Source organism: Necator americanus, chromosome I, assembly GCF_031761385.1.
Source record: "Necator americanus strain Aroian chromosome I, whole genome shotgun sequence".
In the NCBI taxonomy this organism is placed as follows: Eukaryota; Metazoa; Nematoda; class Chromadorea; order Rhabditida; family Ancylostomatidae; genus Necator; species Necator americanus.
The window spans coordinates 3,944,662-4,067,063 of record NC_087371.1 but is presented as its reverse complement, the minus strand read 5'-3'; the positions used below and the strand labels follow the sequence as shown (position 1 = coordinate 4,067,063).

The window sequence follows — 122,402 nt, the reverse complement described above, 5'->3', positions numbered from 1 at the left end:
AAAACGAATATAATTAAAAATATGACTAGTTGTAGGTAAGTGTTCTAATTTTGAAAAATTCACATTTTAAATAAGTCCATCCTGTCTGAAAATGGGCCCGGACAAATGCAGAGCGACCAGAGCTCGAAATTGCCTGAGACCAACCAACCCGTTCATGGATCAGAGACTACAAATTGGCGCCAGACTTGTTTGAAAAAGTAGAAACATCGAAATGACGTGTTGTTTGGGTTTCCTCTCGTCACTTTTAATTTCAAATAAGCGTCTATAAACCTCAAATGAGTTTCTATTAAAGTCGAACGAGTTAGCGGATCCCTGAAGGCTTAATTAACGCCAGACACCTCATAATTCACTTTAAGAACAGACATATGTTCGTTCATTGAGTGAATTTTCTGTCAGTTTTGCCATTTGAAAACGGTATTTTAATTTGAGGACCAAACTATTAGAATTCCCTCGCTTCGTTTTACACTTAGATGAATTTCTGTGTGTACTGCACCTCAATATCAAGAAAAAAGTCGGAAAAGAGACACGAAGCAGCTCTGCGTGATCTCGTCTTCCCAACGATGCAACTCATTACGCCATATCTGCCGGGAACTCTGTCGTCGTTGAACGTCCGCAATCCAGCCAATACAATTCAAAAAGCAGCAGAAGCTGCTTACTCAGTACAATCGTGGGCACTTTTCGGATTACCATTGTTCAACTATCCGTAATAAGTTGGATCGTTGGAAAGATAGGATCACACGTGGCTTTTCACACGCCTTTTTTTCTGGGTTGGTGGGAGGGGATTCACTGTGTTCACCCTCATACTCGTGAACTACAACCCCTATTTCTGTCTGTTCGGGGAGAGATCCGAAAACTGTCAATTTCGTGATACGTTGCCTCTAACTGATTCCAGATAACCTCTTCGGAACACAGTTCAAGGATTCCTTAGGCCACGCCCACTGGGTGGTCATAATATGATGCGTATAAACAGAGGCGAACGGAAATAAACTATAGCACAGCTCAACCTCATTTCCTCCCGTCTAAACGAGGGAATTTGGAGGACGAGTAAACTTGCTCGCACATTGATTGTCTCTCGGATTTGTGTGGTGTGGAGGTTGGTAGACCGAAGGCGAAAGGAGGAGGAGAGTAGGGGGAGGGAGTGAACGACGGAGGCGGTGGAAATAGCTGACGAGGCGGTGGTCGTTGTGGTGATGTGCCAAGGCCACGCCCCGGTGCGCAGTAGGTTACACGAGGCGTTGAGGATCACGCATCAGTGTCCGTCCGTCCATTTTGTACTTGGGTACATTTTCTAGTGTCTTTCGGTATTCGAACGACAAATTGCGTGGAATGTCCCAAAAATTGCGCATGGTCGATCCTCTCGCTGTCCTGGACTTTTTTCGCTCTCTAAAATCTTAAGCTTACTTTCCGAAAAAAAAACACACCTATCCAGCACAATAATCCATCAATTCCTCCCATTGCAGTTCTAGAAATGCCCATGTGTCCCATAAATCACGCATATTCGTGTCCAGATCTATCTGTATTCATCAATAACTAACTGTTCCCGTACTGACTCACTTTTCCCCGAACAATACAGCAGTTTCTGACTGATGTATGAAGGTAAAATGTTTTGCGATGAGTCAAGTGTTTACCGTAACCACCTGTGTTGTGTCATATGTGCCCTTAACTTAGAACTGAACCGCTCAATGGTCGTTCGGGGGGTTTCTTGTGATTCCCGTTGTTTGCAGTTGTCAGTTGTTGAAGTTGCGGGGAAAATTCCCGTAATGTTTCCCGTCAAATTTCTATTTACTCATCTCTGTTTATGCCGATGTTTACTAGCCGCCAATTGCAACGTATCACCTGTTGAATTACGTAGATGTTTGAGAAAATTTTCTCGAATTTTCATTTATTGATTCGATAACAAACTATTAGTCGGTATCTGAGTCATTCCTTTCAGAATTACTGGTTTCTGTAACTCTTCAACGGTCCAACCCCGAACCGAGTTTATTGCTCGGTTATGACTGAGACTTCAGTCGTATATTCCTGACCTTGGTACACTTTTTTTTAAACCATAGAAACGTTCAAATAAGAGTAATATTTTTACTTTTCTATTTGATTATTATTTATTTCTATTATTTGACTATTATTATTGTTATTGTTACTATTATTTTTTAAGAATTAATTTTTAATTTTATTATCATAGCATCAGAGATCTCGAACTACTTCAGGCTTTTGAAAAAAGATGAGGTTGTCGAAAAAAAATGTAAATTATTATTATTATTATTATTATTATTATTATCATTATTATTATTATTACTGCATCTGATAGATCACTATCATCACTATTTTTCTATTAAAGCCTCCATGTCCAGCAATGTTCAGCAAAGCAAACTAGAACCAAAATTCTGACCTATACTTACCGGCAGTGACCGTAATTGACCTATTTTTTACTTTATCCTGAATAAGGTTAATAAAGCTCTCTGGTTTCTGATCCACAAAACAGATGATCGTATCTTCTTTGGTCGTCACTAGAGCTGTAGAGAGTAAATTAAGTGATAAATAACTATGGTCGCAGGTAATCGCCAGTATTAATGCTGCGGTAAATCCACTAGCGTCATCTCGATTCATTGCTATTCATGAAAAGTTCTCTTTTTATGTTTTCAGAATTGATTCACGTCATCCTATTTTTTTTACCATGGATTTTTTTCTCAATATTGGTCTGTATTGTACAGTATGTGGGTGTAGCAGGAAGATAGCAGCAGCTCCCGAAATAGTCCTGCCGTCCCATCTCTCTTTCTCTTTCTCTCCTCCTATTCCGCCTAATTTCTATTAGATAATTGTCTATTTTGATTAATAATTTGTTTATGAAAAGTCTGGAAGCGTTTCCCATTATCCTAAAGGTTAGGAGAAAAGGTGAGAATGTAATTGCAAAGTCAATGAAAACAACGTCTCATCGAAGAGGAAAAACGGAGCGCGGAATGTTCGCGACGATTGGGTTTTAATCGAATTCTAGGTGTTGTGCGTCTGTTGTGCAAATGCAGATCGCAGATGTGAAAACATAAGTGACAAGGGTAACCAGTTCCAGTTCCAGTCCACAATATTTCTTTTGAGATAAGGAAAAATTCTGATGAATATTCAGAAGTTCTTGACAGATCATTACCTTTGTCGGAAAAAAAGAACGAAAACTGGTCCTTAGCACTAATTTCTATGAAATTTAAATCCATGATTAGCTCTTTTCTTCTCCCTGCAAAAGGTACATGTTAAAATACTCATGCACCTTTTATTATAAACAATTCATCGAAACGTATAAACAGAACGCAAAGAAAACAACAGGGAGGGGAAAACGAGGCCGAAGACCAGTTCTCGCATATGGTATTTTGGTGCGTAGTTGATGATCGAAAAACCCAAAACCCCCGGAAAAAAAGCGTCCATCAGGCCGAAATCCATTTACCCTTATTCTTTCGTCCTTCCCTGTGTCTCGTCTAAACTCTATTTCCGACCGCTAATCCCATATCCCCCTGAGGGTTTGCTGCGCATCGCGTTTCGATGAGGTTTTTGGATACTTTGCCTGCCATAGACGAACATATTTGATGGATCTAGTTGACGTGGACGGGGTTCTTTCTGGATATCGTCACGGCTTGATGCATGACTTTGTGCATTTTTTCGTCTGGTTAACTTCTCAAACGAAGATTTGACATAAGCACACAGCGTTTTTGCGGTTAAAAATGGCCAAATTTAATTAATTTAATTTTATCACTACTTTATCTATTTTTATTTTATCTACTTTTAATTATTTTTATTTTAATTATGTTATTATTACTGTTCTGTTTTTTTAGATTGTAATTTAGAATAGATATAGTTGAAAATTCAGTAAAATACCAATAAGTGGAGAATAAAGTGCAATTCCTCTCAGGATCTACTTACAGGAGCTCGCATATGTACCAGTTTCCTCTTCATATCGACTACATATTATTGATTTTTTAAACTGGAAAAATTCGTGGTTTTTGAATGACACGGTGATCAAAGTAGTTAGTTTCGGAGCGGAGTTGGTCATCTTTTTTAAATTCATTCTCTTTCCTATTAGTTTTTAAATAATTAATTTTCAAGTAATTTTTTGAGATCTCCTGTTACTGTTAATGGCGTGGTACTTGTTGAGTCTTCAACTCTTTGATACCGATCGATAAGGCTGATTTTGAAACTCGAATAGTCCCAGAAAGAATCCCGTTCTAGGTGTTTTCTCAAGAAATCTCCATGTCCTCTCTTTTTAAAACCTCACTCATGGGTGCTACATTTTTTTCCAGCATTTTGCTTGTTTCAGCAACATTTTCGGCCATGTTGGACGAGTTTCCCGCGATCTCGGAATGAACAACATAAAACTGATCATGTGGTAGCTTAAGTGGACTCTCAATAGTGTCAAGATTTGAGACGGTGGTAAAAGTTCTGGGAAGCCTGTCCGAATTCTTCTGGCGGGAGGCGGGAGAGTTAAAAAAAACCAGAACTAGATATCCGCAACGAAAGCGAGTGCTGGCTACTTTCGGATCAGTTTTTTCCCATCCAGGGAGACAATTATCCAGTTTATGGGTTTCCGAAGGCTTATTGGCGGCGCGTTCGTCACGTTTGCGTTTTTCGTTTTGTTTCGTCTGAGTTCGAGGAAAAAAATCCTGCATGTTTACGGCTCCAAGCACATTTCTACACCAGTTTTTAATTGAACTCTTAATGCTGGTGTTTAGCGATTTTCTATGATTTTTAGGAGAATTTTATTTGTTTCATCTTTTTTTTTTGGCTATTCCTAATTCATTTTTTGGAGTTCTATAGAATTTCGCAGTCAGTGGGTCCTATAAAATTGCAGGCATAAAGATGGTTCTACCAAAAACTTCAAATCCAGGAAAACATCTCTTTAAGTAGAAATGTGTGGAATTCTATAGACTAAATGGAAAAAATGGAAGTGTAAATAAAGGAGAAATAGGTGCAGTTTCTTTGATCTACGCGTTTCAGCGGTGGATCCTTGTAGAAATAATTTTTTTGTCCTTCTTAAATCCCCCTGAATTCCTGAACAAATAAACACGATGTGTAACGGATTCGAGTTCTCTTGGATTCGAAGTTTTCTTGTGAAGTGAGCTCTATTCTCGCTAATTTATCTATACTCAAAGATACTGTGATTCTTCGCAAATTTTCTAGAGCATGGGACCTATCGGTGACCTGACGGTGTTCAGAAGTTGTTCGTGCGCTTGTTCTGCCGCTTATCGGCTCGAATTATCTCCTCATAAGTGCTAGTGGGACAACTCGCTGATCTTATCTAAAAGGTCGTCCCTGACCTTTACAGAGTGTTCGCAGGAGCTCTGGAACTCCTTAGTTAACCAGAACAAAATCACTTTTATGGATTGGACGAGTTGTCTCGGCGTACATTTCCTCAGAGCACTGCAGTTCTCCGTTTTTCAACGGCAACAGTAGAAGTGAGCGCTGGAGTTTGAGTCATTTCATGTGTCGACGAAGGCGGTCTCGCCCTCATTTGTGCAAACTGGAACATTGAGGGAGGACAGGTCGCTCCGAGACGCCGGACAGCTCTCAATTTCTCTGCAAACGCCTCAATCAAGCCGGCAGTAAATCGCATTTTACTGCTGTTCTATGTCGTTACGTGATCGGGCCGGCCGGCTGCACTGCACGCAACATCGCGATTTGGTCGCCGCAGACCCGAAGCCACGAGGCACACGATTAGCCTTTCGTGTAGGAGGTCATTAGCGCCACCCAACGTTCTTCTCTTGTTAGGGATCCTGGGAAGGGTCGGCAATGTGCGAAAGTATCAACATCGACAGAATTACGGCTGCTGCTGCGCTTCAGAAGACCGATGTCCTGGAGGGCAGAACGTTAACAACGATTACTTTTACCTACGCAGCATGTTTTATGTTGGAGAGAAATAAAACGCACTGTAAAGATGACATTTCTTAGATCATAGGTAGTTGGCGGTCTGGCGCAGTTGGTAAGAGGTTCCGCTCTAGCTTCATGATCGATCAAAAGTTCACTTCCGCCCCAGCGCCAACCAAGGTTTTCATCCTTTCGCCTCTGATTAATTGGTACCAAACTTGTTGGAAAGGATAAAAAGTGGATAGTATCAACTCAGATTATCCCCCCATAGTTGTCAGTTAGTTACACGATTTGTTTTCGGGGTTCTGAGCGGGAACGCCGAAAAATTGTCCAATAACAAGCTTTCGAGCCCGCCCATTTCCACTCGGCCTCTACGTTTCGTTTCTGGTGAGATCCCAAAGACAGGAAATCTAGTAAATCTGGGATTTACTGACCTTCCTACTAATGATCACCAAGAAAATCAGTATTCGCACACACCGAAATAATAACGGGAAATAATTTTCGGACTGGGTTTAAAGATTGAGTTTTCTTACTAGTGGGTTGAATTTCGGGAGAAAACTCGTAAATTCCCACTTTGAGCAATGGTTCTTTTCAGCTAATTCTCTAAGGAAATGTTGTGGGGCAGAAAAAAAGAACAGAAACAAAAAAAGAGAGCAAGAAACACGGAAGAAACATCTTTTTACCATTATTATTCGCGACTTAAAAACGCGCGACTGCTTGAACTGAAATGACGCATTTGATTTTTTTTTCCGAATGTGAAATCCTTCAAAATGTAGTGGTGTTGTTCCTAACTCTGTGCTTTGAAGTACGCATATAGTACGTGAAACTCGTCCTCATATAATCTCTTTAACGTTCAGTCCAGCGATAAACTCGTCTGACCTCCATTTTTGGTTTTCTGCCCTATCATCACCGTGCTTTCCGTCGTCTTTTGACCGCCGCGCTCCGCATTTTTTTCACCGGAAGCGCAAGAAAGCACTATTGCGTGCGGATACGTGCAGATTACAGACGCCGGTTCCGAAAAAGAAGAACTCTTCCTCGTCGTCTTTTAATTGTAAAGCGTGGAATGTGGTAATTTCTCATTTTTACAAAAAGAGACAAGATCTATCGCATCAGCTGTGTGATTAGCGTGAAAATACGTCGCGAGAAAAAACTGTCGCATTTTTTTTTGTGGTTTTTGTCGACATGCCAAGAAAAATACGCTGCTGCTCTGGGGTTACATTCATTCCTGACATTTCCTTGATGTTGAAGAATGAATTCGGCCGCAAAACTCGTCCAAATTTGTATGCTGCCACACCTAACGAAATTCCGAAGTGTTTCATCCATACTAAGTGGGGCAGAATATTATGAACTCACCAAAAGTAGGATGTCGGAGAACTCGTCCATTCCCATAACGATGCTTTTTTCTTGGATTTGAGAACTTTTTTGCGTTTTTTTTCCCTGGTCATAATAAGTAATATAACTAGAAAAAGCACGTTCTGTTTCGTGCAATTTCGTGAAACTGTGTAAAATTGCTCAAGGGGAAGAAGAAACACATTTGTTCGTTGCTTATCTCCCTGTCGTCCCCGGTCACTTCAGGATTTTTGCGCATTTTTGCAAAATAAATGCAATATAATGCAATGTATGTTGATTCTAACTGTCGAATTGCCATAAAATGTGGCTGATCTGAAATAAAGTAAGACGGTTTCACGACCGAATCGTTGGTGAAAGAATTGGGCAGTTGATCAGTTGTTTTTGATCTACGGTGGGGATCCATATTGGGGACCAATCGATTTCCCACCGCATTCCATTGTCAGTAGAGGTATCACCCCGTTTTTTAAAGCACCTCCTAGAAAATTATGAGCTTCGGATTTCCTGATTATCACTAAAAGTGAGCGGGATTTTTTTTCCTTTTGGGGTATAAATATTAGCCAAAATATTAATTGCTAGGGCTATAGCCTATACTATGTCTATCTTTTATTTTTATTCATACTTTCTACCTTTTTTCTGCTCTTTTTAATTTTTGTCTTTTAAAATTTATTCAATTTTTATTTTTTATTTGTGTTTCAATGGCTGAATTTTTGGAATTTTGGAGTTGTCTCGTCCTTGAATTCTTTTTTTTTTTGGATTCTAGTGCATATAAAAACTAAGTATGCTTGGAAATCATCGTTCGGGAGAGATTTCGACCTTAGTGTGGAGAAGACAGTTCCCATCGTTTACTCCTGAGCTTCTTCATAATTCACTCAGCTCAAGGTCAACTCACTTAAAAGGATGCCGCATAGGTTGAGTGACAATAACTGGGTCCCTTGGAATATTTGTTGCTCTCACAGCTGTCAACATTGAACGACAACAACGGTGTGTCTTTCTAGGATCAGGACCGTAAATGCTCCAAGAAATCCTCCAATATGAAAGGATTATTAGGAGGATTCTTACTGTTTCCTCATTTCTTTTTTTTTTCTCTCTCTCTAAAACTTCTTCACAACAAGTAAAAACTCAGTTTCATCCAGAAAAAAGAACTCAGCGATAAAATGTACAGAAAAAGAAAATCCTCGACAAATTCCTCTCATGGATTTGGAACTGTTTGCCGCAACGTTTCATATGTGTCGCTTCCGCACTTTTCCGCATGCCTTTCGCATCGATGTGGCACGCTGCGAGCGCTGTGTAAAAATTCCACCGACACCAGCGGCGCGCGCTCACGTTTTCACCGCCATCCGTGCGTGCGCGCGTCCGTCCGTCCGCCCGTCCGCCGTCACCCCCAATTATGAGCCGGTGGTGTCGTTTTCGGTTGTTTGTTGTTGCCTAGTCCCCCTATGCCGGTACGAGTCCGACGATACTGTCATATCGTTCGTTTATTCGCATTTATTTTTATCTGTTTTTCATTATCGCCTACAGTAATCCGTGGAAAATTCCCACGTTTCACTTAGATTTTGGAAAAAAAAAACCTTTTTTTTCTGAACCACGATTTCTCCGGAAAGAGGAAAAATCCGTACAGAGGTTTTTGCATCGTAAATCATTGCAATTTATTAATTATAATTAAATTATTATACGTCATTGTGTAGGCCGACACGCGTTCCAAAACCTCATCGATTACGAATTCCAGTAAAACGCGTTGGCGCATCCCGAGTGGATTGATACGCCAGTGACTTTATCCTTTTTTTAACCTTTAATTAAGTTATTCTATAATTTTCTGCTAGAAGGCCATAGAAATCCTTTCGCACACTACTTCTATACATAGAATTACTAGATTTTTTCTAAATCACTTATCCACATAGGAACTTTTGAGAGGTTCTTTTGCATCTATACCTTATCCCTTCCTTCCTCTTCCCCTCTTCCTTCCCTCCTCCTAGAAATGAAAGTGTGTTCCATCAAACATCATTATCATCGCGTTTTTTTTAAATTGTTATCTCCTGTTCCGAATGATTCATTTGGATTGGAATGGATTTTCCCAGAGAAAAGTCCATTCCGTGATGAATTTTGGAACATTTTCAAAAAAAACCTAACAGGAACATGTAATGCTAATTTTTTTACGTTACAACTGTTACCATCAACTTCATGGAGGCTTTCATTTCGTCAAAAATAATAGAACGCACAAAATCAGCATGAAGTTTTCTCGAAAACTCCATTGAGATGGAGGGTTGATGAGTTCAGTTGCGGAATTTTTTTTTTGGGAGTTCAAAAATTTTTAATTTTTCTTCCGACTACTGGATGGTTGTTGAGAAACTCGTCTGACGAACATTAAAGCTGGATAGCCACAGAGGAAAATTTTATTCCAATTTATAAATTAAAAGAAGAAAAGGATGTTTCACCTAAATAAGCCTGGATTTTCCAGTTGGAGATTATAGGAAGACGATTAACTATGAAACTGTTATATGTATATTACTTTTTACTATTACTATGCTACAATTATATTACTATTATATATTACTATGACGTATATTACTAATATAAAACTACAAGTTGAAAATTCGCTTTTACAACGATTTTTCTGGTTTTTTTTTCTTATAAGATTTTGGAAAAGGAAAAGAAACGCAGCGGTTTCCCTTGCTCTAGAATTTCTCACGTTTTCTACGAAGCCACTCTCTCCAGAATCCATATTTGTCGTCAAATTACGATGCTATCATTCCGAATCACAATGTGGCTGACGAAAAGAACGTCGAACTGGTCCTCTGTTGGGCAACGCCCATACGAAATCGAAAACATCCATTATTTGTCGTCGTTATCAATCAGTATCTCTGCTTATTTCTGTACTCCTGCGGCGTTTTGACGACATTCCGAAAAAATTTTGATTCACGCCCTCCCACTAGCTTTATCAATAACGGATTGATCGACTAAGAACCCCGTGACCAGCAAAAATATTCTGCAATTGCGTACCTTTCGTTAAGGGGAAGACACGTCCTTCCATGAGAAGATTACATGGCTCAGGTCTGATTATTTCTACTACTATGGTCTTTTAACCCGTTACATGATATCTAGGACTTGGGGAATTCGCTTGAGTTTGTGTCCGGGAAAATTTGTCCACCTGGGATAAACGCATACGCGTGGACAAATCTGTCCATGCTGGATATATTGTCGCCAATAAAGATTTGTCAGCGGATAGATGCATAACGCAGCGGCAATACGTATCCGTTTGTTCAAGGCACTGGAAATATTTGTCCAGCGAGGCACATAGGTCCCACAACGAAATACCGTTGCACGGACTTTGCAGCAGTAAATACGCAAAGAAAAAATAGTAGTGGGAAAATAGTAATAAATCAATAAATAAAATAAACAATAATAAGTAGTACTGGATAGCATGACTGGAGAAAGAGGTGGGGGTGATTTGATTCTCCACGTAATTTTCCTTCGAAGGTCGAGTTTATCGGACAGTGGGTCTGAATTTTTTGATTTCCACCCGGCCGCAGACGCAGAGACGAGTTTTGGGATTTTGGTCACGGTCGGTGGGGGAAAAGAAAAACATTCTTTTTTTCTTCGCTTCACTTCGATCTTTTTCTGAACAGATGTCAGATTTCTTTTGAAATTTTGTTGTGATAGGCGGGCGTGGTATTCGGATGATGATTGAACGTCACATCACACATTACACCACCACCACTGTCTCGTCTCACCGGCGTCTCACCGAGTTGCAAACAGAAGGAATTTTAACATGGCGAGCCGGGTGATAGATGTGCGACCGCGAGCGATGTTCCACACAATCAGCGGCTAGCGATCTTCGCGGTAATCACAGCTGTTCCCAACAGTTTCAGTACGTCAGGCAAAGTGCCAACTTTTCCCTGGATTATTCCAAAAGGTTCTGATGACTTGATCTTTATGGCTTTGGAGACGGTGATGTCACTTACCATACCGACATTCATTATGAGAACACACGTAATATAAAAATAAAATAATTAAATAAATACAAATAATATAAATAATAAAATAATAAATAAAAATAATAATAAAATAATGAATAAAAATATAATAAAACGAGTTAATTGGTAAAAATTTAAGTATAAATAATTATTAAATATTTGAGTACTTTAAATATTTCTATATATTTGATGTAAATACGTATTAATTAATTAATGTATAGTTTTTCGTGCCGAAAACATACGTAGAGTATTCCAAGCGTACCCAAATTCCTTACAAATTTCAATTTCACTCACCAAGGGGAGTCAGTGAGACGATGGACGAGATGTCCGCTGTCAGAAAAGATTTTTTTTTCGCAACTATAAATGAATGGAGCTAAAAATGGTTGGTGCGATCATCAAATTCGAAAATTTTCAAAAAAAAAGAGGAAAAAATTGCTTGTTCGCTTGTCATGCTAATCAAAGTTATATCGTCCGAAGATGCGTATCTGGAGATAGTGGCACGTGCACTCACGAAAGTTCCGGACATTTTGTATCCTATCGACTCTCTTAATGATGTGATCAGCGTTCTTTGGACGAGTTCTCCATTATTCGTACTCCATTATTCAAATGTTTGAAAAAATGTAGTTCTAATTTTAATTGGAAATTAATAGAAAATTCTAAGAGATATTAATGGAAGTTTTGATAAAAGAACTAAGAGTAATAAACAAAAATAAATTGCTTCAGGGAGTTAAATATAATTCCGCCGACTTCATGGATCCGTGTATCCGTGTTTCATAGATTCCCAGCAATCCTGTACTGTACTCTCTGTTCACATCCACATATGCTGGACGAGTTGTCACCTAATCAGAGTGATATGACAGTCAAAAAATCACATTTGTCACAGTCTCAACCAAACTCCAAACTTGATCGTACAGTGAGTGACATGGATCCTGTTCTCACGTCGACGATACGTACATAACTGGAATGTTCACATGTGATGGACTCATTGAGGTTAGGCTGACTGGCCGGTTGGACCGATGAAATCCAGCCGAGTGAATCTCCTCCACCATGATCCTCTTGTTCCGCACACACACACACACCGCCGATCACGTAACGTGACGACGCGATTTTCGCGCTTGGCTGAGCGCCAAAAACTAGCCGACAGGAGCTTAATGGTTGGTTGAGTGAGTCTGTTGTGGACGACCAAAGACGAATCGACATTATCACTCTTCTGTAGTGTGTAGATCGATAGTCGATCAATAACTGTTCTTCACTACATTCATAATTTTGGATGTTAAAAGAAGGGTAGTTTGGCCGTCGGCCAACTGCTCCAATCCGATCATTGCTCTATGCTCTTCGTCAATTTGTTTACCCTTTGTGTAATATTATTTTATATCGATGTAGGGCCAAAGATAAGGTGATTGAAATATTTTCGATAAGGTTTCTTGCAACACACCACTAAGGCGAATTTTTCTCGGACATTAAAATTTAATCAATGAATCAAATTTTTTCAAAAAATTAATTATTCAAATTATTCACTAAATAAACCAGCAATAATAAAATAAAATAAAATAAATAATGGTAGAAAAATTAATTATTAGAATCTCAAATAATTTTTGAGTTTTTGAAGGAGTTTTCCTACGAATAAATTCTCGAACAGAAGTGAAATAACCGCAACGAACTGATCAAAAAAAATTTTCTAACTGAAAATATCTTTTAATTGCAGATTACAGAATAAAAGTGCTACTTTTCAATTTCATTCCACCTTAAATATCCTAATCCGATTTCTGGAGCAAAACTCCACAACATTTGTCCTCTCAACTTTACGCCCCGCCCTCGCCCTTCCGACTATACAAACAATTCGAAGCATGGAGTTCCTCAATTTTCTCTCGCATATTGTTTGCCTTATCAACTCTCATCTCAATTCTCGCTAATCCTTGATCCGCTTAACTCGTGACGTTGAAATTATTGTTTGAATTTCCCGCCGTTATCGTTATGGTGGTTTCAGCGAGATGCCTGGCACTCGACTGTTGAAACGTGATTGGGAGAAGGATCACGTCTATTTGGTGCAATTTCCACGGGCCGGATGCATTCCATCCCCGTCACCGTTTGCTTTGAAGGTAGAGACATGGTTGAGAATGGCTGATATACCTTATACGGTAAGTAAACCGTAGAAGTAAGTAGTTAGTGATCGCTGAGGTTCTGATCCTACGATTTTTTTTTCCAGAATATCAACAATGAGTTCACAAAGTTCTCCAACAAAGGTCAGATTCCGTTCGTCGAAGTGAACGGACGACAAGTTGCCGATAGTAATTTCATTATTGATCATCTGATTGAGGAATTCCATAAGGTACGTTGCGAGAAACTTCACACAAAACAAAGATCCATAAATTATCCATAAATACAAAAAAAACAGTTTTTGTAAAACTTTAAACTATACAAAAATTTCCTTTAAATCTCTCACCTCACATCCGGTTTTCAAAACCTCTTTTCTTTATATAGTCTAGAAAAGATTCAGACAGTCGAATTTTCCTCAGATTAATTCTAGAATTCTTATTTTTCTTCTCTGGGATTTAACTGGCCAAAAGAATTAGCTACAGAAATTGTCTTGTCTTCTGTAGCGCAAAGAAAATTTCGCTGATCTTCAGGTAATCCCTAAAATAGTGCAGAATCACAGAAAAAAGTTTTGAATCCATTTGAGACCTTAGAACTTGGGATTACTGTATTAGATTAGCTTGTACTTCGACATAACATTTGCTGCTCTTCAGGAATTCAGTATGATCCAACAAACGGGCGAGCAAAATTATTATTATTGTTATTGATTATTATTAAATTCTTACTACTTAATTGTGGTCCAAATTAATTATTAAATATTTATTTTGCGAAGCATGGGCTACATGTAAGAATTTTCTGGAAAACTTTGAGAAATGGGGCTCGGAACGTCCTGGAATTCTGCTTCAAAAGTTTTTTTCCTCGTCTCATCTGGTTTCCTACTAGGTTCCTGGAAAATCGGATCTGTTTGGGTATGGTTACTCGTGAAAACTCGTTAGGAAAATATATTTCCATAGTAATTATTGTTTAGAGAAGAAAAAAAACAAGTTTTTGTGAAATAAAAAAATTGCCAAAATTGTTTTACTTTTAATCATTGATTCATTCATAGAACGCACGTTACCTTTTTTGAAGATGGTTACTCGTGGTTGAAATTTTTTGAAGAGTACAATTTTTATTAATAATTTAAACTATCTTTTTTTAAATAAATAACTATAAATTACAAATCTTTAGTCTTTACGAATTATTTAAAGTTTATTTTAGGTCATTTTAAAGTTGTAACTGTGATGAATTTTTATTAGTTGATCAATTTTAATAATAGTGATTCAATAAGCATGTTTTAACGATTTCTTCAAGGATCTAAGGATCCGCGGTAATTCTTTTCGCTTAGAACTACACGAAAAAGTAGCATGCTTACGGTTGAAAGTCCTTTAAATTCGAATTTAATTCGCACATCAACAATGACTGCTTCTCATTCTACGTATCGGAATATAATACGTGTTTTTTTTTGTTACGTAATTGCTTCGCACTTTCTCCGTCTGACAATTTCTCGCCTTTCTACAAAACCGGTTCTCACCACGATTGCATCGATCGGAGCAATCGAAACTATTCGTACTCAGAAGATGATCATCATGATGATGATGATATCGTAATTTATTGCATATTTTGGAGTATATTGATTAACCAGAAAGAAAAGAATGAATTTACAATTGTAAAATGGAAAACATCCTCATTTATTCTCATTTCTCATTGATATCAAATAATTTAATAAACCTATTGCTGCAAAAATCACCTATGTTTCAAGCCAAAAAAAAAAATACAAAAATCTTACAGCTTACGTAAGAGGGTTTTTTTTTAACGATCAACTGCAGTGTTTTATTCGATTCAGAATCTGATGGTTGATAGGATAGTGGATAGATATCAAATGCTGAGATGAAAAAAAAACAAAATTTCCACATTTTCTATCGCTTTAAGATCGAAGAATGTGCGGTCGATAAAAATAAGTGAAAAATTTTAAAAAAAAGAAAAATGAAAAGTGAATCTTGGTACCTCTGTATAACTCTTTGTACATTCAAAACCTACCCATACGGGATAACCGACTTTTTTGGCCCTAGCATCCTGAGCTTTTCTCATCACTCCTACCGGAATGTTCAAATTACTATCCAGTTCTGTAATACAACTACATATATTTTGGTGTTCCGAAAATCATGATTATGAGGGGGGAGGGTCGTGAGAGAACTGAACTGTCAGCAGAATCTATCTATTGTACATACATAGAAAACTAGCGGTGCTAATAAGCCCAGGATATCTTCATGGATTTGTTATAAGGCTGCGAACAAAGCAGGAAGAACGACTTGGAGTTTATCACACGAGTAAAAGTGCTGGAAGACTTTCTTTCTTTTTTCTTTCAGATATAATTGTTGAGTGATGTGTTCTCACTCATTTAACCTCATATACCTGATTTCCCTGTCAATTCCTTGTCAATTTTTGACAATTTTTCTTTTCCGTTTGTTTTTAAGGTGTACAGTTATATTTTTGATCCATTTCTGTTTATTTTATTCAGGCCAAGCCTACCTTTTTTCTCTTTTTTTTTTACCTACACTCCTCACATTTTTGTTTAAAAAAAATCACAGATGTTACTTCACTCAACATTTAGGAAAACAACTACTACAAGCCTATATCGTTTTTATTTCTTTTTCTTCTCCATTTTTCCTCTCTAATTAACCTTTGACCTATCCATTTCTTTCTTTTTTAAAGAAAAGCATCGACGAACGCCTTTTACCAATCGAGAAGTCCTATGCACGTGCATTTCACGCACTAATTGAGGATAGTCTTCGATGGTAGGCAAGAGAGATCGTTCATCGATTGTTTGTATTCTTTTCCTTACCTTACCGACTGACTACGATTTTCTAGGGTATTGGTCTATCAACGGGGTCGTGACAACAAATGGTTTGCTTCCGAACAAGGTTTCCTGCCACTTCTCCACGGTGTCAAAAAATTTGCATTTAAAAATTTTTTCTGCGAAAGAATCCGGAAGAAAGTAAGTATAAACACAATAGTCTGCAAAATTTGATACCTTTTATATTATATACTATAACGAAAAATATGTGGCATCATATTACAAAATATTTTATTTTTAATATTTGATGTTACTTTTTGTATAATATTTCATTTATACTACATAGATACTCCGCACATAAATCAATATATTAATTTCTCAGATTCAAACCATGGTCCATGCCCAGGGAATGGGTCGAAATACACCAGAGGAGGTTTTAATACTAGCTAAAAAAGATCTTAACGCTATGAGCATGTTTCTCGGGAACAAGAGGTTCTTCTTCGGTGACAAACCCGTTACGGTAATCGATATGCATTACTTACACAGATCGTCGAGTGCATTGGTCAATAATACTTGACTGTTTTTAGCTCGATTGCGATATGTTTGCATTTTTGTCACAATTTCTTTACACGCCACTTGTTCAACCGGAAATAAAAACATATATGGAGGAACATTGTCAGAATTTGGTAGGTTTTAGGAAGGGAAACCCTATATAAAGTGAATAAAAAGACAAAAAAGAAAAGAAAAATATTCTAGGTCAAGTTTGTTGAGCGAATGAAGGAATCATATTGGCCAGATTGGGAGGAAGCGACAAAGAATCGCAGTATGGACAGTAAATGGAAGAAATAAACTTCTTCCACTATCATCAATAAGCTCCCCATCCTCTATTCATTCGCTTACCATTTGATCTACATCTACATCTGATTCCATGCATATACATCTTCTGTACGCCTGCTACTGCCAAACATATATTATTGAATGTTTTACTTCTTTTTTTGTGTACGAGTTTTAGGAAAATATGTAAATAAAGAGATTTCACAAAACGATATCATGAGATAACACCCATGTAATTTGCTATTAAGCTGCACACAACAACAACAACAATGAGAATCAACAATTTGCTCAATTTTACAGTAATAAATACGGTAGAGAACGAAAATTAAAGGACCATAAATTGCTCCAAAATGATATCACGTAACCTGAGGTATAGAGGACCAACACATCCTTCAATGTGAAATCTGCCAGCCTCGTTACGACGAATTGAGATCACACCTGAAATCATCATTTAATCCAATTAAAACCTCTTCGCATAGCTAAGAATGGTATAACGACACATTTGATAAAAGGAAAAGTGAATCCATACGCTACTAACCAAATAAGGGTAGAGAAAAGCTACGAAAGGTACGATAATTGTCGTCATTCTTCATGATCCGCAAAAAAAAAACGACGGTAAAACACAGAAAGTTGAGGAAAAAATGAACTCACCACCTATATACAATACACCGGATGAAAACTCGGCCGCAAAACCCATGTTTAGCAGCAACTGCTTCATTTCGGACAATTTTGGATCGTTCACATAAACCACCTGCAACATAGCACTAAAGCGTACGGAAGTAATAACTAGCCTACAAAACCTTGCCATCCACGTACATCTCGGAATGGCGCTTCACCACTGAGCGCACTCAACATGCATTTATCAACGTGTTGGTCGCCAAGATGCGCATCTGCTGCTTGCTCGTCTACCTGAAAATTGAGAAGTGAATTGAGCACCTAAATGAGACCATTTCATCACTTATGCAACAATTAGAGTCAACAATTTCGTATAAGAGCTCACCTCCATTCCATCTTCCCTCTCCACTCCCACCTCAGAGGGTCGGGCAGTAATTTGAGCATCAATCCATGCTAAATCGGCATCTTTCACCTGAATACGAGGGGATTTTGACCAAAACAGAAAGAGAGCAGCCAAAAAGAATCTTTTGACGCACCTTGATGAACTCTAAGCTCTCGAATAGCTCATCGTTCAAAAGTATACGGTAGATATGTGAAGCTACCGTGGCATCGACTACTTCACCGACAGAGGGTGTGAAAATATGACCCTAAGAAAGGAAGATCATTTAAATTGTGGAACACAACGGCAAACCATGAGTAATCACGGTTATGTATTGCATCTTCAGGTGGTGAGAAGAAAAAAAAAAGAAATCCCCCAATAGTGGTGCAAAAATTCGTTGCGATAAGAGTTAAAAAAAAGATTAAAAAAAAATGAAGGAAACATAAACGAACAAGGAGAAGATGATGGATCTACAATTTCACTACAGGATTGTGTTATTTTCAGCAGCACGTCCCCCTGATAAACTATTATTTCGCCATTCTCCATAACAATCACTAAAAAGGAACGACACGTTCAAATCTATAACAGTGGCAGCAATGTAAAGTTTGCACTCTTTACCATTTACACCCAGTGCAGGTCCAGTGCAAATGCAGGTCTCTAATCGAATATTTTCATAAGAAAGTTACATACAGTATAGCCACACAGTCACGGTTTCACTGTCTGCCAACTTTTTCCTCGATGGAACGGAAAACTTCAAATATAGAACATGTTATTCGTGATGGAGAAACACACGCACACTTGTGACTAACAACTGCGGGGAACAGCACGGAAATAGCAGAATCCCGTGATTTAACAAAGGCAGAAAAGTTAAGCACACAAGAAAAAACGTAACTAAAGCAAAATTCTTTTTTACGGGTAAAAAAAAACAGTTAATCATGGATACCTCAATCCTATACCTTTAATCTTGGTCTCCCATGCTACTCTTCAAGAACACATACCTTAGCAGTCGCGCAAAAGAAATCCAGGAAAATTGTAAAACGTCTTTTACCAGAAAAAAAAATGCCAACGAACCTGCGCAATGTTATTGTCATAACAGTGTTGAGCCAGATGTCGTGTAGATTGTCCTGATCCATGTACCAAAATCAATTGTTTCGGTTTCATTTGAGCAATTAACTTCTTCAGGGACTCCCCATCAGATCTACCCTCGAATTCAATGTACTCCACATTGCAGGACACCTGCAAACACCATCGTGCTCCTTCGTTACGTAACTACATACGAAAACTTCAAAAACACACAAACCTCAATCTTTTCAATCACAGTGATACATTTCGTTGGCGCATCATCTACTATAGGAACGGCCATGTTAGCTGTCGGATCATCTGCTTCTTTGATGATCTCTTGAGGAACTGGCAGATGAACCCTAAGCTTCGACACAGTGTAGTCCTCGGGTCGATACTTCTCACCGTAAACGTCCCACTGAAGGAAACCAAATAACGTGGGTTGGAAAAGAAACAAAAATCGATGCCACCTTGACTTTCTCCTCAAGAAGTGGGTACATTGGCAACATTATTGGCATGAATCGTTTGAAGAAAGGAACTCTAAAAAAAAGAGAAATAGAAAACTAGCTGAAAAAAACTAAGATCAACAGAATACATTCCATTATAGGAAGAGTAGTCATATTACTCGACCAATGTCAATAAATGATGAGCCTCAAGTCCTTAAAGGCATCACTCCACGAATCTGAGGTGGTACGGATTTCAGGTGGAGTATTCGTATACGGATCGTAGATTATGGAGAGAAGAGTGATTCCGTTCATTTCTCCTAATTGCCGTAAAAAATTAGCCAATTAGGAAGAAATGGACGGAATCACCCTTCTCTCCATAATCTACTATCCCGTATAAGAATACTCCACCTGAAATCCGTACCACCTCAGATTCGTGAGGTGATGCCTTTAAAAAATAACAAACAACTATTATTATGTGCTAATTAAACAATTAAGCAGATAACATAAACTGTTGCGGTCTCAATTTCTCAACTATTTTTCCCTGAAGCCTTTTGAGATCTTCGCGATTCATGCCCGCACAGTTCTTAGATTACCGCCACCCAGACATCTTAGCACGCAGCCAACAGCGCTATGCCCTGACGTTGAGTTTATACAAGAAAAGTGTTATTCCAAAGAACTACCTTTGTGTCACCACAGCTCAATTAAAAAAAAAACGTTACAGGCAGCTATCAGTTGGTGTCGCATATCTATTTAATGCTACGTCTCCAACATATTAAATGAGGTACCATGAACCTCTTTTTGAAAAGGCGGAGACTAATGATTTTCGAAAAAATACGAAAGCTTGGAAATAAATAATAAAGATGAAAAAGGAACATTAAAACATCATGCACTTCACGAACTATAGTCCGGTCAAAACGACATGAAGCACGGTGCATTTGCGTACGCGTTCGAAATGGCGCGGTGGAGGCAGCAGTTGGAACCGAGGTGGGGTCATCGCAAACTGCAGCGATGAATGGTGGCAGCGAGCGTTTCAGTACGCTCCTAACCGCTACGCTACACCGCACCGCCTCGACAGAAGCCGTGTACGCAATTGCACCGTGCTTCATTTCGTTTCGACTCTATATACCTGTAACGCATCATTGCTTGCATAGTAATGTTGTGCCTAACTGGTCGACGCTTTCTTGTTGGCAACTTTGGTCCAGTAGGCACAAACGCTGGTGCTTCGTTCAGCGCTTCTTCTCTGATCTTCAGTGTTGCCATCGTCAATCCAGGAATTGCTGGAAAGAAGATAAATAGCTATGGATTTTGATGGCAGGAAAAGATTCGTGGAGAAACTCTAACCGCAAGGTTCCGCTTCTGATTTCATTTCCCCTTCTTCGGTGATTTCTTCTTTTGGTTCCACGTCAATGATCATCGGAGTCGGGGTTTTCAGAACTTTGTCGCCGCCTCTACCAGCAGCAGCTGCTGCTTGTTCTTCTTCTCGCGTCTTTTTGGTACGAAGAGTTTCCACAGCGGCCAAGGCACTTGCTATCATCTCATCATCATCGTCAGAGTCATAACCTCGCAATTCAGCTTGGCGTCTCTCCTGTTCTTCCAGTCTGAGATTCAGGGAATTGAATACCAGCCAATGTTTGAGGTTAGAAAGCACCACAAAACTATCGAATTCGCTTACCTTCGCCTCGCTTCTTCCTTGTCTTTCTGTGCTTTCTTCTTTTTATACGCCTCAAGCTCCGCTCCTTCTAATCGAACTCTTTTTTTAACCTCCAGAGCAACAATTCTATTAGTACGTGAATTAGTAGCCAAACATTCAGCCATGTAGATCAGTTTCGAGCAAAGAGTTCGTTCACTTGATCTGCCTTCAAAGAAACATTGTAGAAGAAGGTACGGTAACTTTTATTCCTCACACTATCATAAAATAAAGCTAAAACGCAGTAAAAGAGAAATCACCTGTTATAATAAACGAATTTCTGCTATCACCACACCAATCTAGGAACAATTCACGGGAATATCCGCATTCCATGTCGATACCACTACATAAAACCACCTAAATTCTACAATATTTTGCAAATAACAAGGGTGAATTATATCTTCACCACTTCATATAAGAATTACGTCACAAATAACCGATTTTGATCCCAGTAAGATTCGTTTTAGATTTACAAACATAAAAAAGCAAAAAGGCCGAAGACTCACTTTCGGTGATCTAACTCTAGCCAAGTCGATCTGAGAATGACACAGTTTGACATTTTTCAGGAGAAATGGATTGGTATGGCCTGTTTCAAAGCTCCTAGAATGTATTTAACTGAAAATTTAGAAATACCAGAAGAGTTCAATAAGAACGCGTGAGTACCAAATCAAATAAATAAGCAATCAATATAGAGAAAATATAAATTCAGGAATTTGACTCGGAAAGAAATATGTACGAGTGTATTTGCACAAAGAATAACCTATAAAAACATGACAACATACTTTAGAACTTTATCTGACATCCACTCCACTTGGGACTTGGCAAATTCCACAACAGAAGCTGCGACATGACTCATCATAACCAAGTTATACTTCTGTAGGCCAGATTGAGTGCTAGAAACACAAATTTGCCAGGCAGCGTGGGTGTGAAACATGACTTTCACTAAAAACTTAAGGTTAAGACTCACTTCGCCCACAGCTGATCCAGAAGGTGGGCAATCTCCAAAACACGTCCTGCGGTGTCAATCACAATAACACAGTCACCATTTTGTCGAACGGTTCTACAAAATACGTTGGTTGAAATCTTTCAAAACAAAAGCAGAACATCAAAACCTCTCCTAAACGATGAAAAAAGCCGAGAAAAAAAGTAACTTTCACGAAAAACTCACTTAAGAATCGTCGTCACCAACTGCTCATCACGTTCCTTTCGCCTTGGCTGTGTATACATGGCATTTAATGAGTCAGTGATTAACAAATAAGGTCTTAAAATAGCTGAAAAGAAAAAAATAAAAGTGTGTAGTAATACAAAATTTCCAACACTCACTATCAAAAGAACACCCGTTTAAATGACGTTCTTTCTTGTGATTGTAGTCTACCGCATAGATGATGTCCTCTTCGTCATGTCGAGTTATCCTCCACATTGCACCTCCGATCATGTGGCCAGCTGGCATAGCAGTAATTTTGATCTGGCTATCACCCCTAAGGGGGACCTATAGTGAATGGATAGAAATACAGGGAGGAAATTGGCAAAAAGTAGATAAATTTAATTTGCAAGGACCAATTTCTCAACAAACAAGAAAATCACTTCATTTAATAAAAATATGGTTTCGCAAACACAAAATCAGAATCTCGTTGAAGGGATAAAAAAATAACGTCCTTATCCAAGTGAAACTAACCGTCTGATTAAACTTCAGCTTCTGTATCCTATCAAAAGCTACGTCGACATCATCCAGTGTGAATAGTTCAAAGTTCTCAACACTCATCAAGCTGTTTATCCAATCATACATGAACATCATACCCATTTTATATACGGGAACCTGAAAAAGATCATAATAGAAGGTTTTGCTTACATAAAATATGTTCAGGACGCAGAAGAGATTGTAGATTCATTGTTAAACTGCGTACAGGTTAAAAAATGAAGTAAGAACTTCATAGTCTTTTGCTCCCTTCACAATGACGTTCAAAAACAAATAGGTGGTTAGTAAAGAATTAAAACATTATGGCAAGTTTTAATCACAACGTAAAGATGGAGCCACAAAAAAGGTAATTTGGGGGTAATTCTTTCCATATTTGCTACGGAAACACTGAACGACGGTGAGGACAGGATTCCCGAACCTGTCTTTATCAGGATGCAGCAAAGTTATTAAGCAAAATGCACCTCTATCCAACTAAACGCTGTTATTCTAACCTTAGAGTTTCCGAGAGCAGATGTTAAACACGTAAACAAATAATAAAATACTGAAACATTTCAATCGTAAAGGACTGATTTTCAGAATAATACCAGGTTTTAAAAACTTTTCCCAGCAAAACAAGGTGCATAAGAAAGTAGAACATGGGAGAAGCTCAAAAGGAGGTGCCTCAAGGCTGTTCGAAAAAAATTGAAGCGACAAAAATGTTAAGAACATATTAAGGAAACGGTCATTCTGACATCCAAAACTGATTTGGGTATCTATCACTTTCTAATCGTCGCTCTGTTTCTTCTTAACTTCAAAACTGTTTAAACGAAATTCTCATATGTACATGAATCCATGAAAGATCAATACGATCAATAACGATCTTGGCTACAGCTCAAGGAAATCAATTAAAAACTACGTTTCAACAAGCCGAGATTCAAAGACAGTCTAACATGGGCAATACCATGAAAGATCACAGATTGAAAACTTGCGTACTCACCGTGCAATATATAGGTGCGGTAAGATCACAATATTTCACCAAATAAGCTAAAGCTCCCAGATGTGGTTGATCTGGATGCGTAATAAGAACTGCGCTTATCTGAAACAATCAAAGATCGCAAACGGAGAGAAGTACTGAATGCTTTTATTCACTTGTGGTATTCGAGACTTTATAGATTCAATGTAGCCCATTTCGAATTTTTCATCCCATCCACAGTCCAGCAACAGGAACGTTTCATCAATCTAAAAACAAGCCTGGATGAATCCTCCGTTCATGTTCCACGAAAAAAGTGAAAAAAAAACTGTAAATTGAAGCTGAGGCGGAAACGTTTTGATAGCTATCATGTTTACCTGTAATAAATAACAAAGAGGTCCCTCATCCTTTACTCCAGATAATGCCTCTAATTTAACTACCGAAGACATCTGAAAAAATCGATACAGATCGAAAAACTAGTGAAACCGGGACATTTCACACGATGCCGTTGATAATATAAAAAAGGACAGAAGAAAATCAACGAAGGAAGAAAAATAATTAAATAAAAAGGTAGTAAAAAGAAAGAAACAAACAAAGAAAGGAGATAATCATCAAAGTGTCTCGAAAATTTGCACAGAAAGCAAAGTTATTAAGTTCGGCTAGTATACTTCACGCTGCAAAAAGGTACTCAACATTGTTTTTCTGGAAAATTTCAACTTTTCATTGTATATATTTTGCTTAGAATTCCATTGCTTTGCTTTAATTTATACATATTCCTATTTTGATTGCATTTCTTCGGCGAAGAAACCACTCTGTTAATTTATTCTATTCTGTTCATATTTTACTTTAATTCTGCTGTTTCAACGAAACTCCATAAGACCTTGGATTGGTAAGTAACGCGTTCATGTGTGGGAGCAGATTAAAGGCATCACCTCGCGATTCTAGAGTGGTACGGATTTCCCGTGGAGTATTCGTATACGGGATCTTAGATTATGGAAAGGGGGGCGATTCCGACCATTTCTTCCTAATTACCGTAAAAAACTACCCGAAAGTTACGGCTTCGAGCGCTCCGGCGCACTATTTTCTACAAGAAGTACGATTGGAGCGCGCCAGCCGTGAGTGGCGCCGCATCTTCCGGACCGCTTTTTACGGCAATTAGGAAGAAATGGACGACATCACCTCCTCTCCTTAATCTACGATCCCGTATATGAATACTCCACCGGAAATCCGCACCACCTCAGATTCGTGGGATGCTGCCTTTAAGTTTTCGTCTCCCTTATTTCGACTTTCCCTCCGCTAAGTCTCCATTTCTTTCCTGTTTTTCTTCTTCCTTGGGTTTTGGTAGCAGAAAAAAAAGAGAAATAGGGACAAAAAAGGAGAATAAAGCAAAATTAAGGGAAATAGAAGGGATTCGAGTTAGGTTTCCATAGAAAAGAGCTATTCATAACGGTTTTCTGAATTTAGAATAGGCTTTCAAAAAGATAAAACACTTCCCCACTACGGAATTTCTCACTTTAACGTTGGTAATAACCTACTCTAACCAAAAATTGATGTCTTAGAAAAAATGGTAATGTGAAAAAAGAGCTCCAAAATGTATTAGCGATACTTATGTGAAAATAGAACTAAAAGAGATGAAAGAAGAGCTGCATAACAAATATGACATATTTTTATTCAATTTATTACTTAAACACTATATAGTTTCAATGCATGCATCTCAACATAATTGGAGACGTTTTACTACGAAAGTGAATCCAGACCATAAAACATTCCTGAAAAGTAGTAAAAGAAAACTGAATAAGAGACAAGAGATAAAACAAATGGAATACGGAAAAAAGTATAGGTTAATATAAGAAAGAGCTTGAGCTGATGAATGAATGAACAACGAATCCATTCAAAAAATTAGAAGTCGCAAACGAATAGCTTCGCAAGCATACGAAGCAGATATTTGAAACCAAAAGCCTTACAGGCACGAACAGTTCCCCAAAATTTGAATAAAACAAGAACTTTACAGAAGAAGAGATTTCTAAGTGCGAAAGAATGAAAAAGAATGAAGGAGGCGAAGATTGGTATATTCGCTGTAATCAAACAAAAGATTGAAGCCTTCGAATAGAACATTACGAGAAATCCAAATCACCGTATAGAGTGCGATGGATCACATTTCAAACATCAGGGATTAAATTAAACCCTCGTTAGCAAAGTAAAGCTAAAATTAGAAATAACGCTTTCCAAATCGGTGCGCCAATCCATTAATTCAGAGTTGTCGTTGCATGATATGTTTGGTGTAATTGCGTCCAGACGAATTGTGTTAAGTTTCAATTTCTTTTTTAAATCCGGATAGTTCGATGGTGGATGGTGTTACTTAGGGAATTTAGGTGTTGGCAAAAAGAAGATGTTTTTCAACCTTTTCCCTAACGGATTCTGTTCATTCCTTCTCCATTAAATTCCAAGTTAACGTATTATGACGGCACATTAGTCATTTATTTCATTTACTTCCTCGTAAGCTCCTCTTGCATCGGTTTATTGTCACGGTTTTATGGTTATCAGGATGACTGTCAATCAGATTTGCTTCTCGTTGTTCTAAGTTTCGTTTGAGATTGTACTAAGCTATCTGTTTGTTGAATCCTATGCTGTAGAGCGACGAGACGTTTAAAGGGCTGGGTCACGTCTCTATCTGAGCCTCCAGCTGCTGAAGGCGGCCATAACAGGGCGCTATTCGAGATAGAAATTAGTTTCAGTACTGGTCCTCTGCTAAAGAAAAAAAAAATACAAATCTGAGGATAAAGTGTATAGAATACAAAGTGCGTTGATCAATCCCTATCGGGATCCGCCTACGCGTTCGTCATCAATCCAGAATCCGTTCGAGGTTTATGAACGCCCGTGCAATCTTACAATGACTTCCGGGGGCCGACCGATGTATCAAGTAAGTGTTTATCATCCTCCCAAATAAGTTTGGTACCAATTTATCGACACCGGAGGTATGAAAGGCTTGGTTAGCTTTAGGGCAGTTTGGAACTATCGATTGTGCAATGACAGTCGAACCTCTTACCGGCTGCGCAGCACCTGAACTAACCCGACTGTTTTTTTTTGTTCTGATATTTTTAACTATTTCCTTTTTGTTTCTTCGTTATTTCACATTCTGCTATGTATCACCGTGTAGTCTGTTTTCTCACTTGGAAGGTTTTTTTTTTTCAATGGAGCTGTAGTGACAAAAATATTTCAGTTCGACTGCACACTTGATCTGGGCTGCTACAGTCGGGTGAACACAACATGGAGATCGGTGCAGTTGCATAAGCTGCTGCGCGGTGGAGAAAGCGGTTCGAAAGAGAGCGGGACCGGAATGATGTCAGCAAGGGTCCCGCAAGATTCTAACCGCTACGATCCATCGCACCGCTTCGAGCGCAGCCGCTTACGCGACTGTATCATGTCGTTTTGACTCCACCGTACTTCCAAGAAATCTCGAGAAACAGTTAATTCGAAATAGAATATACGATCGTTTTTGCCTAACTCCTGACTGTGTAATATTCCCATTCGGCGAGGCAGGCGACTTTATGATCTCTGGTGTAAGTTATAGTCGGGTCAATACGACATGAAGCACGGACATTTGCACAAGCGGCTGCGCTCGAAGCGGAGCGGTGTAGCGTAACGGTAGGGATCGCGTAAGGACCCTCACTGCCGCCACTCACCTCTACAGTTCGCCATGGTCCCAACTCGATTCCAACCGCTGTCTCGACCGCACCGCTTCCGAGCGCGGTCACTTACGTAACGGTCCGTGCTTCATGTCGTTTTGACTCAACTATATTTATTCTCGTCTATCTTTACATTTATTTTTATCTTCGAGCGCAGTCGCTTACGTGACTGTACCGTCCTTGATGTCGTTTTGAGCCTACTACGGCTAATAAGGACACTTACGGAAATGATTCACATGTTTAATTACCGTTAATTATTCCTGCTTTTGACTACTTGAACACTTTTCGAGAAGCTGACGCAAACACGCTCCTGAATCAGGGAAAATTAGTCAGTGTTTCCGAGTTTTTGGACATCTTGGACAATCTTCAAAAATCTGTTTCTTCCTTTTCCTCTGAGTTTTCTATATGTAATTGATTGTTTAGTTTGCTTTTTCATCTTTAACAAAAATAGTGACCCCACAAGAAAATGAGAGATAATCTTTCACCACTGGGTTGTGTAACTAGTGGATGGAACCGACCTAATTTTGTTTTGACGTATTGTTTATTTCTTTCGAATTGATCCAACAAGTATTGATTATATGAACACATATTGTACATAGTCTTTTCTTCGAAAATCATCTGCTGTTGTTGGCAATTTTTCTCGTTGTTCTGCCTCTGACTTTATTTGGGATGGTCTGGGGAATATCCGTGTGCTAGGCTCGTCAAACATCAATGGAGTTTCGACAACACCTATGCCTGAATTTCAGGATTAAAAAGGAGCTCAGTTGAACAGCGTATCAGTTACCTCTCGATCTCATCCGTGGTTGAAGCATTCGTTGAAGGATCACCGGCTGCGCTATTAATGGTGGAGGTATTGGCGGAGGCATTAACGGAGGTGGCGGCATGTCACGTAGTAGCAAAGCAGCTAAAATATGACTCCGTAGGAACTCCAGTGGAAAATAACTGGAAAGATCCGTATGACCTCCGGAAGAATGGCTACTTACGCGGAGGATCAGTGCCAAACAACAGTTGGCGATCAGCTATTAGATCAGAGTTGTCCAAAATACGTGATCTTGCTGTGTATTCTAAGATAGATAGATAGGTTTCTATAAAGGATTAGAATCTGAGGTGGGACGAGTCCAATAACACAGAGATGTCGTAAAAACGGCCCGGAAGATCCCGGGCCCTCTATTTTTAGAGTTCGATTGCGCCAGCCTGTCACAGCCGTTTTTTGGGCCCGGAAGATGAGACGAATCACCCCTCTTCATAATCTACTATCCCGTATACGATACTACGTCCCCTGTCCGTGGGTGATGCCCTTAAGAGGGAAAGTCCAATAACACAGAGATGTCCAATAACATTCTTTTTCTCTCGAATGAGATGACCATACATCGCTACGATGTCTTTGACCAAATACTCATACTAAACCACTACTAAAGACCTCCCCTCTCTATCTTCACCAGAAAGGTGAAAGTTTTCCTCCAAATGACTCACGAAAAGACTTCTTTCTTCTAAACAGTACCTCAATTTAATTTTTTTCCCAAAGTAGCTCAATTTAATTTTTTTCCCAAATGGTCCTTCGAAGTACTAAAAGGTTGGGATTACAGGCAGCATACTACGAAATTGACCATGTAGAGATCTCTCTAAGAAAAGATAGGATTAGGAGTGTAGATTACGAGTACGAGCGTGTTTACGTTCGTTCCTACATAACTGTCCTAAAAAAACGGCGTGAGAAACGACCTTGTTGTGCGAATTTCCCTACGAGACCCCCTACAACGCCACGTTTGTAAACGCCCCGGCTCCTTCAACAGCCTATTCATTGGTTTTACTTGAATAGGCCGCTGGAAAAGCCTCACTGATTACCGCTCACTCGCTCGCAGACGCGGCGCGTCATAAAGTGCCTCGTAAGGAAATTCGTACAGGAGGGCCGTCTTCCACGATATTTCTCAGCACGATTAGGAGGAAATGAGCGTGAACTCAATCGTACACGTGAATTACTCCCCCTCCTCTTATTATTTCCTGCAGAGACCCCAACATCATCATCTTCATAGTTTGCTCCGTTTAAGCACATTTAAAGCAGCCAAGCTAAAACCTCAACCAATTTTTAGACCTGTGACCTTTTCGGCGAGTGTTAGTCCATTTCTTGGATTGCCGTATAAAACGGCGGTAGGGTTATTCGTTTTCACAATTTTGCACAAGAGGTTGATTGGAGCGCGCCAGGTTTTGGGGGGATTTTTACGGCAATTAAGAATTGTTTTTTATGGTTTTGGTACGAATACTCCACTGAAATTGCACACCTGCAGATATCGTTTGATGCCTTGTAAACAAAGTTTATTACGGGGTAACGTTAAATTTTTTACCATTCTTGCTGTTGCCTTTTCGGAGATTTTCCATGGATTTATGAGCTCTTACTTACAATGTTTCCAGAATGACCCATGAATATAGATTTTTACTCCAAAGAATTGTTTTGTGTGGTTTTTTGGTACAAAACATACGAAATAATTCTTTGGAGTAAAAATCTTTGTCGTCCCCGCAAAACGCGTTGTTTCTCACCAATGCCACTTCTTAATATTTGACAACTTTTGTTTTGTTCTCTTTTTCAATCAACTTTTTGTGAACAATTCAACCAATTTTGATTCTGTACTCTTCGAAAAAAACAGCGAGTATTGTGATTTAAAGGACTCACTCTCAAATAAATCACGATTGTTGCCACCTCTCACCAGAGGTATAATATTTGGAGGAGAGAAACGATTGTTTGCCATTGCTAGCGCAGCCATTGGTGATAGCACTGAGGCCGACGAGGAGAGTAGTGCGTTTTGCTGGAATTACTGAGGTTATGGGCGAGTTCTCACGGTTTGCTATACTGCATGTTTGTGGTTTTGTCATATGTGACAGTTTAGTTTCGTTGACATTCCAAGAATGCTTGGTAGAGTAAAGTAAAAAGCATAAGGTGTCTGGCATTAATCGATCCGCTTGGGATGCGCTCCCACGTTCACTTCAATTCAGAATCGTTTGAGGTTTACGAACGTGTAACTGGCTTTGACAGTGACTTTGCAAGGGCTAACCAATGTGTCAAGTCAGTGTTTTTATCCTCCCAGACAACTCTGGTACCAGTTTATCGACCTCGATAGAATGAATGGCTTGGTTGGCTCTTGCGCGGAATCGAACTTCCGATCGATCGTACTGCATCCACAGCGGAATCTCTTACCGACTGCGCTACACCGACTCTTGGAAGAATCTTCCAAAAAAGAAAAAAAGAAACTGCTTTCGTAGCAAAGTGAAGATTTCTGAGGGTACAGTTCAGAGGAAAAAAAAACTCTAGAATGTCTCCAATTCCACAACCTTTTCAAATTCGCATAACTTCTAGAATTGATTACCCTAGAACACCTCTTCCCCAACAAGTACACTTTCTGTACTGACGTATGTACTGACGGATCCCGATGCGCAGTCATCTATGAACGGAACTTATATGGATAATCCGAAGTCCATCAAAAGAACAAGAATGTTCAGCGCAAATCGCCTGCATGAATAGGATTTATACAGTTCGAAAAGGTTCCGCAAGTGCAGCAGGCGGTCAGGCGTGCGATAGAACGCCACCAAAATCTGAAATCGACAACTTGCCTGATTTTGTCGGATTGCCGCATGTTTTGTGTAGTTCTCGATGTCCAGAGCTCTAGTGTTACCAGCTTCGATAATTCGATTCAACTGAAGCAATGCTGAAAACGAACACGATCAATATATAGTACAGAGAATACCGGAGAGTATAAACATGCTACAAAAACTGCTAATGACGACTTGTCCTTGGCAGATTAACTGTTTGCGCATGGTCAAAATCCTTTAATAGTGGATAAGAGGCTGTAGCAGGTCTGAGACGACGTTGCGTGCGTCATCAGGTAATTTGAAGGCGCTTCCGAAAAAAAAATGGAAAGCTATCAAGGTCATATGACTGGAATTGGGATACATTACCGATTTATTCGATTTGTGAAAGATTTTACAACGTGGTTGTTAATTTTTCAATCAATCAATTAATTTTGCAGTAGGTTAGCGACAACTGGAGTATGGACGAATTTTATGATGGATTTTAATTTTAATTTATTTGTTTTTATTTTTTTGCTGATTTTGAGTTATTTTATTTTATGTTCTGACATGTTGTTATGTCTATGTTGTTTTGAGTTAGTCATTTACTATTATTCTTATAGTTCTATTCCTAGATTATTTTACAATTCATTTTATTTTTTTTTCAGGAAGGAACACTTTATTTTTTGTTTAAAAAATAATGGAATATGGCACGACCCGGAATTTAGAAAGAAATCAAAGTGAGAACCATCGTTCTGTAAACGTAGAGTTTGTACATAGGAGTAGTTCACTTAAAACAAATTAGGCATATTTTTTTTTGAAAAAAAAATCAGAATTCGACTGTTAATTCTGTTCATCAACTTTGGGTGTACAATATCATCGAAGAAAAATGTCACATATTTCTTGGAATACTGTTGTCAGAAGGAAATAATACTCCGAATATCTGATTCTCCACCATGTTTTGGTTTTTATTTTCCAAATTCAGAAAATAGTGGAGATCCCACGTGTGCTACATTTACGAGTGCCACTTACTATGCCATGGTGCAGGTTCAGCCCTCTTGCTCCGTGATGACGACGTTAAATGAATGTGGCTGACGCAGATAAGTGTAAGAAGAATTGTGCTCATCCGTCGAAAAAGAGCAGATTTCTCTGAATTTTTTAAAATTTAAATTTACCCCGACATGCGTACTGCTCGATCACGACATGGTACAGGTAGACGTGTAGTAGCGGTCGAGAAATAAAGAGAGAGAGAGAGAGGGAGGAAGGGAGGAAGAAAGAGGAAGAGATGGAGGTTAGGACTTTAAGCGCTTGGAGTTGTGTCGGAAATAATGAGAATTAAACATAACCAAGGAATTTCCAAAATTTCCTAATTGATCCTCCGTTCCCCTTTCCTCCACCTTCAATCCTCTTATCTCAGAAAAAGGAAAATTTTACGCACAACAACTGTCTCGGATTATCAACTCTTCTGAGCATGAGAGAGTTTGAAATTCGTAAATTTAATTTCAAAAAATTTCTACAAAATAAAAGAGCTCTAGTTAGACAGTAAAAACATTTAGCCAGAAACTATCCGGAGAAGAGAGTCAGTGGCATTCGGTCCTTCGAGATATGAATTTTATGTATATGGCCGTCGAGACGACTACAGATATACTGAAGGTCTTGAGGCCAGGATATTATAACCTCTGGACACTATGAAACGGAAAGTCGCAGGAGGGGCGGGAAGAGGAAGCGATGCGTAACGACAGCTTTCGATGACACAACCGGCCGCCAGTCACTCACTCACTATTCCCCGCCCAGCTGTAATCCCAAGAATGGTTGTACAAGTGGTTGAAAGGAGGGATTGAGCTGAGCAGGTACAGACAACCGTACTGTTACTGATTTCGAAGTATTTGTCGCCTATGAGGATGCTATCGCTTTCTACGGAGTCCCTCCAGGACATAGTTACCTCGTTGCTTCTAGTTTTCCCTGATTTTTTTGTTCTTATCACTTTTTTTTTCTCCTTTCGACTATACACCTAATCTTCAACAGTGCTCACCATTATGTATAGCTTCCAGCTTCAACCATTTTTATTTGAGGTTCTGGAAAAGAAAGTTTTTTTTTCTTTCTTAGAAATACGAAGCACCAGAACGTCTTGGGTGCCACACATCTATCAAAGTTGGGCAATAGCGGCCAGTTGGCGACCACTAACCCACACAGTTTCTTCCAGCCTTTCTGCCTTCTTCCTGCCATTTACACATGGTAATTCTTCCCGTTGTTTTTCTAGTTGATCCCCAAAATCGTTTTCACATACGACAATATTGAAATGAATTCGTTAAAATAAATTAACCGTTTATTACTATCAATGAAACATACCCATAGCACTCAAAGTCCATGAAAGACTACCTAAACAAGCAAAAATGGGAGAACCGGAAGGAGAGCAGCGAAAGGACCGACAAATCATTATATGGGAATTTCAAACACTATAGAACAAGAACTATAGACACTCAGACATACATGCACAGTAAACATGAAATCTAGCGATACCACTAATCAATAAAGGTGCCAAAACAGTCAACACGCTACTTAAAACTCTACGGCAAGTACTTAGCTAAGAATTTAAAGCATAAAAATCGATACTGTGAACAAACTAAGGTACTAGCGTAAAGCAAATGCACTACCACTGGAATGAATACGCTAGCAAACGGAATTAAGGACGAACCTCAACACTAACATGATCAACGTTGGAGACAGTTACTTCACCTGCGGAATATCAAGTTCCATGAACCCAGACGAATTTTTACGCTAAACAAAGGCCGCTACTGACATTTGGGTCCTCATGGACATCGGAGTTTTGGAGATCTTCTCTAGTATCCTCTACTACATCACCTAAAAAAAAAGCATTCCTAGCAGCAGATAGGAGGAACACATTAAAGAGATGGAGACTCATACAACAGAAAAGCATCAACGATTTTTTTCAAAAGCTAAACCCGGAGTCTCGGATTAATCTGGTCGATAGATGTCTCAGAGTAGAAACTTATAAATAGACGAAAATTATCTCAAATATCGAGATTATACTGCTCTCTTATTTAAATACAGAGAAACTCACGGTGAACTTTAACGACGTGAGCACGAAGACTTTTTGCAACAGCGTAACGTTTTGGGCACAACGGGCATTCTAATTTATCTGAAAATAAGTAAAAATAAGAAAATCGAAGTAAAAAAAAAACACAAAAGGAAGAATTACGCCAGGCATTGGCATATGAGCTGGAAATCCGAATCAGCTACTATTCAGTAAAAGCCACCAAAAGCACCAAGTTGAACTACCCATAATCAGAAACACTCACCGAAGTTTTCTAAGTTGTTTCCATCATTTCGCTCAAGACTTAGACGCTTTGAACATCTTCTATTTTCGACAGGCCTGGAAATAGAAGGGAAATCTTTGGTCCTAGAAAAAGGAATATTAAGACTGGTCACGTTCAACGAATTATTCAAAGCCGCACTTTTTCAATAAAGGCATTCATGCGATAGTCGGAGCCGGTGTTCCGACCCCTTTTACTTTTGGACTGTTGGCGAAGGGATCCTCATCACTTGCGCTGCACCACATGAGTTAAACTTCTTTCACCTAGTGAGGGTCCAGGAGAAAAATGTAGTTGGGGGAGGGTGAAGGGAGAAAGGGAAGTGGGGCACTCAGTGACGCCCTTATTTCTCGACGTCCCTACTTTTCTCTCCTAGTAAATTTAGCGTACATATTATAGATCCTCTGAGACTAATGCTTAGGTCTTGAGGCCCCGATTGATTTGAGAAATAAGGGGGCTCCACTGAGTGCCCCCACATTTTACCCAGGTCCGGCTTCTCTCTATCGCACCTATGAATACACGATACTAACCTGACACATGTATCGCCTTCAGTTACCAGATCTCTGAGTACCTTCTGGTTCAGCATATTTCCATGTGATTCTACGTCATTGGAATCCGGGATGACCATTTTCCGCTTTCGTCGAGAAACACGAGTTTCAAGTGAATGCTGAATGATTGGCGATGCCGATTTCGCGCTTCTACTCCGCATATTTGAAGAGATTGTGGAGGCTTCCTAAATCACACCAGTTCTAAAAGGAAGTTAACATCTAGTTTAAAAACTTCAAGAGTTGCTGTGGAATGTAGGGGTCATGCACGACTTAGCGAAACAAGAATTACTAGACCACTAGAGTACTAGAAATAATTTTAAAAAAACGTTAAGGAAAGAATCCAACCTCAGAAATTTTCCCGAACGACCTCGGAATGTGGAGAAGAATCTAGTTTTGTATTTAATTACATATGACCCCCTGCTTACTCAAAGACACCTTGAAGCGTGGAGTATTCGTATACGGGATGGGAGACTACGGAGAGGGAGGTGATTCCGTTCATTTCTTGCTAATTGCCGTAAAAAACGGCCCGGAAGATGCGGCGCCGCACAAGACTGGCGCGCTCCAATCGAACCTCTTGTACAAAATGGTGCGCCAAAACGAATGAAGCCGTATCTTCCGGGCCGTTTTTTACGGCAATTAGGAAGAAATGGACGGAATCACCCTACTCCCCATAATATACAATCTCGTGTACGAATACTCCACCGGAAATCCGTACCACTCCAGATTCGTGGGGTGATACCTTTAAATATGAAAATTGTAGGAAAATACCTACAGGCTCCAAATTTGTGATATCGGAAACATCATGTTGTTTTACGTCTTCTTCAGAGGCACCTCGATCCAGGATATTGTGAGTGTTCAGAGCTGATTTGCTAGAGGCACAAATTCCTTCTCCATTAGAACGACCACCTGCTTCTGATTGTCTCCGTAAATCTTGTGGAGTTACAGCGTGTTCCACCGATGTGCTCGCAGAAATCTCACCATTTTGATACACACGGTCTTTCTCGGGAAAATTTTTCTTGAACCTTTCCTCTCTTTCATTTGAAGAATCCACTGATGAAGTGGCGTTCCTGAGCTGATCACTCCACTCTTCATTTGCTTTTGTTCGGCCTAATCGTTTTCTTTTTCCCTGCAGTAGCGTCTCCATGGATTCTTCATGAGTCCCGACAAGACTTCTTTTTCCAAAACTTTCTCGGATTTCTGAAGAATCTCTGGCAGCTTCGGAAATCGTCTCTTGTGTATCTGGGAGGACGTCCTCGTTGCTGATTACAGATATGACTTTGTCAGTAGTAGCCATCTTTTCTACAATACAACTTTATAAAACACGCGAAAGACTTAAATAAAATTTTATGAACTTAAAGAGACGCGTATTTCATTTCAGTTACAACGCACTGCAGCAAAATTGAAAAGTCAAGTTCTATGTTCAAGAGGGCGCACGAAGAGCATTATTAAATTACAAATTTGAAAACGATTTCTCCAAAACTCTTTACTTCGAAACTTTTTGGGAAAGGTAAAAAATTCCGTTCTGAATATTTCTGAACTTGATTAGCAGGACGCTACTTCCACAATTGTATTGAATATAAACACAATATTCGAAAAACAACGTATAGAAGCTCAAATTATTCTAAGTGAGAAGACGGAAAGAATACCTGTACTAGTGGTATTTCCAAGTGTGCCTTCTTTCAAGCTCTGACTTGCTTCCGACCGTTTTGTGACCTTAAAAATCAAACAAGAATGAGAGAAGCAGTGTGACTTTTGTGGTCGATTTGTCCTACACAGATTGTAGATTGCTTATCCTTCTGCAAGGACAATCAGATGAGCACAACTAGATGGCTTTGTGTTTGGGGTACCATCTGAAGAGATAGAACTCTTACGTCATAAAACAACAAATAAGTGGGCAAAGGATAAGGAAAACACAAATTTAACTAAAGGTCATGTTATCCAATGATTTTGATGAGAAAAATACCGTAGTTAGAGAGAAAAAGTGTTAAAACTGCTAGGAATAGTTGAAGTGAACTAGAGCCATTTGAACTAATCCTTTCAATTTCTTCTTTTCTCACCTTCTTCAACAAACTCTTGGTTGGTACTGCAGCGGGGTTCCATGAAGATCGCCTACGCTTGCATTCCACAGGAGAGAACCAAACTTTTCGTATCGACCTCTTCGGAGGCTCAGCCGATAGAAGATTTTCGATTTCGTCATCTATATTGGTCAAGACCTAAGAACTTGGAAGGATTTGCAACAATATTATCCGGAAGCGACATCCATCAACGAAACTCACAGTTTTTGTCGACAACTTTTGAGGAGATCGTGCTTCTAGCTTCGTCCTCTGAAAATGTTTTACTCCTTAGTTCCATACAGATCAAGGAAGGGATCACTTGAGCGTACCAGATTTGGCATGCGAAGCATATCCTCCAACGATCCCTTCTTCTGCGAAGTGAATAACCCCTTCGATAAGCGTTGTGAATTTTGAGACTATAACAAAAACGCGTACTATGGAAAAGAAGTGGTATACGTCATCCTTACATTTCTCAGATAATGGTTATCCTTCAGAACCATAGCTTTTGACGCGAACTCATACTCGTCCGGAATTATGGGATAAAAGGACGGTAAGAACTCTGAAAAATTATGGACTAACAGGACAGAAAAAAGTTCTTAGCAGAAAATGTCAGCACAAAAGGAATACACATTAGAAGCAGAACTAGTAAGCAGTTATTGATGGGTTTACTTACTCGGCGCAGTGCATACTACTATAGTGAAGTTAGAAAGAAATACATCTCGTAATGAGCGGGAAATAACAAGCAAATATAAACAGTATGCCACTGGGAGCTCTTTTATTCTACAGTTTTATACAGTGAATTCAAGGTAGGTAACGAGGGAAGACAAAAAGGATCTCGAAGAATGTGCAGCACACCAAGTTAAGGAATTAAAAAGAAGAACAATGGCAACTGCCACTCAGATTAGGATTTCGCCGGAGACAAAGGAAGAAGTTCATTTTAAGCCCAGTTAAGTCAGGAAACAACAAAGTAGCAAGGATGCAGTGGTGGATTAGTGGAGCAATCAAAAATGGTATAGTACAGTCAAAACGACTCAAGTCTCGGTGCATTAGCGTGAGCACCTGACGCTCGAAGCGGTGCGGTGGAACATAGCGGTTGGGATCGAGGGGACCTTTCTTAGCACCATTGATTGATGTAGTTCGCAATGGTCCCACCTCGATTCCAACCGCCACCTCCACCGCGCCGCTTCTAGAGTAGCCGCTTACGCAACTGCACCTTTCTTCGCGTCATTTTGACTCGACTATGCCCAATATAGGAAAGATTTGACTAAGCTCGATAAATGTAACCCTTGCGACCATTTTGATAATTTAATGGAATGGAAAATTTACTGTCAGTTACATGGCTTACGCTTACGGTTCGATTCCTGCAAATCCCTTCCGGAAGCTTTTCTTTTTCTAAAGGACTGCACGAGGTCCCGCAAAGAAGGTGCATCAATCCTTCGTTTCGCTATCTGAAACTGATCATTCACTACTCTTTATTAACGTTGAGAACGATTACTTACAAAAGCAAAAAAAAATAAAACAACTTACAAGTTCGTCCAATTTTTCAACGAATGCCTTCGGGTACAAGGTCGCCGCTTTTTCAGGATTGATTTGGTAGACGGTTTTGCATAGGACATATTCAGTGAGAATTTCGCCGTCTGGCCAGACTACAAGTACTACTCCATAATCATTCGAAAGCCTGTAGCCTCAGGATGAGCGGGAGAAACTCACAACTATCATCAACAGGACAGTTCATTTCGATCAACTATAGCGAGAAAGCCCATAATCTCAAGAACTCCAACCAACCCAACTCATTCCACAAGACTTATTTAGAAGGAGAACCTGGAAAAGATCCTGAAAAATCGCGAAATTACGTCTATTTTCTATGAAAATAACTCGAAATCAATAATGTTAACGAAGGAGATTTGGAGACCATGGACCATAAGACCATGAAAGATACAGTGAGAAAACCACATAAATAGTTAATCGATCATTGAAGCAATAATTCAGCGGGCTAAAGGCGACATGAGGGTAAACATAGTCTTTTTGCCATGGGCTGTAAACAAAAACATGAACGACTAGATGTGAATCTAGAGGGAACTTGTGTAGTTACGGCAAAATTTTTCTTCTGGAGCGAATTTCAAAAGTTTAAATTTCAGTGCGAGAATTCCAGGAGCTCCTATTGCATCATCTTTAAAATCTAACAAGTTGTTGCCTTCTTTGGGAGAATATCTAGCTAGTTCCATGATTCCTACGTGCTCAAATTTCGACTTCCTAGCGAGATTAGGTTTTTTTTCCTCTTGTGTGTTGGTTTGTCTTGATTTGCGTTTCGGGCAGGACAGGTCCGTTGTCGTTTATTGAAAATGCAAAGCTCATCGTCGTTGTGTAAGTCCCAAGTTCGACTTTCTTTGAATCTTGGCATTGTTAGTTGAATCATGTGCTATTTTTATTCAGCAGAACCAAAATTGTTATCCATCTTAATTCTGGCTAACGTTTCGACGTTGTCGCCTTCTTCAGAACTGAAAAGTCAAAGACACGAGTAATATATCCTCTTAGACACCTCGCCACCCCACAAAATATGACTTAGCAAACAGATTACTCAAAGACGAGAGAAGAAGACCAAAAGAGAACTCACCTTCATATAGTGGGTGACTAGAGACTTGGGGTTTTTAATACCCTAGTTGAACAGACCGAGACGGTGGTTCAGTGGAATACATTTGTTATATAAAGATAAACATAAGGGATAAAATGTCCGGCGTTCAATAGCGATCAATCCGCTTGGGATACGCCCCCACGTTCCCTTCAATTCAGAATCGCCTGAGGTTCACGAACGTGTAACCATAAATGCGATAGTCGGACCCGGTGCTCTGACCCCCCTTCACTTTTGGACGGTTGGGGAAGGGACCTATAATTGGGTCAAAACGACATGAAGCACGGACCGTTGCGTAAGCGGCTGCGCTCGGAAACGGTGCGGTGGAGACAGCGGTTGGAATCGAGGGGAGACTGTGGCGAACTGCAGAGGTGGTTGGCGGCAGCGAGGATCTCTACACGATCCCAACCGCTACGCTCCACCGCTCCGCTTCGAGCGCAGCCGCTTGCGCAAATGTCCGTGCTTCATGTCGTTTTGACCCGACTACAGTTCACTTTTAAACGGTTGGCGAAAGGGCTCCCTTCATTTGAGCTGCACCCCATGAGCTAAACTCCCTTCACCTGAGGAGGGTCCGGCTTCTCCCTATGCGTGTAACTGGCCTATACAATTAGCCGATGTGTTAATTCAGTGTTTTTATCCTCCCAGACAAGTCTGGTATCAATCTATCGACCCCGGAGGGATGAAAGGCTTGGTGAGCACTAGGGCGGATTCGAACCTCCGATCGATTGTGCAAGCAGCGGGACCTGTAACCGACCTAGATTTATTATATAAACGCAACTAAACAGAAGAGATGCAAGCAATGTGATTGACTGAATGAGTTGGAAGAGTATGCGTTGTCTGCCGCACTCTTGGACGGTGTAAGTGATTATATCCCGAAAACAACCATAACAGGGAACGGTACTTTATACCACGCCCCTCATCTATCATCGGGGTCGATGATAACCTTTATAGCCATAAAATAGTGAGGTTAGCGGACCACCGCTTGTTAGAGTTGCGCCGCTAATAGTAACTAATAACGTTGCCCCTTGCATTTGACCCTGGAGGTCAAATGCCCGCAAACGTTTTGATACGGCGCCATTTCGTTGGTCACAGCGCGATGCATTCTTCTTAACGATTCATGATAGAACATTTGACTGTTATATAAAACGATTCCAATGTTTTTCTCACCAGAGCGTCGGATTTGCGTGTCCAGATCGTGACTGCTGCGGTTGAAGTGGGTGTTGTCATAACGTTGTCGAAGCGTTAACTAGAACATAGTAAAAAAAGATATAAAATGAGGTAAATAAAACAGAAAATAGAGTGAAAATAAATGAAGATCTTGAGTTTGCTCAGAGGAAAAAATAGTACACAAAGCTTATCGATCATCAATGTGATGTAAGAGCCAGCAATGTTAGCACTCTTTATTACGGCCTACCTTTCGGCGTCCTTGCTTCTGTTGGAACCTGGGAAGTCAGAACATTTGTAACATATATTCCCAAATGCCTCGTCCACCACAACAAGTCATCGTTCCCTAAGATGCTACATCCAAGATCAAAACCAAATGAGCCGAAATCGTTGTACCTACCTCAATAGCCGTGTAGCCGTGATATTTGCGGACCTCCGCTTGGTGGAATCGCTCCATTAATACTAATTAGGATGCGACCCGCATATGACCCCGTAGATCAAAATCCGCAAAGGTCTTGATTCTCAGGCAGCTCGTTGGTCACGGCTATGCATTCTTCCTTTCTACTCATTTTTGGATTTTTAGCGTCTATCCAAAACATCTCCAAAGTTCTGTGAGCCACAATTTCGGGTTCATACGATAAGATTTTGGCAGCCATGCAAAAAGGAGCATTTTCATTGTATTTTCTACGATTAGCTCCAAGTCGCTTCGTCTAAGTGTTTCATCCTATTTAGATGTCCTTTAACGCCAACATAAGGAGATCGCCTGGTTTTGCTAATACATTCTTCACCACATGTTTTGCACGAAATTAAATATTTTACGCCAGAGATCATACGTCACCTGCCTTACCGAATGGAAATATTATACAGCTTGGAGTTGGGCGGAAACGATCAAAATAAGCTTTTTTGGTTTTCGGTTCCGGATGTAGTGTCTTTTAGGATGATAACTTGTTCTAGATGAGGAATTTGAGAGGATATGTTACAAATGTTCTGACTTTCTGGTCATCTGACGATGCCGACGACATCCGAAACTTTAATCGTAAGAAAAAGTGTTAACAACCTTAACTGTTGCTTTACATTGATAATCTGCATGTTGCAGTCATTTTATTAAGATTCAAGGAAGGGACTTTTTTAAGGTGCTTTTGCGCAACCCTTATCTTTCTCATTTGTCGTCTTAACGTCTCTCTTGGTCCTGTAAGGAATTTTCGCGAACTCTGTTGGTGCCTTGATGTAGTTAGAAGTAAGCTGCATTTGTCTTTCAAACAGTCTTTGTATTTTCAGACAATCTTTGTATTTTCTTCGCCAGCATTATGGGACGAACACCCAAGTCGAAGATTGCCTCATTATACCATTTTTGGAATGCACAACAGCAGGAACAGCAGCGGCAACAACCGCGTCAACAACAAATTTCTGGAAACAATCTCGGACTACAGCGTAAATCTCTAGAGTTAGATTTTCTTCTGATGTTGAATACATTGATTTTCCAGATGAGGTGATCACTTTGCATGATAGTCCTCTCGAACATCTCAATGCTGTCCCATTAAATGATTCAGGTGGGTTGGGAGTTGTAGTTGTCGGTATATTTTTCCAAGAGTGATCGTTGAGTGAATCTAAAGAGAAATGATGGAAGTGATCCTCATAGTTTTGTGCCGAAACACAGTGACGTCACTTTGTTCATAAATGCCCAATTTTTTCTGCATCTCATTGTGACTGGAAAAGATTTCTGTTTTGGTTATTGTGTCGGCTTTCCTGAGGACGAAAAATCCCGAGATTCACATGCTCTTTGGCTTTATTTCCTTTGAAATAAGATAGTGAGATCGATCACAAGCGAATTATGGTAACCACAAATCGTAGTTCAGGTGATTTTCACTTTCAGCTAGCCCTGATACTCCCCGCAGAAATGCTCCCTCTTGGGCCCCTCTTGCTCGTCATTCGACGACGTCTGACCCGTCTCCCTCATCGAAGTACCTCCCAGCAACATTGCGACACATTAGCCCAGCGAGGTGATTCCTTCGGATATTTGAGACAACCTCTATCCTTTCTACATTTGTAATTCAAGCGAAGCTGAACTGGAAAGGTCCGGATTTGACCCACTGGAAGGATCGTCCATACGATACCCGGCAAATGAGTACCTTCGCCAATATGAGGTGCGAAGTTTGTACTACCACTTGACATGATTATTTCGAAAAAAAACTACTTATTTGTTCAGGTAGACATTGTTAAATCATGTGTCGCAGTTAACTCTGTCATTTCTCTGCCGCTTGCCGTGTCAGCGGACCATATTTGCGCTGTCGTTATCGCAAATTTCCTTAGGTTTATATTTTCCCCAGGTTCTGTCTCTGAATTACGCTGAAGAATTGTGTGGGTTGTCGTAATATTCTAGGTGGTTTCCACGAAGTCGTGCCGTATTTTGTTGCAACTCATTGGATGCCGCACAGTTGTTCGAAGAACGTTTGTTGACTGTAGGCATTGTAGCCGAGGAGGTTTGTTGTGTTCTAGATAAGTTTTGTGGATTAAGAGCCTGTTTAGGCATGGTTTTTCATGATTGAACCTCTTTTTATTCAGATTTCTATTGTGGACACGTTTCAAACTTTCAAAAAAATACCCACACATAAAGTTGGACGTGTGATTGTCACGACACCTCAGGTTAGCTGTCAAAATTTGTTCACGTTTTCTAGTTTCTTTTACTTTTCTCAGTCAGTGAGCAACGCACACTGCTATACGCACATTGCTTTTTTTAGACTTTGGAGAAAATTGTTGAGTCCGATTCGACAGTTATCGAAGATATTCGGTGCTTGAGCTTCTGTTTGGAGAGCTCTGAAAATCTTCGAATAACCAAGTACAAAAGTGTTGTTGGGACGTTAACGGTTAAAGGGGTGAGTGACGTCATTAATTTTTTTTTAAATCGAAATCGTTAATGTATGCTGCTTAGATACTTTTCCGTGTAATAGTGGTGACTCCCTCTGTACCATCAACGACCAGAAAACTAGGTCCATTGAGAAAACGACAGCAACTGATCACATCACTTTTTATATCTCAATGGATCGAGCCCCCAGCATCGGATCTATCATTTAGGTGAGGTTGCTGTGAAATTTTTTTTCGCGCTTGTTTTTTTATGCGAAAAGGAAAAATCTTTGAGATAACCTTTAGAAATGGTTCTGTCCCATTAGGAATCTCAGTCGGATACTACAGAACTATAGAGATTCTGTCAGATACGCGATCTCTCATCGAGAAATGGCTGAAGGTTGGTTTTCGCAGCAAGCTCATCCACAATTATAATTGTTCCGCGCACACTCACTAGCCTGCCTACAGCTTTGGTGTATATTCTTCGCTTTTCCTGTTCTTTATCCTTTTTATTCTAGATTTTTGATATTTTATTCAAATTCTTCGCAATTCCTGCTTGCTACCAAATTTATTGATAGTTTTATAGAGGAGTATCTTCTACTTGGAAAAACTGCATGCCTTAATACCATTACCGTCTACACGGCCAGAACATCTGTTTTCACTTGAATGGGATCAGATAGCTACGGTAAGACGTAAGCCTGCGCTGTTGTATGCTCAGATCTAATAGATCCGCATTTTTTCAACCAAATCTAGAAGTGCCCTCAGAAATAGGATGAAATTTCTCAAAAATTAGGGCAAATTAAGTTGAAGCATCTGTTAACTCATCTTTAAATCTCGGTTTTTGTCATTTTATTTCTGAGGCATTTCTTTTCATTCTTTTCCTATTCTTTTTTCTTTTTATTTCTATTCTTTTTCATATTTTATTGCTATTCAAGTGTATTTTTCGTTTTTCTTATCAATTTTTAAAAGGCCTCTCGGATTAAATTCTACTGCTCGATTGATGATTATTTGTACACTCACAAGCATACAAAAAAAAAAGACAGAATGGACCAGGAAACTTATTTTAGTCAGTGATTGAGAGGAATTAATATTGTTCTTTTTTTCGTCCAGTTGGCAGGCTCTTCTACAAGTGAAACCGTCCAGTTGGTTGTAAATTGTATGTTCTTGGTAGAGGCTGCGAGGAATCTGATCGTTAATGGCCCACGTGTATTCTATTTGTATTGTGTTGGTGCGTTTAGCTCCATACTTTGTTTACAATTCAGCCTTTATTTTTTCGCTTTTTCGTATCTCTGCGTTTACTGAGCAGTCAGAAAACTGTAGAGACTGAAATACTCTAAAGACTACTGTCAGTTGTTCGCCGTATAAAATTAATGCAGGAAAAATGGCAGCTTTATTTACTCGCAGCGTCGTTTCTTTTCAGATTTATTTGGGAAAGCAGAGAAGGATTTACGTGCTAGTAACATTCAGCTAATGATACTTGGCGATGCAGTTTTGTCGAAAATCTACGAGAAAATACAAACAAAGTACAGCTATAACACAGGTAGAGCCTCACTCTTTTTTCAAGATTACTTCATCTTTCCTGAGTGCGAACACATACTTATGGAAGAATTTGTTAGTTTTGAGCAAATTGTTTAAAATGTGTCAAAAACTGCATTTTCTTTAACGTTTTCCTACAATAAATTAGCATTCAGTTTGTAATATCTGTAGTTACGATGGATATCCATACTGGTTGTTATTTTTCTAGTGCTCTAACATTGCTGCATCCTATCAGTGTGCTTTTGTAGCGAAATTCACCAGGTTCAGGTTCGATTTTCGATATTAGCTACAACAGCTTGTCTTTCACTTCTCATCCAAAGTTCTCAAGGATCAAAAAAGTTCTGGAGAAATTTCGTAAGTTTGGCTTTCTTCAGATGTAATTATTAGCGTTTAATAGTAATAATATAATTTTTATTTACAGCGAGCCCTTTAAGATGTCTTATTCTTTGCGAGAACGAGTTCGTATCGCGTGTAGCGTGCGAATCTCTGGGTGACATACCGAGAATTCGAAATGGAATCATTCGAGTTCTACAACATCCGGAACCACGTAAGTTACCGACAGCCACTAGTTAGTTGTCACCGTAGGCGACCTTCTACTTCTCGACTTCAGCGGCCGCTTTCCGGAAGTATCACCGTCTGCCAACGCAGTGCACTGGGTTATTCAGCCACGTTGTGAGTGCTTTGATTTCTCGGTCGCACATTAGGAATTTCCATGCTTGATTTTTTTAGAATAATGATGTCATTTTGGTGCTAGGAATGGATATTCCTGACGCTAAAAATGTAATCGACACTGCATGCTCCAATCAGCTTCACATTGTGGTGTCACTGGACAGGAGGTAAGCTTCTGATTGGTTAGAAGAAGTTCATAGTTACGAATTTCATTGTTTTCCTTCTCCAAAATGTTTTTTTTTCATGTCTGTATGTCTACTGGAGGGGCACAGCGGTGAACATGTCGCTATTTTATGTGAAGAGTACGAAAAACTGGTGAGCATCAGTGGCTATCAAACGTGTAGTCACGATTTTACCAGTACTCATGAACTGTGCAAGGTTCTATGTTCATTTTTGTGCAGCGTCCTACTGATGGGCGACTCATCAAGTCGACAGATGAATCTGCATGCCGGCGAAGTTCACTATTTCCTGGGACTGGAGCTATAGACAGGTGAGTCTTCATATTCCACTTAGGATCTACTAACTAATGATAACTAAGAGCTGGTGTTCAGCAAGAGGATTTTCGTGAAACTTGTGGATTACTTATCGGTGTTTAGTAAGTTGCGAAAGCGTTTGAAGAAATATCTTTGCAGGTACAACTTCAATTTCGAGCTTAGCCGTTTGCAGTTACCCAGCGGTAAGATGCAGCTCGTACAGTACCTACCACAAGTGTACAGTGCAACCAATGGGGTAGGAGAATGGTAAGTTCTAACTGTCTTCGCTATGATTTTAGTTTCACAATTGCTCGATCTACAGCTCACGTCGCCACGGATTCGAGTTGACATCGGCTGAGTTTAGCGAATTTTGTGATCGCCTGGCAGCATTACCGGTAATCGAACGAGGCACCTACAAGAGAAGTCGCGGTCTTGCCTTACTTGTGAGTAAGACCACCTTAATCAATCGTTTATCGTTGTTACTGAGTTATTTTTGATTTAAGTTTACTCCTTTTTTTGCAGGGACAGCCGTACGATCTCGTTAATGCGCTGCCCCAACCAGAGAACTTCGGAGACATTCCGGGTAGCACGTTAAGCAAGATGATTCAAGAATATAGTAGAGGCATGGATGTCATAAAGAAAAGGAGGAAAACGTTGTTTACTTATAGCGATGAACTTGTGGATAAGAAAAAGATTGAGTTCTACGAATCTATGATTGAGAAATTGGATAAATTGCTCAGTATTTAGTGTACTAGTCACTAGTTTTGTGCTTGTGCTAAGTTTTTAACTTGGGGTTTCCGTTGAATTTAATAAAACTTTTTTGTTTTCATTCTCATAGTTGAACAACTGTTTGAACTGTCATACAGTCTTTTTTATATATTCATACCAGTTCCTATCATGTTTTGTTATTATGCACTCAGCATCGGTTCGACACACAGTTCTGATTTTTCCGCGATGGATCTTTTTGAATTTTTTTTTCATGATGCGATGTAATACCTATCATTTGAAGAAATCATCGTAAGTACTTAGTACTCGTTTTCCAGATCCACATAGAAGTGTTTCCTTCTTTTCCAGATTGATGAATAGACAAGGCTATCGCTCATGGAAAGTCTGAAGGAAGCGGTAGAATTACAAGATCTGGGATCTGCCGACATGGATAGGTGTTGTTGTTGAATATAGAGCATCTTTTGAAGTGAAGCAACGGATAAAGGTGGGTGAAATCCCAAGGCAACCGGGATATATTTGTTCTCGGGCATCGTTTAACATGCATTTTGCTATTACATATTTGATGGCACAAAACCCTCGCAAAGTACTTTTTTTTCTCGAAAGTCCCCCGTCGAGTGGTCGAAGAAGCTTCATGCCATCAATGCCTAGTGGAGTGAAGCCGACCCAAAGTGCAAAAAAAAAGTGCTAAAGCACCACTGATCGTAGCCGGAAAGGGCGCAGAGTATTAGACGTGGCCATTGAGCAGTTAGAGCAGAATTTCGGCAATTTTTCTTGTTAATGACCGAAAGTGCGGTTGTCCTTGCTCTTATGACATCATTCCTGATGTGAAATATTTGTTTAGTGCTGATAAACTTCAACTTCCGTATATTTTCTTGAAGGAATTACTTTTGAAAGATTACATTAACGATTTCAAATGCGTTATCTAACGCGTTAATTGCAAGGGAACGGTGTGAACTCTTTAGAGGATGAGACTAAACTTTTGCAAGATTTCCGCTAGTTTTGGTCGAGCTTTTGAAAGAATACATTAACGATTTTATGCAGATGCTCCAGATCGTAGATAGTAGCATGGCAGAGACAAAATTTTGTGTGTTCACATACATGAACAGTCAAAATTAATAAATAATTGAGCATTATATTTTGAAGATATGATTGATACTAGAGATGGTTGCATCTTATCTGAAATGCTTCTTTGTTCAGGTTGCGTTTGACTCGTAATCCTAACGACCGTGCATGAGCTGTTCAATACTGTATACAATTTTTAATTGATCTTCTTGAGCTGTAGCCAAGATTGGTATTGATCTACTTTATTAAACAACAGCTAAAACTGCGTTTCAACACGCTAAGTTTCAAAGACAGTCGAACATGGGCAATACTTTATACAATGTTCTAGGATGGTTCCACTTTTCGTTAATGTAGCATTAGTAGAACTTCAGTTGCATTGATTCCTCACAGGTTTTGCATCGATTTTGTGATATAGAAGGACCGAGAACAGGTAAAACATCGCGCTGGAGACTTCATGAAATGCACATGTGAATAACCTTCAATTATTCGTTGCAATTCGTTGCAATGGACTCCATTAACGCTTCTGAATTTAACGTTATAGTAATCTAATTCACATAAAGAAAACCCCTATGTAAAAAGAGTTTACTGCGCTGTTCATTTGGAATTGTTGTTCAGTTGCTTCAAGAGATTTTTCTCCACGAAAAAGATGAAAAAAATGTGGTGACTCATCGTCGTGAAAGATGAGAAGATGTGCCTGGGAAAGTCAGTGCAGACGGCTGAAAGTCCTTTCTTTGGCGCAAACAGTGGGCCTGATCGATTTATTGATATTTTTTTTGGTCAGTTAGCAGAAGTCAAAAATGGACTTTTTAGGAAGAAAATTGGTCAATTCTTGTGTAGTTGTTGTTTAAGCTCAGTCAGTGCTTATGTACGGACAATAAGCGTAAAGACAGAGACGCTCAGAATTGTTTCAGATCAAACAACCAGAATACTTACACATAATATTAAGAATTCTTCCTACAGTAGTGCTTCTTTTTTGCTTTCGGCTCTTTAATATGACGATTTGACTGATGTGTAGTTTCCGCAATCACAGACAAACTAAACTAACCACTGTAATAGTAGGTAAATTCCCTGCTCAGAAGTAACTCATCACCAAATCGACGAAATTTTGGAATCTCTCCATGAATACATACTTGTAGGGTGGTAGTTCACGACTATGAGCGAGTGATCACACTCAATTCCTTTTGTATACTAGAATGGTGCACAACCATGTTTGATTCTATCACTCCAACGATGCAACTTATTACGGGTAGTAGAAGGATGGAAATAAGCGATCGTGCAGATGTGGCTGCTCATGTTGCTGATTAGAGTTATATTAGTTGGATCGTGGACGCTGGACGTCAACGGAATTGCGCGCGTTTTATCGCGTAGCAAGTTGCAAAGTAAGGAGCACGGGTGCAAATAAAAATAGGAATAGGGTAACTCAATGAACGGCAGCACTTTTATCGAACTTTCTACTCAGAATTTTCTATTGCGGTGGTTGTTAAGAAATTGCTTGCTAATTTGCTATAGTTTCCATTTGTATTCATTACTGGATTCATTTATTTCTTTCGGATTCGTGGAACGAACTTTTATTCTACAGTTAGCACAGCGACTTCATTAAACTTCAGTGTAGTGCAGAACGCTGAAGTCCTCATGTAGTCCTCTGATTCGCTTGGCTAACCGTATTATCTCTTTCTGTGGTCGCTTTTTCGTCTAAATCGCTTTCCGAAGAGCAATACGTTGTCCTCAAAGTGCACATCTTTAAGAGCTTGCCATCGCCACGTGGTTTACAACATACGTCATACGTTGTTCATATATCATTTTACACTTAATTGTATTATTTTCGGCTGCTGTCCGGCACTAAAAGTTTATCCAGCCCTTTCTCTCAATTTTGAATCAATCTTGTATTTGGGAAAGGCAGAAGAGAAGCGTTACCGATCCTGAAATTGATGTTGTCATCGAAATCACTGACTGAATACGCAGAAGTTAATTCAGTTAACGAGATCGAGGTCGTTGATTTTCAGTGCTCAGCTAGCAGTCAACCAACCGTTAAAAAAGAGGGTTGAAGGGTGCCACACATCTGGTACCCATCAAGCCCTTTTTTAACGCATCAGTGAGGTTTTTGCCGGGGAAACGATGAGCAAAAGGGCACATCTGACTTCTGCATGTCTAGTTCTAGAAGTCCATACGATTATGTCAATCAACTAAGTACAAACCTCGTTCATTCTACATTGTCCAATCGATATATCGATCATCTTCACAGATTTTTTGCGAGTCCCTCATTTATTTAGTAGGATAAGCACTATTGTTTTTCTAGGGTAGACGAAATTTTTTCCCGACGTCCCACTCCACAAACCGCTCCAAAGTCGGCTCGCCTAAAGTAAATATAGACGGTCGCGTTCGTCGTGTGGTTTTAAAGAGGAAAGTAAACCCAGATGATATGCAGCACAAACCATTGCGGTCCCAAACAGACATGTCTGCATCACTTTAACCATGTAAGGTTATCACTAAGGTATCGATTAGTGCGTGAGCTTCTGTACATAACTCTTCCAGGACTCACTAAATAAATTGTCATACTCGTCAACAAAAATAGTAAACTAACCAAGCCACAACAAAGCGAACTCCGAGATAAATTGCAGAATTTGACGCAGTCGTTTCCACTTGTATTTAAGGGAGCTGCTCTGAAACAGCCCATGCAATCCAGGAAAAATTGTGCAAGGGAATAAAGTGCACGGTAGTTTCTGGTGGAAATTAGGATCTGATAAAAGGGGAACCGGTGGTAAGAACCGCAACTTCGTGAATGTGATCGTGGAGAAGACTAGTGGAGGTTAGCACCGATGCTTCTACGCCAGGTTGTTGCTGATATTCACTTAGGTTACGATAATTTGTGTAAATACCTCTTTAATAACGATGGACGCATTCTCTGGTGAACAATTTAATTTATAAAATCTTGCGTTGTAAAGAATTACGGCGGTTTTACGGGTACTTACGAAAGCGAATTGTTTTCGGGAAAAAGTAAGCAACAAATGATGTCGAATAGGTCAAGCATTGTTTTTTTCCCAAAAATACGGTGATAGTTGAACATACAGTACGATACCAAAGTGATCTGATTGGTAATTTTGGCGTTCCACAGCTCTCATGAAAACCATTTGTGATCAATTAGTGAGTAGAATTTAGTTTTATGTTTTTCAACCAAAATATCCCACGTTAGGAAAAAGGCGAGGGTTTGGAAACATCGCATATCTATACGAAAACGGAACAAATAACGTTTTTCTGTTGGTCCGGGTGGAATTTTTAGTATATTCGTCAGTAAAATATTCATAATATTCTGGGTACGTTCACATTCCCTAGTTTCGTTTTTTTTTCATCTAATCGTAAGGCAGCAGGCGAGTTTTCATGCAACGTGATCTGTTTGTTTGACCTACGACGATGATGGGAAAGAAGCGGAAGCCATATAACGGTGCGCTAAACAAATAAACAATGTGAAGCTGGGTTCACATTTTGTGCCCTAAATCTGGTTTCACTAAGAAAAGAAACCGTTGAGTGGAAGAATTGGTCATTTGCCAAGTTTTCGACATACTCTTGAAAATTTGTTGAATAACACGAGAATAACACCTTGTGGAATTCTATTACTGGTTTTCTACAACCGCGGGTGCATAAAAATGTAGTTCTGTCAACATTCCTTGATTTTACTGCTTTTTTTCATTTAACAGATGTCGCTTGTACTGTCTCATAGGTTGTTTATGGAAAAATTTGGTCACTCCTTAGTATAAACGGGAAGTAGCAGCACGCCGTCGCTCATCCAGTCCAGAGATCAAAACTTACCCCAACTTCTGTACAGTTCCTCGCTCGTTGTCACTCTTTTGACCTGTTCTTACTTCATTTTTATGGAGAAAACAATTTCTGATACCAATGGTCGTAAGGTACGCCTTTGTTTTGTGAATTTAAGAGTCCTACTACTATCAGTACTGTTTTTTTTCTGGGATATATTTTATTGTTGTGGATTTAGTAAATTTATGCGTACTATAGTCCACATAATACAGTATCGTTTGGGAAATGCACGCATACTACATATCTGATTGTTTTTGCCGGATCTGACCGTAATTTTCTTTGAGGTGAAGTAGAATGAGTGGCATATTAATTTTTCGGTTACCCTTTGAACTTTTTGCGGCTCCGACAGCTCCAATAGCAGTTAATTATAATGATAGCAATCGATCCAGCTGTTTACTGCATCAGCTCCGCACTGTTGCGTATTTATAGCAGTTAATTAGTTTGTAGTTTCTAGTTGATTTACGTTAAAATCGCTCGCAAACGTCACTAAGTAGCTCTTTCCCTAAGTCCTCGGGCGATGCTTAGCTCTGCTTGTCGCTCGCCCAGACGATCCAGATCAGAAGGATTGTCGTAATTCCCACTTAAACGTCATTAATAGCCGAGTATTGAATTTAAGTCTAAACTCTCGGATATAGTTCGCTGTTGCTCGTGTGATGCGTATAAGCCTTTGATACTTTGGATTTCTCGAACCTCGATTTTTGATGCTATTTATAATTTTGAATGCAATACGAGCACTTTTTAAACGTTCAAACTTTTCCTCCGCAACCTCTCTGTTCGAATAAACGCGCTGCACTTTTTCGGGGGGAAAAACCAGTACAACCTTTCAGATTACGCACTTTGTGAGCTTCAAAATAGCAAAGTGTTTTGCATGCGGTTCGTTCTCACGTTTCAAATGCGAACGTATTCTAAACGAGCCATCAGGAAAACATCCTTCGAACAGCCGGCTGCTATTTACCATCGCGCCTAGCCACGCCCACTTTTTGATGCATGCGGAACTCAGAAAAAAGCATCTGTGAATGCCATTGATCATAGCCTACAAGGGTTTTGTTGAACCCCAAAGTTGGAGTTAGGGAGAGAGAGAGAGGAAAAAAGAAATAGAGGACGTCGAAGCAACATGTGCCAGTATTTTCCTGGAAACGATAATTACAGTTTTTCCACTGAAAATCTCAGGATATAGGGTGGTTTCTGCTTCTGGCCGAGATAGAGTGATTTTTTTTAAAAAAAAAAAGGTTTTCTTTGCACGGTAACCATCAAAATCTCTTTGGTGGCAAAGTGACATCGAACCATGGCGGGACTCGCATTTTTCCCAGGACACTGATGAACATATTTCGTCCTCTGGGGAATTTTACCGGTAAAACATATCCTGGAAATACGGACAAGTTTGTTCACAGTAAACCAAAAATCAATCGAATATTCCTCTTTATTTGTAGCGTCATCTTTCAATTAAACCCTTTGATGCACTTTTATCGAAGATATTTTCACAGAAGGCTCGCAATTGCAATTGTTGAATCGAAAATCAGAAAATACGAACATTTTCGATTACAGTAATCCAGCCGCACAACATATAGACACCTTATCGTGAAGTTGAACGCTTCATAATTCCTTTCGGATTTCGTGGCATTCATTAATCCGAGTAATAATTGCATTTAGAATCCCTAGTTGTGCGAATATCCGAGTGTTTAATTTTTCTGCACATACACACTTCCTTTAGGTCAATGCTATAGAAATAATATTTTAATATTAGGGAAAAAAAATTTTCTTTTTCATTTTGGAAGAGGCTGATTGGGTGGACATAGAAAATTTAACTTTATTTAAAAAAGGCGCCTTTGAAGGTGATGTTGTTGATTTTTTTAATTTTCAGTTTTCTTCTTTTTAAGATTTACTCTATTAAATCTGAACTGTATTTAAATTGAAAATAAAATTGAAAATATGAAAAATTATTTGAATCTAAACTGTATTTGCGTACTTCTGCAGCACAGTTACAAATTTTCTATTGATGAGACTACACATCCCAAAAATTCAACTTTTCTGTAAATTCGGACAATTCCTCTCACTTTCTGGAATCAATCAATAAAATTCGATCTATGATTTTATCCTGCAAAAATTGTAACGCTGTTCGTGTGGTGCTACTAATGTGGCGTTGAGCGCGTGATCGACGGCCTTTCTCGTTTGAGCGAGGAATTATTTCGAAGCTGAAAACAACATAGACTAGTGATAGTGAGGAGAGTACGAAGAAGCAGAGAAACAGAACAAAAGAAGTGATCAAGCTGTGAAGAGGCGCGCCGAGACGTAGACGAGCAGACATTGCCTCCGACTTACCGTAATCGTTGGGCCGGGCCACGTGCAAGTGATCGATGTCACAACGGAACAGCAACAGCAAAAATGTGTTCGTTACAAGTTGATTGTGAGAGTAATCCGATCTGTCAGTCCTTTAATAATCCTTATGGATTGCTAAAAATTGTGGCAGTACAAGTTATAGTCCTTTTATTAGACTGTTGCCTCAGGTGAAGTGAGGAGGGAGAGGTACTTTTGCAAAAAATATGTCCTTTAAAAAACATGTGGATTCTGTGCACGCGTTCCAGTTCTCCAGGAACAGCACTCACACTCTGTGTACCAGACAAGTGGTCTCACCTCTAGAGGTGCTCAACCGGTTAAAAGTTTGAGTAATCTGCAAAGAGTTTGCACTTCACGGTTGATTTTTGTCGCATTTTTTTGGGAAACACTGCGAAAATTTTGAAAATTTTTAGGAAAATACTCACTTAGGAGAAAATGCAATCCTACATGAATAGGAGGAATTAGTAGATATGCATTGTGACATTGCACTCGCACAGCTTCACCTCAAATCGTGAATGGAGAGCTCGAATTTTTCGAACATTCGTTCGAGTACGAACGAGTAAGTAGAAGCTCTACATAGACATACTTGAAAAAATTGGATTTTCACTCAGAAAAGTTTAAAATCTCAAGAAAGGTAGTAACTCAGTTCTAGCGTTTCCACATTTTTTTCGTTGATACTAGATTTTATCATAGAATTTCTGAGGAATTTTCGATGTTTGATGGTGAATTAATTACCGTAATTCTTGGAGCACATTTTCATTTCTTTTCTGGACTACTTCTTTTTCTTAATGATAGTATCCTGGGCTTTCAACAAAAGAGCACTGTACTTTTGAGTATGGTAACTGTGGAAGGGACGTGGGAGAGAAAAGTGCGACATAAGGCTGAAGTGCGGGATTTTTCGTTGCAATAGCGATGCGGAAATAACGACACTGTACTTGCAACGCAAATGAACATTGTTCTGTAATTCCAGAAAGTACAAGAGCGAAAGTTGTTCCGTTGACGTTCTCGAAATCCTACAATCGTCATCATCGAATCCACGTATTGATTTTTTTTTGCCCTTTGTCTTCATTTATTTTTTCCTTTTTTTTTTCGTCATTTTTATTGTATCATGAGTTGATATAATAGAGAAAGAAAAGGAGGACCCCTTTTCTTTTCTTTCTAGTACATTTCAAGATAAAACTGGTAGGAGATTAACAAAGCTCAGGGGGTTTCCCGATCTACGGATGTGCTTATCATTTCTAGGACGAGTTTCCTCGAAACATCATTACCGAAACGCTAAGTATATGCGAAGTCTACGTGAAGTCGCGAAAGCAAGTGAAGAGTTGAATTTCTGGGTTTTAGAAGTAAGCTTCTGGAATGAGATGGTAACCCCAAGAAATTTAAGTCCAGCTACTCCAGAAAGAGAAGAAAAAAGGGCAGAAGTCCAGCAAAAATTATCTGACGTACGTAAAATGTCCATTTTATGCCATGCGATTAGGAATTTTCATTAATTCGCCTGGAAAATATGCGAATTTTCACTTCCGGATCCCTGAATGTAAGGGTTCACGCTTTACATTTAAGGGATTTTTTTTTTCGTTTCTCCTGCAATTTCTCTTTTATTAACCTGAATTTCAGCCTAAACTCTCAGAATTTTTCGAAGAATACTCTACTTTTCCTAAGTTCCAATTAATAAATAAAGAGTTCCACTTGGGCTAAATATGCTTAGCGATATGACCCATCCCTAGTTTGTTACGGTAACTTCTTGAGTTCTCATTTAAACGTCGTAAGCTGTTATCGCTCGAAATACAAGGATCGGGCATCCATTTACTTTTTTTTCAGAGCTTTCTATGAATATTTCACGTTAGCGGCTAACTTCTGTGCAAGGAAATAGAACGTTTTGAGATTTCTTCTGGATAGTACATGAAAATCGCATTTACCAAGATTTTCTTGTTTTCATTATTTTCTAAGTTTTTTTTTCCCCAGAAGGTTCTTTATTTATTGAACTTTTGATTTAGAGGAAATGGTACGTAGTCCCAAATCAATGCGAACTTGTTGAGAATTGAGCGCAACCTAAAATGGAGAAGAAAATTTGTTAAAATGAACATTTCTTAGGAATTGATTGGAAAAAGACAGATGTATTCGAAAGACTTAAAAAGAAGTTCCTATTTGAAGGATGAAGATCCTTTTCTCTCCTCCGAAGACTCGAGATCCTCGATGTTTTCCTCTTTCAATCATTATTAAAATTCCTGGAACTCTGAAGAGTTTCGCTGCTAGATTCGTAGTTTACTGTAGTTCAAAAAAGTGGAAATTTTTCCTAGGGAATGCGGTAGAAACGGAACTCTTCTGATGTGAATCTGTGGAGGGCGGTAGAGTAGACGACGAACCGACGATGTAACCACAATCCTCCTCCACCATCACCACCACACACACACACACAACTTGTGAACTAAAAATAAAAACATCGTTGTTTGTGTGCGTGTGCGGCTCTTCTGCGCCGCGTGCACAATCTGTGCGAGTTTACGCATTTCTTTCCCCAACTCTGCACGTATTTCGTGAATCCGTAAGAATTTTCGTAGCGCGCTGTGCATCGTGAACGACGACGTATAGCTGCCGACCCCTCAAGTAGCTTTTGTCGTTCATGTGGTGTATGCTGTGTGCGTGTGCGTGTGTGTGTGTGGCGGGTTGGCGAGAATAGTATAGCGGGACGTCATATGTGGACTCTGAACGCAGTTACGTCGACGATAACGCACGACGACGAGTGTTTGCAAGGATTCAGGAGCGTGGCACGACAACGTTGTACAGGGACGCAGTGTTGTTTTTCAGCACTGACAGCTCTGACATTGGCGCCCCGAGGGTGGCGAACGGCAAAAACAACCTCTCTTCTCTTCCACTACTACTCGACTGTCACGCCCATTTTTTGCAGTATCACATTCTTCTCACTCACACACACACACACGCGCGCACATGTATACACGCAAACATAGTTGCAATAAACTGGCAGCGTAGGAAGTGATTGTTGCTGGAGGATCGGACGAGTTTTCCGGATTTCGGTGAACGATTCGATTTGTTTCGTCACGTTAGTCAGTCGCTTCAGTCCAAGTAGAAGGTGGATGTTTTGCGTTGGAGGAAAATATTCCTGCCTTACAGGTTGCCACAGAAAACTCAACCAGTAGTCCACGGAATACATTGCTTTTCATCCGTGGATTACATGGATGGGATCTATGTTGCAAGTTTATTTCACGGGAAAACATACTATGAAAGGAAATTATATTACATAATTTCTTTTGTATTATTTTTCGCTCGTCTAAGTAACCGATCCAGACCAGAAAATTTTCATCTTATATTCATCTCGTGGAGAATACTACATATCTCCCACAAATTATGGAAATACATCACATAATTATGGAAGTTTCCGTAAACACAGTATAATTTGCAATTGTTTTGTTGACGCGCAATGACGCAGACAATAAAAGAAATTCCATTAAGTTTGTTTTTTTTCAGTAGAATGGTGGAACAACGTCATTAGACCTGGTGATCATCTATCACGAAACCACGTTACTTTTCTCTATTAACAAAAAATTTTCCATTCGTTTGCAAGCACATTAAATAATTCCGGTGATTTCGACTTCATAAGTTGGTGCTCTATAAATATGGTGCATTTGCGGACTTTTTGCGCTAGATACTGGGAGTAAATTCGTTTTCATTTTGTCCTGAATTAAACTACTCCATAAAGCGGTACAATATAGCGACTCCACTGAAATAGACAGCAGGAAACTAAATGTTATTTAATCTTTATTTGACCACTTCAGATTACGGTAGTCAGTGAAAAATTGTGCAAATAAAGACTTTCTCAAGAAGGAAGAAGATAAAGAAAATTTTTTCGTAGGTAAAACTGTTCGATTCTCCCAGGTATTGGCAAATATATGATGATCTCGGTGGTAATAGCAGTGGGTAACATACCCCTGGAGAGTTCTAGTGCAGTCGGTAAGACTACGGATGGCTGTGGCTACAATCGATCGGAGGTTCGAATCCCCCCTAGTGCAAACTAAGCCCTTCATCCCCCCGAGATATGGTTTGATGGTTTGATCAGCGCCATGCACTTTATTTTTGTCCTAACATAGGCACTGTTAACAAATAATGGTGTCAGATCGATCGATACTAGTCGATAGTTTGTGAAAAAGTCTAGAAAGGAATAGAATGGATATTTTAGTACTATGGCCCCTACTGATATAGTTGTACGGGTTGTGTGAACTTTTCTCTGGTTCTCTGATTCCTCTCTGGTTTGGACTCAGCACAGAGTCCCTGCAAGTTTTTTTTTGTTGCTCTTCCTCTATTTCTGATTTAATATCTAATTTTTGATTTTTTTTCCAAAATTCAATGTACGCGATTTCACTGACGTGGGGGAAGTTTGGTTGAAGTTTGGACGAGCTTCCATTTTATTTCATTCTATTTTTATTATTTTTTAAGCACAAATGCAACTTGCATATTTGTAGTTATAGTAGTAATTAATTTGTTGTTGTTTATAGTTACTCTTCTAGTCGGACTGACAAATTTTTTTTTCAGATTTTTTTTTCATTCGCCTTGTTATTCTTACAATTTCACTGTTCGTATTATGAAGAAAAAGCAGTCGATAATTTTTCAACCGTTTATTTTGATGACTTCAATCGATAAACATAGAAGACACTATGGGAAAACGAAATGAATGAATGTGGGAGGTTGTACATAAAAATGAGGAGAACGCGTTCAACTGATCAGGGGGGAAATGGTACGTTAAAGGACGTATTGCCCTGATACGGTACGTGATTGGATGAGAGTGAATAGAAAATATATAATTTCTTTTCATATTACATATTTCCTTATGAAAATATAAGGAAAACAACAACATTCTCGTCTTTTGTATGAGGATTTCTCATCGATCGATAAATGGAAAACAGCGTCAACAATAAATGAATGAATCAATCAATCAATCGATAAATGAATGAATTCAATCAATCGAATACACAGAATGAAGAGAATGCCCACGCCGAAAGACTCTCACTGTGCAGGGGGTTTTCGGGGGCAGTCCCGCGAAGCTACCGTGTCAGAACCGAGGTGTAATCGGGGCGAACGGTGGGGAAAAAAAACATGGGGCACAGAGGGTAGTTTATAATAACAATCGACCTTTAACTGCACACTATGCACATCTACAATCACGTACAGGAACCATTTCTCAATTATTAAAAATCATTTATTAAACGGCCGGGATTTACAACAACAAGGATTCGCGCAGAAACACAATTTGACGCAAAATCACAGAATTACAAACATATGGAGACGTAAATTCGCAGTCTTCGCGTCAAATTTGCGGTAATCCTTCGGCTGTGTGTTTCCATTATATATATTACATAACCTATATAGGAATCTTCTAACAGAGAGATAGCAGACAGACAGACAAAAAAAAATGGAGTGGCAAAACGACAGGGGTATTGATGGTATGTACAAGAAAATGCATCTACCTGGTGGCGAGGGCGGTGCTTATGTGTGGGAAAATGGCGCTATTAGCGCGAAGAAAAGCGAGTCAGAGACACAGAGGACGAGGAGTAGGAGGGGCGATTGCTTACCCGGCTGCTGGCGATCAGCAAGATATCATCACAATAGCAACAACTGCGAGGTAGCCCATTATTATCCGAAAACATACAGTACAAAAAAAGAGAGGAAAAAGAAAAACAAAAAAAAATAGAAATCTTCAACGACTCGTTTATATGGGAGGATGAGGAGGTGGGTGTATTGGGGAAGGGAAGAGGCGGGGCCAAAAAAAAAACACATGCACACAATGTATGGAACAAGAAATTGATAATTTCAGTACAAAACCAAGAAAATTCGCATAAGCCCGTGGGATTTGCGGGCCGGAGGAAGTAACGACGAAAGAGTCGAGGAAAAACATCGTACATACGAGCAAAAAAGGCAAAACATTTTCGACTTGGTGTATGTATGTAAAGATGGTTCACGAACAACAACTAGCATTGAAAAAAACGGATGGTTGCGAACCATTTGCGGATGCGGACTGATGTGGGTGCACGGCACTCAGAGATTGTCGAAATTCAGGCGATGATCGGTTGTTTGTGACAGCTCATGTCGTAACAGTGATTCAACTTCGAAATCCATTAACGGTTGGTCGGGCAATGTCAGACTCTCCAGATCCGACGGCAATGCAGCGGCTGCAGCGACGGAATTCGCTTGCGCTACCGCAGCGCATGATGACGGTGGCAACAGAGGAGTATGCGTTGGCCACGGGGAATATGTCTGATACGGGAGCGGAAGCCTGAAAAGAATCGAATTTACAACTTATTTCAAAAGTTACGTTGTGTTCATTGTGTGATTTTAGCGGAAACATCCATCAATCTATCTTTAAGATATCATAGTAAACCTGTTCTAATAGCGACTTTGCAAACGCATTTTACTAGTCGGCAAGTAGTGAGCGGGAATAACAAGCAAGTATAAACAGCATGGCATTGGAAGCTCTTTTATCCTACAGAGAATTCTTTCGCGTAGGTTCGCTTCATATTCATCGAGAAAGCAAAAGCTTATCTCGATGAATATGAAGCGCACCAAATTGAGGAATTGAAGAGAAGAACGATGGTAACTACCATTCGGATCAGGATTTTGACGGGTACAAGGGAAGAAATTCATTTTAAGCCCAATTAAGTAAGAAAAGAACGAAGTGCGACCACAGTGGTGAATTCTGAGCAATCAAGAATAGTCGCTGAGGTTAAAACGACTTAAAGCCCGGTGCAGTTACGTAACCGACCGCGCTTGAAGCGATGCGGTGGATCATAGCGGTATGGATCGAGGGGAGCTTTCCTAACACCACCCATTGCTGTACTTCGCAGTGGTCCTACCTCGATCCCAACTGCCAACTGAACCGCGCCGCTTCGAGCGCCACCGCTTACGCAACTCATCGAGCTTAATGTCGTTTTGATCTGACTACAACGTTGAGAACTAGAAAATTCGCACGATTTTATACTAGCAGAAGGGAGAAATTTTTACGCTAACAACTCGAAGCGGGTGCAAATGAAAATAAGCAAACATCTAGTTGCTTCTAAAAATGAAAATTGCACCAAATATAACTGAATTGTAAAAATTTGGAACCATTCACACTTTTTATGTAATAGAAACTGGGGACTTGAGATTAAAAAAAAAACAAATAATACATACCCAGAGGTGGGGAATTTCATCGACGCCAACTGCGTTCGCAGTAGTGGATTCTGAAGTTGCGATTGATTACGGACACTGCTCAATTCGAGGTAGGATGGTGGTGGAACGACTGGTGTTTCCGTCTGAAACAGGATTTTTTTCGTTCTACCCTTTCACTTCATGTGTGATTCTGCCATAATTTAGAAGAATGCAGTCTCCAATCCACCTGCGCCTACTACTGAAGCGCACCATTCCCTGCGCAAAAATGTGTAGACAAAAGAAGAACGTTCTCACTACGTATTCAGCCATTGTTCATAACAAAGAGTATAGTAATTACTCGGAGTTAATTGATGCTTTCACAATGAACACGCCCACCAATGTCATTGCTAGCCAATCGGAATAATAGCCGGCAATGAAATTTGGAGATACAAAGAAAATTTACTGGAACACGCAAACTACGTACCTTAACCTGTTTCGACTCCTGTTTAACACCGTTCATCATTAACCGACATGAATCGATTCGCATCTGAAGAGGTCGATAATCAATCAATCGATTAGTCAGATGTGTTGAACACTAAAAACATCTTTACGTCTATAAATTTCACTCGTCATTCTACACTACTTTATGGGATAGGTGCCACCAAAGGCTAAACGATTAAGCGTGGTCAGTCTGTTTATCCCGATTTTACTGCGATTCCGGACTTTTGGTCTCTACAACTGAAATTTCTATTCATCCACAAGAACTACAGTATTCCCTGTAAATGCGACTGCCGTTCACGCAGAACCCTTCATGGATTTCGTGGATTTGTCTACACAACTAGAGACCAAACGGTCTTGATCCTCACCTGATCAGTCCTATCCAGGATATCAGTGGGGATGGGCGCGGCGCCTGTGTGATTGGCGGCATTGGCCGCCGCGGTCGCAGCGGCTGCGGATGCAGCAGCGGTGGCGTCGTTCACCCAACTGGGGAACTCAAAATCGTCAAATGGATGCTCCATCGACGGAGAAACCCGTGTTGATGAGCCAGGCACTGACAAATTCGACTGGGTTCGCGGACTGAAATGGATAGATTTGTAGATTCAAAAAGGATATGATTTTGATTCGAAAAAAAGACTCACCGAAACATCGGATCAAATGAGGCTTGCATGGCTTCATCGTCACCATAAATATCATGCGACATGATGGATGCCTAAAAATCAGAGAAACTCGTCCGGATTACTCGCAATTTTGACGCAGTAGTTGCTCACCTGTGAACCAGCCAAGCTCGACACTCCACTATGTAAACCACCCACGGCTCGGATATCGTGGATTCGTTTCCGAGCTCCTTTTAGCTTTTTGCTAAGCGTCGCCTAAAATATCGACTTTTGTGTTTTCGTGAAGAAAATTAGGTTATCAGAAAAGTCCACGATCGCAGCTGAGGTCTTGTCGGAAAAAAGGAATCGCTACCACCTGTGGTGCGAACGCCTGGCCACCCGCTGTTCCGGAACTTACTGGCCTTTGTCGGCGAAGTGATGAAATATCACTAATTTGGATGGAGGGGAATCTCTTGCAGTGTCGACTTTTAAACCCATCTATTATATTCTAGTGGTCTAGAGGGCATAAAAAAGGTAGGGTGGTATTCCCGTGCACTGAAAGGATGGACTATCGAACTCTGGGTATGTTCCATCGGAGACCATCACTTCTTGGACCATCACTATTTGGCTACTACTGCAGATAACTTCTCGTCATCATCAATTCCGTTTCATATAAAATATGAAAAATGAATATGTTCGCGGAGAACGAAACATTTCTAAGGATAACCGTAGCAACAACAAAAATGATGTTCCGCGATCACATGAGTGAACACTGATGAGTGTCTTCTATGGAAAACTCTAAGGAATCAAAAGGTTACAGAGATCTAGGAATTCCTTGGGATTAAAAAATTAAAATCGTTCGGAAAGGCTCGGAGTTCCACGGGTTAGACAGTTTTGTCATAAAACAGGGTGTTCGACAACAAACATTTTCTATAATTTCGCGAAATTTTCTTGTAGCACGGAAAAGCGGAATTAGTTTGGTCAATACAGGAGAACTGACAGTGCGCAAGGATTTAGTTAATCAGAAAGTACCACGAAATACACGATTAAAGGCCCCCCGAACCCTATAAGAAACTATCCTTCCGCTCAAGACACCTTTCTCTGCGCATGTTTTGATCGTTACCCTGCGATTTATACTCGACGGTCCTCATTCAACGACACATGTGACTCTGACAGCTCCTCTCAATCCCCTCGTAAAAAAAGAGCAGGCACTTTCAATTTTATTTCACATGAAGTTAATGATCCTAAGTCAATGACGAGAAAGGTGCAAAACGCCTACGGCGTTAGTATGAACGTATCATCAAGGACTACAACTTCTGGGAACACAAAAGTGCAAAGATTCACAAGGTTCATGGAATGCACTATATGCTCGATAGAGGAGGATATAACACCCAAAGTACGATTAGAGGAGGAAGGGCTTAAGAGCAGAAACTGAGTGGGAACGAAAAATACACTGCTATTTCTGGAAATAGCAGGTGAACGTGAAGAGGAGGCATTATCTGCCAGATTAACTGACGAAAGGTCAGCTAAGAAGCAATTACTCTCCTAGTACGTGGAATGTAAACGTAGCGATTGATAATCATTCGGCACGCAGCAGACCTTTTTTTCCTTATCAAATAAAATCTCCTTATTAGTGTTCAGAACAAACTTAGTCAAGAAATCTAATCATTTCTTAGGAAGATAAAAGGAATCCCAACCCAACAAACAATTTTCCTAATCCGAAAGAAACTGGAGGAAAAATGGACTCGATTTTAGTCCTTACAGATGTGAGAAAAACCTTAAAAATTGCAACTAACTATGCTGAGGGATAATTTCCTAAAATTCCGTTTTTTCCTAAAACAAAACGCGAAACTCTAACGCAGATTCAACGAAGAAATCGGAAGTGCAGTTAATACTAGGGAAGTTGATAAATTTCGCAAGAAAAAGGAATATCCGGAAAATTTTGATAGCGGAGCTTCTGAATAAATTAGATGCAAATGAAAACTTCTCTTCTGGATGAACGAAAATTTGCAAGAAATTTCCTCAATAAAAGAAGTGAAATTCCAGTAGGTCATATTTGAAGTAGAGAAGTAATAGCTTATAGGCGTTCCGGAATAAATTCCTATCAGGATGTAAAAGTTTTTTTTTTGTAAGATTGATTTATCCGTGACACCAAGATAACAGAGTGGAAAGGAATATAACGTGATTTTAAAAAAGTGTACCAGCAATCTAAGACTGTCATAAATCGATATAGTTCATAAATGATCGATATTTCCTCACCTTGCTAGTTGTATCCAACGTGGATGCTCGTACTCTTCGTGGATTCCGGCCGGGTTTCGCATCCGGATTGATCACCCACCATGACGATTTACCGGCACCCTCATTTTGAATACGCATAAAACGCGAATGTAATGAGAGATTGTGTCGAATCGAGTTCTGTAACATTTTTACTTTCAGTATAGTACTAGTACTTTAAAATGATTATTTGTATTTTTAAGACCATAGTTCCTCAATTCCTGGATTTTTTGCTCTCATTTTTTCCCCGGATCTCAAGCCCCTTCCTATAGTTGTATAGTAGTAGTAACTTCCGCAGCTGAAAAGGCTATGTGTTCGAGCGCGTGCTGACCTCTGGTCGTTTCGCCTCGTTCCGTGGGACCATAAGAACGTGCCACGCCCACCACAGCTACGACTCCGCCCATTGCGCCGTTCGTTTCAGTGGATGGTGCAGTTAGTCATATGATAGAAGCACTTGAAAGGATTACTTCTTCTATCCAAGATCACGTTGAAGCTCCATAGGGTCCCAGCAGGGCACACTGCATCAAATGTCCAAGAGTTTAAGGAACATGTAATGTCCAGGGAGATATTAATCCCCGATCAAAGAGCTTCAAGGATATCCTAGCGCAGGTCAAACACTAAATTAGCTGAGTAGAACACCAGGAAACAGCTACATTTGCCAATATTCCCAATTCCTCAAGATAAATCAGAACAACACAGATCATATTCTTCTTTTTTTTTTGTCACTTTCTCATCTTGAGAGGTAACAAAAAAAAGAATAGTGCGGGAAAGTACCAAAAAAATCAGAGCTAGGTAATAAAATTCCACAACAGCTTCTTTGAAATCTAAGCAGAAGTCGGAAATGGAAGAAATGGTGGAAGGAATGCTAATCGAGAACAAAAACTAATCATTTGCGGGTTGAATGACCCCTCGACTTTATTTATTGTTCACAAAATCGCAAAAGTAGAACGAACGAACGTTTAGTTCGATAAACAAATGATGCTTCTTCAGTCGGGCTATATTTATCCTAGGTGACAGCTCATTAAGCTAATTCAATCCAAGATATATTCTATTATTCGGCTATCTGAACACTGAACGTATAGGTCCTCGAGCGATTTTTTCCTTTAATACTTAAAGATAGTTAAAAACTCCGTCTAAGTGAAAGAATGTACTTGTATTCGGAATCAGATAGCTTCGAAACCATTGGTTGACAACTAGGTTCAATCTAAATATGACTACAACAATTGTGGAGTTCTTCCAGCCCAATTTTCACTGTATGACCCTCCAATCCGTTCCCCTCGATCCCATTCATTGTCTTCTCCTTCGCAAATCACCTATACCATGTCATTTTCTTCTTCCTCAATCCCTTTCCATCCTCACGCCAGACATCCAGGCAGCGACCAGCTGGCTTTGCTGACCAGTTGATCTTTGGCTGTGTCGGAGCCCGTTCGTGCCATTGTCACATCGTCAGCACACATACACACACATGCACACACAAACCTAGCACTACCACCGTGCGACCCGAAGATCGTGGACCACAAGGGGAGCATTATATTCTGAATAGACAATGCGGGCCGCGAACGTCGGTGGCAGGCGGCGGGCGACACGCCGCCACCGTCACCGTCGTTCGCTATATGAACAACATTGAGATGGTTCTCTGGTCGCTGACCAAGCGAAGAATACGCAAATTTGCGGACAACCTGAGAATGTATGAGTTGTAGGGCAAAGACTAGGAAACTCGTACAATTCTGGAACTTTGACAGAGGAATGAAGGGTTTGTGGATATTTTTAGAGGGGTAAAAATCACAATATTTAATCGCTTATCAAATGTATTAATGTTGAACGAGGTGTAGATCATGGACCAACCGTTTCTCATTACTCATTATCCCCTGACCGTTAGAAGAATGCTTTTTTCTAGTATTAGTTGCGTTCTACTGCAAAATAAAAAAAAGACTCATTTTTGCGTAAATTTTGAAGTCATAAATAATTCAGAGGAATCCAAAAATTGAATGTTTTTTTCGTAGATCTCACTCGTCATTATAAACGAATGAACTTAATGGATTTACGGCAGAGTACGAGTTTTTATTTAAAGAGAAACAAAGAGACGTCAATTTCAAAGATCACTGCTGGGACCCAATTGGAACTCAAACTTGGTAAACAACTAGTGCTGCAGTTCTCTATCACGATGCACTTTCTTTAGAAGATTTTAGGGGTAGGAAGAAAATCTGTACACAAAGTTATGCGATTCACAAATTCGACGAGAAAATTCGAGTAATTCGCATTTTTCTGGTGGAAAGATTCTCCTATTTCATTTCAGGACACCTTTCTCATCTATTTGATGTGGCTATCTTATCTAGATGATTTCCTACGGTATTTTTACAGGTGTGTCATGGCAGGTACGGTGAAGCAAACGACCCCCGTCTGACTCACGACTTTTTTATTTGATGACTTTTGGACCGCAAAGTCCTCCCCCCAAATCGACAATTCTAATCAGGTCGGGTTATTTGCATTTGGGCACACTTTCTGTACGTTTTCATAGTTTTATGCTTTATGGAAACGTGGATCAAACTCGTATTCCATTAGATAGGATCTTTTTTTTATGACAACAGAAATTGAATCCAAATGCTTCAATGAGGAGGACGGACGGAGCTCACGATTCATGTTGCTCGGGGCGTCGTGTCACCGAAAACAATAATGTGCTTCGGAAATGAACGATGACAACGACGTGAAGCAGTGTTTGAATAGCTTAATGAATGCATCGGATCCCCCCTGCACCACTTTTCCAGGATGTTTTCGTGCGATATCGAAAAAAAAACCCCTCCTCATTCCCTGTACCATCGACATTGATACGAGGCAGCGAACGGTGCCGGAGTGGTGGTTATCTTGACCCGATCCACTGGCAGACAGCCCGTACAGCGATAGTCGATCGATCAATCATCGGCATCGATCGACTACCTGTCTTTGGCTCATCTTGTCGCTGTCTCATCTTTCCTTCACACCTCAGCACTTTGTGCTGACAGCTTTTTGCCTACGGTAACCACGCTGACAGAGTACGGTATTTCGCTATCGGCAAGCCATCTGCGCTTGTTAGCCGTTTGATGCACTAGGGGCCGGCTTGGTGCTAATCAATTCTGCTAATCGAATCAATACGCGTCAATTAAACGCGAGATCGATAGTGAACGAACGAAGAAACGAAACAAAACTCGTTTTTACTCGTAGTTGCGCCGGCATGGAGAGGCGACGGCAAGCTGTAACAGCCGGTTGAGTGCAGTTGATTGGCAAGCAAAATCATTTGAAGCGACGTGAAAGCACAAGTGGCGGAAGTTGGACGCTTCAGATTAGCTCTGTGAAATCAGAAAGAAAAGAAGAGCTGAACTGTCAGCTAATCCGACAATCCCTATTGAGGCCTGGAGTGCGGGCATTATCGCCTGAAAGAAGGGACAAATTTTAAGGAATCGCCCTCCCTTTAAAGTTTAAAGTTAAGCTATTCAAAGGAAAAATGACCTCCCATTGTTAGCTAGATTCTTAGAAACATACGCAAACCTCGAACTACAGTAATACTTAAAAATATACCGTAGTTCATCGCGCAGTTAAACAATTTTCGCACAAAACTGTCGTAATTTAAAGGAAATTTTACTCATATTTCCGTGGAAAATTTCGAAAGATTCTACGAATTTCGCTGTACATACAGTCGTAACTCTCATAGGAGCGACTGAGGTCACCACCCACCTCAACCCGCTTCTCTTTCCACTCCGTTTCATAATAGCTGTACAGCAGCAGGCTTTTTTCTCACACACACACACATCACGTGACACCCTCGGAGGCCAGCGGAGAGCACAGCTCGGGGCGCTCAGAGCGCTCCGACCATTAGAGGATTATAACGTATGACCAGCTGATGAGGTTTTGCGTGAAGAGATAATGTGAACTATGGAGAGATCAGAGTGAATGGCAACGCAGGGACCAAAAGGTCCTTACGTGTTGGGTGTTCGCGACCGTTCCGAGACGGATAGCAGATGGCACTGGGTCGAGTACAGGAAAACGAAGGACAAAACTACGAGAAAGAGGGAGAAAAACTCCCTCGTTCGGCAAATCTAATAACTAGGATGAGTTTAGCAAAGAACTTACGCTTTCAAACGCAATTTCTCATACTAGCAATTTCCTGGAAACTCAGAGAAACTTCCTATTTTCAAGTTCACTGTTATTTAGGCCGGGGAAAAAATTGAAGGAGGAAGTTATGAAATCAGTCCAAGAACAGCTGTGACAGAAACACTCAGAACTTCAGAAAAAAAAAACAGGAGCTATAGCAAGCAATTTGAAGAATGGAAATAGCATAGAAGCGAGAAAACAGCATTTTTCCCCTTCAAAACCAGACATACGAGTCGCCTAAAAGGGGAAAATAAACTAAAGCCAACACATGGGTATCCAAGATGTAAAAATATACGATATGCTAACTATAACAGAAAACGGAGCTGATATTAATACATTTTCAAAGAAAAAATTGCAAAAAATCCCCAAAGATTTCGCTCTCGTTATCAAAATCTTATCATGAACGTGGAAAAACTGTATGATGATCTATTTTTAAATTATTTTAAATTATACTAGCAACTACCAATTCAGAAAATTTCAAATGGAAGAGAAAAGATACCAAGAGCTCACGAAAATCCAAAGAAAACCAGAAAAACTCAACCGTAAATCAACGTATGACCAAAGATCAAATCACAAACCTTCCATCCAGCAGCCTCTTCTTGACTAGATCGTTCACGAAAATAGGGAATATTATCAGAAAACCATTGGTAAATCTCATTCAGCTTCAGACGACCATCCGGAGCAGATTCCAGAGCTTTGGCGATAAGATCCGAATAGGACTCTTCGCCCCATGGATTCGGTTTTTTCTGAGCTAGTTGATCACTCGGCTTCTTACGACATCGTTTCTTCTTCGGCGGTAAAAGAGCTTGTCCAGTGGCGGAAATACCAGGAGGTAGAGACATTCCTAAGGGCATTAAATGTGTACCCATCGCTGAGGAAGATGATGAAGGTGTAGCCGCCAACAGTTGAGCAACGGTGGGTTCCCGTAGCATTGGAGTTGGTGGATGCGGCGGTAGAACCGGTGGTGGATGTTCAGCCACCGCCGGGTCATAGAGAAAGTGCTGCATAGGCCATGTGTAGCATCGCCCACGCGGTTCCGGAGTGAAATCATCATCAATAGATGAGGAGGAGACTGATGCCTCCATGAAAACGAGGTAGACGACTCAACTGAGGTAGTTTTGGCAATGAGGTGAGCACAATTTGCTGAGGGGTGAGGTAGATAGGTGTGGGTAGGAGGTAGTCGGCGTGGTGGTGAGTGTATGTGAGGCAGGCGCACGACACACACACGCGGCTGCAGCGGCAGCGGGCAGAAAAAACGACGACCACGACGATCACGACGACGACGAACGACGCCTCGCGCGGCTGCGGCGTTCGGTCGATTGTGCTGCTGCAGCAGCAGCAGAGCGCAGCCAGCAACCAGCGCAAACGCCAGGGACGCAGACGTCGTCGCGTTGCGACGCCGCCGCCTGTTTGTATGCGCGTCTGTGCGTCTAACTGCCGCCATGTGTGTGGAGAGTTTTTTGCGATCGATGCGTTCATCACTCCGGCTGAGGCGATGGCGGCGGTGTGGCCTAGTCGGACCACTATCGCACCCCTCACCGGGTGGTAAGTGCCACTGCGATCTTGATGACCATCGCTGACCATCGCCGGTCGGTTGGTTCTTACGAGACGACCTCGGCGAACGTCCACCATCATCATCACCTTCTCGCGATCACAAATCGCCGCGTCCCGGCAGGCCATCGCGGTCGTTCTTGGAGGACAGCTGCCAGAGTGCCAATGAACTCTTGACCACTCTAAGTCCTTCGCTTGGAGAACATCCTGCCCTATAGAACCGACATAATTTAGCACCAGATGAGCAACACATTTCAAAACTAAAATCTTCTGACACAGCAGGAAAACTTCCCAAATGTACAATATCAGAATGTCTTAACTAATCGCGAAGCAGTTTTTATATGTCCCAAGGAATGGACAGATTATCGGTAGGATATCTATATTAAAGAAATCGTACAGTCATGTATTTCCATTAATCACTTCGAATGGCGTTCTTTTTTTTTAAAAAAGAAGAGAATTGCTAGAAGATTTGATGAGCACCCTTAATGAAAGGTCAGCAATTTCCTCGTGACCTCATTGTTGCGATGAAGAGAGTTCGATAATGTCTCCACTTCTAGGATAAGGTAAAAAGGTTGTCTATCTTCTCTCTTCGTTGGAATTATTTACCCCTAAACGTATTCTCATATATTACACGCCAATATTAGAGTCCTCAGATTGTAATCAACCTAAAACCGGGCGTAAAGTTGACGGTGAATCTTTTTCACGGATATAATTGTCGAATAAAGAGGTGTAATTAAATTTTAGGATTTAGGAGGAATTTGTAGGTGGAAATCTCCATCCAGAAATCAGTTATGTAGGGAAAATGTTTCTCGTCCGCCTCAGATGCGTTAGTTATAGTGATTTTCAAAAATGGAATGTACCGAGGATTTTTCGGATTTTTCCGCTCGTCAACCACTCGCCTTTTGCATTTGTTGAAAACAATAAGGACAGGTTAGCATCGAGAAATGTTTACCACAACAGTAGAAAGAAAGTACGAACTTGTTAAAGGTAGTGGGAAAGATACAGTCTAAGGTAATTTATTGGAAAAAAAAAAACTTGTAACACAGCTAAAAGTACTAGGATTTATACAAAAGTATCTATGTGTTTATTATCTACAGCCAGGTGAAAAGAGGGGGATTTTCGTGGAGAATCAATAATGGGACCTACAATTTCGTAGATGTTGCAAAATATATTGCTTAAACCCCAAGCGAATAAGAAATGATCTTTCTAATGATATCAACACCTCAAACGATGATGCGTAGAGAAAATTCTGAGATAAAAAGCCCTAGTATGAAAAAATCTCTTAGTATCTGCGAAAAAATTGTTAGGTGGTTCTATTTCCGCGAAATTTATGTAAAAATTTCTCGAAATTAAATTGAATGTCGCATATCATATTTATGTTACACGCCAGTGTTTTCAAATATGTCTGGAGTTTTGGTGCTGTGCCGATGCCTCCTTTTAAAGGATTCATTAGGATAATTAAGTCCTTTGATTATTATTGATTGATAATAGCGAAAGGCGAAAGGAAGAAAGTCTGCGGCAATAGATGATCCTGGAGCAATGCTGTCACTTCGCTCTGTTGAATGATCGAACACTCAAAAGTTCTCTTTTTTCCGTATAACCGGAACTGCTGCTAATTAGCTGCTCTTTGATCGAAGTATAAAATTCAGATCAAAAACTGCGTATATTACTTAACTTTGATTAGAGCAAAGATCATCTGTTCGAAAAAAGAAGGATCTCAACTCGCATAAATCCCCTGTCAACCATAAAGCTTCACCGCTTTCGGCTCCTTGACCTCGCAAGCCTTTTATGACTTCCTATTCATTTCTTTTCTGTCGGGTGCTGTTTCCGCATCATCGCACATCACGCCTTCACCTCTCCTTCCACACCCATTATCGGTGTGACCTCAAGAGCTCACTTGTCAGCTGAACGTTCTCGCCGCTTCAGCTGTCGGAGCTCATCAAAGTGGCAATCTTCGCAGTAATGATGAACACATTGAAATGCGGGAAAAACGGCTGAGTGCCAGCCGCTTTTCCATAATGACAACCCCGATGCGGAAGTAGTGCGGCCGCTCCGGAGGGCGCAGAGATTTGGCGTTCACCCGCGCGACGCAGTAAAGCACGACGAACGCCGTTCGCCGCCACCGCCGCCGAAAGCACAAAGGTGGCGGGCGGCGAGCCGGGCAGCTAGCCAGTCGCCAGATATTTGCTTGTGCCTGCTGGTGCTGTGCTCCAGCTTCTTCGGCCCGTACTCGTCACGAGGCAAAAAAAAAAGCTCGTAAGAGATGAATGAGATAAGATGGGGTCAAAAATTAAACAGAATAAGGCAGAGTGAATGGGCGAAAGAAATGGCCATGGAATTTTGTTGGGAATGGAATTCGTACTCGTTTTAAAATCATTGTAACTGAACGTTGGAAATTAAAATAGTCCCGTTTTATTTGGAGAAAAATTCTGTACTGGAATATGTAACAAGAACAGGTCCATTCAAGGATCAGGTTCGATCTGTTGGATTTGCAACTGAGCTAAAATTGTTTCGAGAATTTTGCTCAGATCAGATGAACCTGTGGGTGTTATTTTAAACAAAAGAGAAATCTTAGCTTCCCTGATGATACTCTAATTTAATATCACGGATACAGTAGGATCCTGGACCACTGTGACGGATAAATACTGATATCTAACAGCTATTAACCTAAAAGCTCTAAATCAGCTAAATCATTCGAAATGGAGTTGAGGACAACTTCAACACCTCTAAATTACGCAGGAAGAAGTCGAATGGCATTTTTTTGCCAATAGGCCCATTGGACGAAAAGTTCCTGGCCACAGGATCTCACTCTGACGAAGTGAAGATCTTCCTCTTAGAAAAGGAAGTTACTAGTGCCGATCTTAAATTATTAATGTACTAATTATAGTATTTTACCGGAAGAGGAATAGCTTTCAAGGAGAACTCATTGTTGAAGACTGAACAGGGTTAACCGGTAAAGCCTAGGTTGAATAGACCCATGGATAATTCCTCAGGCTCGGATCAAGAACCCATGATCCTTACCCAGTTTTCGGAGTGTCCCACAGAATCACCTATTGGTTCAGAAGAAACTTTTGAACCTGAGAAGAGTTTCCATGAAAAACTGTTTTCTCAATTCACTAAAACACGCTTAAAATAGTAGCATAGATCGGTTTCGCGCAATCTAGCATCATCTTACACGATCTATAAATCGCAACATCGACACAAAGCCACTTACAAGGCCGTACGGTAGACCAGACTGCGATCAAATGATCCGCGACAAAGTGGCCACTTCAAAGGCCGCGATGGACGACGTTCGCGTTCACGCTCGAGGCTAACGTAACCGATGTGACGCTAAAATGGGAACACTCGGCGACATTGAGCGACAATCGCCGCGATTTCACTCTCATTGCGCCACGATTTGCCGCTCGCTGAACGCTGAACCAGTTAACCAGTTGAAAAAACGAGCGCTACGGCTACGGATCTGCAAACGAAACCGCCTTGCTGAGGGATTTCTCGTGTAAAATCGTTGTTGTTAGAGAGTTTTTCGTTGGGAGACGCGGAGAAACGAGACAAAAGATTCACACGCAGCGTTCGCGGGTCAAACATCTGGCCATCACTCACATTCATTTATTCAGTTTTAGTGCCGCAGACAGTGCGCCAAATGTGTTCGACAGCCGGAGAAACGATACGGAACTACTGATTGGGGTTCTGGGTTTGTAGCTTGGGTTTTAGATGTGATCGGATCAGATCGATATATTCAAGGGGAAGATCCGTTTAAAAATATCCGGAAATTTTGGAAAGAAATCTAGAAAGATGGGTAATTACCGGCGTTGGGTTCAAGCAAAAAAAAGAACTGCTATTCAGTTGCTTCTGGCCTTCGATAGGTATGAAAACCCAATCCAGATGTAACAATTACAGTTGATTTTGTCAAACAACTTCCAGAGACCCATCAAAAATTTTTTTTTGTGAATGGATCTATTTTCTAGTGATAAATCTGCATGCGAAAATGCTTTCTAGACACTGAGGAAAGAAAAACAAACCAAAATGAATTCAAATTACGGACATTGCCACGAAAACGACGTCCAGTTCAACGAAGAAAAATTGCGGGGACAAATAAGAAGCGAAAACCGAGCTTATGACTACATAATTATGGCAAAAAAATGCTCTAGGATGGGTATTGTGGGTAACGAAACTAAAGATAATTGAAGTCCTCTGTCTCTCCCAAAATTACGCTCGATATCTAGCTTATAAAAGAAAAAAGTGGAAGGAGAATACAGTTAGGTGACCGTAAACATCTCTAGTCTTTTTTTGTCATTTTTGTCGCATTTTTTTTCGACTAAGAGAGAATCTAAGCCTAACTAACCTAATAACCACAAGCGGCGACTTCCAGATAGGCCTCATAGGGCTCATAATGTTCAAAATGCCTGATTAAGACAAGAACTATCGGATTTCACGAGATTCAAGCAGTTGATCCCCGCCAAATTTCTACTATTGTCCAAAAATATAGTAATGTGACCAAGAAGACCATTTTCCCAAGGTCACCCAAGCAAAATCCTTCCATAAATCCGTAGTTCTTCTCCCCAATACTGGCGACCCCATCGCTGACCCCGAACCCTGAACCGAATCGTCTCGAAAATGAGATCACTGCAACATTGTTGCTACTTCAAATAACGTACACAACACACGCATAAACGCAGGCCGTGACAAAAACGAGTCCTATTCCCAGTAAAGCTGTTGGGAGCGAAATAGTGAATAACTAGCGGAGCCAACAGATACGAAGACAGTGGAGAACTACGAAAATAACAAAACCGTCGAGCACACAAGCACATCGGCCGGCAACAATGAAAGAAAGAACTCTGTTATGGTACAAAGACGGTAGTTGAACAAAGCGTCACACATTTCTTTCGAAATGGGAAAAATGGTTCCATACAAGGAAAATAGGAAGGGGAGAGAGTGGTGGAGGGGATAGGGGAACGAGATGGAGAATGTGAGTGACACATGTATTATGAATTCTTCAAAATTGCAGAAAAAAAGGAATTACTGAGGCGAGAGTGAAGCAATACGATAAGCAATAGTTTAAAAAACAGAAAAGATGAAATTTAAAAAAAAAATTGAAACCTCCTCTGGGAACCGGATATCTAATCTATCATATTATTCACCCAGTTTGTATATTTTCTTTGACCCAAAATGTTGTATGAGGTTAACTGAGAGAACTAAGGGAAAGCTGAGAAAGTTGAGTTAGTTGACCTCAGGCTCATTAATTATTAATTAAATCAGTTGTTGTTCCTCAAAAAATTACAAATACATACAGCAACGCGTTGTAGGGATCCTTAGAGGGGTTCGGACCTTAAAGTAAATCGTCCAGTTCCTAAAAAGGAGCTCGGATAGGACCCTCAACTTAAGTCAAAAACGGTAACACAGCGGCCTCGGAACCTAGTAGAATTGACCTAGACCTCTGAGAACTTGGGAAGGACGATAAGTCTCAGATTAAAACTGAGCGGTCCTAAGCCTAAGGGTTCTTGTCGAGTTACGTGGTCCCAGTCCATTTTGATCACAAAACCATAAGCTATGAACAGGAATGGAATTATTTGTAGTTTGACGACACTCACATTACTAGTGTAAATTTTACTGGAAAGAGACTCACTCTTGGAATTATAGTTTAGACTCCTTAGCGAGTCATAAGAGGGTTTTTCAGAGTTGCCGTAAGAACCATTGCCCTATGAGGATATGCTTAGGAAGGATTACCTTGCCCTCAACTTTCTTGGGAAAACTGTGGTCTCCTGATGACTTTCTCCAGATGAGGTGAACCTCAAAACCCTGCTAGTACCATGACTAGAAGAAATCCTATCAAAAACCTCAATCCAGACACTTATGTCAGGAAAAAAGAAAAACACTCAATGGTGTTTGTGTGTGTGTGTGTGTGCGTGTATATTGTGTGAGTGTCAAAACAGTCACATAAAAGCCATGCACGTCCCCGTGTCCCCTCTCGTGCCCCAACGACACCGCCGAGCTAAAATGAGCTGTTGCAAAACATCCAACAGTACATACACACACGCACGCACAAAGTAATACGCAGACGAAAAAAAAGTCAACAGTCAGTCCCAGTCAAGAAACCGAAGGCAAACACTAACAACGAAGAAAACATCTGCTTTTCCTCTTATCAATCCCCTGATTTTTTTTTTGCCGTTGCTTAACGGTTTATCAGGCAAAAAAGAAATTTCGATCAAAAAAAAATGAGAGCAAAAAAAATCCTCTAGCGGAAAAAGAAAAATTCGCAAGAGAATTCGAAAAAACAATCTAGAGAGTTTAATGAATACAGAAGAGTAGTAGAGAAATCTATCGAAACACAAACCTTCCATCCCGCTGAACTATTCGAATCGCCTTTATCCCGAAAATACGGGACATTTTGAACCATCCATTCGTACACTGAAAATGAGACATTCTATGATCTATTAAGATGTCCTTTAAATTAGATTTTTTGAGAGAAGTACAATTACTGGGTCATCAATATTTCATCTCGTTTCTCTGGGTTCTTTGAATCCATCCGGAGGACATTCCAGAAAATTGTCCACTACAATTTTCGCTGGAGTGGGAGCAAATTTGTATGGAGTTATATATAGTAGATGCCGCACAGGTTTAATAAATCGCTTAGACAGACAAAGGGTTCCAGAATTTTCTGGAGAAACTCCTCCTCTTCATTTTAGAAGATATTTGAAGATTTTTCAATTTGACTCCATAAACCTGACTACCCAATATGAAAATGAGTAGTATTTTTGAATAATTGTGGAATTTCCTTTACGTTTCATTACGATAGAACTGGGACTTTTTGGTAAGAATAACCGGTTAGTTAGTAGTTTGAATTGCAATCATTACAATTCTTTAAAATACGCGCTACCAGAATCCCAAGAAAGAACTCGACGACGTGATACACGAAATTCCGGGTCCCATTGAACCCATAGGGAAAGTTGTCCGATGATTAAATCCGCTGTTGCAAGTGTTCATCGTAATTTCAGCGCCATCTGCAAATTCCTACGTTTTTTTACATTGAAAGTAATTTCGCACATTCCTGAATGTGATTCTGGGAAATAAGAGGGAAAATGTTCCTGAAAAAAAAAATACAAATCGATCGGAACGTTCCAGAGAAGAGGTTAGGTAAAAACCTAGCGGCACATCTTCTACTAGTAGGTGACAATCGAAAAAATATGATTTTAATATGGTGATAAACTTCTAAAACAAAATTTTAATTTAATTTATTTGATTGATTTTCAACTTCTGAATTCTGAAATTAAAGGATTTTTTTTGTTCAAAAGGAAGAGACAGAGTAAAGTTTTGAACAGAGGGGTTCGCTCGTTCAAATTCATTTCCCTCATCATAATTTGCTGAGGAATTTCTATTACACTTCAATTTTTGATGTAATGGTACGAAAATCCCGAATTTTTCGAGAATTTTCGATATCTAAATTAGGTAGAGAAACTAGGCAAATGTTCACGCGTGTTGTTTTTAAGTCAAGACACTTCCTCGTCTCTTGATCAAAGATCAAATCCGCCAAGCAAACATAGATTATCTCTATAGGGTAAAAACTAAAAACATATAATAAGTGATATAATAAGAACAGAGCAAAGATCAACGCGCTGATCTAGCAACGATCGAATCGATCAATAACTGACTCGAAGAGACCACACTAGCACTGACCTTGTGACAATGTGAGCCGTTTTTCGGGACTTTGTAGAATAGCCTGTGTGATTAGATCCGCATAGCTGAGATTCCCCCAGGCGTTTCGACGTGTCGTTGATTTTTTCGACGCGCCAGCGTTCGTTCCCGAATCACCGGCGTCTGTGGCGCCAGTTGGTGTGATTTGATCGTTCATTACCGGTGACGACATGTTGCAGCTGCTAAATTTTGTATTCTTAGATGGAAAAACAATCATGTTTACCCTACTGGAGCAGTGGAACAGCGCTATATTCCATTTTTTAAATCCGTCTCTATACGGTAAAATTAAAAGTCCCATAATAGTTTTGGAAGGAGGAGAGAAGGTGCAAAATCACATGGAGACGGGGAATTTTATCGGAGATTTGCGGAAATCCCACAAAACAAGGTATGAATGAGCTGTGGGACCTTTGGTAACTGTAGGTGATGCAGAAAGATCCCTGAAGTCAGTGCGCTAGGAAAATGAAAGAATGCTGCTAGGTAAAATGGTAAAGGAAGATACTGTAGAGTGGAAAGATATGAATTATTTGAAGAAAAATCAGCTAAAACAACGTAATCCTTGAATAGAGCAGTACAGAAGCGATAAATATAAAGGAATATGGGACCTCCACGTAATGGAATTGCAAAAGCAAAAAAACGAAAATCAAAAATAAGGCAAATATGAGGGAATATTGGGGTTAACGAGGATTATATCCAAGGATACCGTATGTAACCCCGTAAGGGGTTTTCACTTACCTAGGTGAGAATGTGTTGTTTCCATCGGGGCTATGCAGAAGAGCGGCACTGGATGCTGCCGATGTGGCACCAAGTCTACCGTTCAGATTTTCAGCACTATCGTACAGCCTGTAAACACAATACAAAATAATTACGAACTGAACTAAGGTGTTCGATGAAAATCTGAACAACTTCACCACGCATCGCAACCGCAAAATGAGGTATATCGGTGTGATGTGTTTTGTGGTTTTGTGATGGGTGGCATCATCGATCTCAACCCTCCTTCACTCTCACAACACCTCTTTCAAACTACCAATCTCACCTCCCCTGTTGTCTCCGATACAATACATCAAAACACCACCATATTGCCAAAAAGCGTGGAAAAATTTCCGCGAAAACGAGATAACTCGTCCACCACTCGTTTACTGGCGGTCAATTCTCGATACAACGACGACGGCGACTACTACTGCTACTACTACTACTACTCGGTAACTACGTCCCCAGAGACGACCTTATCAGTCCCTATAAATTGTTTACCGCAAGCCAAAACTAATGCTGCCTCACTCCGCACCACACCACAACTATCGACATACATAAGGAGCTGTTAGAATAGCTGGCGAATTTCGACCGCTAGCTATTCTGAGAGCTGACCGAGAGTATAGGTAGGTTATGAATACATCTACAGTAGAGGAATGTCGACCAAAATGTGCTTGTGGCACATGGCACATTGCGGCGCAACGATTAAAATTCACAGCGATCCGCGAAATGTTCTCGATAGCGATGACGTCAGTGGAAAAATTTCATAAATTCAGGGGAAATTTTCAACTTGGAGACATTCGGATACTATCCGGGGAGTTTCCGATGGCCCATTACAGTTGAAACAAAATACAAGTGTAATTTAGTGGTGGATAGACGTTATTTCTGGGAAAAACCAACTTATCCAGGGGTGGCGGGATGTTTGAGACTGTGGACGAGATTTCACACACCATGGAATGTCACAGGAGCAGCAGAGTTAGGATCTAAGAATCTAATTCTCAACAAAACAACGCTAAATTCCTAGTGAACAGTGGATTTCTCGTGTATTTAGTTGAAGATACACGTTACTACGGGAAAACTCGTCCACATTCTCCCCAAGTGCACTTTTACATAGTAATTTGGTGTACTTAAAGAAATGAACGAACTTTTAATTAGTAGACACACGATCTTTGAGGACTACTTTAAAATTAAGCGGATGAGGGAGTGAAAGTCTGGAGAGAAGCATAGCCACATAAGTGCTTCTTTCATCCTCTCATCCTACTTGTTTAAATTTCAATGAATTTAAAAATTGGTCGTCGTTCAGAGGAAAAAAAAAACCACTGCGTATGTTGCGAATTTAAGAGCTAGCAATTCTTAGTCACTAATCAGTCAGAACAGTGGAACGGCTGTGATACCGTTATCATGGTTTCGAATCCAAAACAGCAATGCATTGCTGTGAACTAGAACGAGATCAAAATTCTGTTTTGCCGCCGCCAAAAGAGAGAAAAATGTGCGCTTTCTAGTGCATAGATCGTTGAAACAGCTCTAACTTACTCTCCATCCTCTTCTGGAATTTGTTCGTGAATCAATGGACTCGTCTGAGCATTTACGTCCAGCTGCGGTCGTCGCATTGGCCACGTGTTACAACGATCTCGTGACAATGGTCCCATCTCTTCGCCGGAGTCGTCCGATGCGGGCGTGGTGCCGGGCGCGAGTTGCGCAGACATGAATGTCTGCTGTTCAACAGCGACGCCTAGTTGCCCGATCGAAGACGAAGCGGACGAGGAACCACTGCTTGGCAGCGGCGGCTGTGGCGCCAATGGCGCCGGCGGTGACGCGGCAGCTGGTAACGACTGAGCGCTCATTGACCCTCGGCGACTTGCGATTGATACGGCTCTCTCCCGGCGTCGTCGTCAGCGTCGTTGTGCCTTGGCCAATACACCTCAGATTTCTTGAGCGTACACTAGGAGAAAGAGTACTGTAAGTTTGGCGGGCCTTCACACGAAAAACGGGAACATCTCCGAGACGCGAGAAGAGTTAGAAAAGATTTCAATAAAATAAGTCACATGATGTGGAAAGGATGAGAAAGGAGGAGAAACCGTGTGAGATAAAGAGTCCAGTTCCTTAGCAAAACTTTTTGCAATTAATAACCAGTTTTTGACGTGGACGTTCAGTTCTCAGAAAGAAATCGTTCAAATTGATCAATAATATCCAGGTAGTCCTCAAGTGTAATTCGGTCTGGAATGCCACTTTTAGCGCGGGTTACTGTAGCTCAGCGTGTAATAAGAGAGTCAGCACGTAAAAGTAAAGTAATCTGAAAAGTGCTACGATAACGAACGCACACACACACACATACACTTCTGTTCAATATGTGTAGGGGATCAGTCCACGCCACTGTGGTAATAGAATAGAAACGCAAAGGTCACACAGTTGGAAAGTTGACGCAAAATTGCACATTTGCCTAAATACACCAGAAATGGATGTTGTGACGTTCAAGTTTCATAAATTTCATGGTTCGCACTAGATCTTTTGGGCAAAGCAGCAAACATATGAAGGAATAGAAGGTTTAAGGATAATTAATTTTGGACTCAATCCGTAAAGAACTACACAGACTTGCTTAACTGTACAAAATACGTGTAAAAATTGAAAAAAAAAGTAAAATAGTAAAATTCGAAAATTAAGATCTCAGTGGTTAATCCAGAATATTTTTGAAGGACAAAAGGGATGTCCTGAGAAAATTTCCTGGGGAATTTTGATCGCACTTCTGCTTTAGCGCGATATTTATTATTTACAAACGAATTCATTTCGATGTCAAAAAAAAAATGAAAGGAAAAACAGTGGAGAACAAATAAATAATATAATTGATTTGTGAGAAAAAAAAACAGAAAATAATATTTTCGTCACTGCTGCTAGAAGTTTGCAGGATGATTAAAGGGACACTGTCACAGCCGTTTCATGTTGTTTCGTTGGATACGAAAAATAAGGTGTGGGTGACAAAAGGATCGGTGTATCGTAGGGAAAAAAGTCGCTACAATCAATTTTTTTTTCTAACGAGTTCGAGAGACTCTGTGTAGCTGCGAATAAAATTTCTTCCTATTTCCTGGATTTTTCTTACCCACTTCCTATATTTGTTAGATGAAAAATTAGGATTTTTCTAGAGGAGACCCCATACATGAAATTTTCATATGGCCGTGGTGAATATATGGTTAATAATATTGTAAATTCCCCCCTAAATAGCCTAATACACGTGCCACGTCATGTTCATCCATAAATTTCGTTCATCCTCCGCTTACTGTAAACAAAAAGGTGAAATCGAGTTCAAATCGTGGCCAACCAATGGAAAACAGTTCAAAAATCGTACACATATAACTCATACACAACATTATCTAACGGTCAAAGAACTCTCCACATCGATCGATCAATAATTGATTACCCGTAGTCGATGACGATGTGTGCTGTGAACAAAAAAATAAATGATCAATAACAATCGCAATTAGATCGTGATGCGAAGCGTAACAGTTGAATCTGTGGGATTATAAATTATGGTGTCAAAATTGCACTTATGTAATAATCCAGACGAAAAAATCGATTATTTTAGATATTTTAGTTTGTTTTATTTTAAATATTACTATTATTATATTATTATTTTATTTTTTAGCTTAGAGCGTTCAGAGAACAAATTCTGTAAGTGTGAATTTTTTGAAATCGACGAATAATTTGAACTGATTCTTCTAGATATTTGAATAATCAAAGGTGGCAAGGTTGGAAAATTTCTAGTTAAGGATTCAATGGAGATATTATGTGGAAATTTTTCCTAGCGCAGCAGATAATGATTTCCAGTAGTGTGCTTTTTTCGAATAGGCTGAAAATTTTCTTAAAATATGGTCATGAAAATCATGAATTAGAGAAATTGATTCAAAAACAAAAAAAAATAATGCAAATAAAATAAATAATGATAGCAATAATAATAATAATAAATAATAATAACAATATAAATATAATAATATAAATAAATACATAATATAAATACAACTAGAAATAGGAATTATGTATTTCCGGAGATGAGAGAGTAGTGACTTAATTTTGACGTATGGACCAATGTCAATTTTGGAAAAATTTGGGAAATAAGAAAATAAAAGAAAAACACGCGGATATATATACGATACAAAGTTTTTACAAGCTCTGGGTACTTCATATTAACGGAAAAATCGCATTTTCCCTCCTCAGCTGGAATTGTCGCCATAATACCCTTATAAGGCAACAATCATGCATGATCTCATGTGTATTTGTGTATATTCCTCTCTTAACGAAGGTGTGAAGAAAAATTCACGTACATATGGCGATCCAACTACCATTCTACGAGAAAAATTTTCCTTTTTTTTCAAAAATTTTTTGAAGAATTTATCCAATTGCAGACTTGCAATGTTCAACATGTCCTTTGGGTGAATGTTAGAGGAGAATTTTCCAACAATTTGTTTTTGTGGCTTGAAATTATTTCCAGAATTGAAGATTGCTCGTTTTCATACCAATATTGATTGATACACTTTGATATTTTGATATGTGGAGAGTGGAAATAATCGAAATCACCATAAGAAATAATTGATTAATGATTCGTAACCATAAGATGACAAAAAATGTGTCTTCTCAGACTTTTTCTTCCAGAAATAGCTGGAACATTCTCATCTGCTTGGGCCCTACCCCCCGTTCTTCTCACCCTCTCCCATTATAATCACTGGAAAAACTCCGTTTGTACCCGACTACCCGATCTATGGCTAATTAGACTATGTAACGGCGTTCATGAGTCTATAAACACGCTCTTACGTCCACGTAACTCGTCCGTTTAGTTCAATAGCATCGAATGAGAGAAGGTCCCATGTCAATGAATGTCACGAAGTCGAGGAAGTGGCTGACAAGTTCTTCAGACACACGTGGGAATAGATTTGAATGTATAATCAATGACACTACATGATTTATTGATTTGAATACATCGACGGAGGGGGAAGGGGTGGACGAGTTCCTGGTTCATTTAGAAAAAAATAGAAAAATTATTTTAAAAAAATAAAGCGAAGAAGTGATGATCTAGGGTTACGGTAATGACACGGAAGACTGTCAGTAAGAAATATCCCTTAATAATCCTAGATGCTGGTAACCGTTATATGAATCAAGGGCTTCCTACTACTAGGAGACCGCCCTAAAAGGTTCAGAAATCTAGCAGCACCCAATCGTAACGGAGAATCGATCGATATCGATTCCTGGACAGCTGAAGTTGAACGTGCTCATGGATCCAGCATCTATCAGGTGCACATATGTGATCTTTCCAGAGGAAAAACACCTTTTCATTACAAATGAGCGAAAATCGGCGCAAATCCCGAAAGCTCCACCCAAGGCAAAAACCTAACAATTTTGTTTTCTGGAGACCAGAATCCAGACAAAGAGGGGATTTTTCGTTGCCGCGAGGGAACAATTGTCTTGAAGTTTTTCCTGAGCACTGAATGCCTAATACCTTATGAAATCCAGGACTATGGTGAAAATATTATGAGAAAACTTTAATATTTGCCGAATTTAAATTAAAATAGGGCACTCGACAAAATTTGAATCGAGATCGAGTTGAACTTTGGAAAAAATGTATTTTCTTGGAAACTAGTAGAAGCATATGAGTACGCAAATATACTTTTCAATGTTCAATTAAATCATAAATTTTCTGGGGGGAAATTCAGGAAAATACGGGAACAGAAAAGGAAAAGAAAAGTTGTATGGGAGGGTACTATCGAGAACAATCCTCAGTCGTATCGCCTAAAACCTTCGAGTTCACAATTTTTCTTGTAAAGCTGCAAGAAAAATGATGCGAGGTCTTTCAAAGATTTTACAGAGAATGAGAATATTTCCGGAGAGACTGAATATCTCTATCAAGAGGTTACGGGACTATGAAAAAGAGAAAAAAGGAAGCAGAGCTTCTTCTTGCAACAGGAAGAGCGCAAGAAAAAGGTTCGAGGTAGTTCGCAATACGGCAGAAGAAAAAACTCCTGCTATTTTCGCAGCCTTGCCGTAGCATCGCAGTGTGAACAAAAAAGCAGATTCACAGAGCGTCTAGCGGGTTGAATGACTTGTAAACAAACGAAAGTATCCACGTTCAACGAGACTGGAATACGATACGCAGCGTCGCATCAAAACAAAATCCAAATCGGCGCCGAAAAGATTTTGAGACTGATCTTTGATCTGCAGGATACATGCCGCTCAGCTGCGAAAGAAAAAAACCCGACAAAGGAAAAAAACGGCTGGAGCGTGTCGTAGTAGCAGCGGTGTCGGCATCTCGCGACGACCGCGCGGCGAGGGCGGTGCCGACGCCGCCGTCGTCGTCGTCGGCTGTGGCAGACGGCTGGCGAGAGAGCAGCGCGGCGGCTGAGATGGTCAGCTGCGCGGCGGCGAGAGACGCCGGCCGTTGCGGAGCGCGTCAGACACTCCTCGCCTCGGCTGTGTGACTCCTCTACTGACTGACAGCCGGTAGCACACATACACACACCCATGCAGCATAGAGAGAGGAGCCCACGAAGACCATGTGTCGTCAATAAGTCGAACAGTTCGACGAGGAAGACTTCAATGAGCCGAAAATATGAGGAGGAGGAGGAAAGACGAGGAACACTTTGCCGCAGCCGCATCAGGAACGGCGAACGGCTTCCGGGCGCCAAGCCAATGATGTAATTATCCGGACTGAAGAGAGGAGATGCCAATTAACAATCTCCAATGATTAATGTGGAAATTCTGACGAGAGGAGAATGGCACATACCTGATCTTTGATTCATCGGATGAGCAAAGAAAAGAAGAAGAAGAAGACTAGAAATCTTCACGAATAATTGACCGAAAAAAAACAGTGATTCGATGAACTCGTTCTTATCGTCAGCGAATTGAGCCCTCTTCCAAGTAGAGAACAGTTTCCCAAGTTCCAAGAAGAAAATTGAAAAAAAGAGTTTCTGAACCGGTTCAAGTGATTTTCACCAAAAGAACGAGGAACAATCGACGGATAAAACGAATTAGAGCAGAAAAAAACGGAAGAGAGAAATGGTACGACTATTCGAACACAGAACGTGCATTCTAAAATCCAGAATTGTTCCTCTTGTTTCGAAATCTAGCACTAATCATGGGACAGGTCAATTCTGATGAGCTGAAACGTTGTGGAGTATAAATGGGTGCTCAGGTTGAAGATTTCGTCTATGCAGATCTGGTGTTCTGCTTTGAAGATTTGAATCTTTTAATTTTGATTGAATTTGATCTGCTTTGAAGATTCCAGGAATTATAATTGGCTCAATATAAGCATTGGACTAATTTCAGTTCATTCTAATACTTCGCATGAGAAAGAAGCAAAATTCTCCGGATTTTCCCGAAGTCGACGCGTTTTAAACCACAAGACAGTGGCATTTGAAAATCGATTCGTACATATCAAATGTTTAAAGTGCACTCAGTGTTTAAAGTTTAAGTTCGAGAAGAAATGTCTATTATTGGAAAGGAAATCGCAATAAGAAATGTGTTTCTCGAACAGAGCAATCAATTCTTATCACTCCGGCAGAGAGAGAGAGAGACATTCGTTCGAACAATGGTCCTTTGAAAAATAGGCGAATTTCTGAGCTCATTCCATTTGTAAAGGAACACCTGTTAATAAGGATTGAAAAAGTGGAAAAGGAAGTGCTAACGACACTGCATTGGAAAGAGGAAGGAGCGAGTTTTTTTTCCCTGGAAAAATTTGCAAAACTTCTTCGATGAATCCAGTAATATTTCGAACAATTCAACTAATAACCGTAGGAACTCACACCGATTTCCCGGAATAAAACGTCTCTCGACACGCCGTTAATCCTCTGATCAGAGCAATCCGCAAAACGTGGTGTCAGCGAATTCGGGCATTCTTTGACCGTGCAACGTTCGCACCGCCGGCATTCGTCGCGAGCCGAACGACCGAACGAACGGACAGCCCAGCGGTCGGCAGCAATAACGAGTGAACGAATAGCCGGCCAGCCGAAGCGGAGGCGCCGCGTCTCCGTTCTTCCGTTTAACTCTGCGGCCGAGTCGAACGGCGCTGCCATCCGACTGCTACGGCCATTCCCATCCCAGATAATAGCCTCCTGTCCGCCTCGTTGCTTCGTTCATTGCCTCAACTCTCACTCATTCAAAGATCGGGCCGAGAAGAAAAAAAAAACGCGCTTCCGGAAGTGTCGTTATGTGTCAGAAGACACAAGTGAGCGTGAAAACAAATCGCCATGACGGGCGAGGTTCTGGTGTAGGAGCCGAATTGATGATGATAGATAAATTTAGAAGAAATCATAGAGAAAAGTTAGCCTGATAGATAAGGTGGCGTTTGAATACCACATAAAAAAAATCCCTAAAAATCCGGAAGAGTTTTATTGACCAACGGCAATGCTCAACGGATGGGTGGAATAAAAATTCTAGTCGTCTTCAGGAGAGGTGATATCACTGCATAGTTCTACTCTTTAACACTTAAAGAAAAATTTAACAAATTTTAACAATTCTATGAACCATTTATACAAACAGTTAATCCCAGTTCTTGTTTCTTAGAAAGGACCTCTTAGAAAGAATCCATGAACCTCTACGAAAAACAGACTCAAAGGTTAATTTAAAATCACTTAATCTTGACAAGAAGTTCTCCTATCCGAATCCTTCCGTTACCCCGTTGATGGCCACAAAGTCTTCCAGAAATATAATATGAATGAAAGAACGTAGTGTGACTGCGACTCTCTTCCGCTCTACGACCTTTGCCTATTTTAACCAACGAAAAAAATCCTAATATTCCATTACAGAAAAGGTGGATACCAATTTCAACCAGGTTCCCCATGTCTGAAAGGCATCGGACCTTGTTCAGTACTTGCCTTCGATGCGGGAGAGATGCTAACTTAGGATATATCCTTATCCTACATCACTCTAAGCCGAAAAAAGTCTCATATCCATTCCGATGGCAGGATTTCTGGGACCACAATCTAGGATCTACGTTATTTATCTATAATTGACGAACGTAATCTAAATTAGGACGGCATTGACCAAGAATCGCGTTCAAAAATTGACTCATTTGGCTCCGTACAATACATCTCGATAATTTCAGTTAATTATCCAATTAAGTATGGATCTAATTAGAGTGTAGAGGACTGAGCGCATAAAATGATGGATGAACTATCAGAGAGCGCTTCCATTCAACTCCATTGAATTCGAGTTGCATAGAGATGACTGCCTTCTAGCAGCAATCTTCCTCTTCCCTAGCACAGATTACTGCAAGTGGAAGTTTTTTTTATAATCTCGCCACCGATGCTGTAATAGTCGGTTGATACCAGTAAGTATTGATCGAATCATAAAAGTGAAGGTGAAACTTGATGGAACGGCGGAAAACAAATCGAAGATCTGCGGATGGATAAAAAAAAACAGAACGGAACAATAGCTTAGAAAGCGGACCATAGGATGAAATCAGAAGGTGCTGCCGCAAATTTTTGACTGGCGACTGTAAGCGCCAACCAATTTATATCGCTAAAAATTCGAGGAAGACCGCGACGATTATGGCACGGGGATGGCGGGCGAGAGTCGGTTACTGCCCCAGTGTGCGCGCTCGCGTCGTCCAGCCGGCATTGCCAGATCGAGAAACCGGTTGGCATACAATGAACGAAATCAGGTACGGTGACGACGACGAGTAGATAGACGTGTAAGGGGGACGTTTGATGGCCAACTCCTTCACCTAGGCAGAACCTACACCACCGCCTGTTGCTGACCCTCAAAGTGGAACCATCTCCGCTGAGACCAGATAGGAGAACCGGAAACATGTCCACAGGATGGACATGTAGACAGCGGAAATGCGACCGGTGGAATCATGATGAAGCAGAATCCAGAATGCTTAAAGGCTTAAATAATGAAATATAGCTGCGTTTGATCGGGGCCAGAACTAACAGAAGAGCTTAAGCGGGGTTTCTGACGAAAAAGCCTTGGTTCATGTTGAAATCTGGGACCGTTGCTCTAAATGTTCTTCTTCAAATTATCCTGCTTTTCAAAAGAATGGGAAATGGCAGTTCAATTAATTTTGTCTTTTATTTTTTCCTCAGTGAGCAGGACAGCTCGAACGCCGACAAAAGGCGAGTTTCACGCTCCCGATCAAAAAGGAGTGATGAAATGAGCTTGGGGGAAAGTTCGAGTATTACTGCGAAAAATTTGAAGGTGAATGGATCCATGAAGGACAGTAATAAATTGAAAGAACTGATAAGAACAGCAGAACTAAAAGTGCAAATTACTTTAAAGGATGTAGATAGGGACAAGTCCATGAGTTCGAAATGTTCAAAAGTTCGAATAGAGTGCATTTCCGTCCTCAAAAACGACAGCTACCTCACGTCTCTGTGGGCTTCAAATAGTGTCGCGAAAAGTAAGGATTCAACCATGAGGGACGTTTCTCGCAAGATAACTGATTAAAATGAGAAGAAAAGGACTTTATCCTTTGCACTTTAACCCGTACCCAGTTAAGGGTAGGGTTATAAGGGCACAAATGCCCGGAGGATGCAAAGATCGCTGTGATCAAGAACAATAGGTAGAATTTTTTTTGAGAAGAGGAAGAATTTTTTGAGGAATAATTAGAACAACAGAATAAATATAGGTGCAAAATAAAATTTCCTTAAGAGAATAGTAAAATCCGAAAGAAAGCGAGCAGAGAATCAGGAAAATTACCAAAAACGCACGGATCCTACACCTGTACCATCGCTTAATGATGTCGGTTGTCAGCTCATCGTTAATCCGTTCGCATAAGCATTAAAAATCTCCAAGGATACGGAGTGTATAGAGAAGGAACGGCGGAGCGAGAACACCGAGGCGTGCCGGGGGTTCCGTCGTCGTCGTCTTATCAATTCCATGCCGTTACGGCGCCAAGCAGAAATGAGCAACGCAGAGTGGGCTTGCTGGCTGGATTGATGGTGGACTCGACTGACGCTGATGGCTCTGGTCAGAAACTGATAACTATCGGTTTGCTATCAGACGTTCTAAAGAACAAAATTGAGCGACAGCAGGCCGTTTTAAAGCGATCAGAAATCCTTGACACAATGAACGATTCGCGGAAATCCCAACCGGACATGAAACTATTCCACGAAAAAAAAGCCGATGAAGAAAAAAAAGGGGAGCAAAATAGAAGAAACTAATAGATTGCTACTCGTGAAATTCCACGAAGTAGTAGGGTGGGGCTTGGTTGTGAACGAAGCGAAAAACACGAGCATATATACACGCAGCCATCGAGGCCCTGAAATCCCCTCACTCCGCCGCCATCTCACTCAACCTCCCGCCCGTTCCATCTCGCTCAGTGTTCGTTGATCACATATTGCGTCGCTTTCGACTAACGGGAAGCGACGTCGATTTCATCGTGGCGGATAACACAAGAGGCGCGTCGGTGTTGAAGTCGATTCCTGGACCGGCGGCCAGAAGTCCCAAATAAACTTTAGAAAATCGCTAAGAGGTTAGTGCAGGTGCTTACTGTTGTTCTATAGGTGAACGAGAGAGGAGAAACAGAAGCAGATGCAGTAGTTTCTCCTTGAAATTTACATTTTCAGAAGAGTTGAAGAGAAAATAATACTCATCTGAGGATTTGCTTGAAAACAAATTACCAAAGTTAAGTTATCAAAAAATAGAACGAATTACCATTTACTAAAGTATGGGAAAAAATAATACAAATGTTTTAAATTCCGATTTTTTTCAATTTTTTCTATCATTATAAATAGGAATATATATTTTATTATATATATTTATATATATAATATAATAAAATTTATATATATATTATATATATATATTTAATATATTTATTCTTTACTAAATTCTTTTCTTTTCTAGATTTCTGGTTTTCTATTCTTTCAGATGAGGGAAATTTTAGCGGGAATTTTGTCCTCTCAAAAATTCCCATAAATAGCGCAAGTTCATATTGAATCCGAGTTATTCACGTTGAAACACCTTAAAAAATTGTAAACATTCTCGGATTTTTGTCCAACAACACTATAAGAAATTATCCATTCATGAAAAGAACTAAAACTTATTTTAAAAAATATTTTTATGTAGTGAGGATAGAAAGAATGGGACAGTTTGCTCGTATTTTTGTTAGACTATAAAATCCTTCATATTTATATGGAATTGCTTCGTATAATTGCAACATTGTTGTAATTACCAGTTCTCTTCTTGAACAAAGCTAAACTTTGCAAAATAAAATATATTTTACTAAAAAAAAGTAAGCGGGGGAGATCAGCAAGAAGTTTCTAGTGAATAATAATAATAATAATAATAATAATAATAATAATAATAATAATAGTGAAAGTAATAATAATAATAAAAGAAATAAGAGAAACAAGTCTTGATCCGATTCGGCAGCGAATTGTTGCACTTTCTTCAACATCGACGAATAAGAGCCCCAATAATTTTGATTTTAATGACACTAAGCCGTTTCGTAGATGGAACACAGATCCCAGGATTCCGCGATAAAAATAGCCGGAATTTTGAATTATACATTAACATATTGAAGAGATTTTACGAAACAACTACGAAGGGGGGAAAAAAAGACAATTGATTGTAAAATCAATCTGTCAGCTGTTTCACATCAACCCATCATCATTTCAACATTTTCCTATAATCGAAGGAAAATCGAGGTGCCTGGTTTCAAATTAGTGATCACGTGCATTTCATATGATGCACATGAAAGTGCACTAAAATGACGTGAGAAGCGAGGAAAAAAGTCCCCCTTCAAGGGTGTCCGAGAACGCTTTAAGGAAGAACAATGGATATTTTTGGTAAAAACGAATAAATATCATTCAAATTTCACCGTTATTTGATTTTGAGATGAAATTTAGGAGAGAAAAATGAGTGAGGAGAGAGAGAGGCCGTTTAGGAATTTTGGATATTTTTGGCTTGGGTATCGACTTAAAAGGAAGAAGTGCGAGAGAGGAAGTGAATTTGCAGAGATTCTTAAAGTTTAATTTGAAATTAAATTTTTATCTTTTAATACCGTGGTCGTGGCGTTAAACCGTCGAAGTAAATAAATTAATTAAGTAAAAATTAATAAATAAATTGGCGAAATAACGATCTGATAGTGAGGCACGTGAGAGCAGCTGCAGTCCCATCTCCACCCAGCCAGCCACACGGCTGGGTCTCTGTTCGAGGATATCGGCGGAGAGAAGGGGAAAGAGAGAGAAAGATGTGCAAGTGCATGCGCTGCTGACTGCACTTTGTAGCGCGCACGCGCGCGATAAATTCGCGCACACCGCGGCGCCCGCTGCGGCACCGTACGCGATGCGAACGCAACGAGGCGAAATGAACAACGGGGAGAAAAAACGCAGGCGGTTTTTCACAGCGAACGACGGTAGCATCCATTAAAAAACAACTCTAAAAACATCTGTAGATGTTTCATTCACCACTTCCCCGTTGGGGGATTTTCACGTGAAAGAGAACTTCTGGAAATACGATACGATGGGAAAAAGAGAAAATCGAGAGGAAACTACGAAAATAAGCATAAAACTTAGATCAGAGAACGGAAACTTCTATTGTTCATAGTTGACCCATAAAAATCCTTGGAGTCATTCTATTTTCATCGATGTATGAAAGTTTTCTTGCTCCGATATAAGATTTATGCTTATTTTTTACAGTTTGTTCTAGATTTGTTTTCTCTCTCTTCTCAAATCTTTTTCCACAATTTTCTCCGATGAAAAAAATTCTCGTTAGTAGGTGCTGTGAGAGAAACAACAGAAAATTTTTGTTTTCTGAAAAGAAAAGCTATGCAGAAATGTTCTGATCAGAATTAATGGAAAAAAATAGGATAAAAATTTATGGTTTAGAAAATGGTAATGTAGAAATATCAAAAAATAGAAAAGTTTAGTAGGGAAAATTCGTCTGTGGGTTTTAACTCCGGACAAATAATGTGTAACATCAGTTTTGTTATGCCCAAACATAAGTTTAGTACCAATTTATCAATCCTACAAAGATGAAAAGCCTAGTTGGCGTTCGCCGGTGTCGAACCATCGACTACACACACATAGTTGTAACCTCTTACCACTGTGCTAACCAGTACATCATCCAGAATATAGGATATGACTAATTAGGCTCATAATATTTTCTTATGACTTCCTAGGTTTTCTTATAGGCTTTTTTTTTTCGAACAGTTGTATAGTTGTCCTAGCTGATTGCTTGGATTTCCTTTCAAAAATCGCAGCTACCGATGTGTGAAACAATTACGAATCTGCTTACTACTATTATTTAGCGTAGAATACGATGCATAGGGGTCATCACCATCGCATCAAAATGTAGTGCGCAACTCGAGCTTCGCTAACGGTGCCGACCGATGCGGACGCATCCTTCGGCATACCGACAAAACGAGCCAAATGATAGATAAGTGTTTCGGCGAAACCCGATTATCGGCCAAATGGCGTTTTTGCTGCTGCCGCTGCTGCGGGCGGTTTTACCCCGTCAACCTTCGTTTCCGTCGGTTTCTTCTTCCCTGAGACTAAGACTAATCTATTATTTAGAATAAATTATAAAGCTTCAACACCATTTGATTGCTGAAATTCCGTTAGAGGAGAATGGAAATCCGGAGCAAGAACTACTTGAACCCTGTATCCGATCGATTATGAGGGGAAGTTAATTCATGAAGTTCATCGTGATGGTGCCTCGATGGACGAAAAAAAGGAACTGCAACGACTCGAGTATTGAACTCTGAACTCAATTAATATTTCAAAAAAAAATTGAAGGTTGAACTAGTAAGTACTAAAGTAGTGATAGCAGCAATGTTGAAAATTGTAGCTGCCTTAAAAGAAAAAGCGGCGACAACTTTCCCACGACGTGATTTTACTTGAAAAAGTGAAAAGTCGTAGTGAATAAATCAACTAGAATTAGAAATTCTAACCAAGATATATCCGCCTTCAGATTCGGAAAAAAAAACTTCCCAAAGGCTTTTTGAATGATTTTGCCATTGAAGGGGAAAAACGACGCTTCTGTGAGGCAACGAGAAATTTCTACTTTTTGTTGTCTCAAAGGAGACTAAGGACAAAAAAAAATCCGCAATTAAGTGCGCGATTTGGCAAGAATTTTGAAGGAATCATCGTACGCGTGGATAGCATTAACAATCCTTACGCATCCGCTATCCTTACGCAGACGTAATCGTCCTTTAGTATATTTTTTGTTCATGTTTTTTCCCCTTTATCTTCATATTTCTCAAAACCTTTCCAAGATTATTCTTGGTCCATATATTAGAATTAAATCACCACTTTCTCATCCCCGTAAATAATTCCTCTTTCTAGTGCTTTTTGAATCAATTTTCCAAACTTTTAATAATGTATGAAATTTATAACGATATTCAAATCCTGAGACCGAAATCCATGAAAGCAGCGGATTTTTATGAAAGTGCAAGCAATGCGGCAATGCATTACAGAAGATGTCCACATTAAACTGCGGAGCAGAAAAATAAATGGAATGGGGACCGAAGTGGAAAAGGACTCGGCCAACGGAGATGACAACGGGAGAATCACGATGTGAACTTGGCCACTTGCCAATTCCATTCAATGGTCCTTGCGTGCGCGAAAAAAGGAAGTGCAGAACGAAGTGAAATCAAATCGAAAGTGTAGCGAAAAGAAATGGAGGAGAGAAACGATAGAAAGAGGATGGAGCCGTCGGCGAGCGAAGTGTAGGCGTGGTCGCTTTGCACTTTGCACGACGGCGGCGATGGCGGCGTATGGAGGCGATAGAAAAGAGAAAGGATGTGGTTTCGAAGGATACATCAATGCAAAATATATTCATAGTTGTTTATTTGGAGAAAAAAATCGATCAGGAAGTAAACAAACAAATGAGGTGATATAGAAGCTGCCAGCACGAGTAGATGGGTGGGATTTGAATGGGAAGGCAAGCTGTCCGTTCCTCCAACCATCAACGATAGGGGTTGATGGTTGAGGAACGGGCGGCTGCCAAGTCTCGAATGAAAAAAGTGCATCATCGACGGGGCAGACACACACACACATACACACACGCAATACACAGGGAGGGGTTGGGCAACGGCCGTTCGTTCGTCCGTCCGTCCGTTTGGACTGCCCTTGCCCACGTCCTCGAAGCAGCACCCGCAGCCATGCCGATGCCGCAATCCACATACATACACACGTGAAAAGGGCACATTCGACCGGCCCCGGCCAGTCAGTCAGTCGACTATGGACGGCTTGCTGACGAAGCCCCGATATCACAGTCCCTCACAAGCACACATACACATTCATATGAGCGAAATATGAGGAATATGAGAAAAATCCTATAAAAACCAGTTCAATGTGTAAAATTTCACATAAACTAAATTCGCGCTGTCTTAAAAAAGATTTTTGAGTTTGTCTGCCTTAGAAAGCTCCGATGGCTCATTTTTGAGGAGCAAATAAGTCTGAAATTTCTTCTACCACAAATCCCAGGAGAGCTCTACCGAAATAGAACTGGTGCTTTAACTATTTTGAACTTTTTCAGCACTAAATACTTTTTTGACGGGGAAATTGGAATTGAAAAAGAAAGTATGTGCTCTTATAGCAAATAAATATGTATAAATAAATAAATAAATAAATAAATAAATATATATATATACTCTAACAAAGAACCTCTTAGCATAAAATTAAATGTCTAGAAAAAAGAATGAGAAACTTATGGATGACTTTTCTGGAAGGATCCGGAGAGCTTTCCAATATTTTGCACAACAGAAATGTGTGGTATCCAAAAGAAAAACAGTTTAAATAATGGTTCCAGTGTCAAAATGTAAGGGTCATGAGAAAAAAAATCCGGCTAAGCAGAGGACGTGGTTCTTGTGTTGGGAAATGAATTGCGGTCGGAGGTAGACGTTACAGTATATGAGCTGTTTAAATAGTGTCAGGATTTTTTTCCCAAAAAAAAGTGGGTCTTTTAGAAATCTCCCGAGCCCTTCTAGGCTGAGTTTCCCGGGTTTCCTTGTTTAATCTTTAAGCATAGGAGAAGCAAAGGAATTTCAGAGCTTCAGACGAAATCTGGGGTCAAACACAGTTGAAATGAACTTTTGCAATTTTTTTACTTATTCGAATGAATTCAAAGAATATAATATGAATATAATTTGAAATTAAGTAGGAAGTAGAATTGGTTGAAATTAATTGGGAAAATTGATGAACTCAGTTGACGCGAAGAGAAAAAAAAATACAGACTCATGAACGTCTTGGACGTAGGTGGAACAAACCGGAACAAATGTTTATCAATCGTTGGAACCAGTGGGAATTATCCGGAAAAAAAGATTGATAACGCAAATAAATTTGTCATTCGATAGAGAACTATCGACCACGTGATGTGTTCTGATCGCCCGTATCGATTTCCTCCCGTCTCTTGAATCCATGAAAACTTGGATGGCTAATCGAGAACGTCCCATGAGTAATTCTGATCTCATATCTCGAACAACTCGAACCCTTTACATCACTCGAGTTAGACATAATGGCCGGGAAGGAGGGTCGAAAGAAGCGAAAAGAAGGGAAAAACGAGCTCATTCGTTCAATTTGCTGCTTTGCAATTCGGTCGAAGAAAAAACCACGCCGCTTTCAGCTGTGCATACCTAATTGATGGAAAAAAACTGCAACTGCTGCTTGGTTATGTGAAACGTCACAGATAGATGGTACAAAGAGAACAAAAGTGAATGAAATGAGGAAAAAAAAGAGAAGGAACGTCGATCAAATCCGAAAAATGAAGAACTACATGGTTTCGGATTTCGGAAGCGCATTCATTCAGGGAACCAGATCCAGAAGGATCCACGATGGAGTAGTACGGCTATATTTATGGCTCGGAATGATATACCACTGGGACAATGGGACCACAGGTTCAGAGTCCAGGAGGGATGCATTTGAAATCGGATCGCATTCGAAAAAAAAAAGAAAAAAAGAAAAGAAAGTGAAGAGTTCCTCATTATTTAGTGAAAGGAAATTGGCTAAAATTTGAATTTCTGATCCAACATCGAAAACAAAGCCACGGCAGCTGTATCCCGTCCCTTTATGGAATGACTACGGAATGAATAGCTACAGTTTGGATTTAATGGATGGAAATTAAAAAAGGAAAGTTCAGGGATTATCATTTTATTATATATAACATATATTTTATTATTTATTCATTAGAAAATTTTAAATAACTGGATAAATGGTTTTATCGCGATAGATCTCCCCAATCAATCAATAAAATCAATACTTCCCATTTTAAGCGCTAATTTTGTGACGTGATTCGTCTGTTAAACTTTGTGTAATTTTGAAGATAATAAATATATAACGATGCTCATTTACATAAACGAAAAAAAAACCATTCAGATGTGATCGCGTCGAATATCGCATCACAGCACGAAACGCACTTTTACGGACCAAATTTCAACAAAATGATGATAAAACGTACTGTAATTTATCAAATTTGATATTTAATTTTTTTCCAATAGAGAAAAATCGTTACATAAAAAAACGATAATGGTTTTTTCTTTAAATATATAACACTGCCATATCTTCATCGATATAAATATTACAACGTGTGTGTCGGGGTGTGTGTGTATGTATGTATGTGTGTAGCCATTTCCAAGGTCAGCTCTACGTTACCGTAATGAACAACGTAGGCGAAGACTATGGTTTGAATTGATTCATCAATGTAACAAGTATTATGTACTATTTATGTCGTATTGATTTTTAATGAGCTGATCATAAGGTTGCTAAATAGTTTTATTGGCTAACATTTCGGCGCAAGTCGCCCTCCGCAGAGCCTGAACAGAGCCGATTCAATTCAGAATTTAATTCACGACCAAACCCCTCCACAATCAGTCTCCTGATAACGGGAGAATTCGCGCCATATCTCGAATGAATGGTTCTTCTGCACCGAATGAATGAGAATTCGAATCATTCGCTCCCGTGATCGACCAGTCAGCGATTCATGCTGGGCGCCTCCGATCCGAGGTGAATATTCAGTGTAGCCGGTAAGATAGCGGTTGAAAATGTAGGGATAGAGTTTATCTGTTTAGTTCTGGAGAAATTTGGTCGTGGATCAAATCGTGAATTGAATCGACCCTGTTCAGGTTCTAAAGAAGGGGATTTTGCCGAAAAGTTAGCCAATAAAATTATTTAACAATCTTGTGTACAACTTATTAAAAATCAATACGACATCTTACTATGCCGAGGTTAGTTGAAAATCGATTTTTTTCTTTTACTACTTAGTAAACTACTTAGTAAAACTATCCATTAAAACAGAAATGATGATGGAATGGTTGGAAGAAATATCTGGAAGTAACACAAACCCACACAGTGATTGCAAGGTCGAATGAAATTTGAAGTATAAAGAATGCTTATCGATTGATCGAGAGAAGACCTAAAGTGGGTGTCTTTGGTGATTTCCCTTTCATTATAACAATAAGAATATTCTAACCAATATGCCTAATAGGTCAGATTACACTGAAATTTTATAATATTTTTATATAATTTAATTTTTAATTTAGTTAAAAACTAATTTGTTCCCAATTTAACAAATTTCTGATTTCTAGAATAAAATAAAAATAAAAAATAAGAAAATAAAAATAATCTAAATTTTAAAATATGCCGTAAGCTGAACTAGTTTAATGAATCTTGGCCTAAACATGACTTCTTCCTTCTGGGAAAAATTCATTTCCGTTATTTCATTCATGCGCGCATCATTCCATGGCAGATGTCCAATGATGATGTATCTACTTTGGCCTCAGGGCACATCCACAAATATCACGTACCGTAAGCTGACCACGATACAGTGTCACTGGGACAAACTGTCCGACCAGAAACATGGCAGATGTAAGCGAAATAAAGTGTATTATGAATGTATCCGTCAACACATTTGTCATCTGCGGCGCTCGCTCACATTGTGGCAGTTGTCCGGAAGCACAGATAATTGTCAAGTTACATTAAGGGAAATGAAATACAAAACACTTTCTCAGACATTCAGGAGAGATTTCTCAGACAGTACCTTACTGCTTTACAAATTGTGAAAAATCAAAAAAAAAAGAAGAGAAAAAAAGAACGAATAACTCCGGCTAATGTGTCGTGAATCCTATGACAGCCACAGCCTTGGCATCATGCTTGAGGAGCGCGTAGCAGACAACAGCTGTTAGAATGAGTGTAAACGGAAAAAGCAAAAAATATTGAGGGAAAAAGAACTTTGTAGGCATCCAGAAAATCCTCTTCAAATAGCTTTTCTATTTTTTTTTAAAGGTAAAAGTAATTGTATAATTTAAATTTCATTTTCAGCTCTTCCTAGCAATAGTTTCTCATCACACAAAAAATAGATGTTTTTTTTTTCTTTAGAGATGAAACAAAAAAAATTTCGGAAAAAAAACAAAATCAAAAGCAAAATTAAATTCTTTCTCTAATAAATGGGTTTTAAGACGTAACTTGCGAATATCAAAACGAGAACGAAAAACACCCTTGATAATCTAGGAATCGGAAGAATCGGAAACAGCTGAGATATTATTTTACCCAACGATGCAACTCTTTACACCCATAGGCTAGGCAAAATGAAACCCCAATGCTTTAACTGGTGGAATTATCCAGTGGAGCTGCTCTGTGCTCCAGTGCGAAGAATGAACAACATCTCGTTCACGTTCGACGTCGTGAACCGTATGGGTGTAAAGAGTTGCTTTGTAGGTTAAACTGATGCTTCGGTTGATCGTAAGGTCTCTAATTCGTAGGATTCTGAGGGGTGCTTTGCGTTTTTGTTGTGACTCTTGCGAATGAGATCTCAAACTCTGCTGGCTAGTGGGAGGAACCGACGAGGAACGATTCTCCGGAGCAATCCCAGTGTCGTATCCAACGTATGTAGGTGGCGTCAAGGCGTATCTAGCTGTGCCTCCGGGCGGAAGTAACGTATTTGTCACGGCTTCTATCGTCGACTACACACATACACACACACGTACGTTCAAATGTACGTACGTACAGCTTGTGCTGATGCTTAGAACTGATTGCTATGTGCTGTTGATGGCTGCTGCTGCTGCTGGATGGCTGGCTGGATGGAGTGTGTGAGTGTGCAATTCCGTAAACAAACAAATCTTTCACCTCTCAACAACCGAATGAATGAGAGAACTTTTCTGAACGTATTATGGTAAAACTCGTCGATACGGGGAATTTTACTTCGGCTCAACGAAGGTGAACTAAAAAATTAGTAACGATTTGAGTGCCAGTTATTTCTAATTATTTTAAATTTTCCATTTTTTAACTACTTTCAATTATATTTTTAGCTCATATTTTTCTTTTTTTATTTTTCTTGTTTTTTATGTTTCTACATCCTTTTGAGGTGATATTTTACTGCAATTTAATATCATTAATTTTCTAGGAAGTAGCTAAGATCAGAGATGTATCAAAATAAAAAAAAAATGAAATAATTTGAGACACGTAGAAGAGAATTTTGAAAAAGTTGAGGGGAATGTTGGGTGGATTTAACAAAAAGAACGTAGGTGAAATCCAACTTGCATGAAAAAAGAAAAAATTAGAGGAAATAGCAAGAATCTAACAGAAAAAAGTCAAAACGGAGGAGAAGGAGGTACGGTGGAAAGGGTGAAGTGAAGGAAAAAAAAAGATAAAAAAGTTGATGAAAGGAAGAGAATCGCCACGAGCTGCTCGAGCAAATGCTAGAAGAAAAACGACTCTCATGAGATGATTGGAAAAAAAAAAATCGATCGGTGGATCATGGTACGATCGGTCGAATGGCTCTCGGGTAGAAGAAAAACTGTGCCACATGTGTGATTAATATTTCCGTATTGATTCATGGATTCAAAGGGATTTTTCCTCAATTATATGGGATGGTCAGCTCCTTGGCAATGATCTACATATGTATTACCTATGGTCACTGAAGTTCTTCGCTTTTTTTTTCTTCAATGCAGTGCAACGAATTAATCGATCGATATCAATCGATGTGAATATGGTCTCGAATAGCCGCTAAAAGATAGACGAGCACCTCATATCGTGTTCCGTTCTATTCCGTGAACTGATCTATGATGTTGATTTAACGCTAACGTTCGGAGTGTACGTTGCATAGACGTAAAGTACACAAAGTAGTAGAGAGAGAAACTCTCCAGTTACAAAATGAAAAAGAAAAAACGGGGAAAAGTGCGCGTAATCCGGATGGTCACGAGGGTTTTTTTCTACTCCATTTCGCAACGGTTTGATTGTTTTCTCGTTGTTTCGGGATGCTTTCGGGAAAAGGAGGAAAAATCGCATCAAGGAAACGAGGAAACGCGTCAAAAGAACAATTTTCCGTAGACTGCAGATAGAACAATAAAGTTGACGTGTACTTTACGGAAAAAGAGTTCTTCAAGACGCCGAACTTTCCGAACACCACCACCACAAAAGAAAAGGAAGGAAAAGAATTTATTGCCAGCTTTCTAGTTAAAATGATGAACGAGCAGAGCATGCGCATTAGTCGTCAGGATGTGAAGAAAAAAAAACGGGATGGAAAAGAAAAGAGAGGATGAGGCGAAAAAAATGGAAGAGATCGGAAATTTGCCACTTAATCTATGTGTAACTGCTCTAATTTAATCTACTTATGTTTGTACTGAGAACCATGAAACAATTTCTGTTGTAAAATATGCTCTTTTTGTGCTCGTTATAAACTTCAATTTCTTTTCTTAAAACATTGCTCCAAACGCGATTTCGCGTCGCGATTTTCGGGATAAACATAAGTCCCGGACCCTGAACCGCATTAATTCTGGTAGGCGAAATCCACATTAGCAAAGTGTGTTCAAGAGACGCTTGGAGAGGAAATATTGACTGCAGAGGTGGCGGCTCAAAACAGCATCTTCACTAGGATTACGAGCGATAAACAACATTCGGAAGCGAAATTAGTGTTCGGCTATTAGCGAGAAGTCCGCTAAACTATTCACACTGCCGAATGAAGCTCTATGAAAACAGCCTTTTCACATGGCCTCGTTATGGAGAGGAGATTTTTTTTTGCTAAGGAGTGAAAAGAAGGGAAAAAAAACAAAATTAGAAAATGAGATTATAGAAAACGATGAGACACAATGTATTGGGCTAATGCATAAGTAATGGTTTTTTTTTTGAAATTTAAATTTGCGCACAGAAAAAAGCGTTTAGCCTTAGTTTGCGCGTTATTTGAAATAGTTTTTCTTCCCCTATAAGAAAATATTTTTTTAAAATCATAATTTGATTTTTGTTAGCTTTTAGATCAATATAATAGAATTTTTCAAAAATTCTTAGAAACAAAATAAATAATAAGTAATAAAATAAAATAAAAGGATAGAATTTGCGATAAACAAGTAGCTAATGATAGAAAATTTACGCATGAAAATGTGATTATTTCTTTTTAAAAAACACAATTTGAGGGACAAACTTATTAGGGTCCCGTGGCTAGCATAAAAAAGAAGGTTTTAAACGTAACATCAAACAATTGATGCATTCTCTCAAATCCCCTGGAATCGTTTTTTTCCCGGCTTCATTCGACTGGACGCGTCGATAACGTTGCCGGTCCCTTCCTAATGTGTTCAACCAATCTCACAAAAGCACTTTCTCATCGCTCCATGGTGAAAAAAAAATCTCTGCCTTCCATCTAACTGCGGAAGGAACGGGCAGCGAACGCGTCGCTTTGACGTGTGCGGCAATTCGAGTGTGTCGCGAGCGGAAAAAAATCTCGCAACACACACAGCCGAACGATTCCTTCGAGACTTCTCCGTGTGACTCTATCAAACGATGCTAAATAAGCGGCGTGAAGAGCAGCGGCGGCGGCGGCGGCGGTGGCCACGAACGAATGGGACTCACACAGACATACACAAATCGCCTACTATTAGGGTGTCAGTGATGGATACGAGTAGCTGCTACTCGCAGCTACACACATGCGTACAAACACGAGGCTGAGCGTTGTGTATGGATGGATGTAAGATTCGATGGTGAGAGAAGAGGGAGGATCTTCGAGCAGCCGGGGAAAAACAGCTTGTGACGAGCCCGTTACGTACGTATGTATAAGTCAAACACTTTTCTTTAGAAAGAAAAAAACTAACATGAAGATAAATAAAATAATAAGCGGTGGGGAAAAAAGAGTTTAGAATGGTCGATTTGCTTTGTACTAGCAAAGATTTTTTGAATTCATTCTTTTTCTCATAAAAGTGTGTACGGGATGAGCACAAATTAAAAAAAAGACACTTTTTCAATCCAATTTCCAATTCAAATCGGAACAAATAGAAATAGAAAAACCGCAAAAATCCGTACGATCAAAAAACGATCTCGTTGAATTTTTCAATTAATTCCAATTAGATTCATACATTTACCTCCATATTTTCCGATTTTTCCGATGGTGAAAAACGAGCGTTTTCATCGATAGAATAATTTATCTAATTTAAAGTTATAGAAAATGGATTGAAAAAGTGGTTTTTTTTATTTGTGCTCATTTCGTACACATTTTTATGAGAAAAAGAATGAATTCAAGAAATCTTTGCTAGTACAAAGCAAATCGATCATTTTAATACGGTAATACGGGGATTCCTGGAAGGATAACAGTCGTCCTTAGCATATAGAATGACTAGCGTGGATCAACCCGAGGGACAAATCAGTATCCTCATCCTCCTAGACGAAACTGGTACCAACTTATCGACTCTTTCTGAGAGATGAAAAGTTTGGTTGGACTTGAGCGGTTTCGAACCATCGACCGTAAAGTCACGGTGGATAGCTGGAACCACTGTGCTACAGCCGTGATTGCTTTCGAATTAGCAGTTCCCGGTCTTTTATTATAACGAGCAATTAAAGTTCTAGATATTTAATCACGTAATATCTACCGAAAAATACTTTTTATCCTTTATTCTCTCCAAGAAGGCGAATGTAACGCAATTTATCGACCGTGGATGAATGAAAGACTTGGTTAGCGCTAGGGCGGTTCCGAACCATCGATCGACTGTGCAGTTGCAGCGAAACCTGTTAAGCCTCTTAGAGCTCTTCGCTGCGACTACACAGTCGATCTCAATGGTTCGGAACCGCCCCAGTGCCAACCAAGGGTTTCATTAATTTGAGGTCAATAAATTGGTACGAAATGTGTTTGGGATGATAAAAATACTAAATTAGCACATCGGTGAGCCCTCGTATGCCATTGTAGAGGCTAAACACGAGTTCGTAAAACCTCAACCGATTCTGAATTGAAGTGGAACGCGTTGGCGTATCCGAAGCGGATTGATTACCGCCAGACACTTTACAGACACTTTATTTTTCATCAACGTTATCCTTTTGAAAATAGTATGTAAAATAAGACAAATATGAAATATCGTGTAGCAAATTTCAGAGCATTCATCGAATTTTCATGATTTTTAACGATAGTGGTGATTTCAAAGGCATACGAAAGTGAGTGATTCTCTAAACTGAAATTATCTGAGGTATTTTTTCAGTGCTAGTCTTCACTCAATGCAATTATATACATTTCTCCTAAAGAAAACTTAAAAAATAGAAGGGAAGAGTGAATAAAATATCGTGCGATTAATATATAAATATAATTTTAATTTTTGAAAGAAGTCGGTAAAGCTTGAATACCTCACAAAGCCTTCACATTTTCTCGTCGAATCGAGAAGCACATAAACAAATATGATGTTATTACGTATGAACTCTTCAATTTCGCTCTAATCGTTTCTGGGAATCCTTGGAGTTATTGCAGTGAAGTGAAAAGTGCTTGCGTTATGTCTTTTTAGCATTGTGAGCGTTAGCGTTCAGCGTAGAGAGTACATCCTTCTCTTTAATATTTTGCGCTATGCGCTCGCGTTGTACTCGTCTATTCTTAGAAGACGAGAGGGGACGACGCGAAGAAGAGGAGGAAGAAGAAGAGAACGCAAAAGAAATGCGAGAGAGAGAGAGATAAATGTGAAAAAAGTGCAAGTAGCCCCCAGTAGCTCCGAGGCAGGCACGTATGTAATGGAATTCTCAGCGAATCATGTGGTGGGCTGAATGTGTATAACGCGAGAATCACCACCGAAGGATCTATCGTGGATTTAAGAAGGGAGGAAAAAATTTCGGGATGAGCGGGTGGGAAAGGAGGGGGGAGGTGTGAGCAAATAGGAACGCAAAAAATATTTGATTTTTTTTTATTTTATTTGATTTTTAAAAATATTTTTTTATTAATTTTTAGATGTTTTGTATTTATTTATTATTTGTTTTTTTTATATTTTTTATATTTTTAATTATTTTTAAAATAAAATATTCTTATTTGATTAAAAATTCCACGCACTTTAGAATGCGATATGAAATGAAATTATACCATCTTCGGAACAAAATTTGAGATCTTCTACTTGGATCCCACAGTTAAAGTTTTATTGAATAGAAAAAATTACAAAATATAAAAAAAAATTATAGAAAGAAAATCTAAGGAACACATCGGAGAAAAAGAGGTTTTCCTTGAAAATTCTATTATTTTCCTATATATCCTCATTTATTAGGGGTACCCATAAGAAATCAATTATTTCAATGGCAGGGAACAAAAGAGACGAATTTTCTTACATTTATTTTTATTTTTATTATTTTTATTTTTAATTTTATTTTTATTCGATTCTCCGTCGTTATCCAGGAGCGTTTGCCAGCTTCTTGGTAGAGTATCAGTCGCCTCATTCATAAGATTTCGTTTCCTTTGAGGAAAATTATGATTCTAGAGGGGCTCCCATATCGGTGATACTTTTTTAAAATTTTTATTCCTTAGGAAATCGATCCATTGATCGGAATAAATGGAAATCAGATGGTGTTATATCTGGAGAATATGGAGGATGTGGTAAAACCTTCCAGTTCAACTGCCTCATTTTTTCGTGGGTTAATTTTGCCGCATGGTATTATCGTAGTGCAAAGGGACCCATATACCCGGGACCTGTAAACTTCCCCCAATTTCTTGAAAATGTCTTTGGACCAAGTATCCTTGAGGAGTGTTTACTATTTCCTGATTACTCAGTACAGAAATCAGTTTCCAGCAGTGATTTTAAAGCGTCATTACTAAACTGAACATGGCGCTTACTTCGATCGCTGCCGGGAAAATCAAAATTATCGCTGGAAAATTTTCTGGATGACCGTTGGCACTTATTAACTTTCAATATGTTTCCAAACACATCACAAATTTTCTTCATTTTCATTTTTCAACTAACACCCGATCGAAAAATGAAACAGGATGCAATGACGTTAATGTTCTTTGATTGGTTGACCGTTTTATAAGGGTCCAATAAAAATTTAATTGAAAATTTAAATAATTTGTATTTAGTTGTCACAAAAGTCAAGAAGTTGTAATATTGACGTATGAAACATGTGTTTATGCATTCCTGCTCTGAACTAGACTGAAGCAAATTTTCCAAACTAGTAATAATTAATTACTTAAGGATTCCCCTAATATTTATATCTCTATATACATTTATGAATTATGATTAATTTACAGATAAATTGATCAGAGGAGAGGAAATAGTTCTTGCCAAAAATTAAAAAATTTTAATTGAAATTTTTCAAATGAATTGGAAATTACTTGATAAATTGATGAATTGGGGAATAGAAGGATTGGGGGTGTTTATATTAATCTTGATTGAAAATATGTATATGAATATAAATAAATAATGAAATAAGGAAATAATGAAATTTTTAACGGAAATCTCCACATATTTCTCATATTTCCGTAGATTTGTAGGGATGAGCACGTCATAAGAACGAGAAATCAGAACACATCCAGAAATATGACTTGGGAAACCTTTGGTCGCCGAAATTTTAATTCTGGAGCAAGAATCTCTGAGTGAGTGAGCGTGAGTCGCAAAAATCATGATCCTCAGCCTCGTAATGACTTGAGAATGGTTTCCTGAGCGGATATTCTGCACTCTTTTCTTCTTTGAAAAAAAGAACGAACGATTTTTCGATGCTTCCACGGAAAAAAAGAGAGATTGCTGCAGCCGGCCGCGTCAAGGTTAAGCAGAACACTGCCGGCGGGAAAAGTCACGTAAGGAAGATTTGAGGGGCAAGATGAGGGATGATGACGTTTCCAATCAAAAGTACAGATTTCATAGAGCTCTCGTTTCTTCAAATGTTCCGCTTTCGTCGATAATTTTCCCTGAATGAGAAATCTGCGTTAAAAATTGCAGAGGTGCAAATCACAAGCGTTGTGCGTCCTTCGATGGACGTAACTGTCGCTGTATTCGGGAAAATCTCCACGTGAATAATTAAAACACCCACCAAATGTGGAAATTTCCAGATGAAGAGGAGGCGGGTGCCCACACGCGCACACACGCACAGAGCTTTATGACAACCAATCCAACCAGTTCTGCGTTGTGTCGTTTCTTTAGTTGCACTTTTGACGAGCAGCGAGACTAAGAAGCTCGGTGAACATATCCAGCCGAGCCGAGCCGAACGGACATGTCCGACCCAAGTCCAGACTTCCGCAGCAGCAGCAGCAGCGCTCGTTGCCTCCCGGTGCAAGCAACGAGACCCTTCCGGACTCTTTAAGCTTCTAACTCTCCTCATCAAATATGCACACTATGCCCTTTATGTGCCCTGCGATTTCACTTTCGCACATTTCTAGCCGCGACTAAGTCGGCTTGCCGCGCGCCACCAACTTCTTTTAAAATGTGCACTCCGCGGGGCGATTTGAGGAGAGGAAATGAAAAAAAATGAAATTATTGGAATGAGATATTGAAATGAGACTAGAGTTCAGAAGAGAAACAAAGAAAAAAAACGACTGCTGCTGTGGAAACGATATGTACTTTAGTGTGCTGCAAATCTGCAATTTCCTCATCATTTTGCAGAATAATGCAATAATTGAGAGAAGAAAATTCCGGAAAGTCCCCTAAGTGCAACGGTGAACACTTCAGAATGGGGAGAAGCTTGAAAATGAATTTAGGAGGGAAAAAACCGGAAAGCTGGCAATCCATAAAAATCATTTTTTCCACCATATATGACCTAAAATTGTGGCAGTTGTGCTCTGAATGGAGCTAGTGGGAAGCAGTTCTTACAATAAACATATCGGGAACTTTATCCGTAGATTGTTTGTATCCTAGAAATCTTATTGGCACTTTTAAAATCGCAAAAAAAAGTCTACTAGTAATTTTCTAGTATCTAGTATCTTGTTTGGGGTCAGTTATATAGTATTATTGAGGGTAAGGGAGCAGGAACGAGAAAAAACCTCGAGGGTTTTCTTCTAGGAAAAGAAAGAAATGAAGAAATTTACAGTTTTCTTTTCTCCCCCTTCTTGTGGCTTTTCGAACGAGTTCTGTACATTTCTGACCTCATATCTGTGTGAAAAACAGGAACGGGGTGGAAAGGGTTATGCCGGCTTCTAAACCCCCACTAGATAATAATATCTGGCTCTAATGGATAGAAACACTACACCGATTATTGGATTATTGTTGATGCATGAAAAGACCTCATATTTTCCTGAAAAAATTCTAAATGCTCAGATTTCCGACGCTGCATTTACATCGTTTGATTTAGGATTCTGACCTGAACATGACTTATAAAATTTAATTCATAAAAATCAGCGACGGTTAGATAGGAAACTTTACGTATTTTTATTTTATTATATTTCATTTTTGATTTTTCTAGATTATGCAAAAAACCGATATTTTCATTCAAAAGTTTTGCACTTAAAAAAGCATATAGAAGGTAAATCGTATTACCTTATTTCCTATTCCCTATTTCCAAAAAGTTACAATCGTTTAAAGTCTTTCTTTCGAGATGTTTTTTTGATCTCTGAAGCGGTCACAGAGAAAGTTCAGTCGAGGAAAAGTCGGAAAGTTCTAGAAGTTTTTCGGGATAATTGTCAAAAGTTCGCATGAATAGAAGCAATTTAAGCAAATCATCGAGCACCTATGGTTGAGAAAACCAAAAAAGCACCTCATTCTCCTGTCTTAATCGGGAATAGCAATGATTTTGTGCTAGAAGAGAATTCAGACGTCCTATCCATATAAAGGAGAACTCCTCGCAAAAAGTGAAAGTGAGAAAAATTGTGATGGACCTCTCTTTCCTTCTCTCAGGAGGTTCAAATAGTTTTTCTTTCACTTCACTTATTTTATAGTGAAAGAGTCAACGCATTCCAGACAGACTTATGAACAGTTGTTCACCTAAAAAAGCAACCGAAGGTAGAAGCGACCTTCGGTTCTACTTCAAACTCAAATAGTTTGCCTTTTCCTCATCTAGCACATACCTCCACATTCGAATTCGAATAAGATAAAAATTCAAAAAAATAAGAGTGAAAAAAAAACGCTGCGGTCTCTATAAGTAATAAAAAAAAAATGAATACGTAGCATTGCTGTATGAAAAAGTGCAAACGACAAAGTTCTTCCTCCTTGTAAACCTCATAATGTCAAGAATAATTAGGAGTTACAAATTCTAAGCCACCCTTTCTATCAATACACCCTCAAAAATTATTTTATAAGAAGAAATAATGGTCGGGGGTCTTAAAAGAAACGCATGGAAAAGCGAAATTCAATGTCATCTCATATAAGGGCAGATAAAAGCTTGGAACATTTTTTCTCTTCGATCTTTTGCTCCAGTTAAAATCGATTATTTGTTTTAGATGTAACCAAAAGAAAATAAAGGGTAGAGTCTTGAAGAGGAAAAAAAGCTGCAGTTTGGTCCGCTACGGTATTTAGAAGCTCACTCGTCCAAAATTAAAACGTGATTCCATTGTTTTTGCAAAATTCTTGTGCGTGTTCGGGTTGGGCGCAGTTGGTAAGCGGTTTGGCTGCTGCTCGACGGTCGATGGTTCGAGACCGCACTAGAGCCAACTAAACCATTCACCATTCCGTGGTCGATAAATTTTCTGCGTGGAGAAAAACGTTGGTTTGATAAAACGGCTGATAACTACCAATACCACGAGTCCTCATAGAGGGTGGACATTCGTTCGTAGACCTCAAACGTTTTTGAATGAAAGTCGAACGCATAGATGCGTCCCAAATGGATTGTTTTCCCGTACAGTGTGCTTTGTTTTCCATGCTTTTACTGTTTTATCTAGGATTGGTCGACAGTTGTGGAATAGTTCAATTTAAAAAATACACTTTGAACAACTGACGATAGTGCACGTTTTTGGGTGTTTGGCACGTAGGACAAGCGCGTTTTAGGATGCCGTGGACAACGCGACTCAGTGTTGAGCCGCCTTGTCCCAAAGGTTACCCACTCTTTTCCTGTGTACAAATTTTTCCATTTCTACATGATTTAATTTGTGTTTGTTGCTAATCGCGTTGTTATACGACCTTTTTTTTCCTGCCATTCATTCTACTTACATGCAGTTAATTGACTCTTAGGAGCTAAAAATGGACGAATCTGAGTTAGGCGATTTGGTGAATAGTTTTAAAGGCAGCATACCACGAATCTGAGGTGGTGCGGATTTCAGGTGGAGTATTCGTACACGGGATGGTAGATTATGGAGAGGAGTGCGATTTCGTCCATTTCTTCCTAAGTGTCGTGAAAAACGGCCCGGAAGATACGGCGCCGCACAGGGCTGGCGCGCTCCAATCTAACTCCTTGCAGAAAATAGTGCGCCGGAACGCTCGAAGCCGTATCTTCCGGGCTGTTTTCTACGGCAATTAGGAAGAAATGAACGGAATCACCCTCCTTCCCATAATCTACAACCCCGTATACGAATACTCTTTTTTATCTACCTTTTTTTACCTAATACCTGTTTTCAAAAAATAAAAAAAAGTTTTCCAGACCCATGTCGTGTGTGATATTAGTAAAAGTAAAGTCACTAGCGTATCAATCCACTTATTATGCGGAAACGCGTTTTGCTGCAATTCGTAATGGTTGAGCGTTTGGAACGTGTGTTGGCCTATACAATGACTTGAAGGGATCAGCCAGTGATCAAGTCAGTGTTTTTATCCCTCAGAGAAGTCTGGTGCCAATTTATCGACTCAGGAGGGATGAAAGGTTTGGTTGGCACTAGCGCTGTCTCGAACCATCGACGGTGCGGTTACAGCGCACTTTTAACCGACTGCGCCACACCCGCTGAAGTGTGATATTATTAAAAAATAATAGACAAATTAAGTAGAAAAAACTCTAAAAAATTGGGAAATCATGGAAAATAACCACTGGAAAGCTTGAAGTTGAGCTGCGCTGTCGTCAAAGATTCTGTGAGAGGTGGATTACATCAGATTACGCTGATGTGCGATTAATCGTTGATTTCAACCGGAACACTGTTAAAACAACATTACCTCTTAAAAATGATGTCAGTTGCACAGGGTTACACAAGAAAACCTTATATACTGATAATCTCAACATCAAAAGTGAAGGGGGAGGGTTTCCTTCAGGGACGGTCATTGGCTGAACACATGCCTGTTACCTGTTTATGATTGGTTCATTCGAACAAAATAAATGGCTCTTTATATTCCACTCATTGAGGAAATCGATACCAATCAATAATTGTGGTAGCTCTGAATGACTACCCGAGCAAAGCGCTCTAGAACCTCCAGCCAATCACGGTGGAGGTAAGCCCCGCCCACCCAATAGGACCAGAAGAGACTACGTTGAACTCTTTGTTGTCCTTACTCTCCTTTCATACCAATGCATTCCCAAATGGCAAAAAAAAAAATGAAATTGGAGATCTTCATCGTTCCACTATCCTGCACATTGCTGTAGATGCGATGCGCAGAAGTTATCAGCATCAAATGTAGCGTAAGAAAAAAGGAAATCCCCGATAAAGACTAAAAACGGAACATACCCGCTGGCGACGCTTCCAATCGTGTCCAAAGAAGGCGCAAACAGACCGTTTCTGGCGATAGCCAACTGGCTACTGTACTGTGTAGAGCCACCAAATGAGGCTGATCGAGCTTTTTGATGTTTTTCAAGGTCAAAGAAATCATCTAACTCGTCAGCTGAAACAAAATATTGTGGAAAATATGTTTTCAAGCAATGAAAACAACAACAAACATACCATCTGGGGTCTCCATTTTCAAGTCAAGATCGCTGCGACGAGGTGGACATTCTGAAGGCAGCGAGTTCAGCGACGTGGAGACTGAGAATAACGAGTCCGACGATGGTGATGTGTTGTTCAGCGATTGATATGTTGGTCCAGGCGGCAGAATCGTGGACATTGTAGGGGCGAAGCATTGTGGTTGAAATGACAACGAGGGCACCGTGCCGAAACTTGGCAATTGTTGCGGTGGCGCAAGGCATTGCGTTTGCGAAAGATGATTCGACATTTTGCCCTGCAATGAGCAGAATGCTAAATGATTATAGTGAACCTAACTTACATCCAGACTTTCAGAAAGATATCGGGATATCAGCGATACGTCGGATAAGTTGTACGAGTTATTTTGTGATTGCACGTCAGGGATTGACCTTACTGATGACTTTAAGTGTTTGACGCCCATTTCAGCGGCAAAGGTATGAAGGAAAAAAATATAACTCATTGAATGATGTTTGTCACGAAACCGTACGGATTCTGTATCGTCTCTGCACGGGAAATGGGCAACATTTATGATTTTTATTTTATGGAAAATCGAAATCATATTATTACATTATGTTGAAATCGAACAGTCGACATTTCCAGAACTATTATGGATGGTGCAAAAAATCTCAACTCATACATGTATAGGTCTGCTTTTAAGAAAAAATAGTTTGTTTCTAAGATTGTTAAAATCGATACGTATGTTTTTAACCGTAGAACCGCCATATTTCACCGAATTATTCGAACAATTGGTTAAAAATTGGCCTAATTCAATCATGTTCAACTACGAAAATTAGTAGCTCACATGTTTTTCGGTGAATCGCTTCAATCTATTCGAATATAGGATAGAAATAGTTAATAAATATAAATATATGCTTTTTTGTGATTTTTGTTCATTTGGAAATCGGACAAGGTACCGTGGAAATTTGGGAATATAAATTGTAAACACAAAGGATTTAGCGTTTCTTTTTTTTCCGGTATTATTTCAACTACGAAAATGGAAGTGACGTTGTGATCAGAGTTGATCGGTCTGGGAAAACCAGGAAAGTACGAAAGTTCTCATTTTTCCAGAAGGATACAGAAGGGAAGATTCCGACCTGAATCCAAGAGAGGAAATTCAGGAGCAAAGCTGAAATAATTGTTGGTTTTATGTAAAAACACGTACAAAATAAATTTGAAAAAAAGAATAGAAGGCAAAAAAATAATAATACAAATAAATAATAATAAAAAAAGTATGGGTAAAAAATGTGGTGCTAATTCTTCAGCACAATCCTTTGAGCATTAAATCCGTGCCGGACCCAAAATCTCATCATGTGCACCAATGACATATACATATAGCCCCCATAGCACACCCACGTGATCGTCATCGATTCCGTAGCTGAGGCCGAGGTGACAAAACCTCAGTTACAGAGGAAACAGGTCAGTTGACCACCAAAACCTCAGAAAGAACTCAGGCGACATTCTCAAATGAGGCTTACAGGCTCTGCGGTGATACGGAAAAAGAAAAGAAATTTTCTAAGAACGATAACGATCGAAGTGCAGCCGGGGCTTTGTTGAGAAAATCTATATGGAAATTTTGAAAAAAGGGGAAACACGATAGAGCCAACCAGTACACGTACGTTTACTGCATTCTGCAGATTCTGTGGGTAATTTTAGTATTCCTCCTCCCAAAAAAAATCCAACCAAATACCTGGATTATATCTCGGGATTCCGTAACGCTACAAAAACATCTTTGCACGACGTTTTGACGTCAACCGGCTGTGCATTCGCGTCTTGCCGGCGTTAAAAGCACCCAAAAACGAACACGATCGAACGTAAAACTCACCCATGGCGGTAAATTTGAATCATCCGAACAATGCACGCTAGTAGTAATAGATTTCTCACAACCGGACATTTCACGCTGATCGTTGAGCAGCCGCTTGAGAGCGTTGATTTTTTCGCGCACAGAAATAAACGTTGTCCAGAAGTTAGTATGGAAGTTGTGGAGCGATATGGGCGCACATGGCATTACACATTGACATTCATTTTTCGCTTTTTTTCACAAGAAAAATACAATAGCACATCGAACACTACCGATTCAATTATTAAGCCTAAGCCCTATTTAATAAATAATTGTAAAAATGGCATCCATAAAATCAATAACCCGTAGAGTCCTCGTTGTTAAGCGTAAAACGGCATTGTAATGAGAAATTTGAGCAGATAAGTAGAAAAGAAAAAGAAACATTTCTGATGTTTTCAAATTCCAGAGCAGTTGCGATTTGTCAATTCCTATTCTTTTTTAAACGAATGTAGCTGCTATTTCGGTGAAGATCATAATTATATTTCTGGAAAATAACGCAAGCGTTGTAAATGTCGAAAAATGTCGAGAAATGTCGAGGAAATAAAGAATGAGCCGCACATCGATACCGTAAACGTTCTTCAAATCACCTCAGGATTTACTCGTCGGAACGCGAACCATCTTAGGACAAAATGATTGCAGAAAAGGAGCAAAAAGATTCCCGGATAACTAGAAAAAAAAGCTAGAAATTTTTCCCAGACATTGAAACGAGAAAATGTGAGGTGGTTAACATTGCTTTCAAACACTTTCACATGTCTGGTCGTAAAGAATATCGCGACTCGCGCAGCAGTTGGGGAAACTACGCTACGGCGAGACCCGGAAACTAAGGGTTTAACTGCTTCTCTTGACTAATTTCTGGTCAGACATCCTGAAGAGTTAAAAAACTGAAAAAAGCGAACGTCGAGACAAAAAAAAGGTCAGACACTGAAACTACACGGTTAACACTGGGAGAAGGGAGGTGGTAGGATGGCGAAATCTTAAGAGGACTGAAAAAGTGGTAGAAAATCTTGTGGAACCCGTCAATCACTTTTAAAATGTGATATATTTCACATGTTCCATCGTATTGGTCCCTTTAATTAGCTGTTCCTCAACCAAAAATACAAATAATATTTTTAAAAAATTTCAAGGACATCTGGAACGAAACAAAAGCTTTTCCTAAGGTTTTCGTGTGGGTAAAAATATCCCCTCACAATCGTACGATTATGGTGAAGCCTTGTTTCCGGAAAGCGAACCGAATCAAACGAAGGAAAAATCGATAAATCAATAGTGTTGGAGTGGTATATCGTTGATAAACAACGTACTCGAGTTGATGTCCGATCCGATACACAAAGCTCGGCTGACAGGCCTAAGTGATAGATGAGATCAGCTTATCAAATTGATTTTATTGAAGCGGAGACTATAGTTGAGCGGTCGGTTGGCAACGAGCCAAATTAAAGAAATGGAAAAATATCGCAATAATATAATGCAATAAATATTAATAATAAATATACAGCGCTGTTCACCATGGAGCTGTCACCAGCACCCCCCGAGAAGCTCAGCTCATACGGACGATACGTCTGCTAGACGGCATCCGCGCCGTAGCCGTTCAGAAACTGAGCGCGAGTAGCGAGAACGATTTGGTTGAGATTTACTGCTCTTGCTTGTGTTGAAAAAGCAGATGTGGACACGTGGTTCCAAGGAAAACAACGGCGATCCACAAGACATCTGGTTCCTATTTCAGGAAATGATCGCTTGTTGAAGAAAAACAACCAATTTTAAGAGTGAAAATCTCTGCTTCCTCACCAAAAAAAAAACCAAAAATATCTTGGGGATCGACGAGGAAAAAAGCTGAAAAATTTAAGGAAAACCACTTTTTTTGCGCTCTTAAGCAGGATCATCAAATTCTGAGACAGAAAATATATGGGATAGAATTATTCGGAAAGGGACCTGACTGTCAACGAAATTATATCATACTCTTTACAGAGAGGAGTCGTTCGTGATTGTTTCACAGACGTACTCCATTACAAAATTTTGGGAAATTTGAACCGGTCACTTGGTGCGCGAACTTAAAGCTGAATTTACGGAAGAAAAATATGTATAGTGAGAAAAAAGAGAATCGATGAGCTGGTCGTTGGATCTTTCGGGACTTAGGAAATTGTAAAAAAAATCACGTTTCAACGTTTATTTCCAGAAAATGACTTTAAATGACAGTTTATACAGTCAGTGAATAGAAAGAGCATACGAAGAAATAAAAGTATTTTGAATTGAAAAACGTGAAGATTTGTAAATATATACAGTTTGCTTCAAACATGAACTTTAGAACTAACATGATTTTTTTTCAAAAATCAACACATTTGAAAACAAAACCAACTTCATCAAAATGTGAGAAAATGCTTCTACCATTATACTACCTATGTACTATTTATTATTTATTATTTACTTATTTACTTTTTTTCTGTTTCTACTATTTCCAATAAGCGCTATTCTACGTCTTGCGTTAATTTTTATTTATTTACTATTTTATCGCTGCTGTTGCTGCTCGCGAAAGTCACTTCGAAAAACTCACTGAGCAAATATTTTTCCACTTGAACGGTGGGTAAGAAAAAAAATTAGGTTAGCTAAGGGTAAGTTTTAACAAATGACGATATTTTATGCTTTCTATTTTGAAGTGGACAGAAATCAAAGCGTAGGCATGAGCGCTCGTCGGCTACTAGCGAAAGAAATCAATCAGACACCAATCGAAATACATCTACACAGAAAAAATCAATATTTATTGACTTTGCAGCGTCCAGAAGCTTCTCCAGCGGTTAGAAGAAAATGTTGAGCGCAGCACATCACGTGGATGGCAGAATTCTCGCGAATAAATAGAATTATCGAGGTAAAAAGCGTCGACGTCAGCGGCCGAGTCCAAGTAAGTCAGTTTGGAGCGGGATATTCAAACTGGGGAGAATTTCAGCTTGTAACCGCATGCCGTTGCGGAGATCATCGTTTCTTTGATAAGATCTCGGCAAAAAATTACAGTAACATGGGAATTTTCCAGCATTCATTTTCTCAACTCAACCACGTATATCATTTAAATTTTCCACTAATAATCTCCGATTAATTGATGCGGGATACGGTAAAAAGACTCACTTGCCTGAACGTTGAAGAAAACCACCACGAGAAGGACGAAAATGCTCTTGTTTTGTTTTGCAAGTAACAGTATCTGAAAACAGGGAGACTCGTCCAGAAACACGAGGCACTCGGCAAAATCGGGAAAACACGTCCGAAACACAACAAAACGTAGGTGCAAGCGAATAACTAATCAATAAATGGGTGGGATTTTTTTTTTGAAAAAAAATGGTATGAACAAAGAAATCCATGGATTGACAAATTTACAAAAACAAGTGAACGCGAAATAAATAATCGCGATAAAGAAGGCACATAAATGAGTTTATTTTTTTGTAAAATGCTTCTTCAGAAAACGTGGTCACAATTATTAATTCTTGAAAAATTTTCAGCGCATTCTGAACGTGGTACCTGAGCACAAATTCGTGGATTCATACGCTGATCCGGGAGTGATATGGAAATCGTACATTTTCGCTTTGCTGCTAAATAAGGTATCAAAACACTGTGATCAGAGGTAATGTTTGTAATTTTCGGCTTAAAGTGTGCTAGCGGAAATCCTGGAAAGGAAAAGAAAGAAAAAAGACACGCAAAAAAAGTGATGAAGGATTTAAGGACGATTTCATGTGGTCAACGCTCATCGCTGCGTCGAATATTCTCCAGAGAGATGAAGAAAATCCTGACAGAGTTATTCGTGCACGTGAATTCATACGAATACGTGCAGATATAACGTTCTTGAACATTCTTTTCATTTTTTATTTTTTTTTTCTCTTTGAAACAACTACTAACAGTTTATAAGCGCTTGCGAAGTACAGAATTGCATGTTCGACGGTGCTTGGATGGCCCATCTAAAAGTTTTCTACTATTTATTCATTTTTTGTTTATTTATTGTTTTTTTTTGCTTATCTAACAGATCAAAAGAGTTATACATATACTAAAAAAGAACAACCACATTAATTTCAGTAACGAATTCATCAGCACGAGGTCATTGTCTGCCTGAGGGAGGAGGGAGGAGGTCTCATTCCGGAAATGAAGCACAGAGGGCATCAATTCGATTTGGGAACAAAAAGTTACTGGGGTTAATAATATTTTTAACGCCGGAATGGCTATGAAACGCGGAAAATAAGAACTCATTCTTCATCAGTCGAGTAGTAGTGAAGGGATAGGATGAACGGTGAAAAAAAGTCAGAAAGACAGAGTTGAATTTCCACTGGAGTGAGAGAAATCCTTAATTTTCATCCGAACACGGTATTAGAATAGAAAATTGAAAAATACGGCAACCGTTACCGTTCCCCGCGGCTGACGATTGATATGATTGATTTCTCCGGAAATTTTATTCGCTGTGCTGCTGGATGAAGAAAAAAAATGAGCTCAGCTGAGCCGAAGAAGATGATTTACAACGGCAGCGCACAGTTATTTGAATAGCTGCTCCATTAACAACGATAATTTTTAATCGAATCAAAAATCTAATGCAAAATTACGCTGTGACTTAGTAAAGGGAAGGAGAGCGCGGGAAAAAAGAAACAGTAAAATAACAGGGAAAGAGTAAATAAAACAAAAAAAAAAACAAACACATGACAGGTGTTTCTTTCTGAGAAGCTGTCCTAACACGATTGAGAAAAATTTCATTCCATGTTAACTTTGAAAATGGGAATGGAGGGCGGGCGATGACGTCACTCCTTAAATATGTATACGGCAATTGAAATAGATGTTTTTTCAAATGACTGGCGGACTTGAAATCTTATAAAAAAATTGTCACCGATGTCCAGAAATTTTTTAAAGTATGTATGGCATCCGCGAGGATCGATAATTCTGTTGGATGTCATGGTTTCAATCATTTTTGAATGAATCCTTGGATAACTCAGGATCCTTGGATCCAAAAAAGTCTTGGATTTTGCAGGAGAATTCTGCTGATTCAAAAATTAGTTAATTCCTAAGAAAATATGCTTGAAAAGTGTGCGTATGACGAAAAGAGGAAATGTAAACATGCAAAAAAAAGGTGGGGACCGAAAAAAGTAGCGAAAATCGCTGGCGTCGTTGTTTCATAGCAAACACGACTACGTGATATTACAATTGATCTTTGAACATTATGGAAACGAGAGAGGGCGCAGAGAAGCAGAGACGAACACTCGGAACATCCTGGAAAGGACGATTTTACCATGTGTACATCATGAATCGCATGGTTCCCAGCAAAAAGTTCAAGATTTCCCAAAAATACAGAAATTTTGTCCTCACCAGATAAGAGTTGGACGAACTTCTTGAACCAATTAGTTGGATACAGTGCGGCTATTCCTCCACTCTCCCGTTTTTTTTTTCCTTTTTTCCTTTGTTTCCCTCCGAGGATGGCAAAACTCGTCCACGTTTTCCTGGATGTAGGCGAGAAGCCGAAGGTTCGAGAAGCAATAAGGCGCGGATGACGTCATCGCTAGGAATGAGCCGCGCGCCTCCACCACTCCCTTCTCTGATCTGATAATAGTGAATGATCGAAGATCGTCCACTGTTGAAACCCGATACCTTATCATTTGCTAGCAGTTCGTAAAATATTGATCGATTAGGGACGGGACAACTCGTACAGCGCCGCGGTTCCTTTTGCGATGTAGCAATGGGGAATTTTCTACACCAGGTGTTCTTCGCGTGTTCAAAAATACATGGGAACGCAAGAGGATATCAGCAAATGCTGCCAATATAATATCAAAGGACTTCTTGGCACCTAGCCAAGTAGTACTGTAGCCTTAATTGATTTGTGTTTCGACTGAGTTTATGGGAAGAGTCGTGATAGAATGGCAGTAAATTCTTTCGGGACGAGTTCTCCGTCAATTTTCCTGAAAAAAACCCTCCCATTCCTGGGATCGATTAGTTATTTCTGGTTTATTAAAAAAAAGAACTTCGTGATGCGCACGTTCCACTGCTGAACGGAAAAACCGCAAACGTGATTTGCTGTTTCCGAAAATAAAAGAAGAAAACAAAGAAAAATTCTAATCAGAGGAAATAAGGAAGTTTCCAGAAACAAGAGAAATAACCTCGTTACGATGTGCAGGACGAAATTATCAACGAAGCTGAGGAAATGTAGAGTTTTTGACTGGCTTCCTTACAATTAAGCAAATAAGAAATTTCTTTAAAAATTTAACGAAAAAAAACCTTCCTGGAAAATTTAGGAAAAACGCAAAAAAAAAACCAAACTAAACGCAAAAATTCTGCGCTAACAAGTGGAAGCCATCAGGAAATCTGGAAAAAAATCTAACACATCTTGCTCAGATCTGAGCGATGTTTTTTTTTCGCATAAGAAATTACAGAAGGACATACTAAGGAGCAATTTTTGGGAAACAGAAGGAGGACTACAGCGACTAGCGCAAAAATGCGCAAAAAAAAAATCCCGGGCCTTTTGCTCTTCGATTCATCCTTCCAGAAAGAAGTTTCGAAATGAATAGAAATTGAAATGAAAATCATCCATCACCTTCTCCGTTGCCCTATGGAAGGAAAAACAAATGGAATTCAAGGATTGCACCGCCGAAATGACGTTCTAATGAGAACAGGCGGTGTCGATTCGAGATTAATTGAAGGAAAAAAGTGGAAGAAAAATGGGAAAACGGGAAGAATCTAGATCTTCAGTGAAAATTCTGGGCACAAGAGAATGATTTTAAAAAATACGTAAATAAATATAGATATTATAAATATGGATAGGTGTGTTTACTGAAACATTAAAGGAAGTAAAGGAAAGTGAAGAATGAAAAGTGTTTGCATGTAGAAGAGCGGAAAAGACTAAACGGAAGAAAATACTAAGGAAATGAGCCATTTCTTTTTGGGCAGAGAGAAGTTTTGAAAAAGCTAGGATGAAGGGGTGATTTCTGGTACGAAGTGTTTTTTTTTAACTTAAAAAGGACAAGAATAAAATTGTAGAGGATGTGAAAGAAATTTAATTGAAACTGAGTTTGAGAGGAACGGTCAACGTTTTTTTTTTTTTGGAAAGAACCACAGATAGATTTTGGCACCTCAAAGGAAGAATATTGTTTTTATTCAAATTGATAAAAGAGAAAGTAATCAAATAGAAAAGAAGAGTGAATCCATGAACAAATTTGCATAAAATGATTGCGAGAATACTCACAAGTCACGGATAATCCGAAGCGAAACCCCATTTCCATGAATAATCGTTCCCGAAAAGATTGTGTACGAAAATGAAAAGCAACAAAAACGATGAAAGATGGAAAACGAAAATGGAGGAGGAGAGAAATCATAAGGGAAGATATAGTAGTGATAGAAATTTAAAAGATGAGGAAAATGAAAATGAGGAGGAGAAACGATAAAAATCATAAGAAACTACGAAAACAGAGAATAGTTCCGTTCAAAAATAGAAGAAAAGAAAAGGGATACGATCTGGAACGGAAAACAGGTGGATGAATGAGGATTATTGAGTAAGACGATGAAATATGACGTCAATGAGAAGTATTGGAAGAACACACGAGGTTTTCGGATGAGAAACGTTGAGGAAAAGATAGGATAAAGAAAAAAGCAGGAAGAAATAGAGAAATATAGAAATGAAAAAGCAAGAAAAACTTCGGAATTCAGAGGTTTCCAGCGGATTTTTAGGAAAGAAAAATCAGATAAGCCAGGAAACACAAAAATAAGTGAGAAAGAAAGGATCGAAAAGTTGAAGCAGAGTTCGAAAATCAGCCGAATTTCAACAAATACGCGTCGAAGCAAAAGTGCAAAAATCTTCAACGAGCCAGCCTGCGAAAAAGAAGTGCAAATTTTTGGCGATGCCGATTTTTTTTTTCTGAATGTTTTCCCCGTTTGGAACCTTTTTTACCCTATGAATAAGAGGGAATGTTTACCAAAGGGGTTTCAAACACTTTTTCAAAATCTTCTGCAAAGATAGCGAGGAAAGCATAGAGAAGAAAAAAAAGAGCAACGATGACACGATGCGTCGCTTGGCGAATTGCCAAACGCTGTGAAATGTGTAATACGAAATGAGATCTTTGGTTAAGGCGATCTTTCGGAAAGAAACTTCAAATATCCGAAAAAATTCAGAAAAATTCAAGAATTCAAATTATTTCTCTTTAATATGAACACAAAATGTCTTTTCTTAAAGCTCACTGCCTGAAAAATTTGAGGTCGCTGTTTATTTTTTTGCGAAGCTAAAAAATTGCTCGTTATGAATATAATTCCTTTCTAAATAAAATAATAAAATAGTGATTTCTAGACATTTCTGGGAAAGGGTTTCGAATCTCAAAGAATTCGGAATTTTTCTGCTAAATAAACTAACAATTCCTAGTTCTAATCAAGAACCACTCAGCATATTTTATTTACTTTTTATTTTATCTATTTGTTATTATTTTATTATAATATATTATTATTCATCGTATATATTTATTATTTGTATTCAGAACTTTTCTTTGTGAGACCATTTCTGTTAAATTAAAAATCTAAAGAATTTGCATGTGACTTACCGTAACCAATTCAGCACTACCGTAGCAGAATCATTTTCTTGCATACAAGTAGAAATAGGAACAAAACAGTACATTTGACGAACTATTACACTAATGCACGACACAAAAAGTTTTTCTATGAACTCACTGATTGCGATAAACTTTCACCAACGCTTATTGGATAACTAATGCAATAATTTTGCTACCGTAACATTGTTAGGCGTTAAATTGGTAATTAGTTTTGGTTAGACAATAAATTACAAAGTTTTGCAAATTCTACACAATTTTAGAACACGATTTGAATTAAGAGGGTTTTTTAAACATTATTTAATCTTGCAATTCTACAGTAGTACCTAAAATAAACAGATTTCTTTTGAAATAAATGATAAATTATAAATTTCACTTCTTATTTGCTACAGTGCATAACTAAGTGTACACTAAAGTCTGTACAACGGAAGATAACGCTGAAGAA

General features: G+C 39.5%; 8 protein-coding genes across 20 annotated transcripts; 3 read left to right on the top strand and 5 right to left on the bottom strand.

The window, feature by feature from the left end:
- Positions 1 to 12,044: 12,044 nt before the first annotated feature.
- On the bottom strand, positions 12,045 to 12,359 carry RB195_004415 (uncharacterized protein; the record flags this gene model as incomplete). The annotated part of the gene is made up of 1 exon (XM_064182257.1): positions 12,045 to 12,359. One exon carries the CDS (start codon positions 12,357 to 12,359, stop codon positions 12,045 to 12,047), a length of 315 nt encoding a protein of 104 aa, XP_064033524.1.
- A 791-nt stretch (positions 12,360 to 13,150) lies between these two features.
- On the top strand, positions 13,151 to 16,875 carry RB195_004414 (uncharacterized protein; the record flags this gene model as incomplete). The annotated part of the gene is made up of 7 exons (XM_064182256.1): positions 13,151 to 13,297; positions 13,366 to 13,488; positions 15,945 to 16,027; positions 16,101 to 16,227; positions 16,409 to 16,546; positions 16,614 to 16,712; positions 16,783 to 16,875. The coding sequence occupies 7 exons, from the start codon at positions 13,151 to 13,153 to the stop codon at positions 16,873 to 16,875; spliced, it is 810 nt and encodes a 269-aa protein (XP_064033523.1).
- A 310-nt stretch (positions 16,876 to 17,185) lies between these two features.
- Positions 17,186 to 32,058, bottom strand: RB195_004413 (uncharacterized protein; the record flags this gene model as incomplete). 3 transcript variants are annotated; one of them, XM_064182253.1, is made up of 27 exons in its annotated part: positions 17,186 to 17,298; positions 17,512 to 17,611; positions 17,677 to 17,769; positions 17,861 to 17,947; positions 18,012 to 18,122; positions 18,926 to 19,090; positions 19,155 to 19,331; positions 19,384 to 19,453; positions 20,486 to 20,636; positions 20,701 to 20,957; positions 21,032 to 21,215; positions 21,307 to 21,403; positions 21,553 to 21,646; positions 21,829 to 21,939; positions 22,014 to 22,106; positions 22,215 to 22,317; positions 22,370 to 22,535; positions 22,722 to 22,862; positions 23,719 to 23,817; positions 23,871 to 23,960; positions 24,069 to 24,140; positions 27,973 to 28,106; positions 28,162 to 28,281; positions 28,361 to 28,441; positions 30,043 to 30,175; positions 30,978 to 31,072; positions 31,965 to 32,058. In XM_064182253.1, the coding sequence occupies 27 exons, from the start codon at positions 32,056 to 32,058 to the stop codon at positions 17,186 to 17,188; spliced, it is 3,231 nt and encodes a 1,076-aa protein (XP_064033520.1). The 3 variants fall into 3 exon arrangements, with proteins under 3 accessions (XP_064033520.1, XP_064033522.1, XP_064033521.1); XM_064182255.1 differs by lacking the exons at positions 27,973 to 28,106; positions 28,162 to 28,281; positions 28,361 to 28,441; ... (1 more) ...; positions 30,978 to 31,072; positions 31,965 to 32,058; XM_064182254.1 differs by lacking the exons at positions 17,186 to 17,298; positions 17,512 to 17,611; positions 17,677 to 17,769; ... (16 more) ...; positions 23,871 to 23,960; positions 24,069 to 24,140 and having other exon boundaries at positions 27,952 to 28,106.
- Positions 32,059 to 33,705: 1,647 nt separating this feature from the next.
- RB195_004412 (uncharacterized protein) lies at positions 33,706 to 40,722 on the bottom strand (the record flags this gene model as incomplete). 3 transcript variants are annotated; one of them, XM_064182251.1, is made up of 15 exons in its annotated part: positions 33,706 to 33,794; positions 34,015 to 34,092; positions 34,253 to 34,326; positions 34,795 to 34,997; positions 35,585 to 36,111; positions 36,459 to 36,525; positions 36,870 to 37,025; positions 37,089 to 37,136; positions 37,196 to 37,282; positions 37,334 to 37,425; positions 38,212 to 38,314; positions 38,394 to 38,512; positions 38,577 to 38,610; positions 38,652 to 38,687; positions 40,663 to 40,722. In XM_064182251.1, the coding sequence occupies 15 exons, from the start codon at positions 40,720 to 40,722 to the stop codon at positions 33,706 to 33,708; spliced, it is 1,773 nt and encodes a 590-aa protein (XP_064033517.1). The 3 variants fall into 3 exon arrangements, with proteins under 3 accessions (XP_064033517.1, XP_064033518.1, XP_064033519.1); XM_064182252.1 differs by having other exon boundaries at positions 38,218 to 38,314; XM_064182250.1 differs by lacking the exons at positions 38,652 to 38,687; positions 40,663 to 40,722 and having other exon boundaries at positions 38,218 to 38,314; positions 38,577 to 38,601.
- Positions 39,209 to 45,876, top strand: RB195_004411 (uncharacterized protein; the record flags this gene model as incomplete). Of its 2 annotated transcripts, XM_064182249.1 has the most annotated exons (19): positions 41,614 to 41,695; positions 41,756 to 41,872; positions 41,938 to 42,090; positions 42,144 to 42,209; positions 42,533 to 42,659; positions 42,716 to 42,803; positions 42,866 to 42,969; positions 43,040 to 43,139; positions 43,222 to 43,302; positions 43,398 to 43,532; positions 43,589 to 43,731; positions 43,807 to 43,900; positions 44,087 to 44,185; positions 44,611 to 44,728; positions 44,921 to 45,040; positions 45,304 to 45,390; positions 45,458 to 45,583; positions 45,647 to 45,708; positions 45,766 to 45,876. In XM_064182249.1, the coding sequence occupies 19 exons, from the start codon at positions 41,614 to 41,616 to the stop codon at positions 45,874 to 45,876; spliced, it is 2,013 nt and encodes a 670-aa protein (XP_064033516.1). The 2 variants fall into 2 exon arrangements, with proteins under 2 accessions (XP_064033515.1, XP_064033516.1); XM_064182248.1 differs by lacking the exons at positions 41,614 to 41,695; positions 41,756 to 41,872 and adding an exon at positions 39,209 to 39,230.
- Positions 45,877 to 45,948: 72 nt separating this feature from the next.
- On the top strand, positions 45,949 to 46,925 carry RB195_004410 (uncharacterized protein; the record flags this gene model as incomplete). Its single annotated transcript, XM_064182247.1, has 5 exons — positions 45,949 to 46,020; positions 46,107 to 46,195; positions 46,338 to 46,445; positions 46,501 to 46,621; positions 46,701 to 46,925. The coding sequence occupies 5 exons, from the start codon at positions 45,949 to 45,951 to the stop codon at positions 46,923 to 46,925; spliced, it is 615 nt and encodes a 204-aa protein (XP_064033514.1).
- Positions 46,926 to 60,152: 13,227 nt separating this feature from the next.
- Positions 60,153 to 69,819, bottom strand: RB195_004409 (uncharacterized protein; the record flags this gene model as incomplete). 4 transcript variants are annotated; one of them, XM_064182245.1, is made up of 8 exons in its annotated part: positions 60,153 to 60,390; positions 61,284 to 61,405; positions 61,726 to 61,788; positions 62,108 to 62,318; positions 62,381 to 62,451; positions 62,510 to 62,611; positions 64,595 to 64,750; positions 69,313 to 69,819. In XM_064182245.1, the coding sequence occupies 8 exons, from the start codon at positions 69,817 to 69,819 to the stop codon at positions 60,153 to 60,155; spliced, it is 1,470 nt and encodes a 489-aa protein (XP_064033512.1). The 4 variants fall into 4 exon arrangements, with proteins under 4 accessions (XP_064033512.1, XP_013301301.2, XP_064033513.1 ...); XM_013445847.2 differs by lacking the exon at positions 69,313 to 69,819 and having other exon boundaries at positions 61,726 to 61,836; positions 64,595 to 64,711; XM_064182246.1 differs by lacking the exon at positions 69,313 to 69,819 and having other exon boundaries at positions 64,595 to 64,711.
- Positions 69,820 to 70,385: 566 nt separating this feature from the next.
- RB195_004408 (uncharacterized protein) lies at positions 70,386 to 118,136 on the bottom strand (the record flags this gene model as incomplete). Of its 5 annotated transcripts, none has more annotated exons than XM_064182242.1 (9): positions 70,386 to 70,497; positions 73,500 to 73,615; positions 76,617 to 76,690; positions 77,957 to 78,156; positions 78,707 to 78,814; positions 111,359 to 111,512; positions 111,572 to 111,845; positions 116,539 to 116,607; positions 118,080 to 118,136. In XM_064182242.1, 9 exons carry the CDS (start codon positions 118,134 to 118,136, stop codon positions 70,386 to 70,388), a joined length of 1,164 nt encoding a protein of 387 aa, XP_064033507.1. The 5 variants fall into 5 exon arrangements, with proteins under 5 accessions (XP_064033507.1, XP_064033508.1, XP_064033509.1 ...); XM_064182243.1 differs by lacking the exon at positions 118,080 to 118,136 and adding an exon at positions 117,297 to 117,355 and having other exon boundaries at positions 116,535 to 116,607; XM_064182244.1 differs by lacking the exons at positions 116,539 to 116,607; positions 118,080 to 118,136 and adding an exon at positions 113,412 to 113,480.
- Positions 118,137 to 122,402: the final 4,266 nt, after the last annotated feature.